The following is a 110,643-nucleotide window of genomic DNA, read 5'->3' as shown; positions in this document are numbered from 1 at the left end:
TCATCCAGCCCAACAAACATGTATAAAATAATAAGTTTACAGGTCTAAATTGATAATTTATATTACAGACCCAATTCAAATAAATATTTATAACACATGCGGAAATTCTAAGAATTAGCAGGTTTATACAAATTTTAATAAACAACCTGCGAGGGAGAAAATCAGTTTAACCTCAAAAATATCCTCCTGTGGCCTGGAAAAATATTGAACAGGAGTGAGCATTCGACTCAGAGAGTAAAATATCAATTTTAACCATAATCTCTATAACTATCTAAAGCTATTGCACCCTGTAGAGTGAAATGCAATATCAGCAATATTTTTACATCATAACAGCAAAAAGGTAATTTGGAGAACTCACACACCCGATAATGTCAAATAATACATATATGGGAGCTGATCTCCTATACAGCTCTCTTAATCCAACCTGTGTCAGCAAAGAACTCAGCTCGGACTTCCACTTAAATAACCAAATTGGGGTTCCAGCGAAAAACTCAAGTCGTGTCTACCCCGAAGGACGGGGTCCCAGCGAAGATCTCAAGCCGTGTCTACCCGTCCTATCCATAGTCAACACCACATCACAAGCACGCTAACGCACGCACACTACTCCAAATTACCACAACAACATCTATGACACTTTAACAGTTGTGAATGTAACATAAAACGTGCCTAGAGTTTAACTACATAGATATATACATATAAGTGATGCATGGGCATGCTTGAACATATAATAATAGTGAAATTACAATTAAAATTAATATTTTACTCACAGACTTGACAACAATCACTGTGGCAGCTGGGCAGAGGAAGAAGGTTGTCTTGGCTTACCTGATAATTTTATTACAATTATTTAATAAATTTGACTCAGTACAAACTAAGAAAAAGACCAAATATGTCATAAGTCGTGCCGAAAATCCGACAGAGTCTCCCCTATACCTAGGACCTACCCAACCTGCAAATGGGTTTAAAACACACTTCTATATCCACCAACCATACACCCACAACTCAATCATATCACACAGCCCCTCCTGGGCCCATCCAAATAGTCATCAATCACAATATGTAAAATTACAGTTTAGTCCTTATAATTGACCCTTTTTGCGAAAATTGCCCAAATAAGTTCTAAAAATTCTAAAACTTTGCCCCGCGGTCCTTAGCAATATTACTAGGCTATTGCAAAAAGAATCATAATTTTATGAGCTACTACGAATATTTTATGGATTTTTAATCCCATTTAAGTACTAGAAATTACGAAAAAGCAAGGTTCAGGTTTACCTATGCCGATTCCGACTCCGGAGACGTGCTCGGGACATCTGACAATAATGGGGTAGCCAAAATCTCGATCCAATTCGGAGACTTTTTTGGGCAGCCGGTCTGTCTAGCCGAAAATTCATAGACTCGGACAACTGTCGAATTTCCATGAATTGAAGATACCTACACGAAGCCCACAACACGGGGGTTAGTACATAAATTTTACGAAATTTTCTAAGCTCATTTAATACTCGGAAAAACACTACGAAGTTCCGTCAAACCCACCGAAAAACGGTGTCGGAAAAATTTGAAATTTATATCACCGAGAAGCTCTCGACGAGTGGAGAGCTCTGGTACTCTCGGTTTTCTCGTGGGGTTCACGGTTTGTGAGAAATCTAGCCCAAAAGTCAAAATGGGGTAAAACTTCCCAGGCAAAAATCAGACAAACCGCTGGATGGATTTCGGTGTTCTTGGTGTCTATGGAAAGCTCTCGACGAGTAGATGGGTTTAGACACAAGACCCGACCCAATCGGTGGCCGGATCGGCTGAATTTCGATCGGGAAGACGAAGCGTCGCACGCTGCGCGTCACGTCCCTTTGCGCGACGTTTGCCGGTGTTCCAGGGGGCGACCGGTGAGCTGCGGTGGCTGGGGAGGCGGCTGGCCGGCGAGGGGAGGTGGGAGGAGAGAGAAAATGGGAGAGAGAGAGAGAGAGAGAGAGAGAGAGAGAGGAAGGAGAATGCACGCGGGAAGAGGAGAAGAAGAAGAAAAGGAGCCGCCCCGATTCGGCCAGTCCGATCCGGTTCGGTTCGATTCAGCCTGTTCGATTCATGATACAAAATTTTAAATTTTTACTCTGCCTTGGGATCGAAAACGGGGCCCAAAAATTCCAAAAAAATTATAGAAAACTCATAAAAATTTGTAGACTCCGAATATATTTTTAGTTTTACCACGTGGTCTTTAAATAAATTTTTAAAAATCATCAAAGTTTTATATCTTCGGGAAATCAAACCCGATTTCGAAAATCCGAAAAATTTCAAATAATTTTCTAAAATTTAAATAAAATAAAAATATTAATATTACTCATAAAATAATAAATTTAAAATTTTGGGGTATTACATTCTTCCCCCCTTACAGAAAACTCGTCCTCGAATTTTACACAAGGCAGAATAAGGTACTGAATTATACATTAAATAGATAAGGGTACTTGCTATGCATGTCCCGCTCTGACTCCTAGGTGCACTATTCCACTGACTGGCTCCTCCACAAAATCTTAACCATAGGGATCTGTTTTGATCTTAGCTGCCTCACTTGGTAGTCTACTATGGCTACAGGTTGCTCCTCAAACGTCAAGTTTTCTTTTAGCTCTATTACATCCGGCTGTAGCACATGAGAAGGATCAGGAATGTATTTTCTGAGCATGGAGATGTGAAACACAGGATGAACATGAGAAAGGTTGGGTGGTAGCTCCAACCGGTAGGCAACTGCTCCAACTCTATCAGTAACCTCGAAAGGTCCAATATACCGAGGTGCCAACTTGCCATTCTTTCCAAATCTCATGACTCCCTTCATCGGAGAAACCTTCAGGAATACATTGTCGCCTACTGCAAACTCCACATCCCTCCGTCTGGGGTCTGCATAACTCTTCTACCTAATGAAAGCTGTTTTTAATCGTTCCCTGATTAAAGGAACTATCTCTGAAGTGTACTGCACTAGGTCTACATCATGCACCTTCGCTTCTCCCATTTCCATCCAACACAGAGGAGACCTATACTTTCTTCCATATAGTGCCTCATAGGGTGCCATCCCTATGCTAGAATGGTAACTGTTGTTGTAGGCAAACTCTACTAAAGCTAGCTGATCATCCCATTGACCTCTAAAATCCAAAACACTCATGCGAAGCATGTCTTCCAGTGTCTGGATTGTCCTTTCGGACTGTCCATCTGTTTGAGGGTGGAAAGCAGTACTAAAGTTCAACTGTGTGCCAAGTGCCTCTTGCAACTTCCTCCAAAATCGAAAAGTGAACTGGGGCCCTCTGTCAGATATTATGGAAGCAGGAACTCCATGCAATCTGACTATTTCTCAAATGTAGAGTCGAGCGTACTGTGCCATAGAATATGTAGTCTTCACAGGCAGGAAGTGAGCTGATTTAGTTAGGCGGTCTACAATTACCCATATCGAATCATATCCTCGCGTGGTACGAGGCAACCCAATCACAAAATTCATAGTAATCATTTCCCACTTCCATTCTGGGATAGGGAGCTCTTGCGGCTTCCCTGACGGTCTCTGGTGTTCAAACTTCACCTTTTGACAAGTCAAGCACATGGACACAAAATCTGATATGTCTCTCTTCATGTCATTCCACTAATAACTATCTTTCACATCATGGTACATCTTGGTGGAGCCTGGGTGGATATTGTACAGTGTGTAGTGTGCCTCTTGCTTGATTTCATTTCTAAGATTGTCCACATCGGGCACACATATCTTAGAAACTTGCAAAAGGACGCCATCATTGGCAAATCCAAAATCACCACCTTCACCTTGCTGTACTCTTTCTATGATCTTCATCAATTGTTGATCTCTGTGCTGGGAAACTCTAACTCTGTCTCGCAGGTCTGGTCTCATTGAGAAATGAGCCAACAATACCCCCTCATCTGAAAGATCTAGGATTAAACCTTGATCCATCAACTCATGTACTTCCTGAATCAACAGTCTCTTCTCTACTGAAATGTGGGCCAAACTGCCTGAAGATTTTCTACTCAAAGCATCTGCTACTACATTGGCCTTCCCAAGGTGGTACTGGATGGTGCAATCATAGTCCTTCAGAAGCTCCATCCATCTCATCTGTCTCAAGTTTAAATCCCTCTGTTGGAAGATGTACTTCAAACTCTTGTGGTCGGTATATATCTCTCACACTTCGCCATACAGGTAGTGTCTCCAGATTTTTAGTGCAAAGACTACAGCTGCCATTTTCAAATCATGGGTGGGATAGTTCTGCTTATGCCTCTTCAGCTGCCTTGAAGCATAAGCCACTACTTTTTCATTCTGCATCAAAACACACCCTGGGCCAACTCTGGAGGCGTCACAGTACACGGTGTATCCTTCACCACTCATCGGTAGTGTCAACACCGGGGCAGTGGTTAGACACTCCTTAAGCTTCTGGAAACTCTCCTCACAGTCATCTGTCCAAATGAATGAAACATTCTTCCGAGTTAACTTAGTTAGGGGAGCCACTATCCTGAAAAAATCCTACACAAAACTCCTATAGTAGCCAGCTAGACCCAGAAAGCTTCGCACCTCAGTGACTGTTGTAGGCCTAAAATAATCAGTTACAGCTTCAATTTTCTTGGGATCTACTTGAATGCCTTCACTAGAAACCACGTGTCCCAAGAATGAGATGCTTTCTAGCTAAAATTCACATTTTGAAAATTTGGCATATAACTGGTGCTTCCTCAAAGTCTGCAACACTATCCTCAAGTGCCACACATGTTCTTCCTCGGTTCGAGAGTATACCAAAATGTTGTCTATGAATACGATGATAAAATGGTCCAAGAATGGCCTGAACACCCTGTTCATCAAGTCCATGAAGGCTGCTGTGCATTAGTGAGTCCAAAAGACATCACCAAGAACTCATAATGACCATATCTTGTCCTAAATGCTGTTTTGGACACATCCTCATTCCTGATTCTCAACTGATGGTAGCCTGATCGCAGGTCTATCTTGGAAAAGAATCTAGCCCCTTGGAGCTGATCAAACAGATCATCGATTCGAGGAAGTGGATATTTGTTCTTCACAGTCACCTTGTTCAGCTGTCTACAGTCAATACACAACCTCAATGACCCATCTTTCTTTCTCACAAATAGAACAGGAGCACCCCAGGGTGAAGTGCTGGAACGTATAAAACCCTCGTCCAAAAGCTCCTGTAGTTGCTCCTTTAGCTCTTTCAATTCTGCTAGCGCCATCCTGTAAGGCGGCATTGATATGGGGTTTGTACTCGGAACAACATCAATGCAGAACTCTATTCCCTTTTTTGGTGGCAACCCTGGAAGCTCCTCAGGGAAGACATCCATGAATTCTCTGACAACAGGAACATTTTCCATGTTGACACTTTCTACAGATGTATCTCTCACCAATGCCAAATACCCTTGGCATCCACACCTCAATATTTTTCTAGCACTAATTGCTGACACCAAATTTTATGGAGCCACCCTCCTGTCACCATCAAAACTAAACTCTTCCACACCAGGTATGCGGAAATACACCTTTTTGTTCCTGCAGTCTAAAGTGGCATAATGAGTTGCCAACCAATCTATCCCCAAGATTATATCGAAATCTATTACTGGTAGAGGAACCAAGTCTGCTGGGAGGATCTTTCCATCCACTACTACTGGGCTACCCGGAAAAATCATATTTACATCTATGTTGTCACTAAGCGGCGTAGCTACAGACAAAGGGTATTCTAAAGTTGTAGGGTTCCTACCCAATCTCATGGCAAACACTGGGGAGACAAATGAGTGCATAGCACCCAGATCTATTAAAACACGAGCCTCATAGGAGCAGACTAGAAGAATACCTGCCACAACTGCATTGGAAGCCTGAGCATCTTGGTGGGTCAGGGTGAAAACTCGAGCTTGACCCCTACCCTGAGTGGCAAAACCCTGATACTGACTTCTACCTCCTGATCTGCCTCTAAATCCATGTTCCCCTTGTCCTCGGCCCTGTTGGCCACTGAACTGAATGCCTGCCATGCTGGAAGCACCAGGATACAACTGACGAGGAACATTTGCAACAAAATCCTGTGACCCCATTTGTGGCTCACTGAACACGGGGCATTCCCTAGCAAAGTGACCTTGTTGGCTACACCTGAAACATACTTCTGAACCCATCATACAAGGTCCTAAATGTCTTCTTCCACACTGTGCATAAGGTGCCAAGGAGGATCCTGAACTAGACCCAGAACTGCTGTACCCCGAACTGTGACCACTGCTGGATCCGTACCCTGGTCTGAATCCTCGAGATTTGTGTATAAAACCACTCCTCTTATTTCTGCTTCTTCCTCTATAATTAGTTTGGCCACCACTATCCGTAGTACCCATGTGAGGAACACCTGAAGAATCCTCTGCTCTATTTTTCTTTGCCCTTCCACTGTCATCCACAGCATAGCTAATCTCAATCTGTCTGGCTCGATCAACTACCACATCAAAAGATCGACATAATGGCTGTGTTTGCATACCTCTGTCCCAAATTTCTTTAGGAATCTCTTCACCTTCATAGTTTCAGTAGCTCTGCTGTAGGGGCATACCGCCAATTCCGTAAATTCTCAGAGCATATTCATCTACAGACCAGCCATTCTGTCTTAAGGCCTCAAAGGCCCACTGCTTTTGATCTCTGAAGCTTTCTGGCACAAACCGATTGATGAACAGTTCCACAAACTGAGTCCACGACAAACTCTCCATCCGAGGTAATACGTAGTCATTCATCCATTGTCTTGCATAGGCCCCATGACATGCTGCACACACTCTATAAGTCTTCTATCAATCAACTGCAACTCTATTCCTACTTGTCTGCAGGAATCCAAAAACCAATAGGCATCGTCTGACACATCATAAGTACCAGGCACCAACTTCTTGAAATTGATGATCTGTTTGTAAGGTTTCCCTTTTGGTGTGGTGGACTGCTGCTGCTGTGAAGGGTGGATCATATATTGCGCCATCATATCAATGGTTCTCTGCAACCCAGCTAGAGTAGCTACCATGGGGTCCATGGGACCCTGTGCCATAAAATACTGATCCTGAACTGGTGGCAGTTGCTCATCTACTTGAGCAGCTCTAGGCCTCCTACCCCACCTCCTCGGGGCAGGTGCCTCATCCTGTGCTGACACCTCGTCAGGCACATCTGGTTCTGGTGCAGTGGCAGCTCTCCTGCTTCTACGCATTTTCCTGAAATTCAGCAGCATTAGCCCACAACATTCAAAACTACACATTACACAGCTCTATAGACTCATATTTACACACAATATATGAAGCAGAGACTAGAAGCAAAGATGACAATACAAGACAAATGTGGAACCTATTTTCCGCATGTGACTCCTATTAGACTCTTTCCAACACTTTAGACAATTTTTCCCTATGAATCTGGAGCCTAAGCTCTGATACCACATTTGTCACCACCCAACCTATGGGCCGGACCGGCACTAGGACCTGGGCCAGCCTAAAGCCCCCGAGGCCCGTAGTAAGCCTAACTATTCCTTAACCAACTCTAAGGCCCATTTGGGCCCAATTTTAAGAATTCAACCGGACAGAGTCCAGCCATAAAATGAACCTTTCAACGGGGAGTTTTTGACTCACCCGACCTGTAAACACAACATACAATCAATTGGGGAGCTCAGCTCAGCCTCCACATACTCAAATGTCATAAAAATAAATGGGAGCTCAGCTCCCTCATCCAGCCCAACACACATACATAAAATAATAAGTTTACAGGTCTAAATTAATAATTTATATTACAGACTCAATTCAAATAAATATTTCTAATACATGCAGAAATTCTAAGAATTAACAGGTTTATACAAATTTTAATAAACAACCTGCGAGGGAGAAAAGCAGGTTAACCTCAAAAATATCCTCCTGTGGCCTGGAAAAATATTGAACAGGAGTGAGCGTTAGACTCAGAAAGTAAAATATCAATTTTAACCATAATCTATATAACTATCTAAAGCTAATGTACCCTGTAGAGTGAAATGCAACATCAGCAATATTTTCACATCATAACAGCAAAAAGGTAATTTAGAGCACTCACACACCCGATAATATCAAACAATACATATATGGAAGCTAATCCCCTATACAGCTATCTTAATCCAACTTGTGCTAGTGAAGAACTCAGCTCGGACTTCCACTTAAATAACCAAATCGGGGTCCCAGCGAAGAACTCAAGCTGTGTCTATCCCGAAGGACGGGGTCCCAGCGAAGATCTCAAGCCGAGTCTACCCATCCTATCCATAGTCAACACCACATCACACGCACACCAACGCACGCATACTGCTCCAAATTACCACAACAATATCCATGGCACTTTAACAGTTGTGAATGCAACATAAAATGTGCCTAGAGTTTAACTACATAGATATATACATATAAGTGATGCATGGGCATGCATGAACATATAATAATAGTGAAATTACAATTAAAATTAATATTTTACTCACAGACTTGACAGCAATTACTGTGGCAACTGGGCGGAGGAAGAAAGCTGTTCCGACTCACCTGACAATTTTATTACAATCATTTAATAAATTTGACTCAGTACAAACTATGAAAAAGACCAAATATATCCTAAGTCGTGCCGAAAATCCGGCAGAGTCTCCCCTATACCTAGGACTTACCCAACCTGCAAATGGGTTTAAAACACACTTCTATATCCACCAACCATACACCCACAACTCAATCATATCACACAGCCCCTCCCGAGCCCATCCAAACAGTCATCAATCATAATATGTAAAATTACAGTTTAGTCCTTATAATTGACTCTTTTTGCAAAAACTGCCCAAATAAGTTCTAAAAATTCTAAAACTTTGCCCCGCGGTCCTTAGTAATATTAATAAGCTATTGCAAAAAGAATCATAATTTTCTAAGCTACCACGAATATTTTATGAATTTTTAATCTCATTTAAGTACTAGAAATTACGAAAAAGCAAGGTTCGGGTTTACCTATGCCGATTCCGACTCTGAGGACGCGCTCGTGACATCTGACAATGGTGGGGTAGCCAAAATCTTGATCCAATTCGGAGACTTTTTCGGCGGCCAGTCTGTCTGGTCGAAAATTCACAAATCCGAACAACTGTCGAATTTCCACGAATTGAAGATACCTACACGAAGCCCACAGTACGGGAGTTAGTACATAAATTTTACGAAATTTTCTAAGCTCATTTAATGCTCGGAAAAACACTACGAAATTCCCTGGGACCCACCGAAAAACGGTGTCAGAAAAATTTGAAATTTATATCGCCGCGAAGCTCTCGACGAATGGAGCGCTCTGGTACTCTCGATTTTCTCATGGGGTTCAAGGTTTGCGAGAAATCTAACCTAAAAGTCAAAATGGGCTAAAACTTCCTGGGCAAAAATTGGATAAACCGCTCGATGGATTTCGGTATTCTTGGTGTATATGGAAAGCTCTCGACGAGTAGATGGGTTTAGACACAAGACCCGACCCAATCGGTGGCCGGATCGACCGAATTTCAGTGGGAAGACGAAGCATCATACTGCATCGCGTCGCAAGCGCGATGTTTTGCCTGCCTGTGAGGCGCGCCACGGCCGGGTGGCTGGGGAGGCGGCTGGCCGGCGAGGGGAGGTGGGAGGAGAGAGAAAACGGGGGAGAGAGAGAGAGGAAGGAGAACGCGGGTAGGAAGAGGAGAAGAAGAAGAAAAGGAGCCGGTCCGATCCGGTCCGGTTCGATTCGTCCGATCCGATTCGTCCGATCAGATTCAGGATATAAAATTTTGAATTTTTACTCTGCCTTGGGACCGAAAACGAGGCCCAAAAATTCCGAAAAAATTATAGAAAACTCAGAAAAATCTGTAGAGTTTGAATATATTTTTAGTTTTGCCCGTGGTCTTTAAATAAATTTTTAAAAATCATCAAAGTTTTATATCTTCGGAAAATCAAACCCGATTTCGAAAATCCGAAAAATTTCAAATAATTTCCTAAAATTTAAATAAAATAAAAATATTAATATTACTCATAAAATAATAAATTTAAAATTTTGGGGTGTTACAATAACAATTTAATTTAACTTGGATTAGATTAATGTTGTTAATTGAGTGTTAATTATAAAAGGGCAATTTAAAGTTCTTTCTATTATAGATTATTGGTCATTTAATATTGTAGTGTATGATAAGTGGATGAATATTATATCATATAAAGAGATTATTATTTACACACACACATATATATATATATATATATATATATATATATATATATATATATATATATATATATATATATATATATATATATATATATATTCAATTGCACACAGAATAAATGCCAAATAAATATATAGTATAAATGCCGAAGTTAGAAAGCTAATGCAGCTGCAAACCTTATTAAGAATAGAAAATTCTATAAAAGAATACCATGTAGATAATTGAAATTTATAGTCTTATTAATGTAAAAATTACATGCAATACAAGTTTGATAGAATGACTTCATGCAAATAACAACCTGCAGGAAGACAAATAAAGAATATTAGTTAATTAATGAAAGTGATGCCTAAAAGATTAGCATTGTGTCGTAGTTTTTTACTTCTATGAAAACATTAGATTTTAATAAAGGAAAATATAATATAAACTTGCAGTTTATGCATAGAGGATGGCGCGAAAGGAAAGATTAATGAATGTAGTTAACCCTTTGCTAAAAAAGAAAACGACTGCTATGGAGCTTGAGACCGTGAAGGCATTGGGATTTTTAGTTTTGGGTTATTTGAAGAAAAAGAGACACAATAGGCTATGAAAGAAGTTAATAAAAGAATTAAGTACATTATGAGTATTGCAACAACAAAAAAAAAAAAATAAAACTAGGTTAGTTATTCGTAGAGCAAGCATGTAAACACTGTTGGGGTCCAATTATAAGAATTTAATATTTATAATGATGAAATTACGTAAGTTATATGGCTTGATTTCATTAATGTATACGCATGGAGATATAGCTTGTGGTTTTAATGAGTATTTTATACCCAGTTTCAATTTTAATAGGATTCAACCTCATAAGTATTTAATCATCATATTAATAAAGTTAAATAAAGTTGTAAAAATAGATTTTAATCTTAAATTTTTATTTGAAAATTCTCTTATATATTTTAATTATAATTAATTATTGAATAAAATTGTGATTAAAATTAAAAAAAATAAAAAATTGATAAAATTATAAAATTTTAAATAGTAATTTTGTTAAGTTAATCAAAACCATTAATTCTTTGAATATAGAAAAATTGCAATAGTATATTCTTAAGAAAATAAGAAAACAAATTTACAAAATATTTTAACATGTATTTGCTAATTGGTATAGAATTTTTATAAATTTGTATAGAAAAATAAGTTCTAAATATTTACAACAAGTATAGGGTGTAACGCATATTATAAAAAAATTAGTATATATAAATATAGTAAAAAGTATACAATTTAAAATTAGAATCAATTTTAGAAATTTAATTTAAATAGTTAAAATTAAAATATTTGAATTAAAAAGTAAATTTACAAAAATATTAAATTTAACATAATTAGATTTTTAATATAAATAAAAATAATTATAATTTATAACTAATTTGATCAATGTTATTAAATGCACAATTAATAATTAAGCAAGTAGGTCATTAAAAATTAATTAAATATATATAAATTAATTAAATATAATAGCTATTAATATAAATAAATAAATAAAATTAATTAAATTTTAATTGTGTAAAATAAAACTTTAATATTTATTAAATTATATTTAATAAATTTTAATAGTAATATAATGAAAAAAATTTATATAAATGTATAACTCTCTTTATAATATTTATGAAATATTAAGTATATATTTAAAAAAATATATTAAAATAAAAAAAATATGAATCGATTGACTTGACTTTAATTTTAAAGACTTTATATGAATTTTTTAGCTCAATTTTTTTATATATAAAAAAAAAGATTATATTAAATAATTAACCTGACTAATTACATCGATTCACCAATTCAACTATTGAATCAATTAGGTCACGACACTTTATAAATTAAGACCAAGCTAATTCAATAGTTTAACCAAAAGTGAGATACCAATTTAATAATTATAAATTTGATGCACGTATTATACATATGTTTCAAAAAATAATATTATTAAAAATATAAAATTCTAACCAATAATTTTTTTTTCAATGTTATATTTGTTTCTTCATTTAAAAAAATAAAAAAAATAATTTTTTTTAAGAAAATGCGTGCTTATATTCAATTTAAACCTATATATTTAATAGATATATCTAAAAAAAAACATTCAACAAAATTTTCTCAGTCCACAGGTTTGCCTGCTAATTTAGCCTCATTGAATGAAAAAAAAAAATAATAATAGAACAATGTTATATTTACACAAATTAAGTAATGAGTAATCCACTAATTATTATAAAAAACTACAATTAAACTACTTATAGTATTCACAAATAATATGAAATTCAATAAATCAAGAACAAACCTAATAGTTAAATTTTAATCTCCAATACTATATATTATTCAATAATTAATTCCCTTCCTTCTCAATATTTTGCTATGAAAATTGGAGTGGCAGAGACCATTGAAGGTAGGGCTAGCAGCAGGCCGGTACTCCGGCACCAGCCTTCCCGACTTGTACCTTACACCACAAGCATTACACAGCGTTTTCTGCCCCATCGGCCCCATTCTCCATTGCGGCGTTTTATCAGTTTGGCAATGACTGCACCTTCTCTTCTTCTTCATCATCACCACACCTTTGCTCTGTTTCTCATTGGGGAAGCCTACACGAGTCTTACTTCCTTCTGGTTTCTCAAGTGTAGTTTTCTCTTCAGTCATCTGAAAACCAGCCGGAGAGCGGTTACAATGCAGGGTTTCTTTTTCTGGGGTTAAAAACAAATCAGGCAAAGAGATGAAATCGTTGGAGAAACTGGGAAACCATTCCAGGTCCGCTAATGGATCTTGAGGTATACAGAGTTGGCTCTGTGTGCTCTTTTTGTAGTGATCCAAAGCAAGGTCTGGTAGGTCGCTCATATCATCCGCCATTGGAAGAGCAATTTAGACAAAAGAATTGAAAATTACTGTGATATATATAGGAGAACAAAGGAAGCCTTTATTTTTTTTCCTTTTATAAATAATTTATAAATATGTAATTAATTCCAATTAAGGATAAATTTGTCTAGCAAAATCATTCTGGAACACTCATTTAATATGTGATTATCATATACGAATCGTAGTTGCTTAGTAACGAAGTTTTTCTTTTTTTTTTTTTTAATTTTTTTATTTCGAGATTTGCATGCTTAAAAAGGTGGCGGTCCTTGTCTGATGAATCATTTGACTAATGAAAGAGAAACACGTGGCCTAATATTTATCGAGGTTACTTGCACCGACGAACTCCGAATTTGGTAATGTTTTATTTCATTCTTAAATTTAATTTTATTTCAAAAAAGCATATTTCCAAATAAAAAAAAATATTTTATTCATTTTTCCAAAAATTGAAAAAGTACTTTATCCTTTTTTTTTCTCTGCTACATATCCTTAAATTTTTATAGTTAAATTAATTAATATTTATTAAACAATAAAATTAATTTACATTTAATAAAGTTATTATTTATTAAATTTATTTGTAGAATTATTAATTAATTAATTTTTTTGTTAATTTAAAATTTATTAAACTTTAATTGAGTTAAGCAATAAATAAATTCATTTGTCCTTTAAATAATTTCATTTGTAATTTTGAAAAAGATAGAGAAAATGGAATTTTTTTAAAAAAATAAGGGTTAAATATTTTGAAAAATGTGTAAAATAGTAATTTTCTTTATTCATTTATTTGAAAATTGTTATTACAAATTAGAAGAAATTTTTCTGAAATAAAAATAAAATTAAAAAAAATTATTTTAATAAATTGCGATTAAGTGATTAAAATAAATAATTACAAAAATTTAGAAACAGTTGATACAATTAATTTCATTTATTTATATGTTATCAACATCTCCTCTTTTTTCTAAAATTATAAATTTTGAGTCGAAATACTAATGAGAATCAATATAAAAAAATTAAAATTAATCAAATGATAAGTTATTTAAAATTATACTTATGATTAGAAGTACCAAAGTATTTGCCTTCCCTAACAAAATTGTTCAGTCATCGCCCATTAATGGCTTCCCTCACATCATTGTCGCTTCCTTCGCTACGAATCCTTCTAGTTCTACTCCAGCTGCCACCCTCTTCTTCTCGCATAATTATCACCTTACCCCTTCAACAAGCTACTCAGAATCTACACCACATTGAACCATATACATACGACAACGTTAATTCCCACCTTATCCTATAAGGCTTAAATCACTAAGGCTTTTCGACAATATTAATAAATTTCCCACTCCTCAACCACTGAAAGAGAGAAAAACCAACTGCATCAACCACTGCTGGAATTGTCTTCCTCCTGATTTTATAATCCAAATTTTAATTGACTTGCTATTAGTTTTTTTCTTTTTTTTTTTTTCTTTTTTTTTTTTCTGTGTTGCAGCAGCTGAGAATCCCATTCTAATATGCTCAGAAAGAACTGTGAAGAGGGATGATTCAGTGATTGATCCTTTGCAGCTGCGTGCCAATTTGGCAATAAAATATTATTATTCACCGGAGAATATCCAGAAGAGGACAGTTCAATCTGGGTTCAATGAATCAACTCCATCATTGGATGAATAGATCTTTATTTACCCTTCCTGCTAGAGGATGAAATTGGGTCAAGGTTTGCGGTAAAGATTTCTTTAGCAGATGAATCCCTTCCTGATTTCACCGCATCAGCAGTTGGAGACGATGATTCAATGGTCGAGGAGGGAAAGCTTGAAATTACAAGGAAAAGGGACAGGAGGAATAGTTCGATTCAGCTTGTTGGCTTTGTTAGAATGATTCTCACTTCTCAGCAGCTCTCAGTTTTTCTTTGGTAAATTTTCCACCATAAAATTTTTGCGAGATTTGGATACAGTGCTCATTCCTTGTCAATTTTGATATTCTTTTCCTTGTGAATTCCTGTATCGCTATTTTGATCGGTGAAAGCTCTTTTATGCTTTCCAAGAGTACACATTTCATTAATGCATCATGTAAATACCCAACCTTTGTTTTATTTGTTTGGAGGAATGAACAATTCTGGTCTTAACAACTAATGAACTTCCTCTAGTAATGTCGTTTGTTTTTGTCTACACATGCTGTTTTATGACAACATTCAGATTCCTCATATAATATGCAGAAGACAACATCGGTAGAGTCATTCCCTGTCTTTTTTATTAACTTCCAAGTTTATCATTTCACAATAACATTGATTACGCGAAACGCTGTTGACATATGCATGGACTATTATGGATTTGCTTGATATTTGAAGTACTTAAAAGAAACATATTATCCAGGCTAGTAAAAGACACGTAAGAAGTGAACAAGATTCAGATTTTCCAGATACCTTCCTTTGCATCTACGGCATACAAAATAGTTATGAAATCAACTTGCTAACTCATCCCAATTATATTTTGGCTTCTAAGTTTCTTAATATAACTTCTCATCTACGCAGGGCAAAAGAAAACTTCCCAAAGCCTTTTAAAAAAGAAGCAGCAGTAACATTTACCAAAGGAATCATTATTGAAGATCTCTTTCTTATTTAAATCAGATTTATGTCCATTAAAACCTACATTTAAATAGTTTACTCATGGGCTATGGAGACATAGGTAGATTTTGATCATTGTAATTTCATTTTATTGATTTTTCATGATCCTCAACAGATGCAAATTCCTTGACAGTACTTTGTGAGCTAATCAGGGAGAGAATTGGGGTACTGTAGAGTAAACTTATTAAGAATTTTCTTTCTAGTGGTATAAAAATCACAGATTGTATTTCATTGCTGTCTCTTTTGCAAAGACATCGAAGGAGTCAACTGATCCTCTTTTAGTTGGTGATAGAGATGAGGACAATATGCACAATGTTGAAGCTGTCCATTGCTTTGATCATTTTCCTGCCAACTTCCAAGTAATTTCCACAAAATTTTTTAAGGTTATTGTTGTATCAAATTTAGCTCCCAGTCTATATAACACTGGTCATTAACCAAGCTGTTAAGAACCATCCACAGCTTTAATCTTTAATCCTCACAGAACTGGTTGCTTCTTACATCTTCTTGACGTGATCACTAGTTGCAGTCTTTGCTTCATTATCATCCATTTTCTAGTTTTTTACGCCAATCCAGTTTCCTTCAGTATAACTCATTTTGACCCTGATGCAAACAACATGCTCTATGAAGGAGATGCATTAGAATATCAGACTGAACAAAAGAGAAACAGCAGAAATCGAGACCAACACAACAGAATAGAGGAAAAAGTTTCTAACTTCTTATTATCATTTTAACCTCTAAAATACACAGCAATATATAGAAAAAACTTAGCAGTAATCTGTTGCAACAGATTTGCTCCATATCTGCACAAACAGCAATTACTCCTACGAAATAGGCACTAACTATTGACCAAGCAATAATAAGAAAAAAAAAAAAATAAAACAAATTTAAAACAAGTTTAACTACTACAATCACCCCCTTAAACTTGTTTAACACCAATTCTATCTCTCAGCTCATTGAACCTCTGCCGTGCTAACGGCTTTGTTAACAAATCAGCAACCTGTACTTCAGTCTTTACATATTCAAGCTGTATATCTCCACGTTGAACACAATCATGAATAAAATGAATTCTTGTGTCAATATGCTTACTTCTATCGTGAAAAATCGGATTATAGGCTAGTGATATGGCTGATTTGTTGTCAACCTTCAACACTGGTTTGACTTTATCATCACCTCTCAATTCTGCAATTATCTTTTTGTGCCATATCCCTTGACAAGCTCCACCTGTTGCTGCTATGTACTCAGCTTCACAAGAAGATAATGCAACAATTCTTTGCTTGTGTGAGACCCATGTGATCGGGCTTTCTCCAAAGAAAAATATAATCCCTGAAGTACTCTTCCTGTCATCCGTATCTCCTGCAAGGTCACTATCACTAAAGCCTACAAGTTCTTCTTTTTCTTGATTCTTTTTGTAGACAATTCCCATTCCAATAGTGCCTCTCACATACCTCAGTATCTGTTTCACAGCACTCATATGTGTCACCGTTGGTGTGTCCATGTATCGGCTGACAACACCAACGGAGTACGCAAGATCAGGACGTGTGTTTACCAAGTACCTCAAGCTATCGATAATTCTTCTATACTCAGTGGCATCAACAAATGGTTCACCATCTTGTTTTTTTAGCTTACATTTCGGCTCCATTGGAACACGGCTGCTGTTGCAATTAAGCATCCATGTTTTTTCAAGAATCTTGCTCGCATAACTTGCTTGACAAAGGGATATACAATCTGGAGTTTGTTTTACCTCAATCCTAAGATAATAACTCAGCAGCCCCAAGTCACTCATCTCGAACATCCTCATCATGTCTTGTTTAAAACTTTCAATATGTTTTCCATTTGAGCCAGTGAGAATTAAGTCGTCGACATAAACTCCCACAACAGTAACGTCATCTTCTTCCTTCTTCATATAAAGAGCATGCTCAAAAGGACACCTATGAAAACCAAATGACTTTAAGCTATGATCTAACTTGGTGTTCCAGGCCCTAGGTGCTTGTTTTAAGCCGTATAATGCCTTGTGTAACCGCAGCACTTTCTGTGGATTTGTTTTGTCGACAAAACCATCTGGTTGACTCACATACACCTCCTCTTCTAACTCTCCATTTAAGAACGCAGTCTTCACATCCAGGTGGTGAACTCTCCACTGTTTTTGAGCTGCATAAGCGAGAATAGTTCTAACAGTTTCTATTCTTGCTACAGGAGCAAAAACTTCCTTATAATCAACACCATATTTCTGCACATAGCCCTTCGCCACCAAACGGGCTTTGTGTTTAATAATCTTGCCGTGTGGATCCTTCTTCAATTTGAAGACCCATTTGAGTCCCACTGCTCTTTGGTTCTTCGGCAAATCAGAGAGTTCCCAGGTTCCATTCTTTTGAATTGAATCAATTTCAGACTCCATCGCACGTCTCCAGTTTTCGTCACCAACTGCTTCTTCATATCGTGTTGGTTCCTCCTTTGATAAGAAACACAACCCGACTTCTTCATCTACTTCTCTGGTCTCATTGTAAATTTCTTGCAATGATCGAAATTTCCGTGGTGGAGTTGAACTAGAATCTGAACCTGTACCTATAGTGTTCGAAGAAGATGACTGAATTAGAGGGTAATTAATTTCTGAATTTGGTATGCCTGAAGAAGAGGATGGCGTAGATGGAGTGCGAAACACATCCACTGCTTCGGGTATACCAGCACCCCCCAATTCTTTTACTTGTACTATAAATGTTTCAGTACAATCAGACTCCTCTTTTTGTTTGATGTTCTGCCATGGCCAGCTTGCTCCTTCTTCGAAAACTACATCTCTGCTTATGAGAACTTTCCCCTTTCTAGGATCAAACACCCTGTACGCCTTTGAACCTTCTTCGTAACCTAGCAAAACTCCCTTTAAGCTCCTGTCTTCAAGCTTCGTTTGATGAGATGACATGACCTTGATATGAACAAGACATCCAAATACACGCAGATGTTGTATATTTGGTATCTTATCACACCAAGCTTGGTAGGGTGTCATTCCTTCAACACTCTTGGTTGGGCACCTGTTCAATAAAAACACAGAGGTTCTTACCGCCTCACCCCACAAATTTGCTGGCACATTTTTGCTTTTCATAATGCTTCGTGTCATCTCCATAACGGTTTGATTATTCCTTTCTACGACTCCATTTTGCTGTGGGGAATATAGCGCTGTCAATTGCCTTTTGATTCCTTCTTCATCACAAAATTTTTTGAATTCGGTTGAGAGAAACTCTCCCCCTCGATCTGTTCTGAAACACTTCAGTTTCTTTTCTGTTTCAATTTCAGCTGTCTTCTTAAATTTCTTGAACGCTTCAAAAGCCTCATGTTTGCCTTTCAACAAGAAAACCCACATGTATCGTGAATAATCGTCAACTAGAAGCAAAAAGAATTTGTTACCTCCTGGAGTTGTTGGTGTAATTGGGCCGCAGAGATCTCCATACACCAATTCAAGTTTTTCTTTTGGTCTATACATCGCAGCATGTGGAAAGGCTTTCCGATGTTGTTTCCCCACAGTACACCATCACAGATTTGATTTGGGAGCGAGATGTCTGGTAAACCTTGTACCATTTTTTCTTTGGACAGCTTCTTCAACGCCTGGAAATTTAAGTGACCATATCTCGCGTGCCATAGCCAACTCGACTCTGTTATGCTTGTCATCAAGCATACTTTTTCGGCAATCTGTAGATCTGCAATAAACAATCTGTTTTGTTGTCTTCTCACCTTGATTATGAGTCTATTTGAGTTATCATAGACCCTCAAGGCTCCACATTCAATGAGTATTCGACCTCCACTTTCATCAATTTGGCCAAGGCTAATAATATTACTCTTTAATTTTGGTATATAATATACATTGGTTAGGGTCAGATGTTCACCATTTTTGCATTGAAACATAACTGACCCAAACCCTTGTATATCAATTACAGAACCATCACCAAACTTAACCTTGCCACAAATAGAATCATCAATTTCAACAAAACAGTGTTTATCACCTGTCATATGATTGGTAGCTCCTGTGTCGAGGTACCAACCTGCCCTTTTCATGAGACACCCACTCGTGGTAGCAACATATGCTTCTCCTTGAACCCCATTCAATTCGACAGCATCAATCATCATCAAGGAGGGTTCTTCAAAATAAATCTGACCATAACTCTGACCATTCAGCTCACAAGTTTCAATCATCAACAGGGACTGTTCTTCATCATCTCTCTCGGTCAGATTTGCTTGCTCCTCTTTCTCCTTCGATGAGCATTCTGATGCGAAGTGTCCCATTTTTCCGCATCCATAGCATTTGATCTTTGATTTATCAAATTTCTTCCTTTGTTGTTGTGGTTCTTCCTCCTTTCTTTGATGACTGCCACTGTTCCTGCCTCGACCACGTCCTCTTCCTCGTCCGCCTCTCGAGCTGGTGGTTTCTTTTGATTTTCCTTTGTTCTTCTTAGCTTCTTCCCTCGCCTTCCACTCTGCTCTTGTAAGAAGAACTGTTTCGTCAGATCTCCCACCACAGCGAAGCAGTCTTTCTTCATGAGCTTTGAGTGAACCTATCACCTCCTCAATCGATTTGGTGGTTAGGTCACTAAACTCTTCAATGGTGGACGCGATCTGAAGAAACTTTGACGAAACTGATCTCAACAATTTCTTCACCACTTTCTCGTCGTCTACAGTATTCCCAAGGCTCCTCAATTCGTTAACGATAATTGTAAGCTTTCCTGAGAAATCATCAACATTCTCAGAATCGCTCATTCTCAAGGCTTCGAACTCCCTCCATAACGTCTGAGTTCGCACCTCTTTAACCTTATCAGCCCCTTGGTTCATGGTTTTCAGCATGTTCCATGCCTCCTTTGCAGTCTTCTTCGCTCCCAATTGAAGCAAGGTATCTTTTCCTATACCTTGGTAAATGGCTGCCAATGCCATCTTATCTCTGCGTTTATCAACTGGGCCTGGTGACTCAACTGCATCCCACACACCTTGAGCCATCATAAAGACCTCCATCTTTATAGCCCACGCCGCATAATTACTCTTCGTCAGCATGGGATATTTCAAGGTAACAGAACCTTCTTTTTCGGGAAACAAGCCTCCTTCAACTGTAGAGGAATTTCCTTCATTAGAGGCTTCTTCGCTGTCTTTTTGCTCTCGTTCTTTCTGCTCTCTCTCTCTCAATATTCTAGCTCTCTCTATCTCCAGATGAGACATTGTGTAGGCCTTGATCTTAAGGCTCTGATACCAATTGTTAGAATATCAGACTGAACAAAAGAGAAACAGCAGAAATCGATACCAACACAACAGAATAGAGGAAAAAGTTTCTAACTTCTTATTATCATTTTAACCTCTAAAATACACAGCAATATATAGAAAAAACTTAGCAGTAATCTATTGCAACAGATTTGCTCCATATCTGCACAAACAGCAATTACTCCTACGAAATAGGCACTAACTATTGACCAAGCAATAATAAGAAAAAAAATAAATAAAACAAATTTAAAACAAGTTTAACTACTACAATGCCATACCATCAGATGGAGCTATAGAACTCATCAACCTGGTGGATTATACATGCCGTGTTGGCCATGCGACATATGCAGAGCGTGTGCCTTTATGAGACTCTTCTACTGGAGCACTCTCAGACTTCCGCACCCGCTTTTCATTCACCATTGATACTCTAAATTACACTAAATACGGCCATGGCCTTGCCTTTTTCCTTGCCCCTGTGGGCTACTCAATTCCACCCAACTCTGCTAGTAGGTTCCTGGGAGTAGTTAACTCCATTGCTAGTTCTGCAATGTCAAAAACTCAAGTAGTCGCAGTTAATTTTGATACTTATGTGAACAAGGAATGGGATCCACCAATGCTACATGTTACCCTCCCAATATTGGCTCCCGCAAATATCCAATTTTTCTCCGAAGGTTGGCAGGCCAAGTGAGGTTACAAGGGACGAGCATGCTGCTTGCACCAAGGATAGGCGGGCTGGCAAGACAGCCAAGGCTACTGGCGCGCATGGAAGGAGCAAACGAGGGTCATTCAGGCTGAATGGAGGGGCAAAGATTCATCCGAGCAGAGGCAGCACCTGGGCCACGAATTAGCCCAACAACAGGGGCCCAAATCCCTGGTTTCCCACCAATTTCCAACAGCTAGAAAGTGATGTGGCAGCTGCTGATGGAGTCCTTGGCCAATGAGCCAACTTTCCCTCTCATGTATTATTTTAATAGTGTAATTTGAATTAGTTTAAAATTAGCCACATATTGGAGGCTCCCTAGGGCAGATTTTGTCTATAAATATTTTGTTTTTAAGGTGATATCATAACTTGAAATATATATGAACATGGATACACTTGCAATTTATCAACAATCAGCCTTTTAGTACAATTCTTTTTCCCCTCCTTTTTTTAGTTTTTCATTTATTTAAAAATTTCATTGTTTATTGTATTTAAGTAAAAAAATGACATTATTAATACATATCTTCTTATCATTATATTTTCATACTTTAAAATAAAGTAATAAATTTTGAATTAATTAAAATATATCCATAAAAAAAAGTCATAAAAAAATAAAATTATTATTTTAAATTTCAAATTGATATTCATCAATATTTTTAAAAATAAAAAGTTAAAAAAATAAATTTCTATTTTTTTAGCCAAATTTATAAAAATATCAATTTTTGTAAAAAAAAATGAATTTTTTTATTTAATTTTTACCAAACTAACTAAATTTTTTTGAAGAAAAACAAAGCAAATATTTTTATGCAAATAATTTTTTATGTTAGTTATTTTTTTATAAATTTATTTTGACTTATAATAAAAAAACTCAATTAAATGGAATTTATTAAATTTACATTAATTATAAAATCAATTTAAATGATAAAAAATTAAAATAAATTAATTTTTAATAGCCAGTTAAATTTTATCTTCTATTGTTATAATAATAAATCACCATAGGCATTTTTGGCAAAGTCAATGTTTCTCCTCCCTTCCCACATTTATATGTAGTAAAGATTATAGATAGATAAATAAATAGATAAATTGTATATTACAGATAAATTAATAATATTTTTTTATTTTTCATTTATTAATTTTTTTATTTTAATTAATTACTGCTTGTAAAGTTTTATATTTAATTGAAGTTAAATATAAATAGGATTAAAAATTTTAAACCTATATAAACTCTAAAGTTAAGAATTTTAAATTTATATAAATTTTAAAATTAATTTAAAAAATAATAATATAATTATAATTAATTTAATAATGAAGGACAATTTGAAAAAAAAAAGCTAATATTCCTTCCCTCTTTGTATATTTATATAAAATATAGATAATAAATATCATTTTTATTAATATATCTCTAATTATGTCATGTCTTAAATATTTACGAGTAATTATACTTAAATATTTGAAATTATACTGTAAATGTATTAAATATCTGTATTTATAATTTAAAAAATCCACTAAATATGTAACACCCCAAAATTTTATTATTTATGAATATTTTTGGTATTTTAATTTTATTTGAATTTTAGGAATTTTTCTGAGATTTTTCGGATTTTAAAAATCGGGTTCGATTTTCCGAAAATATAAACTTTGATGATTTTTAAAAATTAATTTAAAGACCACGTGGCAAAACTAAAAATATATTTGGAGTCTACGTATTTTTCTGAGTTTTATGAAATTTTTTTCGGAATTTTTGGACCTCGTTTTCGGTCCCGAGACAGAGTAAAAATTCAAAATTTTGTATTTTGAATCGAACCGGCCGAATCGAACCGGACTGGCCCTTTTCCTTCTTCCTTTTTCTTCTCCCGCGCGATGGCTCTCTCCCTTTTCTCTCGTTTCTCTCTCCGCTCACACGGCCACCACGCTTGACCAGCCCGGCGCGCCAGCCAACCAATGGCGGCCACGCCCGAGCACGGAAAACGCAGCGTGAAAACGCTGCGCCGCCCGACTTCTCCGGCCGATCCTGCCACCGATTGGACCGGGTCTTGTGTCCAAAATCATCTACTCGGCGAGAGCTTTCCATAGACACCAAGAATGCCGAAATCCATCGAGCGGATTGTCCGATTTTTGCTCGGGAAGATTTTAGCCCATTTCGACTTTTGGGCTAGATTTCTCGAAAACCGTGAATCCCACAAGGAAACCGAGGCCACCGCACGCTCCATTCGTCGAGAGCTTCGCAACGACATAAATTTTGAATTTTTCCGACACCGATTTTCTGTGGGTCCCACGGAACTTCGCAGTGTAATTTCGACCATTAAATGAGCTTAGAAAATTCTAAAAAATTTATGTACTAAAACACGTGTTATGAGCTTCGTGAAGGTAACCTCGATTCGCGGAAATTCGGCGATTGACCGGATGCGCAAATTTCGGGCGAACGGACCGTTCTGGAAAAGTCTCGAATTGGACCAAGGCTTTGGCTAGCCCCATTGTCGACGTCGAGCGCGTTCGAAGTCGGAATCGGCAAAGGTAAACCGAACCTTGCTGTTTCGTTATTTTCTATTGCTTAAATTGGATTAAAAATCCATAATATATTCGTTGTAGCTTAGAAAATTACGATTCTTTTTGCAATATCTTAGTAATTTTGCTAAGGTCCGAGGTTCAAAGTTTTATAATTTTTAGAGCTTGTTTGGGCAGTTTTGCAAAAATGATCAATAATAAGGACTAAATTGAAATTTTGCGTATTGTGATGGATGATTGATTTGATGGGCCCGGAGGGCTGTGATATGATTGAACTGTTGATATATGGATTGTGAATATAGAAGTGCGTTTTTGCCCTTTTGCGGGTTGGGTAGGTCCTAGGTATAGGGAGACTCTGGGATTTTCTACGACTTAGGGCGTACTTGATCTTTTCTTTGTTTGTATTGAGTCAAATTTATTAAATAGATGTAATGTAATTGTCGTGAGCCGAATGACCTTCTTCCTCCGCCCACCGCCAAAGAATTTGTCGTCAAGTTTGTGAGTAAAATATTAATTTTAATTGTAATTTCGATATTATTATATGTTCAGCATGCCCATGCATCACTTATATGCATATATTTATGTAGTTAAACTCTAGGCACGAATTATGTTGCATTCATAACTGTTAATGTGCCATGAGTGTTGTTATGGTAATTTGGAGCAGTGTGCGTGCGTTGGCGTGCGTGTGATGTGGTGTGGACTATGGATAGAACGGGGTAGTCACGGCTTGAGTTCTTCGCTGGGACCCGTTCCTTCGAGGGGTAGTCACGGCTTGAGTTCTTCGCTGGGACCCTCGATTTGGTTTATTAAGCGAAAGTTCGGCTTGAGTTCTTCGCTGGCACCAGGTTGGATTTAAGAGAGCTGTATAGGGGATCAGCTCCCAATATATTATGATTGATGCTACAGGGTGTGTGAGTGCTCCAAATTACCTTTTTGATGCTATGATGTGAATATGATGTTGATGTTGCATTTCACTCTCTGAGTGCATTAGTTCTGAGATAGTTATAGAGATTATGGTTAAAATTGATATTTTACTCTCTGAGTCGAACGCTCACTCCTGTTCAAAAATTTTTACAGGCCGCAGGAGGATATTTTATTCTGGGTTAACCTGCTTTTATACTTCGCAGGTTGTTTATCGACATTTGTGTAATTTTATTTATTCCTAGAATTTCCGCATGTGTTAGCAGTAATTATTTGAATTTGGTCTGTAATATTATTATCATGTTGGACCTGTAAACTTAATATTTTAAGTCTGTTTGATGGATTGGATGAGGGAGCTGAGCTCCCATTTATTATTATGTTGATGAGTATGTGGAGGGTGAGCTGAGCTCCCCAATGGATTGTTTATTGTGTTTACAGGTCGGGTGAGTCAAAAACTCCCCGTTGGTAAGTCCATTTTATGGCCGGACTCTGTCCGTTTGTTTTCTTGAAATTGGGCCCAAATGGGCCTCAGCATTGGGTAAATGAACAGTTAGGCTTACTACGGGCCTCGGGGGCTTTAGGCTGGCCCAGGTCCTAGTGCCGGTCCGGCCCATAGGTTGGGTCGTGACAAATGTGGTATCAGAGCTTAGGCTCCAGATTCTTAGGGAATGTTGTCTAAAGTGTTGGGAAGAGTCTACTAGGAGTCACATGCGGAAATATAGGGTCCACATTCGTCTTGCATTGTCATCTTTGCTTCTAGTTTCTGCTCCATATGTTATGTATAAATATGAGTCTATAGAGCTGTGTAATGTGCAGTTTTGAATTTTGTGGGCTAATGCTGCTGAATTTCAGGAAAATGCGTAGAAGCAGGAGAGCTGCCTTGCACGAGCGGATGTGCCTGACGAGGTGTCGGCACAGGATGAGGCGCCTGCCCCGAGGAGGCGGGGTAGGAGGCCTAGAGCTGCTCAAGTAGAAGAGCAGCTACCCACAGTTCAGGAACAGTCTTTCATGGCACAGGGTCCTATGGACCCCATGGCAGCTACTCTAGCTGGTCTGCAGAGAACCATCGACATGATGGCGCAGTATATGGTCCACCCTCCACAGCAGCAGCAGTCCACCGCACCAAGAGAGGAATCTTACAAACAGATCATAAATTTCAAGAAGTTGGTGCCTGGTACCTATGATGTGTCGACGATGCATATCGGTTTTGGATTCCTCTGACGGCAGAGCAATTACGATTGGTGATAGAAGGTTGATAGAGTGTATGCAGCACGTCATGGGGCCCATGCCTAGGCAATGGATGAATGACTACGTGTTACCCCGGATGGAGGGTTTGACATGGGCTCAGTTTGTGGAACATTTTATCAACCGGTTTGTGCGAAAGTTTGAGAGATCGAAGCGATGGGCCTTTGAGGCCTTAAGGCGAGAATGGCGGTCTATAGATGAATATGCTCTGAGAATTTACGGAATTGAGCAGATATGCCCCTACAAAGATCTCTGAGAGACTATGAAGGTGAAAAGATTCCTAAAGGGGCTTGACAGAGATATGCGAACTGGCCATGATGTCTGATCAGTCTTTTGATGTGGTGGTTAACCGAGCTAGACAGATTGAGATCAGTTATGCTGTAGATGACAGCGGAAGAGCAAAGAAAAACTGAGCAGTGGGTTCCTCAGGTGTCCCTTCCATGGGTACTCTGGATAGTGGTGGCGGAGTAATTACAGAGGAAAGAGTAGGAACAAGAAAAGTGGTTTTAGACACAAACCACGAGGATTGCACCAGTGCGGATCCAGCGGTGGTCACGATTCGGAATGCAGCCTGGTCCGGCTCAGGATCCTCCTTGGCACCTTGTGCACAGTGTGGAAGAGGACATTCAGGACCTTGTTTGATGGGATCAGGAGTATGCTTCAGGTGTGGCCAACCGGTCACTTTGCTAGAGAATGCCCCATGTTCAATGAGCCACGGATGGGGTCACAGGTTCATTGCGAATGTTCCTCGGCGATTGTATCCGGCGCTTCCAACATGGCGGCGATCGATTCGATGTGGCCAGGCCGAGGACAAGGGGCGTGGATTTGGAGGCGGTCGGAGGTAGAAGTCGATGTCGAGTTACGCCACTCGGGGTAGAAGTCAAGCTCGGGTTTTCACCACGACCCACCGGGATGCTCAAGCTTCAAATGCGGTTGTGGCGAGTATTCTTAGTACATTCTTATGAGGCTCGTGTTTTGATAGATCCGGTGCTACGCACTCATTTGTCTCCCTGTGTTTGCCATGAGGTTGGGTAGAAACCCTACAACTTTAGAGTGCCCTTTGTCGTAGCTACCCCACTTAGTGACAACATAGATGTAGACATGGTATTTCGGGTAGCCCGGTGGTAGTGGATGGAAAGATCCTCCCGGCAGACTTGGTTCCTCTACGATGTGGATTTCGATGTAATCCTGGGGATTGATTGGTTGGCAACTCATTTTCAAACCTTAGACTGAAGGAACAAAAAGGTATATTTCCACATACCAGGTCTGGAAGAGTTTAGCTTTGATGGTTACAGGAGCGTGGCTCAGTATAATTTAGTGTCGACAATTAGTGCTAGAAAAATGTTGAGGCGGGGATGCCAAGGGTATTTGGCATTGGTGAGAGATACATCTGTAGAAGATGTCAGCATGGAAAATGTTCCTGTTGTCAGAGAATTCATGGATGTCTTCCCTGAAGAGCTTCCAGGGTTGCTACCAGAAAGGGGAATAGAGTTCTGCATTGATGTTATTCCGGGTACAAACCCCATATCAATGCCACCTTACAGGATGGCCCCAGCTGAATTGAAAGAGCTGAAGGAGCAACTACAGGAGCTTTTGGACAAGGGTTTCATACGTCCGAGCACTTCACCCTGGGGTGCTCCTGTTCTATTTGTGAGAAAGAAGGATGGGTCATTGAGGTTGTGTATCGACTACTGACAATTTGAACAAGGTGATTGTGAAGAATAAGTATCCACTTCCTCGGATCGATGACTGTTTGATCGGCTCAAGGAGCTAGATTCTTTTCAAGATAGACTGCGATCGGGCTACCATCGATTGCGAATCGGGGATGAGGGCGTGTCCAAAACGGCTTCGGGACAAGATATGGTCATTATGAGTTCTTGGTGATGTCTTTTGGACTCACTAATGCACCAAAGACCTTCATGGACTTGATGAGCAGGTGTTCAAGCCATTTTGGACCGTTTTGTCATCGTATTCATAGATGACATTACAGTATACTCTCGGACCGAGGAAGAACACGTGTGGCACTTGAGGATGGTGTTGCGGACTTTGAGGAGCACGGCTATACGCCAAATTTTGAAATGTGAATTTTGGCTAGAAAGCATCTCATTCTTGGGACACGTGGTTTCTAGAGCGGTATTCAAGTGGATCCCAAGAAAATTGAAGTCAGAATCGATTGGCTTAGGCCTACTGATCAACGAGGTGCGAAGTTTTACGGGTTTAGCGGCTACTATAGGCGTTTTGTACAAGATTTCTCCGGGATAGCGGCTCCCTAACTAAGTTGACCGGGAAGAATGTTCCATTCATTTGGACGGATATTGTGAGGTGAGTTTCCGAAGCTTAAGGAGTGTCTAACCACGCCTGTGTTGACACTACCTGTGAGTGGTGAAGGATACACCGTGTATTGTGACGCCTCCAGAGTTAGCCTAGGGTGTGTTTTGATGCAGAATGGAAAGGTAGTGGCTTATGCTTCAAGGCAGCTGAAGAGGCATGAGCAGAACTACCCCACCCATGATTTGGAAATGGCGGCTGTAATCTTTGCACTGAAAATCCGGAGACACTACCTGTATGGCGAAGTGTGCGAGATATACACCGACCACAAGAGTTTAAAGTACATCTTCCAACAGAGGGACTTAAACTTGAGACAGAGGAGATGGATGGAGCTTCTGAAAGACTATGATTGCACCATCCAGTACCACCCGGGAAAAGCCAATGTGGTGGCAGATGCCTTGAGCAGAAAATCTTACGCGGTTTGGCGCACATTTGATGAGAAGAGACCATTGATTCAGAGGTACATGAGTTGATGGATCAAGGTTTAATCCTAGATCTTTCGGATGAGGGGTATTGTTGGCTCACTTTTCGGTGAGGCCGGACTTGAGGGCGAGTTAGAGTTTTCGGCCACGAGACCAACAATTGATGAAGATCATAGAAAGAGTACAGCAAGGTGAAGGTGGTGAGTTTGGGTTTGCCAATGATGGCGCCCTAGTGCAAGGTTCTAGGATATGTGTGCCCGATGTGGACAACCTCAGGAATGAAATCATGCGAGAGGCACACTATACAGCATCTGAGTGTCCACGAGTTCCACCAAGATGTACCATGATGTGAAAGATAGCTATTGGTGGAATGGCATGAAGAGAGACATTGCAGACTTTGTGTCAAAGTGCTTGACTTGTCAGAAGGTGAAGTTTGAACACCAGAGACCGTCAAGGAAGCTGCAAGAGCTCCCTATCCCAGAATGGAAGTGGGAAATGATCACTATGGATTTTGTGGTAGGTTGCCTCGTCACGCGAGGATATGATTCGATATGGGTAATTGTAGACCGCTTGACCAAATCGGCTCACTTCTTACCGTGAAGACTACATATTACGTAGCACGGTATGCCGGCTCTACATTCGAGAAATAGTCGGATTGCATGGAGTTCCGGCTTCCATAATATCGGCAGAGGGCCTGATTCACTTCGGTTTTGGAGAAAGTTGCAGGAGGCTCTTGGCACACTGATTGAACTTGATCTGACCTTCCACCTCGAGACAGACGGACAGTCCGAAAGGACAATCCAAACACTGGAAGACATGCTTCGCATGAGTGTCTTAGATTTTGGAGGTCAATGGGATGAGCAGCTAGCTTTAGTGGAGTTTGCCTATAACAACAGTTATCACTCCAGCATAGGGATGGCACCCTATGAGGCACTATATGGAAGAAAGTGTAGGTCTCCTCTGTGTTGGACAGAAATGGGGGAAGCGAATGTGCATGATGTAGACCTAGTGCAGTACACTTCAGAGGTAGTTCCTTTAATCAGGAGCGATCAAACTTTCGATGGCGGAGAAGAGTTATGCAGACCCCAGACGGAGGGATATGGAGTTTGCAGTGGGCGACTATGTATTCCTGAAGGTATCTCCAATGAAGGGAGTCATGAGATTCGGAAAGAAGGGCAAGTTGGCACCTCGGTATATCGGACCTTTTGAGGTTACGGATAGAGTTGGAGCAGTTGCCTACCGGTTGGAGCTACCACCCAACCTTTCTCACGTTCATCTCGTGTTTCACATCTCCATGCTCAGGAAATACATTCCCGATCCTTCTCATGTACTGCAGCCGGATGTGATAGGGCTAAAAGAAAACTTGACATTTGAGGAGCAGCCTGTAGCCATAGTGGACTACCAAGTGAGACAGCTGAGATCAAAACAGATCCCTATGGTTAAGGTTTTGTGGAGGAGTCGATCGGTGGAAGAGTGCACTGGAGTCGAGCGGGACATGCGTAGCAAGTACCCTTACTTGTTCAATGTATAATCATGTACTTTATTCTGCCTTGTGTAAAAATTCGAGGACGAATTTTCTGTAAGGGGGGAAGAATGTAACACCCCAAAATTTTATTATTTATGAGTATTTTTGGTATTTTAATTTTATTTGAATTTTAAGAATTTTTCTGAGATTTTTCGGATTTTAAAAATCGGGTTCGATTTTCCGAAAATATAAACTTTGATGATTTTTAAAAATTAATTTAAAGACCACGTGGCAAAACTAAAAATATATTTGGAGTCTACGTATTTTTCTGAGTTTTATGGAATTTTTTTCGGAATTTTTGGACCTCGTTTTCGGTCCCGAGGCAGAGTAAAAATTCAAAATTTTGTATTTCGAATCGAACCGGCCGAATCGAACCGGACCGGATCGGACCGGTCGAATCGGACCGGCCCTTTTCCTTCTTCCTTTTTCTTCTCCCGCGCGCGATGGCTCTCTCCCTTTTCTCTCTCGTTTCTCTCTCTCCGCCTACCGCCACCGCCACCCAGCCAATGAAAGCGGGCCCACCCATGACCAAATGCGCCCACGCCGAGCGGCCGAAACACGCTGAAAACGCCCTGCACAAGACCGCCCCGAGCCAAAGGCCAACCGCCGATCCGGCCACCGATTGGACCCGGTCTTGTGTCCAAAATCATCTACTCGGCGAGAGCTTTCCATAGACACCAAGAACGCCGAAATCCATCGAGCGGATTGTCCGATTTTTGCTCGGGAAGATTTTAGCCCATTTCGACTTTTGGGCTAGATTTCTCGAAAACCGTGAATCCCACAAGGAAACCGAGGCCACCAGCACGCTCCATTCGTCGAGAGCGCATAACGACATAAATTTTGAATTTTTCCGACACCGTTTTTGGTGGGTCCCACGAACCGCGGTGTATTTTCGACCATTAAATGAGCTTAGAAAATTCTGAAAAATTTATATACTAACCCCCGTGTTATGGGATTCGTGTAGGTATCCTCGATTCGCCAAAATTCGGCTGATTGGCCAAGATCGCAAATTTCGGGCGAACGGACCATTCTGGAAAAGTCTCCAAATTGGACCGAGGCTTTGGCTAGCCCCCCATTGTCAGACGTCCCGAGCGCGTTCCCGAAGTCGGAATCGGCAAAGGTAAACCCGAACCTTGCTTTTTCGTAATTTTCTAGTGCTTAAATAGGATTAAAAATCCATAAAATATTCGTGGTAGCTTAGAAAATTACGATTCTTTTTGCAATAGCTTAGTAATATTGCTAAGGACCACGGGGCAAAGTTTTATAATTTTTAGAGCTTGTTTGGGCAATTTTTGCAAAAATGATCAATAATAAGGACTAAATTGAAATTTTGCGTATTGTGATGGATGATTGATTTGATGGGCGGGAGGGCTGTGTGATATGATTGAACTGTTGATATATGGATTGTGAATATAGAAGTGCGTTTTTTTGCCCTTTTGCAGGTTGGGTAGGTCTTAGGTATAGGGGAGACTCTGCCGGATTTTCGGCACGACTTAGGACGTACTTGATCTTTTTCTTTGTTTGTATTGAGTCAAATTTATTAAATAGATGTAATGTAATTGTCAAGTGAGCTGAATGACCTTCTTCCTCCGCCCGCCACAGTAATTTATCGTCAAGTTTGTGAGTAAAATATTAATTTTAATTGTAATTTCGATATTATTATATGTTCAGCATGCCCATGCATCACTTATATGCATATATTTATGTAGTTAAACTCTAGGCACGAATTATGTTGCATTCATAACTGTTAATGTGCCATGAGTGTTGTTGTGGTAATTTGGAGCGGTGTGCGTGCGTTGGCGTGCGTGTGATGTGGTGTGGACTATGGATAGGACGGGGTAGTCACGGCTTGAGTTCTTCGCTGGGACCCGTTCCTTCGACGGGTAGTCACGGCTTGAGTTCTTCGCTGGGACTCTCGATTTGGTTTATTAAGCGAAAGTCCGACTTGAGTTCTTCGCTGGCACCAAGTTGGATTTAAGAGAGCTGTATAGGGGATCAGCTCCCAATATATTATGATTGATGCTACAGGGTGTGTGAGTGCTCCAAATTACCTTTTTGATGCTATGATGTGAATATGATGTTGATGTTGTATTTCACTCTACAGGGTGCATTAGTTACAGATAGTTATAGAGATTATGGTTAAAATTGTTATTTTACTCTCTGAGTTGAACGCTCACTCCTGTTCAAAAATTTTTACAGGCCGCAGGAGGATATTTTATTCTGGGTTAACCTGCTTTTATACTTCGCAGGTTGTTTATCGACATTTGTGTAATTTTATTTACTCCTAGAATTTCCGCATGTGTTAGCAGTAATTATTTGAATTTGGTCTGTAATATTATTATCATGTTGGACCTGTAAACTTAATATTTTAAGTCTGTTTGATGGATTGGATGAGGGAACTAAGCTCCCATTTATTATTATGTTGATGAGTATGTGGAGGGTGAGCTGAGCTCCCCAATGGATTGTTTATTGTGTTTACAGGTCGGGTGAGTCAAAAACTCCCCGTTGGTAAGTCCATTTTATGGCCGGACTCTGTCCGTTTGTTTTCTTGAAATTGGGCCCAAATGGGCCTCAGCATTGGGTAAATGAACAGTTAGGCTTACTACGGGCCTCGGGGGCTTTAGGCTGGCCCAGGTCCTAGTGCCGGTCATGTCCATAGGTTGGGTCGTGACAAAATATATGTGGGTGTGATAAATTTGAAACTATGAGAGTTAAAAATAATTTTATCAAAAATTTTTAGCAAAATCTTACATGTAAGTTATATCGATCAAATTAATAAATTGCATAATATAATAATTTCTATTTATATAATTTTGAGAAAAAAAAATCAATCACATTAATTTTTTTTTAAGAATACTAATTACCGTAATTTTGATTATTATTAAAAAAAAGTAAAAGTTTATATAAACTCTTAAGTGACAAATTACAGTCTTAGGAGAAAATACAAAGGAAAAAAAAAATCTAATTTATGTGATGACTACTATTTCATATTGCGCACATATTATCTAATTTATTAATTTGATTAACATAATATTTACCATAAAAGTTTTGCTATAAATCATGAAAAATTTTATGATAAAATTATTTTGTCCCTTATCTATAATCAATCTATTTATATTTATAATATATAAATGTATAAGTGAGTGGCGAATTCTTAATTTAAATGGATAACAATACTCTTATGTATTTAATATAATTATTTAATTTAATTACTATAAAAATATTAATTAGTTAATTAATATAGTATCCTAATTAAATAAAATTAAAAAAATAAGAATTCTATATATTAATATTATGAATTTATTATATAAAATATAATTAAATTGTTAATGAAAAACTGAAAAAAAAAAATTAAAGTTCAATAGAAGCCAAATTAATGCATCTTCTATAAAAAAATGAAAATCATACAAAAAAGCGATAAGACTAAAATTATTATTGAATTTAAAATTTTATATTATATAAAATATATTATTTTAATGATAATGTTATATAAATTTTGATATATTTTTTAGACATGCAATTATAAAAGAGTTAATAATCTACGATTCCTTTTTCCTATTTATTTTTATTTTTGATGTTAATTTCATATGTGATAAAAATTATTACACATTAATTTCATATTTAATAAAATAATGATTATCCATAAAGTATCAACTTTGAATTTTACAGAAAATAAATTTTTAAATTTTTAAAATTTTCATCTATAATTTATTTTGTTAATAATATAGTTTAAATATTAATAAATTTTATGATAATATTTTTATAATTATCATAAAATTTAATAAATTGAATATATTTATATTTTAGATAAATATTTACAAAAATTAAAAATAATTACAAATTAAAGATAAAAAAATACAATTTGTGTAAATAGATTTATCATTATGCCCACCAATCAAATAGTTTGCAAAAAAAAAAAAAATTACATGTTACCTGCACAAAATATTTATCTCAAACTATTTTACATTTTTTAATGAAAATTTAATATAATTTTAATTTTTACACTATAATTTAAATATGATTAACTTTTTAATTTTTTTTTATGATTACATCATAAATAGAACATATTTATATTTTAGATAAAAAATTATAAAATTTGAAAAATAATTAAAAATAATAAAGACACACTATATTAAACGAGATTCATAACTTAATGTCAAAACTCTGATTTTCTAACCTATTAGATAACTAATGAACTGAAACAAAAAATTAAAAGTTCAATAAAATCCAATTAACATATCTTTCATTAAAAAAAAAAAAAAAAAAAAACACATACTAGAAACAATAAGACAAAATTATAATTGATGTTATTTTTGGATTTTCTCTGAGGGTCTAAAGAGAAATAATTAAAACTAAAATTGAAAATAATTGACTAAAGAGAATAGCATACCTAATTGTGGAGGTTTAAGCTTCTTATATAGCCATCAGATAAATTTCTATTTAGAATAGGATTTAGTATTGAGATAGTAAGTCCAATCAGAGTAAGAATCATAATTCAGATAAATAGAGATATTTATCCCAATGTATAATATTTATATTTTGGAGTGCTACTTTACCAATTATTGAATTTAAAATTTTACATTATATTATATAAAATATATTATTTTAATTACAATGCTATATTTTTTTTTGAAGAATTATAAATTTTAATACTTATTGTTTAAACATGTGATTACAGAAGAAGTTAATAATTTTTAATTCCTAAAAGAAATCCTATTTTTCTTATTTATTTTTACTTTTGACATTATTTTAATATGTAATAAAAATGATCACATATTAATCTCATATTTAATAAAAATAATAATTATCCATAAATAATCAACTTTGAATTTTATGGAATTTTAAATTTTTCATTTATAATTTATTTTTTTAATAATATAGTTTAAATATTAATAAATTATATGATAGTTTTTTATAATTATCATAAAATTAAATAAATTGAAGATATTTATAATTTAGATAAGCATTTACAAAATTTAAAGATAATAAAAATGTACTACGTATGAAAAGATTTACAATGTGTCCACCAATTTAATGGTTTGAAAAAAAAATTACATATTACCCATGCAAAATATTTATCTCAAATTATTTTACAATTTTTAATGAAATTTCAATATAATTTTAATTTTTACACTATAATTTAAATATTATTAACTCTTTTAATTTTTTATAATTACATCATAAAATTAAATAATTGAAAATATATAAATTTTAGATAAAATTTTTAAATTTTTAAAAAATAATTATAAATTAAAAATAATAAAGATACACTATATTTGAAGAGATTTATGGCTTAATGTCAAAACTCAGAGCTTCTAACTTTTTTTTTTCCAAAAATTTTCACCTATTGAATGGTTTTAAAATCTTATATGTTATACAAAATGTTTAGTTAAAAGCTTTTTTCTCTCTCTTTTTTTTTTATTTAATTCATATTATTGTTAGCATATATCAAAAATAATATTAAAAATAAAATCTTTAACAAAAATTTACTTAATGGATTTTAAACGTGTTTATTATTGGATTTTCTTATTCATATATATACAGTTGTAAAATTTAACCCAGTTATGATAATTTTTTTAATTATTTTTAATCAGTTTTCAAGATAAAGAATATTACTTATATTTCTTGAGCTTTTTTTATAAATCATAAATCTTTATAGTATAATTATAAGTATTATAATTAATAATAAAATTAACTGTAAATTATTTGAAAAAAAAAGTATGTCATAAATGGACAAATTTATTCATTAAAAAATTTTAAATAATAAATTAATTATGAGAATTTTCACTATTATTTTACTACTTTCATCCACTTTTATTTGTTGTCTAAGGTTTTATATGATAATTAAAAAAATAATTAAATTACCTAAATTATAATAAATTTTTCATAATTTAATTAAATTACCTTTTATCTTACCTACTTAAGAGAGAGATGAGGAGGAGATAAGATGGATTATAAAAATTGTAGAAATAATCATTGTACTTAGTGAAAATAAGGATAAAATTAGAAAAAAAAAATAATGCACTTCAATCTTCTCTAAGTGACAGATAATTTTGTGAAAAGTGATAGATAAAAATGAATGGATGTATTATTTTTTATAAAATAATTTTTTTTAGAATTATCACTCAATAAATTAAAATAAAGTCTAATATATTTACACAAGAATTTAAAATTTACTATGATTAGATTTTAATTATTTATAAAGACAAAAGTATTTATAAATAATTATTTATAAATTAAATAATTATTTATAAACATAAACATAAGAAATGTTTACAATTATTTTTAAAAATTTAGGACATGACACATAATGATATATTAATAAAAATATATTTATTATATTTTAAATGTAAAATATGTATATATTATATTATAAATGTAAAATATATAATTATTTAAATATAAAATTTGGGTGGAGAGAATTTTTTTAAAAAAATATGACTTAAACTCCATTTAGTATTGAGATTGGAATGGTAAAAAGTGCTTTTTAGAAAAGTACTATTTTATAGTATATTGAAAAAGATAGTTTAAAAAATATTTTTTAATTGTTTTATAATTTTTATGATTAAAATATATTAAATTTAATTTTAAATTAATTTTTAATATTTTTTGAGTAACATATTTAACAAGTGTATTTTTTTAACAATACATCCAATAAAATTGCAAAACAAACTCTTAATTGTTTCAAAGAGAGTAAACTTAAGAGTACTTTTGATCATTCAATTAATAATTAACGGTAAATTAATTAAATTTAGATGAATGAATCATTTTGTTTGCTGAAAATTAAAAATTGAAAGATTAACTTATTTCAAATTGGGATTGACAAGTGATTTTTTTATATAACTCCAAAACTATCTGGTAATTTACGCTATTCATCAATGATTGTATCTCTTGGTTATGAAAGAAGGAACTTCAGCTTAAAAGATTGAACTGTATCCTTTTCCATTCTAAAGATGTGCAGATTTGGATCCTTGCAAGGTATGTTATTGAACTTTTTTCTTTTTAATTCTTGAAATTAATTTCTACGATCTTCTGGTTAGATGGATCTCATGATGGCTTAATACTGCCAAACGTATGATTCTATTTCCTATGAAAAGAAGTTAGAAATGAACAGTGTAAAGAACTTGGCAATGACATTCTTAAATTTCGAGATTTTTCAAGGCATATACTTTTTAATCTTTCTACATCAACAATTATTATTTTTGGCAATTGAAATAATATATTATAGTTGTTCTTGTTCATGGTCATTGAGTAATCCTTTCACCTGCATCTAAATTCACAGGGAACTCGGGATCATGCAACAATGGAGGAAGCTCTGGCAATGGAAGTTCAGGAGAGTTGAGATACTGCATCACTCTTCCGGCTGAAGGCCTTCCGTTGTCTGCTGGGTTTGTGCACAATAAACCGACAATCATCAAGCATTCCATTTCTTTTGGGTCAAATTCCTTCTTTAATTTTTTGTCAGCTGCATCTAGTATTTTTTCCGCTTTATACAGTGTCCAGACTTCCTTAATCAAATTTTGAGGATCATTATTTCTGTAATTCATCTTTCCACAAGCAATTTCCAAAGCCACAACCCCAAAGCTATACATGTCCGAGTGCGTAGTTGCCCTCCCTTCTCTTCGGAATTCAGGGGCAACATACCCACGAGTCCCCACTGGATTTGTTCTTTCAGACCTCAACTGAGAGTGCACAAACTTGGAAATCCCAAAGTCACCAACTTTGGCTCTGAAATCTTCACCTAACAATATATTATCTGGTTTGATATCCATATGAAGTACAAGTGGATCTACATCTTCATGAAGATATTTAAGAGCTGCTGCCAAGGCCAAAGCTGTATTGTATCTCACATTCCAACGGAGGATTTTCCTGTTGCCAAAAAGATGATCATGGAGGCTACCTTTGGACATGTATTCATAAACGAGTAAAAATTTTCCTTGCTCGTGACACCATCCCATGAACTTCACCAGGTTTCTGTGTTTTAAACTGCTTATAATATTCACTTCATTGATGAAAAGATCCTCGGATTCAGCATCAATTTTCTTCACAGCAACTTGGCACCCTAGATCTCTCAAAAATCCTTCGAAAACAGTTCCAGATACACCTTTGCCTAACTTCCTATCATCTGCAAAGTTATTGGTAGCGTCGGCAAGGTCTCCGTAACTAAAATTTATTGGCCAAGGTCTTCTGCTTACAGGAACAGTTGTGCAAAATTTGTTCAACAGAAAAAGAAGCACCAAAAAGCATACACCGGCACCGGCTACAGCAATAAGCGCTATCCAAACTGTCTTTAGTTTGCCTTTTTTATGGCTTGCAACTTTGGCACCCAAATTTGAAGAGAATGCCCATGAATTAATTGTGTTTCTCTCAACGTACTGGCCAGTAGATGCCGAGAAACCAAATGAAACCCACTCAGGGAGAAGTTCCATCAGATCAATGAGATAAGAAAGCGAATTGTTGCCTGTAAAAACTAGATTTTCATCATATGTCCACAACACACTCAGATTCTTGGTCGTAGCATTGTAACTTATCCCAACTTTGGCAGTCTTGCCACTGTATGAGCCAGGATCCCATTTAGCGTAAACGGCAGAAGCAATCGAGTTATTGTTGATCCCAACATGCTGCACTGGTGGATCCCATTCTTCATTCACAAAGGTATCAAACTCAACAGCTACTAATTGGTTTCGGGACGCAGCAGCACTAGTAGTGGTGTTAAATAATCCTAGGAACCCACCAGGTGAATTGGTTGGAATTGAGCTGCCCACGGAAGAAAGGAAAAAGGCAATTCCATGGCCGTACTTATCAGCATTGAGAGTGTCAATGGTGAAGGAGAAGTTGGTAGTGAAATCTGTAAGCGTCCTGTTAGAGGAGTCCCATAGGTGCAGAGGCTCTGCGTAAGTAGCACGGCCAACGCGACATAACCACTCGGCCAAGTTCATTTCAATAGCTCCAACAGATGGAGTGGCGTCACCTTCATAGATTATGTTGTTTGCACCAGGGTCAAACCGATCTATACTGAAGGAAAGTGCTTGAGTATAGTCTGCATAAAAATGGAGATAGCGGGTAATACTGAAGAGAACAATTAAGCGAGTGTTAGAACTCATGTGTGGAGAACAAGTTGCCAGTTTGGCTGCAGACGTTGTTTTTGCAGTGAATTATCCAGGCGAGCAAGTGTTATATATACTCAGAAATTCTGAGTCTCTCCTGGAATCACCCCTCCTATGTCCTCGTAGTTTTCCGACTTTAACTTGGAAATAAGAGAGTTAAAGCAAATGGACAAATGCAATTGCTAATTGATCAGAATAAAAAATAGACAAATCCAATGAGCTTCGCAGGCAAACATCATATGACTTGAAAACAGGGCAAAATGCAATGAGGGGCCGTGTAAACTAAATAAATGACATAAATCACTTGGCTAGCTTCCTGGTTAAATTTTTAATTTCTAGTAAGGTTAAATCTTATTAAATAGCTTAGTATAGTTTGGTTTGGTGTTCAAAGATATATCACTCACTTGATAGGTAAAGATAAATTTGAGTCCTTATTCTCCCAACCACTAGCCATTTCCTGTATTTTCTATTGCATAATTAAAAATGAAACATTAACATCCAAGTTTATCATTAACATTGATTACACGAAACGTAGTTGACCTATAGACTAGTATAATGTCGTATCTTATGGATTTGCTTTATATTTAAAGTAGTTGAAAGGAACTTGTTATCCAGAGTAGTAAATGATGTATAAGATGTGAACAAGATTCAGATTCTAAAATCTGAAACCTTCCTTTGCATATACGGCATAGAAAATAATTATGAAATCAACTTTCTAAGTCATCCCAATTATACATAATTAGCTTTTAATGTAACTTATTTTCTACGCAGGGCAAAAGAAAACATCCCAAAGCCTTTAAAAAAGAAGCAGCGGTAACATTTACCAAAGGGATCATTATTGAAAATTTCTTTCTCATTTACATCAGATTTAAGTCCATTAAAACCTACAGTTTAATAGTTTATTCATGGGCTAGTTATAGACATAAATAGATTTTAATATTTGTAATTACATCTTATTGATCTTTCCTGATCCTCAAGTGATCGATGCAACTTCCTTGACAGTAGTTTGTGAGCTAAATCAGGGAGGGAATTGGGGTACTGTAGTCTGTAGACTTGTTAAGAGTTTTCTTTCAAGTGGTATAAAAATTACAGATTGTATTTCCTTGCTGTTTCTTTTGCAAAGTTTCTTTAGCTGGTGATGGCGATAAGTGCACAATGTTAACTTGGATCATTTCCCTACTAACTTCCCAGTACTTTCCCCAAATATTTTAATATCATTGTGCTAGAAAACAAATGACAATGGCTTTCAACGTGATTACAAAGGCCCCACTATGTTGCTGTTAGATTAGTGGCAAATTCCTCCACAATATACAAAGCCAAACAAAATCTAAATTTTCTCCCAATAGCACGTTAAAGAATGATCATTTTTATATAAAAAAAAAAATAAAAGAAACGTTTTAATGTTGTCAAACACGTTTTTTTAACCTAGAATTAATAAAGAAGCTGTATAATTGTGTAATAAAATCATAAAATTTTATAATTTATTTAATATATATATATATATAAACTTTTATATACATTGAAGTATAGGAAGGTATTAAAAAAACTTTCTAATAGATTGTTAAATGAAATATTCTCTTCACTCAAAAGTATAATTTAAAATTTTCAATTTTGAAAAAATGTAAATATAAATAATAGAAATATTTGATGAGTAATATATAAAAATTAAACCATATTTATGATCATTGATAACAAAAATTGTTAAAAAATAATATAGTAACAAAAATAATAGTTATTTCTATATTTAAAAACTTAAAAATATCTAAAAATATGTTAAAATAAATAAATAACAATTATTGTGATAAATTAAAGGGAAATATTTTAATTTTAATACCTATTTTTATATTTAACAATGACTAAGGTCAACAAGATGATAACATTAATTTTACATTTAACAGTTAATCTAATAGCTATTTTTACTGAATACTTCTGTTTTAAATCATTATATAAATAATAAATATTTAACTACTGACAATGGTAAAACTCATGGTTTTTAGACTCGACCTAGTCTAAAATTCAGTGAAAATAGAGAGTTAAGATTCAATTGGAGTTGAATCGAGGTTACATCAGACTACATTATAAAATCCTATATAATAATACTATTATCAATCTAATAGAAATCACCATATTTACTATAAATGTCCTAAATCATGTCTTACATAATATTTAATTAAAAAATTAAGTATACTATAATTATCCATTAAACCATGTTCACTATTCATTTATCTATTTCTTTTTTTTTAAAAGAATTTTTTTATATTACATATTTTATACTACATTACCTTAGTAATTGTATCACTTTGAAGATTTTAATTGATAATTTATAATAGGATAATAAATCTTATCAACCAATAAGCATTTAAGTTGTATTATTTAATCTTTTAAAATAAAAATTTAATACAACGACATCATTTTGATTAAATTTATTGAATGAAAAAATAATAATAAAGATCCACCTAATTTATTAAATTCATAACGGATTGAACGGTTCGATGAGTATTTAGTTGATTTGACAGGTTTTCTCGATTTTGGTGATATGTGAGTTTTAGGCTAAATCGAACAGTTTGATGAACCGATTCATGATTTTTACGGTTCAACCGATTGAATGAATTCGAATTTTAAAACCATAAGTAAAATAGTTGACAGTTATTAAAACAGGTAATACCTATTAAAACAATTAATGTTATCAAACAGAGCCTATAAATATTTTCGTAATTTAACTTATAATTAACGCTATAAATTAATCAAATTTCAATGAATGGACCATTTTTGTCACGACCCAACCTATGGGCCTGACCGGCACTAGGACCTGGGCCAGCCTAAAGCCCCCGAGGCCCGTAGTAAGCCTACTTATTCCTTAACCCAAGTCTATTTGGGGCCCAATTTCAAGAATTCAACCGGACAGAGTCTGGCCATAAAGTGGACCTTTCAACAGGGAGTTTTTTGACTCACCTGACCTGTAAACACAATATATAATCAATTGGGGAGCTCAGCTCACCCTCCACATACTCATAACAACATAAAAATAAATGGGAGCTCAGCTCTCTCATCCAGCCCAACACACATGCATAAAATAATAAGTTTACAGGTCCAAAATGACAATTTATATTACAGACCCAATTCAAATAAATATTTCTAACACATGCAGAAATTCTAAGAGTTAACAGGTTTATACAAACATTAATAAACGACCCGCGAGGAAGAAAAGCAGGTTAACCTCAAAAATATCCTCCTGTGGCCTGAAAAAATATTGAACAAGAGTGAGCGTTCGACTCAAAGAGTAAAATATCAATTTTAACCATAATCTCTATAACTATCTAAAGCTAATGCACCCTGTAGAGTAAAATGCAACATCAGTAATATTTTCACATCATAACAGCAAAAAGGTAATTTGGAGTACTCACACACCCAGTAATGTCAAATCATAAATATATGGGAGCTGATCCCCTATACAGCTCTCTTAAATCCAACCTGTGCCAGCGAAGAACTCAAGCCGGACTTTCGCTTAATAAACCAAATCGGGATCCCAGCGAAGAACTCAAGCCATGTCTACCCCGAAGGATCGGGTCCCAGCGAAGATCTCAAGCCGTGTCTACCCGTCCTATCCATAGTCAACACCACATCACATGCACACCAACGCACTCACACTGCTCCAAATTTACCACAACAACATCCATGGCACTTTAACAGTTGTGAATGCAACATAAAATGTGCCTAGAGATTAACTACATAGATATATGCATATAAGTGATGCATGGGCATGCTTGAACATATAATAATATCGAAATTACAATTAAAATTAATATTTTACTCACAGAATTGATAGCAGTCACTGTGGCTGCTGGGCAGAGGAAGAAGGCTGTCCCGGCTCACCTAACAATTTTATTACAATTATTTAATACAATTGACCAAATACGTCCTAAGTCGTGCCAAAAATCCGGCAGAGTCTCCCCTATACCTAGAACCTACCCAACCTGCAAATGGGTTTAAAACACACTTCTATATCCACCATACACCCACAACTCAATCATATCACACAGCCCCTCCTGGGCCCATCCAAACAGTCATCAATCACAACATGTAAAATTACAGTTTAGTCCTTATAATTGACCCTTTTTGCAAAAACTACCCAAATAAACTCTAAAAATTCTAAAACTTTGCCCCGCGGTCCTTAGCAATATTACTAGGCTAATGCAAAAAAGAATCATAATTTTCTGAGCTATCACGAATATTTTATGGATTTTTAATCTCATTTAAGCACTAGAAAATTACAAAAAAGTAAAGTTCAGGTTTACCTATGCCGATTCTGACTCAGGGGATGCGCTCGGGACGTCTGACAATGGTGGGGTAGCCAAAATCTCAATCCAATTCGGAGACCCTTTTCGGTAGCCGGTCTGTCTGGCCGAAAATTCACAGACCCGGACAACTGTCAAATTTCCGCTAATTAAAGATACCTACACGAAGCCCACAATACAGGGGTTAGTATATAAATTTTACGAAATTTTCTAAGCTCATTTAATGCTCAGAAAAACACTACGAAATTTCGTGGAACCCACCGAAAAACGGTATCGGAAAATTTTGAAATTTATATTGCCGCGTAGCTCTCGACGAGTGGAGCGCTCTGGTACTCTCGGTTTTCTCGTGGGATTCATGGTTTGCAAGAAATTTAGCCCAAAAGTCAAAATGGGCTAAAACTTCCCAAACAAAAATTGGACAAACCGCTCGGTGGATTTTGGTGTTCTTGGTGTCTATGGAAAGCTCTCAAGGTGTAGATGGTGTTTGACACAAGACCCGGCTCAATCGGTGGCCGAATCGGCTGGATTTTGGCCAGGAAGACGAAGCGGCACGCTGCGCGTCGCGCGGCTTTGCGCGCGGTTTCCCGACGTTCCAGGCGGTAGCCGGCGATGGGGGGAGGCTGGGGTGGGGCGCCAGAGAGGTGGGGAGGGCTGGGTGGCGGCTGACCGGCGAGGGGAGGAGGGAGGAGAGAGAAAACGGGAGAGAGAGAAGGAGAGGTCGGGACGCGCGCGAGGAGAAAGGGGAGAAAGAAAAAGGAAGAAGAGTCGATCTGATCCGGTTCGGTTCGATCCGATCCGGTTCTGTTCGATTCGGCCAGTCCGATTTAAGATATAAAATTTTGAATTTTTACTCTGCCTTGAGACCGAAAACGAGGTCCAAAAATTTCGAAAAAATTCTAGAAAACTCAGAAAAATTAGTAGACTCCAAATATATTTTTTAGTTTTTGCCACGTGGTCTTTAAATTAATTTTTAAAAATCATCAAAGTTTTTATTTTCGGAAAATCGAACCCGATTTCTAAAATCTGAAAAATTTCAAATAATTTCCTAAAATTCAAATAAAATATAATATCAATATTTACCCAAAAATAATAAATTTAAAAATTAGGGGTGTTACAATTTTATTGACAAAATAAAATTTAAATGATTGACTTGTTTTAAATTGAAAATAGATGAACCGACATGTGATCAAAAACTAATTTCTAGTTCACCCTATTCTTTAATGATTGTATCTCCTGGTTATGATGTAAGGAACTTCAGCTGGCCGCCACTCTGTAAAAGCTTGAATTGTTATGCTTTTCCATTCTAAAGATGTGCAGATTTTGGATTGTTGGAAGTGAGTTGTTTGAATTTTTCTTTTTAATTCTTGATTTCTACGATATTCTGGTTAGATATAATCTCACGAAGCCTTAATACTGCCAAACGTACGACTCTATTCCTATAAGAAGTCAGTAATGAACATTATAAAGAACTTGGCAAATGGCGATGACATTCTAAATTTATGAGATATTTTAAGGCGAACATACTTTTTAATCTTTCTACAACGACAATTATTATTTTTGGCAATCTTGAAATAATATATTATAGTTGTTCTTGATCATGTTTATTGAGTATTCCTTCCATTTATGTCTGAATTAGAAAGGAACTCGGGATCATGCAACGCTGGAGGAAGGTTTGGCAATGGAGCTTGAAAGTTGAGATATTGAATCACTCTTCCGGCTGTAGGCCTATCGTTGGCTGTTGGGTGCACGCACCATAAACCCACTATCATCAAGCATTCAATTTCTTTCGGATCAAATTCCTTCTTTAATCTTTTGTCAGATGAATCAAGAATTTTTCCTGCTTTATACTTTTGCCAGACGTCCTTTAACAACTGTCGATGATCATTATTATTTCTGAAATTCCTCACTCCACAGGCAATTTCCAAAGCCACAACCCCAAAGCTATACATGTCCGATTGTGTAGTTGCCCTCCCATCTCGTCGGAATTCAGGGGCCACATACCCAGGAGTCCCCACTGGATTTGATCTTTGAGTCCTCAACTGAGTGTTCACAAACCTGGAAATCCCAAAGTCACCAACTTTGGCTGTGAAATCTTCACGTAACAATATATTTCCTGGTTTGATATCCCTATGAAGTACACGTGGCTCTGCATCTTCATGAAGATATTTAAGAGCTGAGGCCAAGGCCAAAGCTGTACTGTATCTCACATTCCAAGGGAGGGTTCTCCTATTGCCAAAAAGATGATCATGAAGGCTACCTTTAGGCATGTATTCATAGACAAGCAAGTACTCATCTTGTTCATGACACCATCCCATGAACTGCACCAGGTTTCGGTGTCTTAAACTGCTTATAATATTCACTTCATTGATGAAAAGATCCTCTGATTCAGCATCAATTTTCTTCACAGCAACTAGGCGGCCTAGCTCTCTCAAGAATCCTTTGAAAACAAGTCCAGATCCACCTTCGCCTAACTTTCTATCATTTGCAAAGTTATTGGTAGCCTCAGCAAGTTCTTGGTAACCAAATTTTCTTGGCAAAGCTTTTCTGCCAATATCAGTATCTACAGGAACAGGAATTGGGGGACAACATTTGTTCTTTACAAACAGTGAAACTCCACCAAGAAGCGCCAAAACGCACACACAGGCTAGAGCAATAAGAGCAATAGGCAATATCCTACGTCTCTTCAGTTCACCTTTTTTATTATTTGCAACTTTGGTTCTCAAATTTGAAGAGAATGCCCATGAATTGATTTGGTTTCTCTCAAGATACTGGCCAGTAGATGCTGAGAAACCAATGGAAACCCACTCAGGAAGAAGTTCCATTAGATCAATGACATAAGAAAGGGAATTGTTGCCTGTAAAAACTAGATTTTCATCATAAGTCCACAAAACACTCAGGTTCTTGGCAGTAGCATTGTAACTTATCCCAACTTTAGCAGTCTTGCCACTGTATGAGCCAGGATCCCATTTAGCATAAACAGCAGAACGAATCGAGTTATTGTTGATCCCAACATGCTGCACTGGTGGATCCCATTCTTCATTCACAAAGGTATCAAACTCAGCCATGACTAATTGGTTTCGAGACGCAGCATCACTTGTAGTGGTGTTAAATAATCCTAGGAACCCACCAGGTGAATTGGTTGGAATTGAGTTGCCCACAGAAGAAAGGAAAAAGACAATGCCATGGCCATAGGTATCAGCATTAAGAGTATCAATAGTGAAGGAGAAATTGGTAGTGAAATCTGTAAGTGTCCTGGTAGAGGAGTCCCATAGGTGCAGAGGCTCTACATAAGTAGCACGGCCAACGTGACATAACCACTTGACCGAGTTCATTTCAATAGCTCCAACAATTGGTGCGGCATCACCTTCATAGATTATGTTGTTTGCACCAGGATCAAACCGATCTATACTGAAGGAAAGTGCTTGAGTATAGTCTGCATAAAAATGGAGAAAGTGGGTAATAGTGATGAAAAAAATTATGCGAGTGTGAGAGCTCATGTAAAGAAAACAAGTTGCTAGTTTGGCTGCAGACATTGTTTTTGCAATGAATTATCCAGCGAATAATTGTTATATATAATCAGAAATTTTGAGTCTTTCTTGGAATCGCCCCTCCTATCCTCTTGCTTTTCTGACTCTAGGAAATAAGATAATTAAAGCAAATGGACAAATTCAGTTGCGAATTCATCCGAACAAAAAATCGACAAATCCAATGAGCTTGGTCGGCCAACACTATAGGACAGGGAAATCACTTGTTCGCATATGGTATAATTCTTCTGGGAGTGCTGCAATTCTTCTGGTAGTTCTGCTCGCCATTCCAGCTGGTCTTGATCATACTTTGGCTTCACTCTGGATGTCACTTTGCAGCAATCTGCAGTTCGTTTCTGATAATTTTCTGGTTCTGGTTCATTTGGGTATAGGGTTATGCTGGTTCTTCCGTTTTATTGTGTAATTTCCAAGCTCTTTGTATATTTTCCAGGTTTTTTTTCATTTAACGTCATAAGCCTTAAGTTGAGATTTTTGGATTGTCATCAAGGTTACAGAATGGCTTATTTTGTTAAGTTTTTCCTGGATTTGATTATTAATAAAATCTTATTTATCACAAAAAAGAAAAAGGGAAATCACTTGGCTACCTGCTTAAATTTTTAATTCTTTTGTGCTCAAGTCTTGTTAACCATAGATTTAATCTCCAAGTATTGATTTCATCGCCATGGCTGCTATTAACGATCTAGTTAATCACAAATTTTGTTGTACTGTGTGCATGCACAAAACTTTATTGCAGAAAGTTCCTGGAAATTAAAAATCAATCAATCTCCAAGAAGTTGCTACTTTATTATTGATTAATATAATTATAATTAATAATACGCAATTGATCATTACATATATATATTTTTTTAATAATAGAATCAGTATTACATTGGTTTTAATAATAGAATCAGTATTACATTGGTTTGGACAAGTTTCAATTTTCCAGCATATTCTCAACGTAGTTGGTGATATAGCAGGTGGCAAAAAAATTGGTTATTTAGGAAGTTCAGATAACTAATCTTCACCGCTAATAAAAGCAACCTGCTAAGAATGAAATTAGTGTGAGAACAATTAAGTTTCATGATTTGGGGGAGAATCCAAAGCCTGCAGAGAAGTATATCTAAGACGTCTTTCCAAGTCTTCTTGTTGCAAATACTGCCAAAATAATGCACATCAACCACTAATTACAGTAAAATTTGGTAAATGGAAAATTTTAAATTCAAGACCTTCACATCACTTACCGCAAAATGGAGAGACCAACCAAACTACACACTTGCAAAGTTAATGCTTTTGGCTATGCCACTTAAGCAACAAATATAAGATAAAGCAGAAATTTTGGTAAGATTATAGTAAGTAGTTTAGATCAGTGACCAAAGTCTAGAATTGAGAATTTGCTGCAGAGAATGTTAGATCCTGCTCGTCAATGTGGCAGCTCTGGCAGAGATGCTTCAAACTGAACATTTTAATTACTTCCCCTGCCATAGCCCTTTCTTTGTGTTTTTGGAGACAAGCTCCTTGTGAATGATCTAATGGAGCAGTGACTGGTAACTGAGTAATTTCAAAGGTCGGTGGCAGCAGAATTTTATTATGAATATAATATTTTATATTGGAATCACCATAGAACATGAATGCACACATAAGAAAGTTGGCAATCACAATTTCAATGAAGAAATAAATCATTATTTCTAAATTTTGTGGAGTTTTTCATCCTACTTCTTTTCACATTAATCTTGTCCTGCAAATGCTGGCTCCAGAGTGAGTCTCGGCCCCATATATTCCATATTTCATCTCCTAGAAAGGACATGTACTTGTCTCGCAGGAAACAAGACTGTTCATGTTAGTTGCTCCCTAATCAATGAATCACTTGAAGGTGTTTAGGAAAATTGGTCAATGTCAAATGGAGAACTAAGCCATTTTCTAAATTTTGACATTGGAAGAGAAGGGATCTGTAAGGAAACCATATGAGCAACATAATCCATTCACCATTCACCATTCACCATCTGCAAACAGCCTAACTCTAGCCTTAATTGACTCGATAATTATTCACATTGTTATACATTTGCCCATTATCATCTTGTCCACTGTGATAATTTTCTTTTTAAGATATATAAATCATAAAAAAGGGGCATAACTAAGAGAGAGAGAGAGGGAGGGAGGGCGAGTTTTATTTGATTCTGCCAGGCAATTCACAAACCTTCCACCAAGTGACGGCTGATCCATTAATATCACATGGTTATTAAATAATAAAAAATAATTTAGGCAAATGACAGGAATGTTATTAAAAAATGTTTGTCCTGAGAACAAAATTTAGTAACGTACATTGTAACTGTGCAATAACTCAATCACAGCAGAAACAACCCCCTTTCCCTCCGTAGATATGTCTAAGCTTGGGTCCTCAATCTTCCTCCAGAGAAGCTTGTCAAGTTCTGCCCGCAATTTCTGCAAATCGCCATTATCAAAACCAACAATTATCACCTTCAAGATGCTTCATATGATTAAAAGTTTCAGATTAAGAAAAGGTAAAAATGAGGAGAAAAACATGCTAACATTATCAAACAGTTGTAAGCTAGAAGAAAAAACTAAGCTTTACCCGTATCAACTCTAATACGCTCTTTGATGCAGAGAAATGAAGGTAACCTCCAAGCATGTCAATACCTTCCCCCTGATTGCTGGGAATAAGACTACCACCAAAGAGAAGCAAAGCATAATCTGATATGTTTGTTGAGTCTCGAATATAAATGCCACTTGTTTTCACCTTCTCACTATAAACCATGTATGGCAGAGGGAAAAGATGAACCCCAGCATTTACAGATGCAGGATGTATGTCAACTTTCCCAACTTCTTTAGTGTAGAATGCCGTGCGCTTTCCTCTTCTTTTGCACTGCACAACATTTGGGTAAAGCCCAGCACAAAGGATTGCTGACACCATCTCTAAGTCATGGCTGTATTGATTGTAAGCCTACATGAAGCATATACACATCTATAAATAGATTGCCCTGCAATTCTTCCTATTTCAGATAGATGCACACAATGAAGTAATTATACAGATAAAGCTCAGAAGAAAAGATGTTAGAGATGGTTCACCAACAGAACTATCAAATCAAAGTTCATTGAATGGCACCACAAAAAAGGGATTCCCATTAGGAACATGAAAAATTTGAAAATCTAGTAGCTTACTCCTGCACCCCTTGATTTGTCAACAAAGCCAATGTCTGTTAGCAGGTTGAGAAATTGCTCTCTCATATCTTCCATCATCTGCAGAGTTATTGGGGATAAAAAATTCTCCCAACAAAAAGCTCTTTCATTTCGATTACGTTTTGCCTCCCTATATCCTTCAAAAGCTTTAACAAGTGCGATGTGATCACTGCATTAAAGAGCATCCACATGTGTTTTTAGCAATATGATTACAGTACATCAGAAAAAGGTCCCACATTGCCATCAAAATGGAGCATGATGAAAAATTTCAACAAAACCTGCAAGAATCACCAGCAAAGGATCTTTTAGCAGCATCAGCCTCATTTTTCCTATCTATTGGAAGAACAAATGGATCACGATGAGCAAGAGCAGCTGCAATTGTTAAAGCAGGATTGAGGCATTGAAAGACAGACCCCATCAGAAGCATCTTTCCAATATTTGGGTCCAGGGGCAGAGTACAAAGATGGCGACCTGTTATAATTATTAATTTAGACTACAGCAGATATCCCAAAGCAAAAGAAATAAAAGAGAGACAATAAAGTCAAAAATTACATACCAAGTGGAGTAAGCTCCTCATTATCATCTAAAGCCCCGATGGTTTTAAGCAGTTCAATAGCATTTTGAACAGAAAGAGGATCTGGTGGCTGGAGCGCCTTTGCCAAAAATGATCCAACAGCTCCTAGCTGTAAGCTTTTAATGTGCAGACATAGCTCTTGCAGAGGTGTTCGGAGAATTTCAGGCAACTGATACTGAAGCATTGCATCATGGATAATTTTTGGATACAATCTATAACAAACTCCAGGTTGCACACGGCCAGCTCGACCTCGTCTCTGAAATTCATCATATCAAGAAAACAAGAATCTTTTAATTTCTGGCTTTCAAGATTAGTTAGCCGCTGCAATATTTAAATAAGTAATCATAGAAACTCATGCTTTTTATGGTACTACTGAATACCTGATGTGCTGAAGCCTTTGAAATCCATGATGGTAATAGACAAGCTAGCTTGTTTAGAGCATCATAACTGGTTTCCTTTGCCTTTCCACAGTCTACAACATACACAACATCATCTATGGTGATACTACTCTCTGCAATATTGGTTGCAAGAACTATTTTTCTGCAAAAGTAGATAAGAGATATTCAAAATTAAGGAGGGAGAGGAGAATCTAAAGTTTTTTGTAACCAACAAGAAATTAAGGATTTAAACTCACATGCAACATAAGGTACCATGAAATCCCTACCAACAAAGACAGGAGCAGGTAAAATATAACTTTTTACAAGCTTGTTCTACAGCAAGATCACAAGAATCATTTATTATTTAGGCAACATCTTGCGCTGTGCAGTGGCCAGATTTTCTTATTCAAATAGCTAGACACAATATCTAAACCCCACTAGAATCTAAATGAGACTTAGAAGCTTTTGAGTTTTAAGCTTAGCAATGGCAATCTCCAATCAAACACAAAGGTATCATAATTAAATTAGTAAGATCTCATTATTTTTGACTCAATGTCCATTCACTTGAGTTATCCTACGGAATGCCTAAAGTAGCTCACTAATGAAATGATCAAGAAGTTACAAACCCATAATTGTCAAGCTCCCCTCAAAATCAAGGGAATTTTTTTTTCGTGTATATCTGCTGCAAGAGATAAACCATGAAGAACTAATGATGTAAGAATATTACCGCTTGTTAGGGGGAGGACGATCAAATATTTCACGTTGGTTGATGGTAGGCATTGAACCATGTAGAGGAAGGACTAAAAACTTGCTTTGGTCTCCCAAAAGTTTGTTTCCTTTAATCCGATCAAGTAGCTTGGAAATCTCATCCCAGCCTGTAAGAAATACAAGAATTGCACCATCCCCTTCATGGAGACAAATAAATTCAATAGCTGCCTCCACCTACAAAACATGTTTTGACAATAATTATTATATAAAATGATTTGAAAAGACTAATAAAACAACAAAACTACCATTTGATGGATGCAGCAAAAATTAAATTGCACAATGAATGATACAGCAAAAGAAGATGCAGAGTGAACACAAATCACATCATAAAGGTTACTATCCTTCAACATTAACAATAAACAGAAGCAAGTTACAAAACAAAATTTCCATTAAAACAATTCATCAGGATCAGATACGCAACAAAAAAAAAATCCTTAGGCTATGCTTCTTTTTTCTTTTATTTGGATTTAGTGGAGGCATAGTGGATCAGATAATAACTGGTTGGCCACATAACAGGGGGTAGCTGTCTCCCTTTCTCACCATAATGGTGAACAATCTTAGAATAGGTCGATGGATAAACTCAAGACCTCCCCACTTCCTGCACCTTAAAGGCGTAGTAAGGTTAAGACGAATTAGGCTATTTTTCTTAATGAGGAAGGAAATGAATCTAGTCAATAATAAAGGAAAGATGCATTAAAGGGAGGAATTGTATCTTGACAAGTCAAAATACATTTTCCTTCTACCCTTCTATCCTCCCAACCAAACACCGCATCAGTGAAGAAAGGTTCTTTTGTTAAATTGAAGCAAATGCATTACAATTAATTTCTAAAAGTACATACCAGACCCAAGTCAAGCGGTGAACCAGACCAAGCTTCAAGAGAAAGTCGAGTAGATGCACTGTAATTCTTGTATTTAGAATCAATATCAACATCCTGCACAAAAACAAAGCAAAGGCCCAGTGAGTATTAAAAGAGTTAATAATAAGCTCCTTAAGCTTAAGAAAGATTTCTACATTCATAATTAGTAACAAATGCAGATGATCCAGAAAATTATTCTCCCAAATATCAAACAATAAATTCAACAAGAACAAACTACAGATCATCACAAAAACAATGATTGTTTTCACTATGCCTATGAATGTCAATACCCAATTCATAAAAAATTACATTGAGATTCTGATGCAATAATCTCGAATCCACTGTGCACATGCAAGACAAAACATGATGCCATATGCCACATTTTAAATGTAATTTTTCTTTTCAGTACTTGCCCTGCATTTTTGCATTTCTTTGAGGCCTAAGTAATTCAAGTTGAAGAAAATTGATGCGGAGAAAAAGTAATTTTTATATATAAACATCCAATGTTCATCCTATAAATACAACATATTCATGATATATTCAACTCCTTGAAAGATATAAGAGAGAGAGAGAGAGAGAGAGAGAGAGAGAGAGAGAGAGAGAAGCAGAAGTTATAAGATTTGTAGCTCAGAGAATTGGAGCATTGCCTCAAATAATTCAGTCAAAGGATCCTTCTTGGAATCTTGCTCCCTCCTCCTCCTCCTCCTTGAATTCCCCTGAAAGTTGCCAGCCTCTGATTGGATTTTATAACGAGATTTCTCCAATATGTCTTCTAGAAATAACTCAGTCACAGGGAAAGTCAATCCCTGCCAATATACCCAAACAAATGAACAGACAAACGATGATGAACAAATATGATAACTGCATATTCAACACACTCAAAATACCGGTATATGAATAGTTGGGGCATTTCCAAAGTATTTTGAGAACAAGTTGGCATTGATGGTTGCACTCATTAGAATAAGACGTAAATCTGGACGCCGAGGGAGAAGGTCATGCAAAATAATTAACAAAAAGTCCTCATTCATGCCCCTTTCATGAATTTCATCTACTAACAAATGGCTTACACCAGTCAAATCTGGATCTTGAACCTGTAGTTAACATAAAAAAATATAGAAAACAAGATATCAAGAATGTGCAAGAATATAGAAGCTCATGTGTAGGCTACAAAAAGGAATAATTAAGAAAGCAGAAAGCTTAAAAATTAGAACATCCTTGGTTTTTTGATTCAAAAAATCTAGGATTTCACTTTCAATATCAAAGCCACTAACAATTCACAAGCTGGTCGATAGAAGTTGCACCACCAAGGTTACACAATAAAAATAAAATTAAGCTTAAGATTCTAGACAATTTCCAAATACAGAAAGGTTAAGAGCTAGACATGGATACAAACACCCAGGAAGAACTAATCAACACATAAGCCTCATAAAAGAAGTGGAAGATGCAAGTAACAACAATTACCAACTGCCGGAGTAAAACACCAGTGGTGCAAAATAGGAGCCGTGTTTGAGCAGAACTTTTTGCCTCCAAGCGAATCTGATAACCAACAGTTTCACCAAGATTCTCTCCCCGTTCAGATGATATTCGAGCTGCAACAGATATGGCAGATATACGACGGGGTTGTGTGCATATTATGCTGCAGTCAGCACCACGCAGACTTGCTATCTCCTCATCTAATACATATTGAGGTAGCTGTGTTGTTTTACCACAACCCGTCTCTCCTGAAACAACTAAAACCTGCAATTTTAAAACGCCAATAATGAGAATCTACTAAGGATTATTTTCAGAAGATTCGTGAAAGCAAAAGTTTCTCCTCATCCATTAAAAGTTTTAATGATAATGTTGGGGAGGAAGAGTGGGGGCTGGGGAGCAGAAAAAGAGAAGAAAATATCAAAATCTCCAATTGGATGGTAAGATGATTTATTATTCATGTTATAGACATATCAGTGAGAAAAAGATACTGCTAGATAGTTATGCTCCATTCTATGCATCGAAGCATCCAAGTAAAGTTGTTTATTGCATCTATCACAAAAATATTTCTCTGTTATCTTCCCCTAAAATTGAAGGTTACTTTATTCAGGCCTAAATGAAAATTTATTACAATCTCAAGAGCATGAATCATATATCATCTTTCAAATATAACCTCTTATGTAGAAAAATATCATCTCAATGCATTGTGATTCACCATTACTTTTCAATATAGGTATTAATGCAAAATTTTATTTGATAATCTTAATCAACACAAAAAATACACATCAAACTAGTATTGAATTCCATACCTAAACCATGAACTTTGTTTAACAGGAAATAAATGAACAAATATCACTAAAACAGTTGTGCAATTTGTGGAACCCAAGGAACATAAAAAAAAAAAAAAAAAATTGTTATTCATGACAATTATTAAAAACAATTTATTACAATTTGATGGGGATAAAGAAAAAATATACACCTGATTTTCAGAAACAGCTTTCAGAAACTCGCCTTTCACTTTGAATGCAGGGAGCTTTTGCCTAAAAGACTGCAATTCCTTCACACAATTACTTGCCTGAAAGCAAGAAATAAATGACAGGGGAAATATTTCAACATCTGAAATGCCAATTAAATTTATATAAGTAAACAAACATCACCAGGAAGATATGGGTATTTCATGTGTATAGATAGTAAAAAATGATAACATCATTAAAAAAAAAAGATTAGCCAATCTACCATCATTTTATCCTGCCTCTGCTTTAATTCAATACTGAGTTTCTCCTTAGCAGAATCCGGCTCCGAGGTAGATATGGGTTTCGTTATCTTTAGACCACTTGATGGTTGTCTGTCCGCCTGACCAGATGCTGCAGCAGAGTCAGCAGGTGCTGCTCTCTGCGAGCTGTTCAAAAGATTTCCAACTCTCCTCTCAGTCTCAGTAGACATTCGGATCTGTAGAGGGAACTGAATGAGAATATTTTAACCAACAACGGCATTCAAGTTTTCTACAGTTGCATATTTTTACCTCTTTCTGTGTGGATCCATGACGCTCGTCAAGATCAGCCCGATAATTTGGCAACGGAACTTTGCTAACCACAAGAGTCTTGCCTTTATTATATGCATGGCTTCCTTCCCACAAGCAAAATTAAGAACACAAAAATTATAAGATGAAGCTTCATGGTGAATAATTAAGCATGCATAATAATGAAATTACTTGTTGAGATCTGCTTCAACTTGTAAGAGAGGAAACAATGCCACAAATCAATTAAATAGCCATAAAATTGGAGTAGACTTTTCAAATATTCAACAACCATGCCACATGATAACAATATTGCTCCAAAAAATTAAGATACAATATACATTTTAAATTTGAAAGATATTAGATTAGCAAGGAGGAGAGAAAGGAAACGTCAAGATCTCAATCAAGTTAGGTGCATTAAGGATAAAGAAGGAAAAGTGCTGGTGAAAGATGAGGACATTAAAGAAAGATGGAGAAATTATTTTAATGATCTCTTTAATAATAGTCAAAATAGTAATAGCGTGAATATAGATTATAGAACAATAGAAAAGAATGTGAATTATACTAGAAGGATTAGATCTTTAGAAGTAAATGAAGCACTTAAGAGAATGAAAGTGGGTAAAGCCTGTGGACCCGATGAAATAGCAATTGAAGTGTGGAAGTGTTTGGGAGATATGGGAGTGTTTGGGAGATATGGGAGTGGCATGTTAATTAAATTATTTAATAAGATTCTAAACTCAAACAAAATGCCTGATGAATGGAGGAGGAGTATTTTAGTACCTATTTTTAAAAATAAGGGAGACATATAGAGTTGCTCAAACTATAGGGGAATTAAACTCATGAGTCATACTATGAAGTTGTGGGAGAGAGTTGTGGAGCATTGACTACGTCATGATACTTCTATCTCTCTCAATCAATTTGGTTTCATGCCCGGTCGTTCAACTATGAAAGCGATCTTTCTCATTAGAAACTTGATGGAGAAATATAGAGATGGGAAGAAAGATCTACACATGGTTTTTATTGATTTGGAGAAGGCTTATGATAGTGTTCCAAGAGATGTCTTATAGAATGTGTTAGAACAAAAGAGGGTATCTATTAGATACATACAAGTGTTGAAAGATATGTATGAAGGAACAACTACTATTGTGCGCACAGTGGGAGGGGACACAAGAGATTTTCCGATCTCAATTGGATTACACCAAGGATCAGCCATAAGCCCTTACCTTTTTACATTAGTTTTAGATGAATCGACGAAACATATACAATAGAGTATTCCTTGGTGCATGATGTTTGCGGATGATATTGTTCTGATAGATGAGACACGAGAATGAGTCAGTAGAAAGCTAGAGCTTTGGAGAAGTACTCTAGAGTCAAAAGGTTTTAAGTTAACTAGAACGAATACATAATACATGCATTGCAAGTTCAATGAAGGCCAAACTGGTGATAGGAAATGAGTTAGTTTGAATGGAGTAGTACTGTCCCAAAGTAATCACTTTAAATATCTAGGCTCAGTCCTTCAAGTAGATGGGGGATGTGAGGAGGATGTTAGTCATAGGATTAAAGCCGGATGGTTGAAGTGGAGACGTGCCACGGGAGTTTTATGTGATCGTAAGATTCTCAATAAGTTGAAAGGAAAATTTTAACCGTACAGTCATACGACCGGCTATGTTATATGGTAGTGAGTATTGGAGAGTTGCAGAGATGAGAATGTTAAGGTGGATGAGTGGCCATACTAGACTAGATAAAGTCCGTAATGAGAGTATTAGAGAAAAGGTAGGAGTTGTGCCAATTGAAGATAAGTTGAGAAAAGGGAGATTGAGGTGATTTGGTCATGTGAAGTGTAGACATACGGAGGCTCCAGTTAGACAAATAGAGCACATTAAGTTAGAGGATTGAAAGAAAAAAAAGGGGTAGACCTAAATTGACTTGGAGGAGAATAGTACAACATGGCCTAGAAGCATTATACATCTCTGAGGATTTATCCATATAGTCGACCCTAAATTTTTTGGGATAAACGCTTAGTTGAGTTGAGTATACATTTTAAATTTGAGTGTGTCTGTATTTCTGTCTTGGCATTCATGATTGGACCATTTCCTGAATTTTCATTCTACTAATTCCAGACACATGACGATGGTGAGCAGTTGAAATCACTTACAAGTAAAGACCCAATTGATAAGCCATGTCAGAGAGGGTTTGCTGGTCATCACGACTGTAATTACGCTTTACAATCATCTCCTGATCTCCTCCATTCTTCATTTTCTCCATCTTATTCCACCATTCATTCTCATCAAGAACTTCCATCTAAGAGGCATGAAAAGCACACAAGGTATACATACATAATATAAAGAAACTAAATAAAGGAAATAATAATCCTGACTGTGCATTGTGCCATTATCTAAAGAATTAAGAGGCATAAATCTGTAATTGCTGATGTCAACAGAGAAAATATAAAAGTGAATAAGTCGGCCTTTTAACTTGCTTCAACTCCTGAAAGGCACTGAAAATCCATGAGCTGTCTCCATTCCCAGTATGAAAAATTCTATGTTTATACTTAGAACTCACTTTTCCTCTTCTAAGCCCTGTTTTTTCCCCCTTTTTTTTTGGAAATGTTTTCGAAACAATCATTCGATAGATTTTACATTTCATTTTCATTAGCAACCAACTTATAAAAATAAAAGCCTAGCATTTCCCTTGTCCAATTCAACTATACAGCTCACTTGATATTAGGTTCATCAAGCATTTCCTCGTGTTATTTTAACTTATAACCAAAAAGCTGTTGAATCAACTAAAACCCTAAAAAGAAAATAATCAGAAAACCTCATTGAAACACAAATACCTCAACGGCTTTCTGTCTCAAGCGCTCCGCTCGCCACACTGGGTCCCACCACCGCTGCTCACCACGTCCTCGTCCTCCTCCTCCTCCTCCACGTCCTCCGCCACCGCGACCAGGTGCGCTACTACTGCTGCCGCCGCCGCCACCTCGGCGGCCGCCCTGGAAGTTAGGACGGCGAGACATGGCGAGAGTTGAGATCTGTCGGCGAAAGGATAGGAAGGTTGTCTCAGAAATGGGCGCGGCTAGTGGCTGGAGTCGTTTGGAATTGAAAGTGAGAGTGAAAGAAGAGTTAGCGCGGAGCAAGCGCAGAGACATTTATTTATGAGAACACATAAAACGCACTGTAGGAAGTGGATGAAGCGAGTTCCGCGTGTGCGAGTGGTGGCAATGGCAATGGTGCTCCTGACGCGTAATTGCACATGGCTAGCTACTGCCTTCGTGCAGAGCAATTACAAATTGGAAATTTGTTAAAATAAACATCTAATAAATTCAAAATTTTACATTTAAATTCAAATAAGTTCGTTCTTTAAAAAAATAAATATTCTGAATTTTTATTAATAAAGATTAATTTTATATTTTAAATATTAAATTTTTTTTATCAAAATAAAAAATTAAAAACAAAAAATCTAAATTACAATAAAATAAAATTTTAAGGATTAAATTATTTAAAATTAAAAAGAAGTAAACTATAATGTTAATTTGTTAACAAAATTTAAATTTAAGGATTAAATATTTACTAAAAATAAAATTATATCATATTATATATAAATAAATAAAATTTTTATATTATATTATATATAAAATTATAAATAGAAGGTTAGATTTATGTATGGATAAAAATAAATATTTTTTAATATTTAAATTATATAATATTAAAAATGTTAATATTATAAAAAAATAATCTAAAATATTTAAGAAAATAAACAAATTCATCACAAAATGGTAAAGAATAGCTATTCTAGAAAAATTATTCCATGGATTTAACATACACACTCCTTACATGCGTATTAGACTCATATTGTATATTTAAGAAATAATTAAAATTTTGAAAACATAAAGTGTATTAATTTTTAATACATCTGGAATATTCTATCTTAATTTTAATTTGGCATGCCTGTGTGGTGCTATTAGTGTCTCTACCTCCATTGAAATGTTTTTTACCAGTGAGTTAAATTAAGAATTTTAAAAATATATCTATAATTAAAAATATATTTATTTATATAAAATATTTTTTAATAAATTTAAAAGAAACTAGTTTTTTTAGAACGTGTATTCATATCCATTATACATATTTATAATTTAATTTATATATATTATTTTTTATATATAATATAATATTATCATTAATATATTAATTTTAATAACTAATTAAATTTATTTATTTATTGTCATAATATCAAGTTATATTATTATATTTTACTATTAATTAAACTTTATTTGTATTTTACATTTTTTTATTTTTTTAGTTTGCTAGTCCTAAAAATATTAGATTATATATATATATATATATATATATATATATATACTACTCTCTTTGGTTCTATTATTTATATAGGTTATGATTTATTTGGATCTACTATTTACATATATTTATATAGTAATTTAGGGTTAAATCATTTTCTCTTACTGTTATTAGCAATACAAGTATTATGTTACTTTTATACATAGCATTAATAATCTCTTATCTATGGTAAACTGTAACAATCGAAAAAAAAAAAAAAGATGGGACTTTGGCGTGTCCACTGTCACTGCCAGTTTTTTCAAAAAAAAAAAAAAAAAAAAAGAGGTCAAAAATCCGGAGGAGGACACCCCCCCCCCCCAAATTTCTCTTCTTTCCTCTCCTCCCCTCTCTTCTTCTTCTTTCCTTCTCCGGTGACTCGCCGGCGACCCTCCAACGACGGCCAGAACCACCAGAAACGGCGGCAAGAGAGGGAAAAGAGAGAAAAGCGCCGATGGGCGTAATTTCGGCGCTATTCGCTTCATCGGACGTCCGATCAAGGCGGTCAGTGGCGTTAGAAAGCTTGTTCCAAGAGCTTTCTTTTGATACCAATTTTGCAGCAAATGGAGGTCGGATGAGTGAGATATGGAGGAGAGAAGTTTCGGGTTTTTTCAAACTTTTTTGTCAGATCTAGGACGATCCGACCGTTAGATCGACGATCCGAGACCACATATGGACTGAGAAAGAGGGGAGGAACATGATGGTATGATCAGATCTGGCAAATGTCGCCGACGACCGGCGACCGACCACAGTGGGCGGTGGTTCCGGCGGTGGCTCTAGTGGGCTTTGGAGATGATTCAACTTCTAGAGGCTTCCTCATAAATTTTTGGAATTTTTGAGACACAGATAAACTTCGGGTAAGACCATTTTATTATTTCTCTATCTGTGGAGCATAAATACAGTGTTTCTTAAACAGGAAAAATTGGAGAAAAATTCTAAGAAAAATATATAATGAAAGTAAAATTATTTGGATATATTCTATGGTGTTTGTTGAATTTTTGAGTGATTGTAGAATATTTTTGAAAAATATAGATGGATTTTAGTTAGATTTTTAGCATATGGGCATATAAGATTATTTGAAATTAAAATAATTAAATTTTATACGATTGGTTGAAGCTTGAGGATGGAGGTTTAAATATGTGGATATTGAATGGGATTGAATTAAGAATATGTTAGCTGTTGGAAACTTATGAAATTGAGTAATATTCTTGAATAAAATATTCATGGGTGATTAGAAAATTACAATTCATTTTGCAATAGCCTTATAATATTATTAAGGACCGCGGGGTAAAATTTTAGAATTTTTAGAGCTTGTTTTAGTAGATTTTTACAAAATGTCAATTATAGGGACTAAAATGTAATTTTTAAGGTTTTGAGTATTGCTTAGTTTGGAAGGCCCAGGAGGCCATATAATGATAATGAGATATGAGTTGAATTTATAAGTGTTATTTGAGCCTTTTTGCAGGTTGGGTAGGTCCTAGGTATAGGGGAAAATTTACCGGATTTTCGGCATGAATTAGGCTGTCTATTGCCTCTTTAGAGTTTTATCTTAACTTAGTACTAATAAATTTATAATTTAATTATTAGGTGATCGAGTCGACTATTTTTACGCATCCAATGACACAATAGTCATCGATTATCTTGTGAGTAAAATATTTTTTTAATTGTAATTTCGATATTATTATATGTTCAAGCATGCCCATGCATCACTTATATGCATATATCTATGTAGTTAAACTCTAGGCACGATTCATGTTGCATTCATAACTGTTAAAGTGCCATGGATGTTGTTGTGGTAATTTGGAGCAGTGTGCGTGCGTTGGCGTGCATGTGATGTGGTGTTGGCTATGGATAGGACGGGTAGACACGGCTTGAGATCTTCGTTGGGACCCGGTCCTTCGGGGTAGACACGGCTTGAGTTATTCGCTGGGACCCCGATTTGGTTATTAAGTGGAAGTCCGAGCTGAGTTCTTCGCTGGCACATGTTGGATTTAAGAGAGCTGTATAGGAGATCAGCTCCCATATATTTATGATTTAACATTACTGGGTGCGTGAGTGCTCCAAATTACCTTTTTGCTGTTATGATGTGAAAATATTGCTGATGTTGCATTTTACTCTACAGGGTGTATTAGCTTTAGATAGTTATAGAGATTATGGTTAAAATTGATATTTTACTCTCTGAGTTGAACGCTCACTCCTGTTCACCATATTTTTCCAGGCTACAGGAGGAGACATTTTTCATAATAACCTGTCCCTTTCCTCTTAGGTTATGAAAAGATTTCTTAATTGTATTATTATTCTCCAAATTTGTAATTTAGGACTCCGCATGTACTAGTAGTAGTATTAATCCTGTCAGGGACTGCGTGAATTTAAGTTTTTGTATTAATAAATTAAAAATTTTTATGAGTTTTAAATAGTTTATAAATGATGTAACAGGGTTGAGCTGGGCTCCCATAATTTCAGTTTCTGATAATTACTAGATTAAGTTATTCAAATGAAATTATATGATTTGATTTAAATTATTTTATACGCATATTGGGCCTAAATTGTGGGCTTGGTTATGTATTTGAGAACAGTAAGACTTACTACGGGCCTCGGGGGCTTTATGCCGGCCAAGGTCCTAGTGCTGATCCGGCCCATAGGTTGGATCGTGACATAAACTAATTATAATAAAACTCTAATCATTTATATATTTTTGTATAAAAAAAATTAAGAAAATTTATTAAATGATAAATACCAATTAGTTTAAATTTTCTTATTAATCTTTAACGTAAAAAATACAAATCAACTTTAATTAGAATTAACATAATCCTACTTAACCTATTAATTAATTAGCTCAGGGGTTTTCTTTTAATTTTAAAATATTTATATTTTATTTAAAATATATTAATTTTTAATAATCAATTGAATTTAATCATTTATCTTACTAAATTACACATTCCATATTTTATTCACTCCACTCCCTCTTTTACTTTTATTTAATATATTCTAAATATATTATATATTGTCTGTATTCATTATATATATTTTTAATTTAATTTTCTTTATGTGTAATTTTAGATATAGATTTTTTTTTAATTTTAAAATATTTTTAACTCGTTTAAAATATAGGGACTTTTAATAATATATTAAATTTTATTTATATATACATCAAACATGCTTGTATGCAAGTCTTTTATAGACTTAAACTTTTAAAATCCTTATTAAATAAGGATTAGGAATTGTCCAATTATTAAAAAGTTAAAATCTTTATCAAATAAGGAGTAACAGTTGTCCCGATAATTATATTTCTATTTTAAATTAATTAAATTTTTTATTTTAAAACTAATGTAAATAATAAAATATAATTATAATTTATTTAAAAATAAATTTTAAATTTTAAATTTATATGAACTCTAAAATTATGAATTTAAATTTATATAAATTTTAAAATTTATTATATAAATTTAAATAATAAAATATTTATATAATTACTTTTAAAAGTAAAGACAATTTAGACAAAACTAATTCTCCAGTTTCATACATTTATATATAATTTAGATTAAATTAAAAGAAAACTTAAATATATAAATAGATGAATTCGATTGATAAAAATTAATTTTTTTTATATAAATTTAAATATAATTGTATTAAAATATTTTTATATGAATAATTATAAAATAGAGATAAAAATCTATTAAGATTCATAAAAAAGTAAATCATATAAATAACATAAATTATAAAATATTTTTATAAAATTTTATTTTAAATTATATTATAATAAAATTTTAATTAAGTAGAATTTAAATATAAATAGGATTAAAAATTTTAAATTTATATAAACTCTTAACCTATATAAACAATTAAATATTAAATCATGTAAATTTTAAATTTATATAAATTTTAAAATTAAATTAAATAATAAAAATATAATTACAAATAATATAAATAATAAAAAATAATTTGGACAAAATCACAATTAATTACATTGTCTGTCTATATTTAGCATCCAACAAATAATTAACAGTTCTCTCAAATTTCTCAATCTAATATCTACCCTTAATTAACCTTAAATATTTTTTAACAAATTATAATAAAAATTATATAATTAAATATTTTATTCATTAAAATATTTGATTACGTTTCCCTATAAATTATTAAACGTAGCCATTCCTTTTTTTTTTTTGCCTCATCCCTTCTCCCTCTTTCTATCTTTTCTTCCCATCCCGGATCAATCTCTCTCTCTCCCCTCCGGTTCTTTGAGAGAGAGAGACAATCATCACATCTATCAACCAATGGCTTCGTCTCAATCTGATCAAGATCACCAACCCAGGAAAGAATCCGGTCAAGCCTCTTCCGATGGCAACGACCCTTCTCCAGCCGGACATCCTCAAGCGACGGGTTATTCTCCGACGATGGGTTATCCTCCTCCAATGGGCTATCCCCCAGGGCAATATTCTGGGTATCCTCCTCCAGGCCAGCCAGCAGGTTATCCTGGCTATAACAATGGATACAACAACAATTACCCATATGCACAAGCACCGCCGGCCAGCTATTACCATCCTCAAGCGATGCATCCACCACAACCACAAGTCTCCGGTCTCGTTCGCGGGATCATCGCCGGGTTATTTTTCTTGGTTATCTTTATGTGCTTATCGAGCCTCATAGTGTGGCTAATCTTGCGCCCTGCAATTCCCGCTTTCCATGTTGACACCTTCACCGTCTCTAACTTCAACGCAACCTCACCGAGCTTCACAGCCAAATGGGATGCTAACATTAAAGTCGATAACCCTAACACAAAACTCAAAGTATATTTTGATCAGATAGAGGTATATATGTATTACGATGAAGATAACCTTCTTGCCACATCCTTTGCCACCCCCTTTCTCTTGGAAACCAAACAAAGTACTGTAATGCAAGCCAAGTTAGCGTCGAATAACTCAGATCACAGCCAAGCCGGTGTGGGGAGCTGGGTGGTGGAGAGAATGGCAGAGGATAGGAACAGCAGCTCCGGCAAGCTGACTTTTAATCTGAGGATTGCTCTTTGGACTACGTTTAAATCAGGATCATGGTGGGCTAGGCACGTTACTATAAGAGTTTATTGTGAAAATTTGGAGGTTGGCTTTGAGGGTGAAACAGGTAATGGAAAATTAATCAATAATAAGTCTAGTGATTGCATAGTTTTTGCTTAATTAGTTTAATCTTTTTTTGTCAATAGTATATAATTATATTACTTTTAATTACCTTTCCCAAGTGTTCATGGGGATTTTTGTTTTATGACTCTTGGTGTTGTAATTTGGAAATCCTAGCTAGCCTGGATATCTGTGTTAATGCCTAGAGAAAACTCTTTTTTTTTTATATTAGCAATTTTCTCCATTGTTTATGCTTTGAATTGGTTTTCAATATTAATTCTGGTTTAGAAATTCTCAAATCTGAATTTTTGTTCGTTGTTTAATGTTGTTCTATAATATATCTGTTGTATATTATAATAATAAAATTGTTGATTATGGTAAATACAGATAGATTCCATTAAAATTGATTAATGGTGTTTGATAGGTTTTATTGTTAATATTATTTTTTTAATCAATCATCACCAACTCTTCTGGGAAATATAAAATAAAATTTGGCACCATGAGCAAATAATTATTTTTTATTTGAAAATAAAAATTTTCATTAAAATTTTTTTTAAAAATTATTATTTAATCTATATATTTTAATAAAATTAATGGTTGTAGTCTTCTATTTTAAAAAATATATTATTTAATTTATATATTTTATTTTTATTAAATTATTTAATAGTACTATCAAATTTTATCAAATTTTTTGTTAATTAAAAAATTTACGGCATTTAAATTATTATTTACTATTTATATTTTAATGAATTTAATTATTTAATATCTGTATTTTAAAAAAAATATTAGTTAATTGGTATAATTTGGTTTTATTAACTTATCAGTCTTTGTTGTTATTTTTTTTATACCTAAATTAGCTAGTATTCTCTCATTTATTATCTCTCCTTATATTTCTTCTTCTTTACGCCTACACCATTCTTTCCCTCATTTTTTTTCTTTAGTTTTCTCAGTTGATAAAAGAAATTAGTACAAACTACATCTATAAAAGGTTAATCAATTTCCTAAATTTTTAATTAATCAAGATGATAATTTAGAAAAATTATTTTCTAATACAGAAAATATAAAAGTTATGCTCAAATAATTGAATGAAAATACGTAAATAATTTTTTTTTTAAAATATTAATTTATATTTAGTCTCTACGTAATAAAATTTTCATTTTTATATAGAGATGTTTTTTAAAATATTGTATTTTTAAAATATAAAAATTAATTAATTACTTTTAATAAATAGTAGTATTTTTTAAAATTAAGATATAAACTAATTAATTATATATGGAACTAAATAGTAATTTAATAAGTATTGATTGACAGAAAATTTAATGAATAAATTAAATATTTTAATAAGAGTAAAATATAAAAATTAAATACCATATTTTTCAAAATATTTTCCACAAAATAGAAATGGGTGGATTTTAATTATTTATGTGAACAAATTACATTTCAACTCATTTTACGAGGCCCAGTTTCGTCTTTAAAATTTTTTATGATTAAATGATTCAATCCTTTTACTCCGAAAATTGAATTAAACAGTTTCATCAACAAGTTAACCATTTTCTTAATATCTTTGAAATATTCTGTTAATTTGAGAGAATAAAATTAACCAAAAATCTAAATTAAATTTTCAGCTAAATGATAAAAAAAAAAATTCAAAACGTTTTGGTTTTAATTAATCCTTTTAATTTTATCAAATTGATGTTAAACATTATATATATATTGCAGTAAATTTAATTAAAATAATTCAATTCATAATTAATAAAAATTAATTTAAATTTTTTCACTATTATCAATTTTAACCAATCTTTTTTATTTTATTAATTTGTTTAATAATTTTTAATATTTTTATTAAATTTAATAAGCTCTAAATTGATAAAAAAATATATATTTAACATAATTAAACAATATATCTAATATCGTAATTTTAATTTTTAATTTTTTTTTTTACTTATATTTCTGATTGACATATTTTTCACTATTTTATCTTAAAACTTAAAGCCGATCAAATAAAAAACCCAACAATTTAAATATAAAATAAGTATATTATAGTCAAAATAAATCTAATTGTAACATTCAAAATGATATTTGTATATATAAAAGAGGGAGAAATTAATAATAATAATAATAATAATATAATAATAATAATAATAATAATAATATTATTATTATTATTATTATTATTATTATTATTATTATTATTATTATTATTAAACTAAGTATTATTTTTATGAATTTAAGAATCATTCCTATAATTGATTAAAAAAACAGTTAAAAAAATTGGCTAATATTGATAATGTAGTAAAATATTTAAATTATTTTTTTGTCAATTGAACCATTTAATTAAGTTAATTTCTAAATTTAAAATTAGTGTGAAATTTTTAAAAAAATTAATTAAAATTGAAAAAAATGCTCATAAAAGTTTATATTTTTAGTAGTCATTTAGTCATAGGATTGAATGTGGAATAAATTATTTCAAGAAAAAAAATTATTTTGAATTCTTGAATGTAGAATAAATTATTTATAAGATTTAAAAGAATTCTCACATAATTATGTATAAATTTTATTTTTTTTTAAGTTACAAGAATTAAATTTTTTTATTTTAAATATGAAAATTGACAAACAAATAAATAAAATAAAATTCTTATAAGATTATAGTTTCTAAATAAGGGGATAATGAATATGAGTTTAAATTTGAATAAAATACAGAAATACCAAAAAGATGAAGGTAGAAAAAGATGAAAAGAGACAAAAATGGAGAGACGCAGTGGAGAAATAAAGAAATAAAAATATAAACAAAGAAAAAGTAAATAATTTTGATTTTAATAAAATATTGAAATAATTTAAGAAAATTAATTTATTTTATTTAATTTTTTAATATTATTTAATACTTTACTTATAAAATTTAATAAAATTATTAATTTTGTTATAATTCAATCCATAATTATTAATAACAAATTATTAATTATAATATTTTAATTGAATTTTAGTTCGATTTCAACTGAATCTTAACTCTTCATTTTAGTTTCTTATGAAGCGGATGCTTCTACTTGAGTACGGAGCACGAACGGCGAAACAGTTCAATAAAATGCCCCACCTGACAGCTATTATATAAATAGTATTCATTTCATTGCTACTCATCACATTTAGAAAGTGTTTGATTGACTTAAATGTAATTTACTTTATTAAAATTACTAAAAATAATATATAATTAAGTATTATAATTATTAAAATAAGAATAATATTAATATTTTTTAAAAATATTAAGAAAATATAATTTTTTATTTGATAAAAAAATAATTTAAAAATAAGTAAATAAATTATAAGTAAATAGCATGTTTAGTTTGACAATTTTTTTAAATTTTTTATTTAAAATATATTTTTTTTTTATTTATGAGCTCAATTAAAAATAAGTAATTAATTATTTGATAAAATTATTTAAACATAACTTTTAAATAGTTTAAGTATTTAATTAAAATATGCTTAAAAGTAATTAATTAGTCAAAATTACTAAAAATATATGTAATTAAGTGCTTGTAGTTATTAAAATGAGAATAATATTAATATTTTTAAAAATTATTAGGACAATTTAATATTTTATTTGATTAAAGATTAATTTTAAAATAATTAGATAAGTCATAGGTAAAATATTTATTACTTATGACTTATTTTGAATAAAATTTCTAACATATATTGTCACGACTCAACCCATGGGCCGGACCGGCACTAGGACTTGGGCCAGCCTAAAGCCCCCGAGGCCCGTAGTAAGCCTATCTATTTATTAATCCAACTCTAAGGCCCATTTGGGCCCAATTTCAAGAAATCAACCGGACAGAGTCCGGCTATAAAATGGACATTTCAACGAGGAGTTTTTAACTCACCCAACCTGTAAACACAATAAATAATCAACTGGGGAGCTCAGCTCACCCTCCACATACTCATATCATTATAAAATAAATGGGAGCTTAGCTCCTTCATCCAGCCCATCAAACATGCATAAAGTTATGCGTCTACAGGTCCAACATGATAATAATATTACAGCCCCAATCAAATAAATATTTCTAACACATGTGAAAATTCTAGAAGTTTATAGAATTACACAAACATAAATAGATAACCTGCGAGGGAGAAAAGCAGGTTAACCTCAAAAATATCCTCATGTGGCCTGGAAAAATATTGAACAGGAGTGAGCGTTCGACTCAGAGAGTAAAATATCAATTTTAACCATAATCTCTATAACTATCTAAAACTAATGCACCCTGTAGAGTAAAATGCAACATTAGCAATAAATTCACATCATAACAGCAAAAAGGTAATTTAGAGCACTCACACACCCAGTAATATCAATCATAATATATGGGAGCTGATCCCCTATACAGCTCTCTTAAATCCAACCTGTGCCAGCGAAGAACTCAAGCCGGACTTTCGCTTAATATACCAAATCAGGGTCTCAGCGAAGAACTCAAGCCGTGACTACCCCTGAAGGACCGGGTCCCAGCGAAGATCTCAAGCCGTGTCTACCCATCCTATCCATAGTCCACACCACATCACATGCACGCCAACGCACGCACACTGCTCCAAATTACCACAACAACATCCATGGCACTTTAGCAGTTATGAATGTAATATAAATCGTGCCTAGAGTTTAACTACATAGATATATGCATATAAGTAATGCATGGGCATGCTTGAACATATAATAATATTGAAATTATAATTAAAATTAATATTTTACTCACAAACTTGACAGCAATCACTGTGGTGGCTGGGCGGAGGAAGAAGACTGTCCCGACTCACCTGACAATTACATTACAATTATTTAATACAATTGACTCAATACAAATCAAGAAAAGACCAAATACGCCCTAAGTCGTGCCGAAAATCCGGTAGAGTCTCTCCTATACCTAGGACCTACCTAACCTGCAAAAGGGCTCAAAACGCACTTATATATTCACAATCCATGTATCCACAACTCAATCACATCACACAGCCCCTCATGGGCCCATCCAAACAGTCATCAATCACAATAAGTAAATTTACAGTTTAGTCTTTATATTTGATCATTTTGCAAAAACTGTCCAAATAAGCTCTAAAAATTCTAAAACTTTGGCCCGCAGTCCTTAACAATATTACTAGGCTATTACAAAAAGAATCATAATTTTCTGAGCTACCACGAATATTATACGGATTTTTAATCTCATTTAAGCACTAGAACATTGCGAAAAAGTAAGGTTCGGGTTTACCTATGCCGATTCCGACTTCTGGGACGCACTCGGGACATCTGACAATGGTGGGGTAGCCAAAATCTCGATTCAATCCGGAGACTTTTTTGGTAACCGGTCTGTTTGGCCGGAAATTCACAGACCCGGACAACTGTCGAATTTCCTCGAATTGAAGATACCGACTCGAAGCCCACAACACGGGGGTTAGTACATAAATTTTTCGGAATTTTCTAAGTTCATTTAATGCTCGAAAAAACACTGTGAAGTTTCGTGGGACCCACCGAAAAACGGTGTCGAAAAATTTTGAAATTTATATTGCCGCGAAGCTCTCGACGAGTGGAGCTCTCTGGTACTCTCGGTTTTCTCGTGGGGTTCACGGTTTGCGAGAAATCTAGCCCAAAAGTCAAAATAGGCTAAATTTTTCCGGGCAAAAATTGAACAAACCGCTCAAAAGATTTCGGTGTTTTTGGTGTCTATGGAAAGCTCTCGACGAGTAGATGGATTTAAACATAAGATCCGGTCCGATTGGTGGCCGGATCGACCGGATTTCGGCCGGGAAGACGAAGCGGCACGCTTGCGTGTCGCGTCGCTTCGGGCGCCTTTTTCCGGCGTTCCGGGTGGCGGCAGGCCAGCTGGGGCTGCTGGGGACAGGCGCTTGCGGGCTTGAGTGGCAGGGGAGGCGGCGGCGCGGCAAGGGGAGGAGAGAGGAGAGAGAAAATGGGAGAGAAGGAGAGGAGGGTCGGGACGCGCGAAAGAAAAAAAGAGAAGAAGAAGAAGAAGAAGGGGCCAGTCCGATTTGACCGGTCCGATTCGATCTGGTTCGATTCAGCCGGTTCGATTCGAAATACAAAATTTTGAATTTTTACTCCGCCTTGAGACCGAAAATGAGGTCCAAAAATTCCGAAAAAATTCCAGAAAACTCAGAAAAATTCGTAGACTCCAAATATATTTTTAGTTTTGCCACGTGGTCTTTAAATTAATTTTTAAAAATCATCAAAGTTTTATATTTCCGAGAAATCAAACTTGATTTCGAAAATCCAAAAAATTTCAAATAATTTTCTAAAATTAAAATAAAATTAAAATATCAATATTTGCCTAAAAATAATATATTTAAAAATTAGGGGTGTTACATATATTTAATTATTAATTTTTTTATAACTTTTTACTTATAAGTAGATTTGACTGACTTATAAATCAAACTAAATATTCTCAAAGTATCCTTACTATCTTATAATTTTTTACTTATTTTAAATATTTTTTAACTTATAAGTCAAATTAAACACTAATATATTTATAATTTTAAGTAAATTTAATCAGCTTATAAATCAAATTTATAAGGTGTTTGTCTTAGTTTGTGAACTGGTCAAACTAATTTATAGATTAAAGTAAACCCATTATAAGCTCTAAATATAAATTGACCTGTTTATTTATAACAATTTTTAACTTTATAAGTTGAGTTTACAAGTAAAAACAAAAAAAAAGTTGTATGACCCAACTTTTAATTTTTGTACTTATAAGCCATTTATTTATAAATTGTTTGATAAAATATTTTACTATATTATTCTTATTTGATTTTTAAAACTTTATCATAAATCTTACTCAATATTTTTTTTAGTTATATTAATAATAAATGTATTTATAATCAATTTTTTACTAAATATATTAACTGTTTATTATTTATTTATAGGCACTTTAAGCAAATACATAACAGCTTAAAATTAAAAAAATTATTATTTAATTCTTATATTTTAATGAAACTAACTATTTAATCCATAGATTTTTAAAAAATATACTATTTAATCCCTATAAAAACTTCTATTAAACTATTTAGTCGATTTATCAAATTTTTCATTAGTCAATATTAGTCAACCTACTATTTATTTCTTCTATTTTAAAAAAATTAATTAATTAATATATATTTTTAAAAAATACATTAATTAATTCTATAATTTAATTATATTAATTATTTAGTTTCATAATTATTTTATTTTATACTTAAACTATCATAATTCTCTATCATTTTCCTTTCTCCCCCTTACTTTTTTTCTCTTTACACCCACACATTTCTCTCCGTTATTCTCTTTTTATTTTTATTTATTAATTAAAATGATATAAATCATCTACATAAAAAATTTAATCAATGTCTTTATATTTTTAAATAATTAAGAAAAATAATTTTAAATAGAGAGGTTTTCTACGGTGACGAGTTGGACTCGCCATGACTCAGTTGCCCCCGTTTTTTCAAGACAGGAATTATGAGTCAACGATTAAATTCCAACTCGATGTGATGAGCGAATATGGGGGTGAGGATGTAGCGAAGGAGATTTCAAATAAAAGGAATCATGGCTCGGTGGCTTTTGTGGTTAAAATTTTTGCTTGGATCAGGTTTAGCTCTGGTTTCTGGAGAATGAGAGAGCATATGCTGCGGGTTCATTGCAATACGGTTCGAATTGGGTATTCGAGAATTCATGGGACCTGGAATTCCATGAGCCAATCGAAGAAATGCGAGGTTTATATGTGAGTAATTAATTTCACAGATACCATATGCATTATTAATTTTAGGTTTTATGAAGGAATAAAAGAATTAAGATTACGATATACAATGCAATTGGATTGAATTTTGCCTTCTTTTCTATTTTTAGGAGAATTCTTGTCGTTTTCCTTGAGTAGGAACTAATGAAATTGCATTGGTAGCTTTATACGGCTAATTTAGGGTTAGGATATAATATGCCATTGATGATTTGGACTATAATTTTTGTTGTTCTTGTTGTGTGGTAATATATGTGTTATCTTGATGATTTCCTAGAAGCATAGAATTAAGTTGTTTGTGTTTGCATGAAATCCAAACCATAGTCAGAGGTGCAATTCTCTTGGTTTTGTTCTAATTAAGGTTGTGATTCTTTCTCTCTTGGTTAACCCTTGAATCTAATGAGTGCAATTGGTTTGAAATTCGGCTCTTGGATGTTGAACATTTCATTATAAATGGACGAACATGACAAGAGAGAGAGGAGGATTAGCGTTAAGAGTAGAGGTGGTAAAGATGGATAGAGATGCGTATATCAAAAATATGATTTATTTTATTTTTATTTTATTTTGAATTTTGATATGATGTTGAAGCATGATGACATACATTGGCTTATTAAACTTTTTATTCATATGCATGGACAAATTAAATTCATTAAATAAGAAAAAGGATTCTAATGTATAAATTTTCCCTTGAAATAATAATTAAAAATCTATTGCTCCATTAACTTCTATTTTGACCCATTGCACAATTGCAATTTTATTTTTAACTATTGAACCCATAAGCTTTTATTTTTCTGATAAGCATGAGTTTCCGCTACTCATCATAAAGAATAAAGCAAGTCTTCAAGCTTAAGTTGAAATAACTAGATATAAAGCAATGTATTTATGCCAATATTTGTTGATGAGTTGAACCAATTGTGCCTATTGGTCACGAAATTAAAAGTTGAAGGATGCAATAAATAGACTTTTCCCTTATTAGATTTGGGGGCAAATTTATATATGTGGACAAAATCAAAATCCAAAGGCTCAATAAGTCAAAATAAAAATTGAAGGGCTGATTGAGATTCAAGTGCTTTTATGTGGATTTTGCCTTTTAAATATTGGTCAAAATAGAATTTTCATTCTAGCATATTCTCAAAAAAAAAAAAGTAGATTTTTCATACTAGCAACTCAATGATGAAGGTGCCGATCAAAGGAAAAGTCACTTTCTTATCTTGACATTGTTTTATGTTTTCTTTAAGTTCTTACTTCATGCTTAATTGTGAGGTTGCTGGCTCAAAGTGTAATGACATAGTATTTAACATTATTACTTTTTCTTTAAATGTAAGTAATGTATTGTGTACAAAAGAAAAGACTAGATCCAGATTTATTGTTGGGATACGTGCTCTATATGTTAAACATGTAGTGTTTATGAACATGGGATCAAGGCTGGAATCATCAATTTTCCTTTTCTTTCCACTTATCAAATATGCGCAAATATTAAAAGTGTTTTTGGGGAATCTGCTGGATCATTTGGATTTGTGAAAGAAGTGTGTGTGTGTGTGTGTGTGTGTGTGTGTGTTCAGGTGGGTGCAAGGTTTTCTATCTGTTTGTTTGCATCCGTCGAGTTTTTTTTTCATCACAATCATCATCAATAATTTCTTTTGGTCAACATCTCATGTAATTAACCCCATTTAGATTTGGCCAGAGTACTCGACTAAGCTTTAATTCTGAACTCATTGAGGTTAGTTAAATAAATTCTTTCTTCATTTTGTTCTTCTTTGGGCATTTAGATTTAGATTTTTTTATGATATAGTCCAAAATAATTCACATAGAATAATTCTTTCTGCCATATCTTGAGTTGTACTGGTGATAGTTTTACTAAATCTTAGTGCTTAATCTATTGTGAATCAACTTTAAGAAAAACTAATGAAGAAAGCTGCACCTATAATGTGGTGTGAATGTTGCATTTTGACAAGTTTATTTCTCTTCACCTGAGATTATGTAATTTATTCTAATGGTAATGCTCATCAAACTAACATTTAGGCTAGCCTTTCAGTTGTTGTGGCATTAATGGTTTACAAGGATGTGAAATGCAACAGCATGACTGGACAACCATTTGGCATGTCAGGATGAGCACAAGGATGTTTCAATCATCTACTGAAAATGTCCAGGGGGGTCTGTTAGTCATCTGTGGAAATAATGTTCTCCCTAGGAAATTTATTTTATTCTTTTAAGGGAAGTAGGATTTGGCATACCTCAAGTTGGATTTATTTCTTTATGAAGTCTTACATTTGAATAAACCATCCATCCTTTACCTAATTCTCTTTTGGAATTTGACATTAAGCAGTATGTTTAACAGATTGTCTTGAGGTGTCTATTGTCCATCAAGATGGGTTATTCTTCCTTTCAAAATGCATTACTCATTTACTATTGTGAGAATAAGAGAAATGACACTTTTTTTTTTTGGTTTGGTTTCTTCTGTATCACTATGTGGGTAATAACTGTATAATGGATGTGCCTGGTGTAGTATGTGTAATAAGCTTCATGTTGCTAAGCTTCATCTCCAAGATTTTTAAGTTTAGTTGCAACATTTTCATTGTGGATTTCATGTGGTTGTTTAATGATAGCTAGCTGATTAGCATTTCATTAAATGTAAGATTGGTGAATTGTTTGATGCATTTAGGTGTATGGGAGCTCTTTCTGAATAATTTGAATTGGTCTTGCTCTATACTTGAGTACTCCACATTGATGGTTCTTGTGAAGAATCAAAGATATGTTTATGAGTTATAGGGGTTTCTGCCAGATATTTTCCCCCTTTTTGCCGTCAGTGCTGGTTATGTAGGTTAAGATGATTGACTTTGATGCCTGTACCGTAGCATATACTGTAATTTGTTGAATTGTTGTCTTTTCAATGTAGTTTTAGCAATAAAAGTCTTTAATAGCGTAAAATTCAATTAGTCAGGAAGACACTAAGCTTGTCTGATAAGATGTAATTACGCAAAATGGAATGCAATTAAAATTTGTTTCATTACATTACATTATTTTCAATTACATCATACCAAACATGCACTAAAATTTGTTGAATTTGCTCCAACTTTCTTATTTTCTGATGTCTGAATTTGAATGATGATAGCTTCTGACCGGAAAGTCAAAGCCCGGATCTTTATTGTTATGTCTATATGAACTGACACATGCTAAACAGATCCAGTAAAACTACAACCACAACAAAATTTTTTTTCCTTGCTATTTCTTTTGTTATTTTATTCACATTATTTTTCAGATCAATTTACATTAAGGTCATGTGATGCTTGGGGTTTCATCTTTAGGCATATCTATGGGACTCCTATGTGATAAGATGTTGAGGATCTGTAGTTAGAGTTTGTATTGGCCCTATCTTACTGAGAACCTTAGCTTGTAATGCACTGTCACATTAACTTCCCTTTTGATAGCCGTTGCATGCACTGGAGCATCCATATGACTGATGATTATGCACAGAGTATCCTTTCTGAAACTTTGTCAGTCATGAAAGAATTGAAATTTAATGTATTTAGAAGCCTGTGAAAAACAAGGGCAAGAAGATTGCTTCGTAGTTGGAGATGTCAAGATGAGCTGCAATTGCAGGCCTTGTCCTTGGTTAGGTCTGAGATAGGTTGACAGTTGATGAGGTGCAAGGTGGTTTTGGCTTACCGCAATTGCTGCTATTTTACTGTGGCCATCTGAGGCACTTTCGTATCTATCCAGGGAAAGCAAGATCAAACCGTGACTAAAGCCGGCACGGCATAGCTTGTGAGTGGATTGGTTAAAAAATTCATATTATTCAGTTATCAGTGATTAATGATTGTATGCTTAACAAAGAGGCATTAGTGTTATGAAAACGAAAACTATCTTGATTTTTCATGTTGCTAGTATGCTGTTAGTGTAACATCCTTTTTAAGGATCACTTGCTTTTCATGATTGATATGTATGCGATAAATGTAACCTAATTATATGTATATCCCCATACAGTACAGTAATACCGATGGGGTGAAATTGTTGGATAATAATTGTATTATTTTTATTTTATGATTTTTTATCCTTGAAAATTATCATGCAACTCTCTTGTTCATATATCTGCATTGTACATTTTCCGAGAAGATGGTGTGATTATACGCTATCCATGTCGATTGTAGGTTTGTATCCTATTATCCATTCTCATTCTTTGTACTACATCTGCACGCCCCTGTTATCAAGACAAAAGGAAATGACCTTTTCTTGGTTGGTTGCGGAAGGGCTTGCTCCTATCTTGGTATCCAGATGGCGATTCATAGCCATTGACTTGCTGTATTCCATATCAAGCTTAGCCAGAGAATATGCATGATTGAAGAATCCAAGGTTTGATAACACGACTCATTTTAAAGATATAAAATCTTATCTTCACTGTCCTGAGTTCATCACTTGGAGGTCTGGCACCATCAACTGCCAAGGAAGCACTTGCTTCACTGATTAAACTAAACCCAGCTAATGATTATTAGCGTGGAGATAACATTGTAGGATTAAGCTAGGTACTCTGATTTAAGCGAGTGGAATGGCGCCTGTCTTGGCTCGCCTGACCTGATTGATCTAGTCATTGAACATATTGGCAGCCAAGACTAGGGAAGTTGCTATCTGGGTATTTCTTATATTAACATTTAATGTGAGACGTGATAAAGATTCCCGTAAGGAAATGAGGGACCGCATTTGTATTACCCCAGTTGGTCAAAATTTTTTTTTTATTATTATTTATGTTGGCAGAGCAAATAATTAAAGGGCACATTTATATAAGAATCTATATTTACATTTTAAGTAATTTTTAACATGATCAAATTTAAATATTGATAGTTTGAAATCATGGCAAAAAATTATTTGAAATGATGAATGATTTCTATGATGTAGCAATAGCATCATTGTCAATATTTTTGTTAATGATAGATATGTGACACCAAATAAGCTTTGTGGGAAGTTTTGTACGCACATGGATGTCATATTCATGCGGATCAAAGCATATTAAGAGAGCCATTACTTCTTTTTCAGTTCTAATTTATGACAAGGTGTTTAATGTAACACCCATAATTTTTAAATTTATTATTTTACGGGTAATTATTTATATTTCGTTTTATTTAAATTTTATGAAATTATTTGAAATTTTTCGGATTTTAGAAATTGAGTTCGATTTTCCAAAAACATAAAACTTTGATGATTTTTAAAAATTAATTTAAAGACCACATGGCAAAATTAAAAATATATTTAGACTCTACGAATTTTTCTGAGTTTTACAGAATTTTTTTCGGAATTTTTGGGCCTCGTTTTCAATCCCAAGGCAGAGTAAAAATTTAAAATTTTGTATCCTGAATCGGACCAGACGAATCGAACCGGACCGGATCGGATCGGCCTTTTCTTTTTCTTCTTCCTTCAGCGCGCACGCCCGACACTTCCTCTCTCTTTCTCTCTCCCATTTTCTCTCTCCTCTCTCCTACTCTCACCGCGCCGTCGCCACCCCAGCCTTCCCAGCTAGCCGGCACGCCGCTCTAGCCTTCCTAGCTCGCAGGCTGTCGCCTGAAGCGCCGGGAAAATGCGCTCGAAGGCGCCCTAACGCGCAGTGCATCGTTTCGCCTTCCCGGCCAAAATTCGGTTGATCCGGCCACCAATCAGACTGAGTCTTGTGCCAAACCTCTTCTACACCTCGAGAACTTTCCATAGACACCAAGAATACCAAAATCCATCGAGCAGTTTGTCCAATTTTTGTCCGGAAGTTTTAGTCCATTTCAACTTTTGGGCTAAATTTCTCGCAAACATGATTCCCACGAGAAAATCGAGAGTATCGAAGTACTCCACTCGTCAAGAGCTTCGCGGCAATATCAATTTCAAAATTTTCTGACACCGTTTTTCGGTGAGTCCCATTAAATTTTGTAGTGTTTTTCCTAGCACTAAATGAGCTCAGAAAATTTCATAAAAGTTTTATACTAATCCACATGTTGTAGGCTTAGTGTAGGTACCTTCAATTCGCTGAATTTCAACGGTTGCCAGGTCTGTAAATTTCGGGCCAGACAGACAGGCTACAAAAAAAGTCTTAGAACTGAGTCAAGATTTTAGCTACTCCACCGTTGTCAAACATCCCGAGCGCGTTTCCGGGGTCGGAATTGGCATAAGTAAACCCGAACCTTACTTTTCTTAATTATCTAGTGCTTGAATTGGATTAAAAATCCATAAAATATTCGTGGTAGCTTAGAAAATTATAATTTCTTTTACATTAGCTTAGTAATAATGCTAAGGACCACGGGACAAAGTTTAGAATTTTTAGAGCTCATTTGGGTAGTTTTTGCAAAAGAGTTAATTACAAGGACTAAATTATAATTTTTCATATTGTGATTGTTGACTGTTTGGATGGGTCCAGGAGGGGCTATATAATGTGATTGAGTTGTGAGTGTGTGGTTTGTGGATATAGAAGTACGTTTTAAGCCCTTTTGCTGGTTGGGTAGATCCTAGGTATAGGGGAGACTCTGCCAAATTTTCGACACGACTTAGGACATATTTTGTCTTTTCTTAGTTTGTATTGAGTCAAATGTATTAAATAATTGTAATAAAATTGTCAGGTGAGCCGGGACAGCTTTCCTCCTCGCCCAGCTGCCGCAGTGACCTCGGTTCAAGTTTGTGAGTAAAATATTAATTTTAATTGTAATTTCGATATTACTATATGTTCAAGCATGTCCATGCATCATGTATAAATATGTATCTATATAGTTAAATACTAGGCACGTTCTATATTGCATTCATAAATGTTAAAGTGCCATGGATGTTGTTTGTAGTAATTTAGAGCAGTGCGTGTGCGTAGCGTGCGTGTGGTATGGTATTGGATATGGACAGGACGAGTAGACACTGCTTGAGAGACATTCGCTGGGACCCGGTCCTTCGGGATAGACACGGCTTGAGAGACACTCTCTGGGACCCGGTCCTTCGGGATAGACACGGCTTGAGAGACACTCTCTGGGACCCCGCATTTGGTTTATTAAGGGTAAGTCAAGCTTGAGAGACACTCGCTGGCAGAGGTTGGATTAAGAGGGCTGTATAGGAGATCAGCTCCCATATATGTATTGTTTGACAGTGTTGGGTGTGCGAGTGCTCTAAATTGCCTTTTTGATGTGATTTGTATGAAATTCATGACGATATTGCATTTCACTCCACATGATGCATTCGCTTTAGATAGTTATAGAGATTATGGTTAAAATTGATATTTTACTCTTTGAGTCGAATGCTCACTCCTGTTCATCTATTTTTCCAGGCTATAGGAGGATTATTTGTTGTGGCTAACCTGCTCTTCTTCTTCGCAGGTCCATTGATAGTATTTAATGTATTTTATATAGTTGAGTTAAATTTTTAGACTCCGCATGTGTTAGAAGTACTTATTTTATTTAAGCCTGTATTATAAAAGTTATGTTGAAACTGTAAGATTATTAACTATATTCATGATGGGATTGGATGAGTGAGCTGAGCTCCATTTGAGTTAGGACCTTTTTATTATGTGGAGAGTGGTCTAAGCTCCCCAATTTATTATATATTGTATTTATAGGTCGGACGAATCAAAAACTCCCCGTTAAATGGTTCATTTTATGGCCAGACTCTGTCCGATTGAATCCTTGAAATTGGGCTCAAATGGGCCTTAGAGTTAGGTTGAGGAATAGTTAGACTTACTACGGGTTTCGGTGGTTTTAGGCTGATCTAAGTCTCAGTGCCGGTCAGGCTAATAAGTTGAGTCGTGACATTTAAGTTATAATTAAATTTTCAAATATTGAAGACCAATGGAAATATATATATATATATATATATATATATATATATACTTTAAAATTTTTCTAATATATTCTATACTACTTAAATTATCAATTGAATTCAATATTTTTTTTTTTACTTTTTCTAATCATATTTTACTGTTACCAAGTCTGTTCATGATCTAATGGATTTGCCATGTTAAATATCACATCATGCATTGAAACTAAAAAATACTACCTTTTTCTCTATAGGTTGCTTCATATCCACTCATTTTTCTTTAATGCTCACAAATTTTCAAGATTCAACGTTTTAACACAACTTTCCAATTTTATAATCATAAGTATAAAACATCCAATCATACCTATTACACAACACTATCATCATCACTTTTAAGTCTTATTATAAGGTAGAAGAGGCAATGAAAATCAAGCATGAGATGATAGTGAAAGTGATTAGCATAGTTCACTTTAAACTTAAGAACCCTGATAATAAATTGAATTTTGAATCCCCAAAATTCCTTTCTCTTGTTTTCCATCATCTTTTCTTTTAGGTTTGGAGTTTTCTGCCTAGAGAATTTCCTACGAATCAAGTGTTTTCTCCCATCCAAACTCTTTATACCTCCTCCAATCACCTTTTGGTTTTTGGTCTGTTTCACAATCATCAAGTCAAGGTGAAGGTCACGTGGATATTCCAAAAGAACAAGCGCGTGTAGAACACGCACCAACCATAGGGTTGCATTGTGCTTAACTTTATCTAGAAACTTTGAAAAATAATGAGGTGGGTTAAGGTAAAAATTAATAATTAAGAAAAAGAGAAAGTGAAAAAAAAAAAAAAGGAATTTGAGAGGTTCGAAGAGGATCTGTGGTACGGACTTTTTAGTACAAGAAAATGGTGATGGGAATCAGTCTGCGCCCTGCAACAAAGCAAAAGGCAATGTCAGTAAGGAGATTCTATACTTTCTTTGGGACAAATCCCCCACGAATGAATGAGATGCTGTATATCCCTCCATTCTTTCTTCTTTGCTTGGAATTATACTGAATTTGAGATTATTAAGTGCATGTGATTACATGAAAAGTAAATCTTATATTTATGTAAATGAAAGAGTACATATTTTAAATGTATGATAGAATTTATCCTGAATTTTAATTACTGCTATGAGTGAAGATGGATTTTTTTTTTTTTTTACTTTTTTACTAAATTTTTATTATTCTGCAATAGAAAATTCTCTAGTAATGAATATTAGTTTAATAATATTAAAATTACCTTTTTTTTAAGATTATAAATTTTAAATTTACATTTATGAAATTAAATTATTAAAAAAAGTTCTAATTAATTAGCCTTCCAATAACAATCTTTCAACAAATCCTTAGCAATGCTCTGTTAAAAAAAGGTAAAATACTTTTTACCCCTTGTTTATATATATATATATATATATTTTTTTTTTTTTTCTATCGTAAAGGTAACATACAGATAGGACTCAGCATCTTGATAAAATCATAGTAATTTTATCAAGATCGCTCATCCCATATAAGAGCTGTACATGCACATCGATTGTGAAGCATGCATGCATAGTACTTATATGAGATGAGGGGTCTTGATAAAATTATCATAGTTTTATCAAGATATCAAGTCCTGTCTCTAGATACTGTGCATGTATTACCTTTACAATAGAAAAAAAAGGAGACCTCGAGAGGGGTAAGTTGAGTGTATCTCGGTGTAGTTCTTGTTGAGATCCTCAAGTGTGGGCGTATCTAGGGACTAATCCTTTGTCCCTATATTTTAAAAAATATATTATTTAGTCCTTATATTTTGCTTTCATTAAACTGCTTAGTTCCTCTATTAATTTTTCTATTAGTAAATATTGGTTAAACTATTATTTAATCTCTCTATTTTAATAAATTAATTAGTTAAGCTAGTTAATGTAATTTAACTATGTTAATTATTTAGTCTCATAATTATTTTTTATATCTAAACTATTTTAATTCTAATTAAGGTATATTTATTTTCCTGTAAATTAAATAGTATATTTTTTAAAATATAAGAATCAAGTAATCTGTTTTATTAAAATATAAAAATTAAATATTAATTTAAAAAAAAAATCTTTAGCAAAGTATCATGTACGCAAAAGGAGAATAGTGAATACTAAAAAGAAAAAAGAAGAACCAACTAAATAAAAAAATCAAATTTTTTTTTAAATATTTATTTACATGGTAGTCATTTAGTAATATTTATAAATAATAAAAATTCAAAAAAATTGTTTAAAATTAAATAAATAAATGTTCACATGAGCAATCTAGGAAAACCCTACAGTTTGGTATTCATATTTTTTAAGATTCGGAATATTATTGAATAAATTGAAAATATTTAAAAATATTAAATTATAACTATAATATTTCATATATGTTTTGATTAATATCTATTTCAACATCTATATACAACTAAGGCCTACATAAATATTCCTAATTAATTAATTTCAACACACCCACATAACTATTGTCTTGCTTTTAAATATTATAGACAATCCTCTCCTAGGTTTCTATGATTTTGGGTATCCAATGAGATAAGAAAATTTTAATATTAATATGTGAATAATTTTTTTATTAGAAATGGTATCGAGGTAGGTCAAGAGGGGGATTATACCTCTATTTTTGCCTTATAAGAGTTTAAGATTGGGGTAGGGACTTCTCTGTTAGGGTATGGAATAGGATGAATTTCTCATAGGAAATTTTTTTTTTAATTTATTAATATATAATATAAATTTATTTATTAAAAATAAAATATAATTAGAAATATAAGTTTTACATATTATTTTAATAATATATTTATATATTTTATTAAAATTATAATATTTAAATATATAAATATATAAAAATAAATTATTTTTTAATAAAAAATAATAGTATATTACTATATAGGGGGGTTACAAGGATTTGGGACAGAGAGAAAGTCTTTCCGTCTCGTCCCGCATAAAACAAGGTGGGAAAAAATTAATCAGATTATGGGTGGATCGAATCAGGTTCATGAACTTTTACCACCTCTATTTTTTATAAAGGATTGAAAGATGAGGTTTTAAACCCAAATTTATCAGGTGAGCGATATGCTTTTAGCTGATAAATTAAATCAAACTATATTATAATATGTGAAAATTAATATCAATGTTTAATCTAATTATCTTTAAGTTATAGAAATAGATATTGGTAGGTAGAACAACCAAAGAAGAAAGTAATAATAAAGATTGAGAAAAGTCAAGAAGATGTGGGAAGGTTGATATTCCTTATTTTTATTATGAAAAATGTCACTTGCAACAAGTTAATTTGGTGTTCTACCTTCACCAACCAATCCACTTCTAATTAACAAATCTTGGGATTTACACAAGGGGTCACTCATAACATTTTTAATCATGTAAACAAGGATTTATCAAAAGAAAGAAGTGGATACACAAGTTTGATTCTTAAGATATTTGAATTGTTTTTGAAGTTATAAAATTTGAACATTTTACAGAGATTTGGTGGAGAAAGAGCAAAGATAAAAAGAAAAAGATAAATTAAAATTAAATAGAGGTAAGAGAGATGATTTTTAATTATAAGAATTCACTTGAATATGATCCATTGATATTTTAATTGGAATGAATCATTGGAATTTGGCTATAAAAAATTTTAAAATTTAAGGATAAAAATGAAATATAACTCAAAACAGAGGAAAAAGAGTGTTATTTTTTTTTATAATTTTTAATACAATTAATTTAAATATAAATTCTTATGATTTTGAATAAAAAATAAATTTAATATTAAATTAATGCTGTATTAATACAATAATAACTTTAAAAAAATTATATCATAATGTAATATATTTAATAAAAAAAATTTGATTATATTATATTGTGTTACAAATTGATATTAATTATAATATATTTTATTTTAATCATTAATTATGATATATTTTACAAGAGTTTAACTAACCCTTTGTTTGGATTGAAGGGTTATGGTGGTAAGGGATGGTTTTAAAGATTTTTTCATTTGTTTGGGATAGAGGGTTGAGGAATAGGGAGAGTTTTGGGGGATTACTTAGGAGTTGAAAACCCCTCAAAACTTTCCAATTTTTAACCCACCAATTTGGTGGGTTGGAAAGGTTAAATTTTTTTTTTATTTTTTAATTTTCTATATTACTATATCAATTTTAAAAAATATCCAAAATATCCATTTTTACTATATAATAATAAATTTTTATAATTTTATAATTTTTATATATAACTTTACCTTCTAATACCATATAACCAAATAAAATATAATTATAAAACCTTTATTTACATTATATTTCTCTCAAATATAAATAAAATTATTATCTTACCTTATCATATTATATCTTTCTTTATTTTACCTAATTTTATTTTATTAAACCTCCCTTCCAAACAAACCCTAAATTGCAAAGGGGTGGAATTTTTTACACATGTTTTTAGCTGGAAAATATAATAAGGGCGATGAGCTTTCTAGGAGTAACAGAAGGTAGAAATGAAGAAGTGTGAGATTCTAGGCTAAGGGGGTGTTTGGTTTACCTGTTGGGTGCAGCTGATAGCTGATAGACACTCAAACAAGTAAATTGTAGTGTTTGATAAGCTTAAAAAAATAGAGCTAATAGCTGATGGGCAACTGATATGATACCATCAGCTGCAGTTTGTATCAGCTCTATTTTTAGAGTTGTTTCTCATCAGCTGATAGCTGATTTGATTTTATTTTTTATTTTGACCATATTATTCTTTTTTATTTAATTTAAAAATTAATATTATTAATATTTTTATTTTTTTATTTGTAATTTTAACATTTTAATTAACGAATTTCAACTTTGTTAAAATATTTTTTTATTAATAACATAAAATATAAAATATTTATTTATATCAAAAAACTTAAAATTAATTATAAATTTTTCTATTAACGATAATAATTATTTTATTATTTTATTTATATTTTTAAAATTATTTAATTATCTTAAAAAAATAATTATTTTCTTATTTCAATAATAAAATAAATGATAAAAGATTAATAATTATATATTTATTTAAATAATATAATATATTAATTTAATAATTATATATTTAATTTAATAATAAAATAAATAATATAATATAATAAATTTATAATTTTATATTTATTTAGATAATAAAATAAATTATATGATATATACTCTTATTAGTCATTTCACATATTAACAGTAATAGTTAAATATAATTTTATCAAATACTTAATATAAAATAACTATCATCAGTTTTATCGGTTATCAACTACCAGCTAACAATAACGACTATCAGCTATTAGTTGTATTCAACGATTAATCTAAACAGCCTAATCAGATAATATTGTAGAGGTGGATGCTTTTCCCTTGCGCCACGTCAGCCTTTTTGGCTTCTTCTATCCCCAAAAATGGTCGGTCAAACGGATGAGCTGGTAGATCTCATCCGTCATGACAAGTGGGTGCTTTTTATCTCCTTCATACACGTGTCCCTCCAGCGGTCATAAAACCATTTCAATTATTATTTCTTATATTATATAGAGAAATGTAATAAAATAAAATTTTAAAAAATTATATAAATAATTATTATATTTAATAAAAATAAGATAAAATTAAAAAATTAATTGATACTCTTAATTTTCTCAAATGAACAGTTGATATATTTTTATTCCATATAAAATAATTCATAACTAATTTAATTTCTTTCCAAAATTGAAAATTAATGCTGCAATTTTTACTTAATTTTATTTAATTAATTTAAAATTTGAATTAAAATTATTAATAAATTAAAAATACAGTTATGAATTAATTACAGTAATCAGTTTTAATTAGAAAAAAAAATTATCTAAATTTAATTTATTATAAATTTAAAATATAAACATACAAATTTTATATATTTTATATGTAAATTTTAATTATATATTAATTATTTTTTAAGTTCGATTTGTTATGTATTCAGTGAGCAAAATATATTTTACAACTCATTTATATATAAATTATATATATATATATATTTATATTTTAAATTTATAATAAATATTTTTAAAATTAAAAAAATTATATTTTAAATCTCTAAGAATTTCTCATTGTTTATAGTTTTTCTCAAGTCAACTGGGCCTTAAATGCCTACTGTAAATCCAAGCAGTGCGAGTCCACCGCACACTCCCACACAAAACCAGTGGGCTCCACCCGCGCCCATCTCGTCTCCCTATATACCAAAGCCTCTCTTTAACTCTCCACGTTCATCTCGGACTCTTCTCTTCGCTTCCACACCACCACCACTGTCGCAGTCATCTTCACCTTGCTTCTGCCATGTCGGGCAAAGACTGCGGCAGCCACGGGCACAAGCGCCGTAAACTCTTCCGCCAGATTTTCGCCTGCATCCTTATCCTCCTGTTCCTTGTTCTCGTCACTATCCTCTTAATCTGGGCCATCCTCCGCCCCAGCAAGCCTAGTTTCGTCCTCCAAGACGTCACCGTTTACGCCTTCAATGTCTCCGTCCCTAACTACCTCACCTCCAACTTCCAAATCACTTTCTCCTCCCGCAACCCAAATGACAAAATAGGCATCTACTACGACAGGCTTGACGTCTACGCGACGTACCATAGCCAGCAGATCACTCTCCGTACAGCAATCCCGCCCAATTACCAAGGCCACAAGGAAATCAACGTCTGGTCACCGAACGTCTACGGAACTGCCATCCCAGTCGCGCCGTACAACTCTCTGTCGCTGAGTCAGGACCAGTCCACCGGAGCAGTGTTGCTGACGATCAAGATGGATGGACGGGTGAGATTCAAAGTTGGGACCTTCATCTCTGGGAAGTATCATTTATACGTGAGGTGTCCTGCATACATACAGTTCGGGAGTAGGACTGCCGGGATTATTGTCGGTGAAAACTCCGTTAAATACTCTTTGCTGGTGAGCTGCAGCGTAAGTATTTGAAGATGATGAAGAAAGAAGATAACTTGTAATAACGCCGTTAAGTATTTTTCTTCCTTTTTTTTTTTTCCTAGAATTTATTTTGAATACCTATATTTTTATCTTTTTAATGGATATTTTATGAAATTAATGGCTTTGAAGTGTACACGTTCCTAATTAAAGTGAATAAATGGAAGAAGAAAGAGCAAACATGGGTAAAATTACAGTATCTGCACATTGTATGAATTTTTATTTTATTTATATTTTAAAAAAAATTTTATTAGATATTTAATTTATGGGGTTATTACATTAATTACGAGGTTGAATTAATTAATCAAATTATAAATTGTAATTGGTGGTGGATAACGTATGAGTGTCTAGTGGAAGTTGTGGAGTCACTTTCCTTCATTTTATAAACCAACAATATTCTGTTGATTTTCTTTGGACCTTTAAACTTATTTTTTGAAAAAAAAAATTATACTCTTAATTAATCACTAATTATCATTTTAATTAAAATTATAATAATTTTTATATAAATTGTATAAAATTATATGAATATAATTTTATAATGATTTAATAATTTTTATAAAAATTGTATAAAATTAAATATAAAAATTCATTTGCAAATAAATTTTCCATTTTGAATTTCAGCGTGCCAAACGGTGTGTTAATATTTTTCCAAATGAAACTAACAGTATAAACTAGTCTCCTTAAAATACACATGACCTAACTAGTAACAATCAATAAACTAAAATCCAAAACATTAGCAATTGCATGGGCAACTAAAGCCACACATGCATCTCAAGACTGTAGTATATATATGTATACTAACTCTTAAAAAAACAGTTAATTAAAAAAAAAAAAAAACAGTTAATCAGTTAACATGTACATAAAATATTGACAAAGTAGGAAATTATTATTAATTAATCATAGAATAGATGTGGGATTAGGGAATTCACACATGGGTTTAGTGGAGGTCCATTTCACCCTTCACCAGCACTTCTACCTACTAATAATGGCGTGATAGATAGGGACTTGAAACTATGTCTCTACAACTCTTTCTGGGGGAGAATATAGCTGGGGGTGGGTGTGGTGTGAATGTATTTTAATTCCATGTGCATGATTGATCAATACACTGTAGATTTATAGCCCACTGATCTACATGTTTTCTGGTATAATTGACTATGATTAACTCGAATTAGAAATTTCACGGTCTCAAAGATAGCTCTGATATCACTGAGTTAAAACTCGTTGGGACCGACTCTCATGTTTGACTATATTTATGTTTGTATTTGGTAGGTTGAGCTAAGAATATCTTTTTATATTTTGTTTTTGGACTTCTTTCTTTGGTGGGCTTAATTTGGATTTGGAATGGGCTATTTTCTGTTGATGAAATTAAACTGTTGGTCTTGGGATGGCCTAGTTGATGGGTATATATATCATCAGCAATCAAGTTCAAATGAAACAAGTCACAACAGTAGTCCCTGAATGAAACATATCCTGCTTCCAAAGAATTCCCCAAGTAGATTCAATTGTTAAATATTATCAATTGAAAGCTTAAAAGGTTAGTAATCCTAAATTGGACCTTTTTAGTGCTAATAAAAGCCTCCTAAATTTGGGCCGAGCCCAATTCAACTAAAATTAAATCAAATAAAATTTAAAGGCAGGCCTTGATTGAGTAGTGGATTAAATCAATCCTATCTTTAAGTTTCTTATGTTTATATATTTTTTTAGAGAAAATATTTTTTTTTGGGTTAAAGTTTAATTACACCCTTATATTTATTAGAAAATTTTAATTTAATATATTTTTAACTTTTTATCTAATTTAATTTAGAAGTTCAATTTAAACTCAATTTAACTTAAAAATTAAGAAAGTCAAATTAAGAAATTAAATTTTAAAATTAAGAAATTAAATTTTTTATTTTTTGATTTAAATTAAGAAATTTATTTTATAAATTTTAATTTTTAAATTAAATTAAGTTTAAATTAAAAATTTTGAATTATTTTTAATAAAAAATTAAAAATAAGTTAAATTAAAGTTCCAAGACATATAAAAGCTCAATTAACATTTTGCCAATATTTTTTTTAATTTTTTTTTAGATGGAAAATTTAGAAAAAGTAATGAGCCTTTAAGGAGCAATAATAATAGATGGAAAGCTAAAAGTGTTTAAGAGTGTAGTCTACGAAGCTAGAAATTGTAGAGCGTAGACCACTATGCTTTTCCCTAGTGCCACGGTAGCTTTTTTGGCTTCTTCGATTCCACAACCCCAACTAGAGGTGAGCATTCGATTCGAACCAAATAGAATAGAATTAAATTATAAAAATTAAATCGTAAATTTTAAAAATTGAACCGAATCAAAATGGATGAAAAATTGAATAGAATTGAATCATTATATTTCGATTCGGTTTGATTTAAACTGATAGATTTGATTTTTTATTGATTTTTTTAATTTATACTTGATTTTCAAGTTATTTGGTATAATTTTAACTTTGGTTTGAACCTAATAACCATTAATCAATGAAATTAAACAATTAATATATATATAATTAAATATAATTCATAAATTTTTTTATAAAAATAAATCAATTCAAAAATCGATTCGGTTCGATTTAGTTTAATTTAACTATATAAATTACTATTCAGTTCGGTTCGGTTTAACCGATTTTTTCTCTTCAAAACCGAACCGAACCTAAATAACCGAAATTTTTATAATATAAAACCGAACTAAACCGATTTAATTTTAAAACCGAATTATTCGGTTCGATTCGATTTTTCAGTTTAAACCGAATTCTGCTCAACCCTAACCCCAACAACAATCGGTCACATGGGAAAAATCTCTCTCTCTCTCTCTCTCTATATATATATACATATATATATGCACTCTAAAATTCACTCATAAAAGTTTGCCATTTGGTGGCGGATTCACAATTAATTTTTAGAGTTAATATTTAAATTTATGAGGAATTAATTTAAATAAATATATAAAATAATTTAAAAAAATAGAGCGATTAATTGACCTTTAATTTATTAAGTGAATCCACATTTGATCATTATAAGATTATTGTAATTAATAATATAACTTTGCTTACTAATAAAACTCTTTTAAAATAATAAAATTAAAATTAGACTGCTTTTTAAGTTAAATATAAAGTCATAACTGATTTATTTATTTTTAACCTATGCATTAAAAAAAATATCTTATTTTTTTATATATTATGGATAACATATGTTTTTTATGTATTCATTATTTGACTTAGATTTATAAAGACCATTGTGATAAAAGGCTTTATGCTATTCTTAAGATTAGGCCATATGACTATGCAAAACTGACTTATGTCTAATTAGTTTTATTTTTAGAAAAAATTCAAAATTTTTTTTTTAATTATGATGGATTTTTTAAATTAATTTATAGATAAAAAACGTTGATTTATTGCAAAATTGATTGAAAAGTTTATAAATAAAAATTATTTCATGTGAATTTTGATTAAAAATAAATAAATATTTCATCATGATTGTTCATTTGTAATGAAGCTAATAGTATTTTGGTAAAAATTTTAAAAGAAAAACTAAATGAGAAATATTACTATACTAAATTTTAATATAAATTTAAATTACATTTAATATATATAATTTGGAATTTTAAATTATAATTTCAAAATAAAATAATAAACAATTTACGTGTAGATAAAAATATGTAATAAAATAATAAAGTTGTAATTTCATATAAGTTCTATTGCATATAAATTTGGTTAATTATAAAATTAAAATATAAAATATTTAGTGAGATATATTTAATAAAAAATTTTCTTATTTAGTGTCTATTTATCATTAAAATTAAAAAGCAATAATTACTTTTTTGAATAAAAATATTATTAAAAAAATAATTTAAAAAATTTATTTTTATATTTTATTTTTTTATAATGAAAATTATAAATTTTAATTTTAAATTAATTTTAATATTTTTTAATTAATATATTTAAAAAATAATTTTTTTAATAACAGTTTCAATAATGGTATTTGCAAACCAAGCCTTAATCTTTAGTTAACTCTTAAATGCCTAATGAAAATTGAGGCACTACGGGTGCACTGCACACTCTCGCACAAAACCAGAGGGCTCCACCCTCACCCATCTCCTCTCCATATATACCAAAGCCTCTCTTTAACTTTCTCTTCATTTCCACACCACCACCACAGTCGCTGTCACCTTCTTCTCACTTCCGCCATGTCGGCCAAAGACTGCGGAGGCCACGGCCACAAGCGCCGGAAACTCATCCGCCGGATTTTCGCCTGCATCCTCATCTTCCTATTCCTTGTCCTCGTCACCATTCTCTTAATCTGGGCCATCCTCCGCCCCAGCAAGCCCAGCTTCGTCCTCCAAGACGTCACCGTTTACGCCTTCAATGCCTCCGTCCCTTATTACCTCACCTCCAACTTCCAAGTCACCTTCTCCTCCCGCAACCCAAATGACAAAATAGGCATCTACTACGACAGGCTTGAGGTCTACGCCACGTACCATTACCAGCAGATAACTCTCCGTTCAGCAATCCCGCCCAATTACCAAGGCCACAAGGAACTCAACGTCTGGTCACCGAACGTCTACGGCACCGCCATCCCCGTCGCGCCGTACAACTTTCTGTCGCTGTGTCAGGACCAGTCCATCGGAGCAGTGTTGCTGATGATCAAGATGGACGGACGGGTAAGATTCAAAGTTGGGACCTTCATCACTGGGAAGTATCATTTGTACGTGAGATGTCCTGCTTATATACAGTTCGGGAGTAGGACTGCCGGCATTATTGTCGGTGAAAACTCCGTTAAGTACTCGATGGTGGTGGGGTGCAGTGTAAGTCTTTGAAGATGATGAAGAAAGAAAATAATTTTAAGTATTTTTCTTCCTTTTTTCCCAAGAATTTATTTTGAATACCTATATTTTTCTCCTTTTAGTGGATATTTAATGAAATTAATGGCTTTGAATTGTACATGTTCCTAATTAAAGTGAATAAATGGAAGAAGAAAGATCAAGTATGGCTAAAATTGCAAAATCTGCAAGTTCTATGAATTTTTATTTTATTTTATTAGTTAATCAAATAATAAAATTCTAATTGATGGCAGATAACATATGAGTGTCGAGTGGAGGTCGTGGAGTCACTTTCGTTGATTTTGTAAATTAACACCATTCTATTTATTTTCTTTGGATCTTTAATCCTATTTTTCCAAAATTTTTTTAATTTTCAGCTTAATATTGCTGTTCATGATTTTGTTTGTATTAATTTTCATTTTCATTAGAGAATCATCAACCATTTTATATGGGCACAAAAATCAACGTTGTACTTGTAGGGATATTGGGTTGGCCTGCGTTTCATTGAGTTGTAGTAAAATTTTCCATAACGTACGTATCGAATGGAAGTATTATAGTAACAGTGAATCAGTTAACGTATACATAAAATATTGACAAAGTAGGAGATTAATGATTAATCTGAGTACATATGTGGACTTGGGGAATTCACACATGGTTCAGTGGAGGTCTCTTTCGCCCTTCACCAGCACTTCTACCCACTGATAAATGGCGTGACAGGAAGGGACTTGAAAATTGTCCTTTTATCTTTGGTTTTAGTTTAATCACAATTTGGCCAGATCAACACGAGAAACTGTCGAATACATATTGTGCATACAATAATTTTATTATAATTATTATTGATGGTGATCATTCATGGTGATCTTAGGTAGTCTATCATAATTGATATAATTAAAATCTTTAGGCTTCTTTCTTTGGTGGGCTTGGGAATGGGCTATTTTCTGTTCATGAAATTAAACTGTTTTCTTGGGTTAGGCCAGTTGTTGGCTACAGTAAGTGAGCCCAAATTTTCAAAACCAACACTAATCGAATGCCATTTTAGCCTGCATGGCTTAGTGTACTTGTCTCCCTTTGTACTTAAATCTAATTTATTATAAATTTAATATATAAAATATATGATGAGATTTATATATTAAATATATGAGTTTATATATTTGTGTATTTATGATAAACTTCGTTTAAGCAGGAATTTTCTTTAATTTATATACTTAATTAGTAAAATAAAAAGTTATATTATGATTTTAAATGATATTTTATCAGTGAGTATATAAAAATAAAGAGAAAAGTTCAATTCAATTTAAGAATTTAAAATTATTATTAATAAATCGTGACACATTAGATTTTATTAACATGTAATGAGAGATTAAAATGTAAAATTAACTCATTTTAAAATTTCTCAATATAATTTAAAACTATATAATATTATTAGACGGATAGATTCAAACATCATGCTAAATCTTAAAATATTATATACAATTAATGAGAGCCTGCAATTCTAAGCGTGACAAAATTGAATTTCAATACTAATTATAAGGTAATCTGATTAGTTTTTCTTCATTTTTAAGGTATATGGAATGGAAAGGTCTCAAATTTGAGCATTTAAAAAAAAAAATAAAAAAAAGCTATCCTTTAAGAAAATAAGTAAATAATTAATTAAGGCGAACTAGCTTTCATATTGAAAGGTAAACTAGTCATGTCACGATCCGCTTCTATGAATTGGACCGGCACTAAAATTTGGACTGTCATAAAGCCCCTAAGACTTATAGTAAGTCTCATTATTTCCAAACCTATAATCAAGGCTAAAATTAAGGCCCAATTTACAAATAAAATAAAATAAAATATTATATTTTTATTTTACCCAACCCAATCTGATAACCATCAGAAACCGAAACGAAGGTAGCCCAGCTCAACCCTGATACTATCATGTATAAACTATTTAATATCATAAAAATTTTTTATCAATTAATACCATAATACATAACTCTACGTCACAACGGAGTTCTAGTTATTAAACAAACAAATAAGTAAATAAACAAATAAATAGATATAAGAACTATTAAACTAAGAAGCGCAACCTGCAGCGCAAAATGCAGGTTAGACTTGAAGAAATAAATTCGCTCCTCTTGAAACCTAGGAAAAATATTTGAACAAGGATGAGTGTTCGACTCAGAGAGTTTAAATATTGATTATAGATGCAATTTCTATAACTATCTAAGATTAGTGCAATTTTATCATGAAATGCACATCTAACATATAAAATAAATAATTCACCCAATATTCACATGAGAAGTTAATTTGAAGCTACTCATACCCAGTGTATCAAATCAATATATACATATGGGAGTTGATCCCCTATACAGCTCTCTTAATCCAATACCTACCAGTGAGGTCAACTCAAGCCAGACTTTCGCTTAATAATTTAAGTGCGGGGGTTAGTAAGATCAACTCAAAACCGCACTCACCCTGACTTATCCATATATAAGGATTGGGTCCCAGCGAGTCAAGCTCTAGCCGTGACTATCCGTCATACCCATATCCATAGTCACACCAACTCATGCCAACACACCCACACAGTTCCAAATTATCCTCAGGGCAGTAATCACAAAAAAATAACAATAATTAAATATGCAGCATTCAAAATACTCCTAATATAATAACTATATATGTGCATAATTATATATTTATAAAATGCATGAGAATGCCAAATATATAATCACAGACTGATCGGTTAGATTGTAATTGGTTTGGCTGGAAGGAGAAGACAGTCAACACCGATCACCTAAACATACACACTGACCTTTATTAAAAGACTGACAAAATTAAAAGAAATCTTAAGGTCTTGCCGAAATTTTGGCAGAGTCTCCCCTATATTTGGACCTAACCCCCTACAAGAAAAACAAACCAACAATAACACACAGGGCCTCAGGCCCACGTCAACAATTATAATGCCTATCCGGGGCCTACAAGAATTCTAATATCGGTTAAATCCTCCAAACTTCAGCTCAAGTTTTTAACAACTTGTTAGTCCAAATGTTTATTTTCAGCACTTAAAAAATGATGAAAATATTCCTAAAGGTTCTTCACATCATCCTTATATTAACTAAAGTCATTTTACTTAATTTTTTTAAACCAAAAATATTTTACAGATTTAACTAGCTAATTTAATCAAGGCATAAACTATATAACTTGAGTTAGGGACTACCTTTGCAAATTTTGCTACCTGGAACGAATCTGGAATGTCTGAAAATATTAGGAATGACTGTAAATATGACCCATTTTTGGTACAGCCCGCCAGACACCCAAACTAGGCTGAAAACTTAGTCCAGAGTGTTGGTGAGCTATCACCGATCCGATTACACCTAAACAAAGCTAAAAAATTGTTAATAATTATCATATAATTATATTTAATTTTTCAGGCATCAAAAAGTCAAAAATCTCATCAAGTAATATGGATTGTTCGATATCACCTTTTTCAAACACTATCCGATCGGAGCGGGGTCAGTCCCATCTCGAAAATCTCATCGCTCTGAGTTCATGAGTGGTCTCGGATCGCCGATTCGATGGCCGAATTATTGGGAAAAAAGCCAAACACACTACTACCTTCTCTCTCCTTTACCTCACCAAAAACTCCATGAAATCCAGCGAGGTTGGTCCCATTTGAAAGTTCTCACTCCTATGAGTCTAATATTGCTAGAATCACTCCGATTGGAGGTCGAAAACGCCTAGAATGAAGCTTGAAAGTGGAGATGGTAATTTTCTCTCTCTTCACATGGGTGCCAAATTTCTTGCCACTGGCTACTGTTTTTTAGCCTCTGAGGTTAAGGTGAGGGAGAGAGAGAGAGAAAAAGTGGTTGGGGAGGGGGGAGGGGGGAGAGTTCTGCCGGTTTGAGTTTTTCCTTTTTTTTTTTTTTTTTAAATTCTTGCATTTCACACTACCCAAGTTGCAGCAATTGTCACTTCAGTCAACTTATATATATATATATATATTACTTTTAACTTTTAAAATATACAATATTTTATTAAAATAATTTTATTAAATTTCAATTTAAAATAATATTTAATTATTATTAATATTTAAAATAAACTCTTAATAAATTAATTAAACATAATAATAGTATTATTATTAATATAATTATACTAAATTTAAAAAATGTTAAAACATAAAATTATAATTTAAATTCAATAATTCCAAAGATTAAATTCAAAATTTTATAAAAATTTTATAAAATATATTAAAATAATTAAATAATATTTAAATATTATATAAAAAAATATAAAATTTATATTTTAAAATTCAAATTATTACAGGTCAGACCTCCAACTCCTTTCTAGAAGCCCTTTTGTATCAGCAATCAAGTTTAAATGAAACAAATTACAACAGTAGTCCCTAAATGCAACATATACAGCTTCCAAAGAATTCCTCATGCAAATTCAATTGTTAAACTATTATCAATTGAAAGTTTAAAAGGTTAGTAATCCTAAATTGCACCTTTGTAGTGCTAATAAGAGCCTCCTAAAGAGCCCAATTCAACTAATATTTAGCTTATGTTTATTTCATAGAAAATATTTTTTAAAATAATATATTTTTTTATTTTTTAAAAATAGTACACTAGAAAAATAGGTCAACGTAAAATATTTTTCTAGTTAAAGGAAAAACTAAATCATTTTTAAGGAAAATAATTTATTATTTTTAAAATAAGAAGTTACTTTTTATTTTTTAAATTTTGATAATCTTATTAAAATATAAATAATTATACATACATGACATAAATACACACAATTTATTTAACATTATATAAACACATACCATTTATTTAACATTGTAATTAAATAATAAAAAATATTTTCATAAAAAATATTTTTTTACAAAATTTTTTTTATGAAAATATTTTTTATATATAAGTTATTTTTCATGAAAGTCTAAATTAGATAGTCTAAAGAGATGCCTTGATTGAGTAGCGGATTAAATCATAAATTCTATCTTTAGGTTTCTCATGTATTTTTTTTTTTTCCCAAATGCTGAAAAGCACTTTTTAACTCTAAGGCACTTTAAATTTAAAAATTCTCATCTCACACCTTAACTTTGCAAAAGTGAAATTAAATGAAACTGGCGATTTTAAACAGTATCAAAATTAAATAAGAAATTAAACTAATTAAGAATGCCATTAATATTTTTTTTTAAAGTCAAAGAGTTAATTTATATATATAATGTTCTTAAATTTATTAAATTATGAAAGTTCATGGTGATATTGAATATTTTTAAAATTGACGGTGTCATTAATTTTTTTTTTTGTAAAAAATCAATAATTAATTTATATATTCAGCAATACGCTTATGTAACATATGATATGCGTCCTCTAATTTCCTTTCACAATAAATACACATATAAATTTGTCGAAAATTGAAAAACTAAAGCATGCATAATAAGTCAATAGTAATGGATACGGAAGCTACCAAGCAACATCAATGGACCATGGCAACAAATGCGGCGTCTCCATGGAAAATTACAAGCTTCCATCTACACTGATTCAAATTATTAAATTACCCACAGAACACGAACAAGGAAAGAAACAACCCAATCCCATCAAGCAACCGCGTCAATTGACCACCAACGCGGCCCTCTTCTCTTCCTCTTCCGTGTGATACTTCCACAATTCACACCTCTTTCCCCTTTATAAAACCCTTACTCTCTTCTTGTTTTCCATATCTCATCACTTTATTTTCTTTTCCATTAGTTCTTCTCTCTTGGCTCTCTCTAGCTATACGTCTTCCATGGCAGAAAAACAAGCCAACTTGAACGGAGCCTATTATGGCCCTGCAATCCCTCCCCCAAACACCTACCACCGCCCTGGCCGTAGCTGTGGATGCGGCTGCTGCCTCTTGAGCTGCCTCCTCAAGATCATCATCGCCATAGTGGTGGTTGCAGGCCTTGCCGTCTTTATTTTCTGGCTCGTAGTTCGCCCTAACAAGGTCAAGTTTCACGTCACAGAAGCTACTCTCTCTGAGTTCGATTATGCCACCAATAACAATACTCTCTACTATAACCTATCCATGACAATCTCAGTCCGGAACCCTAATAAGAAGATTGGTATCTACTATGATAGAATAGAAGCCAAAGCTTTTTACGAGGACCAGAGGTTCGGTTACGATAGCTTGGCTCCATTTTATCAAGGACACAAGAACACTAGCATTCTTACCCCTGCATTCGAAGGTAAGCAAGTGATACCTGCTCTTGGTGGTGAAGAGCTTACAAAGTTTAATCAAGAAAAGACTTCTGGGGTTTATAGCATCGATGTGAAGCTGTATTTGAAGATTAGATTCAAGATTGGTAAGATCAAGGTTGGCAAGTTCAAGCCCAAGATCGAGTGCGACTTGAAGGTACCTTTGAGCACAAATGGTACTGTGGCTCCTATCGAGACTACCAAATGCGACTGGGATTACTGATCATCGTCACGGTTGCTAGAGACCCTTGTTTCATTGATTTTTTTAGCTTTTCTTGGTATTATCATTTATTGTTATTCTTTATTTATTTTTTTTTTCCCGTTTCTTGATTATACGCTTCCACATTTATAGATAGAGATTATGATCATCATATACTACATATTTTCATGGATGAGGTTGTAATAAATATAGTTTATTTTTATTTTTATTTTTTTTCTGTTATTGATTATTATTCTCCCATTACAGAAGGGAACTTGAAAAGCTGATTGCGACTGTTTACAGCTTTTGAATATGACGTTGGTATTGAATGTGCCGGAGTGGAATGTAGAAAAGTGGGTAAGGATGAAGAAAATTTAAAATATTAATATGGGAAAATTGTGGGCTATGATGTGGCATGTTGGAAACTTCCTCAATTTGCCATTGATCTTGCTTGTTTGGGTCAAAATTTAATTTTCTTTAATTTTCTTTTTTTTTGTTGGTTTTAATAATTTGAAGGGACAAAAGCCTTCCTATTTCCCATAACATTATCCTTATTTCATAAATATGAAACTAAAATCTTCTTGGAGCTTTCATACTTATCTGGAGAATGTAGTTTTTTTTAATAAAAAATAAAAAATAAAAATAAACAATTAAAAACTTCTCCACAGAGATGATGTGGATAAAGAAAAATAATCTTTTACGTAGTAATTGATATTTTTTTATTTTAAATGAATAAATAAACCTTTATATAATATTATCCTTTTAAAAACTTGTTATATCTATAGCTTGAAAAGAGTTTAAATGAATATATCGCACTGCTAAATTTCATTGGCAGAAGATCAATACTTATACTTGAAGATTCAAATTCTCCAACTAAAAAAAGTTAATGATCTATGTTGTTTTTAGCATTGCTAAAGAACCAATCACATATTGCAAAAATAAATAAAACCCCCGCAAGGAGGAGAAAATAGAACCTTAGTAATGGGAAAGCAAAACCCTAATATTAGAGAGAATCTCATATCTATTTAGGGGCAAAACTAGAAATGTATCATTGGGTGGCGAAAAGTAAATATTAAAAAAATTAAATAAAATCTTGATAAAAATATAGTGATCAAAATAAAAATAAAATATTAAGAGATCAAACTTAAATAATATTAAACATATAAATTAATTTACATAAAAATGCAAAGGTCAAAACAACGATAAAAATATTAGAGGGATAAACAATTTTTTTTTTTAAATACACTAAAATTTATAGGTTAAATTTTAATTTTAAAAATATTGAGGGCAAACAATAAATTTTTGAAAAAAATGTACTAAAACCTATATGTAAAATTTTAATTTTAAAAACTCTGTGGCAAAGGATAATTTTTTTAAAAAGTGTACTAAAATTTATGTATAAAATTTTAATTTTAAAAACTTTTTCGTTTGAGTTTGTTGTAGTTTCACCTCTATATCTGTTTCTAAAGGACATAAAAAATAAACTTAGATATATTCTAAATGAATATAAATTTGAAAGTTTTTAAAAAATACAACAAAAAAATAAAAAACAAAAACAAAAAGACTGATATGAGAGTAGTTACTGGTGAGAAACTCATCGACACTTAATGAAGAGATCTAAAGAAAAAAAAAAAAAAAAAGATAAGAAGAGAAAAGATGAGAAAGATAAAGAAGGATAAGGATTTCTAAAGAAGTGGATTAATATAGATGTATATATGTAATATAAATTAATTAATCCTACAGATAAATGAAACCCAGCCAACATTCCCAAAATTTCAGGTAAGCTTGAAGCATGGAAATTTCCACTCGATTTCTCAACACACAAACACACAAAAAGGCTTCTTTCCTATAGCTTCAGATAGAAACATATACATAATATATGTGTCCAACTGTCCAAGAAACCCAACAAGAAGCAAAGACTTTTAATTTCCATTTCATGGTTCCTAATCTCCTATAATCTATATATCTAATACGTCATATATATTTGGAAGGTGTGGTTATTGCTGACTTGTTCAATTTTAGAAAAATGGAATAATTTTTCTAAGGTCAATATTATTTAATACTATTAGTAATTTACCCTTACGGTGTAAATGGAGTGAAAGTTTCTGTTTTCCTATATGCAACCCAAGTGACAGAAAACAAATAGCAGCTCACTGAAAAACCAAAGGCTCTAGACCAACATAGGACCAAGTAGCAGCTAGTAGATATTAAATTCAGAGAGTGTTGGTCAAAGTTGCAACCCAATCACTTATATTCACCCTTTAACTTTTTATTTATTCTTAATGTAGGACTTAAATTCTCATCACTTCCCTCTCAAGTGCAACCATATAGTTGTCATTTGATAATTAATTTATATATTTTTTTTTATTTTAAACCTAATACGGGTCCAATTATATAGCATTATGGGCGGCTAAATCTATAACATAGTTCAGACTCTAATACCATGTTAAATTCGAAGAGAGTATTTGTCAAATTACAATTAATTCATTTTAATTCAGGCTTATATAAGCGATTAGATTGCTTTTACATATCAAAATGACTAATCAGATCAATGTTGCAACTCAACCACTTATATTTACCCTTTTAACTTTTATTTATTCCTCATGTGGGACTTAAATTCCTAACAGTAAAACATTGCTTAGATTTTCATCAACTAAGAAAAGGAAAACCAATGAGCCATATCGGCCTCTTCTTTATAGAAAAAACACATCTTAGGTAAAGATAGGGTTAAAGAAGAAAAATTCATTAGGGTGTTAGGCTGAGTTCCGTAGGTCTCTATTGACTATTTGAGGGATTGAACACTTCAAGCCAGTACTGGTAATATCTCCCAGAAGTACCATACCCCAAAAGCAACCCAAAGAAACAGATCTACAACCCATATCTGAAAACTCCACCCATCCCGTCATCATCCTTCGTAGCCATGAGACTATAGGCAGAAGTGAACACGGACAACATGTAACCCTCTCTGCGTAGAACAACCTACAAACAACTATAATGAAGCAAAAGAAAGTTTTATTTATCTACAAATCTCACCCCGGAGGTGAGGAAGGAATAATCCACATCTAGCGTGTGTCTTTATAAGCATAGGAATTTCATTCTTTTATAAGAAAAATAAAAAGAAAAATTATGTCTAAAAAAATATTATTGTTTCATGCTCCGCGTTCGCCATAAATTTCCTCTGCTACTGATTTAAAGGACAATAGCTTGCTAGTCAACAATAAAATTGATTTAGGGCCGTGCTTGTGTGGGCTTGTAGTTGTTTTGTCATGGCAATTAGCGCTAGCCCAGTTTAAAGTTTATGCAGGCTAATGTCTAGAAGCTTTTCATTATTATTATTATTATTATTATTATTATTATTATTATTATTATTATTAACTCTAATTAGAGTTTGAGTTTGAAATTTTATTATTTTAAAAATAATTTTAATACTTATTACATAAATTTGTATTTAAAAAAAAAATATTTTGATATCAAATTTATAATTTTCAGTTAGAACTGTTTTTCCTCTACAGTTGAGCTAACTCTATTACTTTTTTCAGAATTTTTTATTTGATACTGCCAAATGCTAATTAACACTTCAAGCATAATTTTTTTTATCAATTTAAATTATTTTCTTACCAAAATATTCAATTTCTGAGGAGTAGAGGGAGATTATTAGGGATGATAGTGGGTATACTATATTTAAATTAACTTTAATTAATAATTTTAATATTTAAATTTATCTTAAATTTAATTAGAATTTATTTTAAATTATTTATATCCACCCCAATTTCAATTATTATTAACCAAAATTATATGAATGAGTTTAATTTTATATATTTTAATTAATAATTTTGAAAATATATTTTTTATTATTAAATTAAATATTAAAATTGCATTATAAAAATAATAAATTCTATTTATTTAAAACCAATATTTTAAAATTTTATAAATATTATTATAAAAATATATTTTACATATAAATAATTATTTATCTAAATAAATTCTTTCAAAATCATCATCATTATTGCTATTATCAAACTTCACGTGATTTTCACTACAAGAAATTAAAAAAATAGCGACAAAAATTACCGACTATATTTACTTCTATTTCGTAGGTAATTAAGATTACCAACGAATTACCGACGAAATTTTTTTCGTCCACAAATTTATACGTAGGTGATTTTTACCGACGAAATAGAATTCGTAGATAATTTTACCGACGACAAGGCGTTCGTAGGTAATTATGCCGCCAAAAATTTTGTAGCGAAATTGATATTTTTTCGTAGGTAATTTCGTGGAGGTTGTAGGCTTAAAAATGAATTACCAACTATTTTACCGACGAAAATTTTTGTCACCAATTACCGACAAAAGAAATATGGTAGGTAAAATGAATTTAGAAATCTAAGAAATACCAACCAATTTTTTGGTCGGTAATAATTTTTAAAAAATTTTACTTACCATTTTATTTCATAGGTAAATTTTTTAATATTTTTTAAAAATATTTACCTACTACTTTATTTCGTTGGTAAGTTTTTAATATTTTTTAAAAAATATTTGCCTACCAAATAGTTTTCGTAGGTAATTTTTTTTTAATAATTTTAATAATTTTTACCTACCACATTGTTTCGTCGGTAAAATTTTTTAAAAATAATTTTCTGCATTAAATTTTAATTATTAATGGCTTAAAAAAATTTTAATTATTAATGGCTTAAAAATAAATAATGCATAACAAATGCAAATAATAATAATAATAATAATAATAATAATAAAATCCAATAATATTATTAATAATAATACTCCCTATATGTTATAAAATAAACATAAACTAAACAATAATATAAAAATATTAAAGTTTAATAAGTTAAAGTTAAGATACAAAACCATCAATCCTGATCTGGTGGAGGTGGACGCGAAGTTAGAGGTAGAGGTATTGGTAAGCCTCTAATTAATCTCATCATCTCCTCCATCATTATTTTTCTCATGTCTTCCAAACGTGTCTCAAATTGCTCTGTACTAGCTTGTTTCTCTGCTTGCCTCTGTTGCCTCTCTTCTTCAAGTTGCTTCTTCAAATGTTCTACTTCTTGTTGTAAAACAGCAGATTGAGGATCATGTGATGAGGACCCCCTAGAAGAAGATGCTCGATGTGAATGGTAAATGACAGATGATTGTGATCCAAGCCCATACACCATCCGTCTCTTCTGGCTAGCCTAACAACATCCAAATAAATTTGATTCTCATCGATGGTGTCAGATGTAGTTTGTTGGAGCTCTTCCTTTCTAGCCACTATCGCTTCCTGTATGTAAAAAATAGAAAAATTTGTATTAATTTATGATATGATATAATAGAAAAATTAATTTATTTGAAATAAATAATTAAGCACCTACGTTTATTTGCCTCGACTTTTCATTCACAAATTTTTCTTTGTCATGATTGCGAGTATGAGTTTGAACAAACAACTCATACCAGTTGGGCCTTCGACCCAAATCTTTCTCCTGTAACATATAAATAACTAGTTATCAGGAATAAACTATAATAAATCTAAACAATTTATTTTGAAAAAAAATGGACAGAGTTTCCCCAATATTTTTGACATTTTGTCCTGTCAGAAATCAACAAATATATAATAACTCAATCTCAGAACAATCCAAATAATTATTGAATGACAATTCCATCAACAATAATCATATTTGCTTATTATATAATAATTAATGAACTAAATATGCATATAGGAAAATAAATTTAAATTTAGATGAAAATTAAATATATAATATCTAATTATGAAAAGCTCACCATTCTATCTGACCATTCTTGAAATGATATAGATCCACCTGTGAGGGTGGACGGCCCTAGACCATCTACAGCACCACGGCGATTTCTCGAATTAGTCTCAGATCGTCGAATGACAGAAGGGTCCTCCCAATGCTGCTCAAATCGAGCCCATGCTTCTTCACTAACATATTGGGGCTTTTTTCTCTTTGCCTTGAAATCAGATATCATGTCCTTATACCGTTCAGCAGCCTTTGCTTGCCAACAAACCTTTACCCCTAGTTCCTTAGTAGTAGTCCAACAATATTTTTTCTACGATATAAAATAATACAAATTTTTAATGATTTCTATATTTCAAAATATGGAAAATAATAATAAAAAAAAAACTTAAATAGATGTTACCTTGAATTCCTCCCAGTAAAAGTCCTTGGTTTCTTTTGGAACAGTCTTCCACATGACACCTGCAGGGTGTATCCGCTGCTTGAAGGAGTTCATGATCACTCGAGCTGCTGCAGATCCGACAGAAAACCTGGACATGAAAATAAGGTATAGGAAGTTAACACATGTATCAATTTCATTTATAAACCAAGTAGAATTTAGTTATTTAACTCACTTGTTTCCTTATCGAACTCTAAGGCGGATTCGCCCTGCTGAATCAATCTCCAATTCTAGTTCAGGATGAGAACCTTGTGAACTATCAGGTAAAGTCTCTTGGCCATCTATAGGTGTATCCTCTTGGCCAACCACATGTGTGTCAGCTTGGACTGACTGTTGTGAATGAGGTGTCAAAGGCTCACCTTCCTCATTAGTAAATGGTGTTTGGGAAACAGCAATAGTATGTCTACCCCGCACCATATCTGTATAATGCATAAACATGAGAAGAAATGTTAATTTGAAAGAAAAAAAAAACTCTTTTCCATCGAAAATCAGGTAGAGTGTCCCCTCAAATTTGAATTTCCTCAAATTTCAACAACATAACCTGTAGTAAAAAAGCACTGCCATATTGGCCTTCACAACTATTATATGCATCTCCTTTATACAAATTCACTGTTCATAGAAAATAAAACAATAACATAATTAAGAATGCTACAATATACAAATTAGTTAATCAAAATGCATTGCCAAAATAGTATGACAAATATTAACTACATCAATAATTTATATATATAGTACAATAGAATTTATTCACTATCACTATCATCGTCATTTACATGAATTTCATCTTCATCTTCTTCTTCACTTTCTAATGATGAAAATAAAACTTCTTCATCCGGTTATTCCTCTTCTTTAACAGATGCAAGCTCTAGTGGTTCACCACTTGGATCATCTAAGGGTCCAATATGTTCATCTGCAACTTCTGTATCAATTTGTAACACTTGTACTGCCTCATTTTGGAATGCTTGGTCAAGTATTGGCTCTGTTACATTTATTTGAGGCATGACGACCGTGGCCCTAGGCTTCACTTTACACACTGTATACCAATCAGCCTTGTCTCGTCTCAAGCTCGGATAAGGGATGTAAACCATTTGTTCTGCTTGTGAAGCAAGTATGAATGGTTCATATTTATTCAATCTCTTTCTGTGATTGATGTCCACCAAGTTATAGTGTTTGTGGACCTTAATACCCACATTTGGAGTTATATCAAACCATTCACACTTGAAGAGAACAACTCTTTTTATTGGTAATGCAGGGTACTCTAGTTGAATTACCTCTTTCAAGAGACCATAGTAATCATCAGTTGTGTCACCATATGTTGATCCCCTAATGCAAACTCCACTATTCATCGTGGATCGATTGACGCCATGATTGATTGTGTGAAATCTATATCCATTTATGAAATACACAGGATATGATATCACACTTTTCAATGGTCCCTCTGCTAAATCCTTAATGAATTTATTGTCAATGTTTGCACTCCTTGCCTGATAAGTTGAAGAGAATTTAAAACCTTATTGTCATAAATAATGTTACTAATTACATTTAAACGATTGAATGTTTTATATAAATCTAGACTTACATGAGATTTGAACCAATTTGAAAATCTTTGTTCTATTAATTCATTAACTTCTGCATCACTGATATTATGTGACGTCTGTTGTAGTTCAGTGTGGAACATCCTACACATAAATATATTGGGTGATTATCAGTGGAAAAGGCAAATTCACTAATGACTTTCAAGATATTTAACTTATATGCTAGGGTTTTTATAAACTTACTTCAAATATATGTCAATTTTAGGGCAATTTAGAAGGACATATATATGGGCAGCCTTATATTCATCATCTCCTAACCATCTTGTTTTAGCTCTGCCATATGGTCGACCAGGATACTTGAATATTGATAAATTTTCTTCTATTTCATCATTGTCCCCACCATCATCATTACGGGGAACTTGTCGATCCCACGTTATGACATGAGACTCAAAATAATGCGCACAAAAATTGGATGCCTCTTCAACTAAGTATGCATTACATATTGAACCTTCTACTTTTGCTTTGTTCTTTACATTTTTCTTCAGGTGTCCCAAAAATCTGAAAATATAAAACACCATATTCAAATGAGTTAGGGAAAGTTTATGATGAATTTTATAACATAAAAAGAAAAAAAAAAACGATTCTCTATTACCTCTCAAAAGGATACATCCATCGATATTGTACTGGTCCTGCAATTTTTGTCTCATACGGCAGATGAATGGGAATATGTTCCATTGAGTCAAAGAAGGCAGGAGGAAATATACGCTCTAACTTGCAAATAATAATAGGAATTTCTACTTCCAGACGTTCCATATCTTGCACCTTAATATTTGTAGCAGTAAGATTTTTGAAAAACAAGCTCAACTCAATCAATGCTTGCCAAACTGTGTTTGGAAGGAACTCACGAAATGCAATTGGTAATAATCTCTACATAAACACATGACAATCGTGGCTCTTCATACCAAAAAGCTTGTACTTCCCCATGTCAACACACCATTTTAGATCATCATTTAGGGGTAATTTTTGCACATAATTTACCCTTGTTCATAGCTATTATTATAGATATTAACATATATTTAGTCAATTTTATAATTTTCACACTTCTTAGTTTAATTTTTGGAATTTATTTGTTTTGTAGGTTAAATTTGGAGAAATTTGGTGTATTTTGATCAGAGTAGCCATTTGGAGGAGATTAGAGTTGAATTGCAAAAATTTTTGAAGTTGAGTAAAAAAATGGCCGAGAGTTACACAACCTGCGACACAACCTATTTAGCTTATGTCGCAGGTTGTGTCGATCGTCAGATATTCAGGGCGAGAGTTACACAACCTGTGACACAACCCGCGACACAACCGATTCAGCTTATGTCATTTTTACTGAAAATGGCTGACGTGGCATTTTCGTTACTCTGATTTTATACCTCACTTTCTCTGGAATCTTCCACCTTTTTACCCATTCTAGGGCAAACCCCTAACCCATATAAAGTCTCCTTTATCATTTTCTTTCCATAAGGAGGAGAGGAGGCATTTTTGGCAAGAAAAGAAGGAGAGAAAGAGGGAGCACGTGAAGCCATTTCTGCATCAGCAGCAAGGAGCTCGTTCTGCACTTTTTTGCAGCAAATTCTTCTGCATTTTTCTGGGTTTTTCTATTCCTTAACTTAGATTTCCATTATTTCTTCATTTATACACTTGGGTTTGTCTTGAAACAATGATTTGTGAGTAGTTGTTTGAGATTCTAGAGATGGGTTTGTAAATATTGTTTTATGTTGTGGTTTTGAACTGATTTAGCCATTTAAATGAGGTTTGTTACATTTTGATTTATTGATTGTGAGCTTGTTGCCTTGCTTGATGAATGGGCCCTCATTAAGTTAAGCTTTAATCCTTAATAGATAGACTGAAAAGTGAATATTTGGGATAGATAATTTTGCAATGAACTTAGTTTTCTTGGTGTTAGAGATAAGCTAAGAGGATTAAGGGGACTTTCCAAAATCAATTAGAGCTTTAATTGGGTTTTTGTTAGATTTGAAATACCGTGAAAACAGGATTTGATTTAATGAAAACCAACTTTGAGATGCTTGAAAAAGGTTTCAAAAATCTAAGAATTGATTTCCCTCAAAATTGCAATTCTCATGTGTTTGCCTAAATTAGGGATAAACCACATGCAAACAATATGGAAAATCCAATCTCTAGAATCACTTTAATTTTTATTGAATTTAGATTTAATTCCTCTCAATTTGATAAATAGAAATTTCAAATTAAATTTTGGTAATCTAGTTTAATTAATTTTAGTTAATTGTTTGATTTAGTTTAAATTCCTTAAACACTAATTTTAATTTTTAAATTTCATTTTTAATATTTTTAATTTTTGCCATTGTAATTAGCTTATACTTTTATTTCCAATTTAAGCACAATTCCCTATGGGATCGATATCATTTTTTTTAAAACTATACTACTGTGACCCGTGCACTTGCGGATAACAACACTATCAACACACCTTCCCATGTTGGACACATAGCTGTCTGGAAACTTAAGTCTTTTCACCCATTCACATAATTTCTGCTTTTGCTGTTTATCAAGAGTATAGCAAGCCTTAGGGTATTTACCTATTCGCACATCCTTCTCTAACTCTTTTCTACGACATAACTGTGTAATATCTTCTCTTGCTTTTGCATTATCCTTTGTTTTCCCTTCAATATTCATCACTGTGTTAAAATTATTCTCAAAGATATTTTTCTTGATGTGCATAACATCTAAGTTATGTCGAATGAGATTGGAAGACCAATATGGTAAATCCCAAAATATGCTCCTTTTTCGCCAACCAGTGTTTCTGGCTATGGCAGCATTGATGGCTTCACCATCATTATCCGTTACCCTCCTAAGTCCTAAATCCTCTATTTGTAAAAAAGTGTCTTCACTGTTTATAATTGGAGGAGACTGATTTGTGCATGCTTTTCCTTTAAGGAAATTTACTCTGTTTCGTCTAAATGGATGGTTTTGTGGAAGAAACTTACGGTGATTATCAAACCAACTAATTTTCCCCCCGTGACTCAATGAAAATGCATCTGAATAATCCACACAATATGGACATGCTAATCTCCCAGCAGTGCTCCACCCGGACAACATTGAATAAGCAGGGAAATCACTAATTGTCCACATAAGAGCAGCATACATTTGGAAATTTTGCTTTTTAGATGCATCATATGTCTGCACCCCCACATGCCATAATTGAGTTAATTCAACAATTAATGGTTGCAAATAGACATCTAATCGATGCTTGGGATTCTGTGGCCCAGGTACTATTATCGATAAAAATAAATACGGCTCCTTCATACACATACCGGGTGGCAAATTATATGGGGTAATTATTACTGGCCAACATGAGTATTGCTGTCCTGATTGTCCAAATGGTTGAAATTCATCAGTACACAATCCCAGCCTGACATTCCGAATTTCAACTGCAAACATTGGGTGGGTGCGATTAAAGTGCTTCCATGCCTCAGAATCAGACAGATGACACATGACATCATCTTCGATGTTATGCTCAGCATGCCACCGCATTTTTGCAGCTGTTGCCTCAGAAGCATAG

The 110,643-nt window shown here is 33.3% G+C and overlaps 10 protein-coding genes and 1 long non-coding RNA gene across 14 annotated transcripts in view; 6 read left to right on the top strand and 5 right to left on the bottom strand.

The window, feature by feature from the left end:
• Positions 1-12,351: 12,351 nt before the first annotated feature.
• On the bottom strand, positions 12,352-13,116 carry LOC110642622 (GATA transcription factor 4). Its single transcript, XM_021794732.2, has one exon. The coding sequence runs from the start codon at positions 13,032-13,034 to the stop codon at positions 12,513-12,515; it is 522 nt and encodes a 173-aa protein (XP_021650424.2). The 5' UTR covers positions 13,035-13,116; the 3' UTR covers positions 12,352-12,512.
• A 927-nt stretch (positions 13,117-14,043) lies between these two features.
• On the top strand, positions 14,044-15,877 carry LOC110642607 (uncharacterized). The gene is made up of 2 exons (XR_002492490.2): positions 14,044-14,931; positions 15,550-15,877. It is a non-coding gene; the product is annotated as an uncharacterized LOC110642607 (long non-coding RNA).
• Positions 15,878-37,643: 21,766 nt separating this feature from the next.
• Positions 37,644-39,848, bottom strand: LOC110650656 (L-type lectin-domain containing receptor kinase IX.1-like). Its single transcript, XM_021805723.2, has one exon. It carries the CDS (start codon positions 39,619-39,621, stop codon positions 37,762-37,764), a length of 1,860 nt encoding a protein of 619 aa, XP_021661415.2. The 5' UTR covers positions 39,622-39,848; the 3' UTR covers positions 37,644-37,761.
• A 5,194-nt stretch (positions 39,849-45,042) lies between these two features.
• On the bottom strand, positions 45,043-49,434 carry LOC110650654 (L-type lectin-domain containing receptor kinase IX.1-like). The gene has a single exon (XM_021805721.2). The coding sequence runs from the start codon at positions 47,450-47,452 to the stop codon at positions 45,521-45,523; it is 1,932 nt and encodes a 643-aa protein (XP_021661413.2). The 5' UTR covers positions 47,453-49,434; the 3' UTR covers positions 45,043-45,520.
• Positions 49,435-49,628: 194 nt separating this feature from the next.
• On the bottom strand, positions 49,629-59,470 carry LOC110650653 (DExH-box ATP-dependent RNA helicase DExH1). Of its 3 annotated transcripts, XM_058143675.1 has the most exons (16): positions 59,037-59,470; positions 58,356-58,501; positions 56,207-56,306; positions 55,921-56,133; positions 55,664-55,759; positions 54,676-54,951; positions 54,102-54,305; positions 53,862-54,020; positions 53,197-53,289; positions 52,317-52,531; positions 51,593-51,752; positions 51,195-51,468; positions 50,917-51,109; positions 50,621-50,807; positions 50,034-50,402; positions 49,629-49,882 (listed from the first exon to the last, which is right to left on the bottom strand). In XM_058143675.1, the coding sequence occupies exons 1-16, from the start codon at positions 59,346-59,348 to the stop codon at positions 49,751-49,753; spliced, it is 3,129 nt and encodes a 1,042-aa protein (XP_057999658.1). In that variant the 5' UTR covers positions 59,349-59,470; the 3' UTR covers positions 49,629-49,750. The 3 variants fall into 3 exon arrangements, with proteins under 3 accessions (XP_057999658.1, XP_057999660.1, XP_057999659.1); XM_058143677.1 differs by lacking the exon at positions 58,356-58,501 and having other exon boundaries at positions 56,207-56,310; positions 59,037-59,051; XM_058143676.1 differs by lacking the exon at positions 59,037-59,470 and having other exon boundaries at positions 56,207-56,310; positions 58,356-58,500.
• A 5,233-nt stretch (positions 59,471-64,703) lies between these two features.
• Positions 64,704-65,842, top strand: LOC110650655 (NDR1/HIN1-like protein 10). Its single transcript, XM_021805722.2, has one exon. The coding sequence runs from the start codon at positions 64,806-64,808 to the stop codon at positions 65,700-65,702; it is 897 nt and encodes a 298-aa protein (XP_021661414.2). The 5' UTR covers positions 64,704-64,805; the 3' UTR covers positions 65,703-65,842.
• A 7,201-nt stretch (positions 65,843-73,043) lies between these two features.
• On the top strand, positions 73,044-77,428 carry LOC110662273 (uncharacterized). 2 transcript variants are annotated; one of them, XM_021821542.2, is made up of 2 exons: positions 73,044-73,372; positions 75,420-77,428. In XM_021821542.2, the coding sequence occupies exons 1-2, from the start codon at positions 73,074-73,076 to the stop codon at positions 75,595-75,597; spliced, it is 477 nt and encodes a 158-aa protein (XP_021677234.2). In that variant the 5' UTR covers positions 73,044-73,073; the 3' UTR covers positions 75,598-77,428. The 2 variants fall into 2 exon arrangements, with proteins under 2 accessions (XP_021677234.2, XP_021677937.2); XM_021822245.2 differs by having other exon boundaries at positions 73,050-73,372; positions 76,690-77,428.
• A 9,883-nt stretch (positions 77,429-87,311) lies between these two features.
• LOC110661490 (NDR1/HIN1-like protein 1) lies at positions 87,312-88,295 on the top strand. Its single transcript, XM_021820483.2, has one exon. It carries the CDS (start codon positions 87,461-87,463, stop codon positions 88,088-88,090), a length of 630 nt encoding a protein of 209 aa, XP_021676175.2. The 5' UTR covers positions 87,312-87,460; the 3' UTR covers positions 88,091-88,295.
• A 3,858-nt stretch (positions 88,296-92,153) lies between these two features.
• LOC110652496 (NDR1/HIN1-like protein 1) lies at positions 92,154-93,098 on the top strand. The gene has a single exon (XM_021808107.2). It carries the CDS (start codon positions 92,290-92,292, stop codon positions 92,917-92,919), a length of 630 nt encoding a protein of 209 aa, XP_021663799.2. The 5' UTR covers positions 92,154-92,289; the 3' UTR covers positions 92,920-93,098.
• A 5,519-nt stretch (positions 93,099-98,617) lies between these two features.
• Positions 98,618-99,568, top strand: LOC110652495 (NDR1/HIN1-like protein 10). Its single transcript, XM_021808106.2, has one exon. The coding sequence runs from the start codon at positions 98,692-98,694 to the stop codon at positions 99,361-99,363; it is 672 nt and encodes a 223-aa protein (XP_021663798.2). The 5' UTR covers positions 98,618-98,691; the 3' UTR covers positions 99,364-99,568.
• A 6,793-nt stretch (positions 99,569-106,361) lies between these two features.
• LOC131178813 (uncharacterized) overlaps positions 106,362-110,643 on the bottom strand; it is a 4,320-nt gene continuing 38 nt past the window's right edge. The window contains exons 1-5 of the mRNA XM_058144756.1: positions 109,599-110,643; positions 107,713-107,987; positions 107,304-107,618; positions 107,105-107,204; positions 106,362-107,009 (exon numbers count right to left, since the gene is read on the bottom strand). The exon at positions 109,599-110,643 is cut by the window's right edge and continues 38 nt beyond it. Coding sequence (XP_058000739.1) covers positions 106,362-107,009; positions 107,105-107,204; positions 107,304-107,618; positions 107,713-107,987; positions 109,599-110,643 — 2,383 coding nt within the window. The remainder of the gene's footprint in view (positions 107,010-107,104; positions 107,205-107,303; positions 107,619-107,712; positions 107,988-109,598) is intronic.

The sequence above is a fragment of the Hevea brasiliensis genome, chromosome 3, assembly GCF_030052815.1.
Source record: "Hevea brasiliensis isolate MT/VB/25A 57/8 chromosome 3, ASM3005281v1, whole genome shotgun sequence".
In the NCBI taxonomy this organism is placed as follows: Eukaryota; Viridiplantae; Streptophyta; class Magnoliopsida; order Malpighiales; family Euphorbiaceae; genus Hevea; species Hevea brasiliensis.
Note: the sequence above shows the minus strand (reverse complement) of the source record. Positions and strands in the feature narration are given on the sequence as shown.

What these genes read in the sequence shown, in the direction of transcription:
- LOC110661490 (XM_021820483.2), top strand. Translation starts at nt 87,461, where the DNA reads ATGTCGGGCAAAGACTGCGGCAGCCACGGGCACAAGCGCCGTAAACTC.
- LOC110650656 (XM_021805723.2), bottom strand. Translation starts at nt 39,621, where the DNA reads ATGAGTTCTAACACTCGCTTAATTGTTCTCTTCAGTATTACCCGCTAT.
- LOC110650653 (XM_058143675.1), bottom strand. Translation starts at nt 59,348, where the DNA reads ATGTCTCTGCGCTTGCTCCGCGCTAACTCTTCTTTCACTCTCACTTTC. An exon ending in GTGTTTTACTCCGGCAGTTG is followed by an intron (nt 54,306 to 54,675) that starts GTAATTGTTGTT and finishes TGTTAACTACAG; the next exon opens with GTTCAAGATCCAGATTTGAC. An exon ending in GCGTATTAGAGTTGATACGG is followed by an intron (nt 49,883 to 50,033) that starts GTAAAGCTTAGT and finishes GGCGATTTGCAG; the next exon opens with AAATTGCGGGCAGAACTTGA.
- LOC110650654 (XM_021805721.2), bottom strand. Translation starts at nt 47,452, where the DNA reads ATGTCTGCAGCCAAACTAGCAACTTGTTTTCTTTACATGAGCTCTCAC.
- LOC110652495 (XM_021808106.2), top strand. Translation starts at nt 98,692, where the DNA reads ATGGCAGAAAAACAAGCCAACTTGAACGGAGCCTATTATGGCCCTGCA.
- LOC110652496 (XM_021808107.2), top strand. Translation starts at nt 92,290, where the DNA reads ATGTCGGCCAAAGACTGCGGAGGCCACGGCCACAAGCGCCGGAAACTC.
- LOC110650655 (XM_021805722.2), top strand. Translation starts at nt 64,806, where the DNA reads ATGGCTTCGTCTCAATCTGATCAAGATCACCAACCCAGGAAAGAATCC.
- LOC110662273 (XM_021821542.2), top strand. Translation starts at nt 73,074, where the DNA reads ATGACTCAGTTGCCCCCGTTTTTTCAAGACAGGAATTATGAGTCAACG. An exon ending in AAGAAATGCGAGGTTTATAT is followed by an intron (nt 73,373 to 75,419) that starts GTGAGTAATTAA and finishes CTAGCCTTTCAG; the next exon opens with TTGTTGTGGCATTAATGGTT.
- LOC110642622 (XM_021794732.2), bottom strand. Translation starts at nt 13,034, where the DNA reads ATGGCGGATGATATGAGCGACCTACCAGACCTTGCTTTGGATCACTAC.